Consider the following 141,481-nt stretch of genomic DNA (forward strand, 5'->3'; position numbering starts at 1 on the left):
ATTCATTCCCGGTGTTACGTCAAAATAGGTTGTTGTGTTCGAAAGCGCGAATTGATTATTAAAGCTATAATTATCGTCATTTAATTTGGTCGAAACAGGGTTAATATAATAAATAAATAATATTAACAAGAGGGTCATTGACCCTAAAGCGTTCACCTGTGTACAAGGCTTCAAGTGTGTTTGTATAAATACAGAGTTAGGTTTCTTCTATGTTAGCCTATATTATATAAATGTCACACACACTTTTGAACCTAGGGCAATAATTTGAACAATTATGGTAGACATTACAAATCTGATATCAAGGCTCTAGTTATTATTGATTCAGAGAAGAAAAGTGTCCACGCCCCCTGGCAGCCATGTTTTTTGATGAATCGGAATAATTTGAACAATCTTGGTAGAGGGTCACACAAGAACCATTTGTGTAAAATTATTTTAAAATCTGGCTTGCAGTTTCAAACAAGAAGATTTTTAAAGTTTCCACTATATACATCTGGCTTGCAGTTTCAAACAAGAAGATTTTTAAAGTTTCCACTATATACATATAGGGATAAGTGACCATGCCCTCTGGCGACCATGTTTTTCGACGAATCAAAATAATTTGAACAATCCTGGTAGAGGGTCACACAAGGACCATTTGTGTAAAATTATTCTAAAATCAGGCTGGCAGTTTCACACAAGAAGATTTTTAGATTTTCCACTATATACATATAGGGAAAAATGGCCATGCCCTCTAGCGGCCATGTTTTTTGACGAATCAAAATAATTTGAACAGTCTTGATAGAGGGTCACATAAGGATCATTTTTGTAAAATTATTTTAAAATCGGGCTAGCAGTTTCACACAAGAAGAGTTTTAAGTTTCCACTATATACATATAAAGAAAAGTGACCACGCCCTTTGGCGGCCATATTTTTGATGAATCAAAATAATTTGAACAATCTTGGTAGAGGGTCACGCAAGGACCATTTGTGTAAAATTATTCTAAAATCGGGCCAGCAGTTTCACACAAGAAGATTTTTAAAGTTTCCACTATATACATATAGGGAAAAGTGACCACGCCCTCTGGCGGCCATGTATTTTTACGAATCGGTATAATTTGAACAATCTTGGTAGAGGGTGACATAAGGACCATTTGTGTGAAATTATTTCAAAATCAGACCATCGGTTTAGGAGAAGATGTTGTTTGAAGATTTTTTTCTATTTTTAGCTCTGGCAGCCCCTATGTGCAACCAAGCGAAACCGTTTGAACAACTTTGGTAGAGGACCATACAAGGAACATCCATGCCAAGTTTCATCATAATCCATTCAGTGGTTATGGAGGAGATGTCGTTTAAACAGAAATGTTGACGACGGACGGACGACTTAACGGACGGACGCACGCATGCACGCACGACGGACACATCGTGATCACAATTGCTCACCATGAGTACTTTGTGCTCAGCTGAGCTAAAAAATTTTGCACACAAAACATTTTGCCTGTGTTAGATCTACAAATCTCCTCATGGCCATTAGTGAGTGGGTTATAGCTAATATGGAAGACTGCAGATGTGAGGTCGACATACAAAAAGGGCAACTGGTCAATCCCAGCTTATTATAGACCTATCCCTAGGCAAAACCCGCACACTGTCTCCTCATCTGAAAATTTTAGCTCACACCTCTAATGGTTCCGTTTGACTGATTTTAGGGGCCACCAGTGCTAAAAACTATGAAAAAAAAACTTTCGATTTCGTTTTCTGATGAACAACTTGATTGATTATGACTAAACCTGGTATGTATCACCCTTGTAAGGTCCTTTCTCAAATTTATTCTTGAAAACGGTTTCACTTGAGTGATTCCAGAGGCCGCTAGAGCTAAAAATAAAAACATTCATTTCTTATAAATAGCATGAATGATCATCACCAAACCTGGTCTGGTCTGGAGCATACTTGTAAGGTTCTATCTTAAGTTTGTTCAAATAGTTCCAGTTGACTGACAATAGAAGCAGTCAGAGCTAAAAATAGACATGATGGCCCGATATCGCTCACATGAGTTTAATTGCTTGTTTGAACAAATTTCTTTGCTAAAGCTTCAAAAACAAAAACAAAAATAGGTGAGAAGGTCATGGTAAAGATTCTTCAAGATAAGTACTGAAATCTGTTAAAAAAATATACAGATCTCTTTGCTGTAGCTTCAAAAACAAGAAAGTAGGTCAGGGCTAAGAACATTAAAGATGAGTATTGAAATCTTTAACGAAAGTTACTGACGTGGTTCAAATTTCTACGCTGTTATGATCGGTGTGCAAAACTGTACAAGTCATCCAAATTTCAAGGCTGTATCTTAAAACACAAGAAAGTAGGTCAGTAGGTCAAGGTCACAGTCAAGTGACTCCTAATTACTTGGAGTCATCAGGTAATTATAATTAAACAATCTAGGAAATATGATCAGATATTTTTTAAAGTATTCTTTCCTATATAACTCATATACAAGTGACCCCCGGGGCGGGGCCTCTTTTCACCCCAGGAGCATGATTTGAACAATCTTGTTAGAGAACCACTAGGCAATGCTACAAACCAAATATCAAAGGCTTTAGCCTTGAACTTTCAGACAAGATTTTTTCCCCTATATAAGTCTATATAAAACGTGGGATCCCCGGGGAAGGGGCTCTTTTCACCCCAGGTGCATAATTTGAACCATTATGGTAGAGGACCATTAGGCATTATATCACACCAAATATCAAAAGCCTTGGCCTTGCAGTTTCAGGCACGAAGTTTTTTAAAGTTTTTTCCTATATAAGTCTATGTAAAACTTGGGACCCCCTGGTTGGGGCCTCTTTTCACCTCAGGGGCATAATTTGAATAATCTTGGTAAAGGACTACTAGGCAATGCAGCATACCAAATATCAAAAGCCTAAGGCTTTGGAGTATCAGAACAGAAGATTTTTTTAAAGTTTTTTTCCTATATAAGTCTATGTAAATCTTGGGACACCTGGGGTGGGACCTCTTTTCACCCCAGTGTTATAATTTGAATAAATTTGGTAGAGGACCATAAAGCAATGCTACATACCAAATATCAAAGGCCGAGGTCGTGTGGTTTCAGACAAGAAGATTTTTGAAGTTTTTTTTCTGTACAAGTCTATATAAAATTGGGACTCCCGGGGCTGGGCCTCTTTTCACCCCAGGGTAATAATTTGGACAACCTTGGTAGATGTCCACCAGGCAATGCTACGTACCAAATATCAAAGGCCTATGTCTTGTGGTTTAAGACAAGAAGATCTTAATTTTTTTTCCTATACAAAATTAGGTCTCTAGAGTGTTAACAAGCTTTACCTTTGATTTGACCTGGTGACCTATTTTTTTACCCAACCTGACCCAGATTGAAGATCTTCAAGATTAACATTCTGACCAAGTTTCATTAAAGTGAACTATTAGTATAAACTTGATAGATGTCCAGACCAGCATGGTACTGACCAAGTTTGGTGTAATTCTTACCAGCAGTTTCACAGGAGAAGTGTTTAAGACACAAGAGGGTCATTTACCCTTTACCTGTGTAAAAGGCTTCATGTGTGTTTGTATAATGTAATGGTACGATTATATTCAAAGTTTCTTTTATATTAGCCTATATAATCTACATGGCCCGTTTTGAATACGAGTTGGAGTTTTCTTACACTACAGACTCAAGTCTTGACAACAATTTAAACAATTACAGTAGAGAGCTAAACCCCGATATCACATGCCAAATATCAAAGCGCTGGACTCGAGAGAAGATTTTCAAAAGTTTCTTATAAACTAGCGTATAGTATATATATTTACACGTCACACTCTGGCGTCGCTATTTCTCACCTTTGGGCAACAAGGCAGTCTGAAAGACAGCTAAATCCCCCGCCACTGCTATGGATAGTGAAAGGGTAAACCTTTGATTTTAGCTGTGACCTTGACCTTGAACTGACATGACTGACTCATGAATTCTGCACAACGTCTTGATGAGGTATAGAGCGGACACGAAATGGAGGGCTCAAACCTTTAACCTTCAGTTGTGACCTTGACCTTGAGCCGACATGGCTGACTCATAAGTTCTGCACATTACCTTGATGAGGTGATCATTTGACCCAAGTTTTATAAAATTCCTTCAAGGGGTTTAAGAGATATAGAGCGTACACAAAATGGAAGGCTCAAACCTTTGACCTTGAGTTGTGACCTTGACCTTGACCCAGCGCAGTTGGAACATGGGTTCTGCATATCGCATTGGTGAGTTTAACATTTGTTGATAATATAATGGAAATATGTCAAGGGGTTCAAAAGATATGGACCGGACACGAAATATCACCCCATGACCTTTGATCCCCAAGTGTGACCTTGACCTTGACCCAGCACAGTTGGAATATGGGTTCTGCACATCGCCTTGGTGAGTTTAACATTTGTTGTTAATATAATGGAAATATGTCAATGGGTTCAAAAGATATGGACCGGACACGATTTTGTTACGGACGAAAGGACGGACGCAGACCATTCCTATAATCCCTCCGCCACGGCGGGGGATTATAATTTGATTAGTTACGGTCGAGAGTCAGATCCTGGTCTCATGTTCACTAAACATTTTTCGATCTGAACTGAGTTTGAGTTTGAAATTCTAATGTCAATTTTACTAAAAACTTCAATGTTAAATTCCAACGGAGACTGACCATCAATACCGAATAGCTACTTGAAAGTAGTTATTAACTTAAAAATTACTTTTAAACATGCTATTTAGATATAAAGGACAAATAAAGTTTCATTATTAAACTCTGCTGTGACTGAAAATGTTTTGTGAACACAGGGCCAGGTATCAGAAGCCAAATACATGTATTAAGGCACTAGACATTATGGCTTCAGAGAAATTTTTTAATCTTTTGATGGCTGAAAACCTATTTTTAACCATAATGACCCTTATGTTCAAAGAAGCGGAACCATTTAAACAAATCTGAAAGAGGGCCACCCAGAAATCATTTGTGCAGTTTCATCAAAATCCATTTATATTTTTCGAGATGTTATTTACAGAAATTGTTGACGATGGACAGCAGACACCAACGGCTGTTTTTTGACGAAACAATATAATTTGTACTATCTTTGTAAATGGTCACCCAAAAAATATTTGTGTAAAATTGTTTTAAAATCGGTTCTTTTGTTTCTGACAAGAAGTTTAAAATTTCCATTTTATACATGGTGAAAAAGTGACAAGTCCCCCTGGAGGCCATGCTTTTTGACAAATCGGAATAATTTGAAATATCTTGGTAGGTTACATCACGACCATTTGTGCGAAAATATTACAAAATCAGACAAGCGGTTTAGGAGAGGTCACATGATGACTTTTAGCTCTGGCAGCCCCTATGTGCAACCAAGCTGAACCGTTTGAACAACCAAGGAACATTCAGGCTAAGTTTCATCATAATCAATTCAGTGGTTTGGAGAGGACGGATGGACAGAGCATGATCACAATAGCTCACCATGAACTTTGTGCTCAGGTGAGCTAAAAATGTTAACACAAGACAATGGAAGCCGGACCAAAACCTCTCCCTGAACAATACAGCAATTGCAAACAAGCCAAGGCCTTCTATTCATATCTCATCCATAAACGAATTTATCTGTTCACGGTCGTACTACGTGATCACATTCTGAATAACCGTTCTAAAGATAGTTTAGAAAGTGCTAGAGGAGTAACCCTGATTAGATGCGACATTTTTTGAAAACTCAAAACTTACTGTCCAATTTAATTTGATTAATCAACTTGACAGAGACCTTTGAAGCCTTACATTTCATTATGTGAAGAAATAGGCACAATCAACATGTTTAAATATTATAGCATTTTTATACATAAAGGGGAAACTTTTGAGCCTCTGGTCCAAGACAACCTAAAATCAAAATTCAATTTGACTAAGGTGTAACAATGACATCGGATAGATAACGGACATCAAACATCAGCTTGAGCAGGTACCCTAAAACAAAATCAATAACATTCAAGTGACTTCTAAAAATTTATTTTAAATCATACATGTGTATTAACCAATACAAAATAATATACATGTTACCACTGTTTTCGACAAATATTTATGATGTTTTATACATGTATTGTTCGGAAATGTGTTACCATATTTTTGTTAAATACTTTACTGACTACTATAGCTACACAATTACAAAGTGTGACAAAAATACAGCCCAACAGATTCTGGTACATCAAAAACATTACCACAAGACTGACTAACGACCACGATCTAAAATAGACAGAAACCCAAGGAAAAACAGAGACTAGTTGATCTATAAATGGACAGCAATCCCTGGAAAATATGAACACTTTATTACAACTGACTTGTTAAAGTTAGTACTGTTCATCTGTTTTTGTAGTTTACCTAGAGGGTGGTATCTAAACATTTGACTAGGGTCATGTAAAAAATGTACAAGAATTCATCAAGCTGAAGATTAATCTACTTAAGTGAGGTAGTCAAATAGAAACATGGCCAGATTGTAGTACGTGTTTGTGAAAAATTGCTGTTGTGGTATACTATAGCAGCCAAGAAATAGGTGACAAACGTTTTCAATGATGTTGGTTTTCAACTGAAAGTTTCACAAGTGTGAAGTTTTACACTCAATCTGTGCCTTGGTTCTATTTTCCTGTGTTGGAATGTTCTGGGAAAGACAAGAATGACCAAACAATGTGTTCTGCAATAAAATGTCCATAACATTTTTTCTAATAGAAGCAGGGGTGCTGTATTGCTCTTGTGTATAAACTTTAACAATTAAAAAAATCTTTTTTTAAGACATCATCTGTTTCCAGATTATATATTCTAAATCTATCTAAAGTGCAAGCAGGGCTATTATGACCATTCCAACAAAAATATTAAAATACAAACTTGTATAAATCATAGTAAAAATGATAAAACAATAAAATCAGAAAAAAATGCACCATTTAGTTCAAGGACTGAGAGATAATTTACTTGATTATAAATGTTTACTTGAGATATCGAATATTTAACACATTACATACAGAGGCTATGTCTAGATGAATTGTTTCCAGGGCTTACCTACCATTTTTATAGTTTAACTAAGGTTCATTTTATTTTGAAACCAAATCTGTGTGTAAAAATTTTTTTGTTTTCTGCATGAACAAGATTACTACAAGGTAGTGCCCAGAAAAATATCCATTTCTTAGCTAACCTAAAATGGTAGTAAACACATCCCTAAATCTAAGACTTTCAACAGATCTACTCTAAGGGTAACATTTAAACTGTACAAATTAAGAGATAAACGTAAGAGAGCTAGAAAAATTTGAGCGATGAGAAAAATATGGAAATATAATAACAAGTTTCACAATGGTTGAAATAACAAATTCATTAAAACAAGCTTTGTGTAATGTTCCCATTCTGAGCCAAGTCACATGACATGATAGGCTTTCACAGGATTTCCGAGTGCAAGAAAAACCAGAAAAGGTGACCAGTCAAGTTTTTTGGAATCATTCCTATTGCTATTAAATGGAACAAGCTGACTGGATTGGTTTCTCATTATTGTCAGAAATCCTGCGTCGTAAACTGTCAGTTATCACAGTATAGAACACTTCTCCATGGTTCTTGGCTTTCAACTCCGGAGGGGCAATTACTCTTTAGACAATTAAAAATTTTACAAAAAATTAACATCCAGATTCTCTCCCCTTACAACAATCTCAAACAGGACGGCTCCCCTTGTACATTCCCGACCCAAAACATCTCCACAAGCAGTGTAATGCTGGAGTTAGCATTCAGCCAGCAAATACAGGGTATGAGATTCGATATGTTTACTCAGCTGTCGACAGCTTCCTACCAAATGTCTCTTGCAGAGATTGTGTACTGACAAATACTACAGTGAACTTTGCTAGTGTACTACGATGTTAAATGTACACAATGACAGATGTACAGAGGATGGAATAAGCACATCTAACGATTTGCTGGTGTTACTGCAAATCTATTGGACTCACAAATGGTTGCTGATGTTACTGCAACATGACCAACAGGGTTGGTGATTAATATAGACACATGGACTCACAGATATAAACAAAGTTACTCTAAAATTCTGTCAATACATCAATCCTAAAGAAACATTTCTTTTGAAAAAGAACGTTCATTTGCAAAAATCTCGACAAACTACATAAAAATTGCACTCTTCTCCATTTACACGTATTAAGACATCTGTTAACAAAAAACAATCTTATAAAATTTCCTTATAAAATCATAATATAAATTTGCATTTCTTATATCAATGTTATACTCCAGTACTGTTCACAAGCTGCATGCCCCATAAATCCTTATTGTCTGTGTTGAAGTTAAAAATCTACAAAAAGCTCTTTTATATACAACAAATAATAATGTGTTGGACAATTTTGTGTCTATTTCACAACAAAATCCTGGAATATCTTATGAACACAACACGAAGGTTATTCCTTGAATCCAGTTCTTTTTGTTGCTGCTTTGTCTTGTTCATTATTTTCATTGTGATAAAACTGAAAAAGAAACATGAAAATGTTGTAATAAAGCATACAGTTTTACCTAACTGTTATCATTCTATCTTTAGCTGGCATAACAGTGCAGACGAGCAGTCATTAAAATCAATTTTCATCATGCTTCGAGAGAATCAGTATCAATATCTGCAACACAGACACATTCCCAAAGGAATTTTTTATATCCTGGCATTTAATTAGTTGTACATTTCCCACCAACTGTCTGTTCCAAGTTCATGCTAGAACAGTTCCAAGGTCGCACTGGAACAGGTGCACACTAGAACAGAGGGGATCATTTTCCTAGATTTCTGAGTCATATTTAGTATTCATCATAGTACTTTTCTAAAATGCAAGACAACATACACAATGGGAGGAAACTTACCTATACACAGACAAGCATCAATAATAGGTTTCTTTTTCCACCCAGCCTCCTGGCCTATTTCTGAGTATCAATTTTCTACATTCATCATAGATAAAGATGGCCAAACTAAATGGCAATGCTGGGAACCACCAAGTTGCTCTGTAAAACATAATTCAAATTTTAACTTTCTCCGATCACAATGTTTTTTGTTTGCATAGTCTAGAAAATGGTTCAACACATTTAAGTGCATCATTTAGAAATGGAAACAAACCCCTTTTCAAACATAATACCAAAATAACCCAGATGTGAACAATGGACAACTGAGAACAAGAAATGCATAGTACAAGCAAGAACGAAGGAAAACTAGTAAAACAAAATTCAATTTTATATTCATGATGAGAAACAGTTTGAAACCTGTGACAGTCAATCCCTTAAGAATAAATCCCAACCAACATACAAAACAAATTAAGTTCCCACATATCCCATCTTCCGAGATAAAATCCAAGAATTAATATCCCCATGAAATAACCATTTCGGGCAAACCATCAAAACTTCCTGCTCACAAAATTCAAAGACTTCACAGACTTTGCCTTTTCTTTTATTTGCAGATAATTTTTTTATGTCTTAAGTTTTCATGGTATCGACATTCAGAAACTTAGTCCAATTTTGATTTAAATTGCAAATAGTAACGCCTGCACACAAGGGCTTCTTTCACAGGTAACAATATAACGAGAACGAAGTACAATTGTTGGAATCACCAATAGCGACCTAAATGGATGGGTTATAGTATTTACTTAACAAGGCTAACATATATATACCTGAGGTTCTGCATTCTAAGACCATTCTCAAGACCTGGACAGTATGTGAGGAAAGCTGCCAGAGCCGTCTCAAAGAACAGACCAAATGTCAGATGATGGTTCCTGAAAAGTTACAAGAGGAAAAAATGTTAACTGTATTTTTCTCATGTCACAATTACATTTCTGTTGCCTATTATAAGCATAACAACAGTAAAAGGAAACACTTTGTATGAAAATGAAATATGAGTTTATAACTCTTAACAACACATGTTCAAAGCTTAGGGTTTTATCTCTTGATAAATTCAGTCATTCAAAACCTGAATTACTATAGAAAACCCTTCTTCTTTTCTTGTAACAAACACATTTCTCATAAAGTCATTAACTTTCTCTACTTACTTCATTCCTTGCTGGAAGAGGGACAACTTCCTTGTCTTACAAATGATCAAATCAGCCCACTGTACAATCACAATAGACACAAAGAAAGATGTGTGACAAGTGTACTCCAAACGCTTTCTCTGGGCATAAGTCTGAAAAATACATACACATGGTTTGAAACCTATGAAAAAAAAATCAATTTAATACGAAACTGTTTAAATTCTAAACACCACTAAATTAAGTTTTTAATACTAAATGGCACACAGACCAATTTTTTATATGCTTTCGTAAGTAAATGATACTCTGTTATTTACGGTACATGTATTTCCACCCCTTCTCATTTTAACAAAACCTCCTTTTTATCCATTCTAAGAAATTTCAATTAAGATTAACAATGGCTGTTAAAACATACCCATTCTTGTCCATATGAATCCTGAACATCATTGACACCTCGGGAATCCCACTGTTCACGGAGACCAAGCAATCTGGATGCCCAGAAGCCATTTTCTCCCATAATAACAAAATACACAAAGAAACCAGCTGATGCCTGGATCATACCGATCTGTCCGTATGCCATACTGATCAATCTGTATGGGAGAATACAAGTTTCAAAGTGAAATACATGTAAAACAAATTGTAGAGTACTTCCACACACTCTTGTACTGACTTGATTTACACAAAATTTTCGTCACCTCAACGCAACAAAGTTGTATCTTATTATAAATTTATAATAAGATACGACTTTATAATAAGATACGACTTTGTTGCGTTGAGGTGACGATTAATGCTCATTTGAATTTGACATATATTCAGTCTTAATTTTCTGAAGTTTGTCTAAATAATATAATAGCAGTTTTAAAAGCTTCAAGTGGCTTTAAACTTTATACTTATTTAGAACTGAAAATGAGATGGTTGTTTACTTTAAATACTGTTTGGACAGTACCAGACCAACTTGTGCTTCAATTTTTATACTTCTTCAGCATAAATGACCTAATCTGCTGTTAAAGAAGGTACCTTTTTAGCTGGAGAATAGAGTTTTGTTTCAACTTATCTAGCTCAAAAATAGCTGACAAACAGTTGTCCAAGTACTACACTATTCCAGTATTCAACAAATACATACCTTTCGTTCACAAGTTTGTCGTGGAGTGGGTCACGTGGTAAACGTTTCATGATGTCGTTTTCTGCCGATTCGTAAGCCAGGGAGATAGCCGGTACCATGTCAGTTCCCAAATCGATACACAAGATAGTGATTGTTCCAAGTGGGAGTGGAATGTCAAGAAGAATGAACAACAAGAATGGTGAAATTTCTGGAATGTTGGATGTCAGGGTGTAGGCAATGGACTTCTTCAAGTTGTCAAAGATGAGACGGCCTTCCTCAACACCAGTTACAATAGAGGCAAAGTTGTCATCAAGCAAGATCATGTCAGCCGCCTGTTTACTCACATCACTACCAGCAATACCCATAGCAACACCTGTAATATACAAGTTTACTTCTAAATTTTATGTTTTCTGGGAAAAAAATGGTAAAACACACATTTTTTCATCATTTTTTCCCCTTTTCACTATTTGTGTATTTAAATAACTACAAATACACGTTCTAATTTACTCTCTCCTTACCACTGAGAAATCATTACAAAAAAAAAGCCAAATTGCCTTTCTTTAAGATTTCCTCCACCATGAAAACAATCTGGCGCAACAGAATTGAAAACAAACAAGAGGACCATGATGGTCCTGGATCGCTCACCTCTTCCCACATGACCCAGTTTTGAGTATGACATCGTTTTGACCAACTTTCATGAAGATCCCATGAAAAATGTGACCTCTAGAGTGGTCACAAGGTTTTTCTATTTTTAGACCTACTGACCTAGTTTTTGACCGCACGTGACCCAGTTTCGAACTTGACCTAGATATCATCAAGATGAACATTCTGACCAACTTTCATGAAGATCCCATGAAAAATGTGACCTCTAGAGTGGTCACAAGGTTTTTCTATTTTTAGACCTACTGACCTAGTTTTTGAAGGCACGTAACCCAGTGCTCTTGACCTAGATATCATCAAGATGAACATTCTGACCATTTTTCATGAAGATCCCATGAAAAATGTGACCTCTAGAGTGGTCACAAGGTTTTTCTATTTTTAGACCTACTGACCTAGTTTTTGACTGCACGTCACCCAGTTTCGAACTTGACCTAGATATCATCAAGATGAACATTCTGACCAACTTTCATGAAGATCCCATGAAAAATGTGACCTCTAGAGTGGTCACAAGGTTTTTCTATTTTTAGACCTACTGACCTAGTTTTTGACCGCACGTGACCCAGTTTCGAACTTGACCTAGATATCATCAAGATGAACATTCTGACCAACTTTCATGAAGATCCCATGAAAAATGTGACCTCTAGAGTGGTCACAAGGTTTTTGTATTTTTAGACCTACTGACCTAGTTTCTGAAGGCACGTGACCCAGTTTCGAACTTGACCTAGATATCATCAAGATGAACATTCTGACCAACTTTCATGAAGATCACATGAAAAATGTGACCTCTAGAGTGGTCACAAGGTTTTTCTATTTTTAGACCTACTGACCTAGTTTTTGACTCCACGTGACCCAGTTTCGAACTTGACCTAGATATCATCAAGATGAACATTCTGACCAACTTTCATGAAGATCCCATGAAAAATGTGACCTCTAGAGTGGTCACAAGGTTTTTCTATTTTTAGACCTACTGACCTAGTTTTTGAAGGCACGTGACCCAGTTTCGAACTTGACCTAGATATCATCAAGATGAACATTCTGACCAACTTTCATGAAGATCCCATGAAAAATGTGACCTCTAGAGTGGTCACAAGGTTTTTCTATTTTTAGACCTACTGACCTAGTTTTTGACTTCACGTGACCCAGTTTCGAACTTGATCTAGATATCATCAAGATGAACATTCTGACCAACTTTCATGAAGATCACATGAAAAATGTGACCTCTAGAGTGGTCACAAGGTTTTTCTATTTTTAGACCTACTGACCTAGTTTTTGACCGCACGTGACCCAGTTTCGAACTTGACCTAGATATCATCAAGATGAACATTCTGACCAATTTTCATAAAGATCCCATGAAAAATGTGACCTCTAGAGTGGTCACAAGCAAAAAGTTTACGGACGCACGGACGGACGGACGACGGACACTGCGCGATCACAAAAGCTCACCTTGTCACTTTGTGACAGGTGAGCTAAAAATGCATATGTACAAAGAACAGGTTCATCTTCATATGTCTACTAACATTAAATGAATTCAAGTACAATCTTACCAATATCAGCTTTCTTCAGAGCAGGAGAGTCATTGACACCATCACCAGTTACAGCCACAATAGCTCCTTGTCTCTGGCAACCCTCTACGATGATGAGTTTCTGCTGGGGTGAGGTACGGGCAAACACAATTTCGGCGTGGTTGTTCAGAATCTCGTCAATCTGGAATGGGGTCATGTCTCTCAGGTCACTTCCGTGGACTACGCAAGCCTTAGCTTCACTGAAAGTAAGAACACTCTGTGTTATCAGAAAGAGGTATTGCAATAACTTGATTTTTTCTTTTAAGGTAATTTTCAGACTACTTTTCTTCAGTGTATTAGTTCAACCAATATTTCATTTTTATTTTTTTTGCCCTAAAAAGATCTGACAACCTATCAAAACATCCCATTTACAAAACCAAACTTTGTATCTGGAAAAAATACCAAATCTAAGTATTTCAGTCACTCGGATGATAGTTCACTGAGCAGTAAACGGACCTATTTTCCATATAAGTAATGTGTGCTTAAATGCAATAATTAACCACTCAAGTGTTACTTACGATGGGTCAACTTCCTCTGGCGGGATTCCTCTTTCAGCAGCGATATCCTCAACTGTCTTGCTTCCTTCAGAGATGATACCGACACCCTTAGCGATGGCCTTGGCAGTAATTGGATGATCACCAGTAACCATAATAACCTGAAATATATCACAGAAATTAAAACACATTGCTTTAAGCAAGCGATATTTAGTCCTGTGATGTGCATAAATGCGTACATGTAAATATTACAGTTTGTTAAGTGTATGAACAAAACTGAGGCGATGTCTTGTACAAGGCTTTTGTTAATCTATCATGAAATCACCTAACATGCTTCAAAACCATCTCTTATTCAAATCTTGTACAATTAATCAGTTAATGTACTTATTTACATTAAACTTTCTATGCTTACCAAATTATACTGATATTTCACTTCTAGTACTTGGTTCTTTCTAATATGCCATCAAAAGTGCAAAGAGTAGCATTAATCATAAATAAAACAATTTCATAATTATCTTTTTATACCTTAATACCAGCACTTCTGCATTTTCCTACAGCATCAGGTACAGCAGCACGTGGGGGATCAATCATGGACATAAGACCAATAAATCTGAGACCTGTCAGGGGGAAATTCGGGTCATCACTGTCGTACTGGTAGCCTGGTGGATACTGGTCAATGGGCAATACGTAGTCACAGAATCCTATTGTGAACAGATAAGAGGCATGTTTTACACAAAGCCAAGCTGTTTTAACTGTTTGAACTACAACAATGAGGTTCATTAAAACAAATGATGATTAAAGCAAAATTTAGCAACAAGTAATAATTGAACTTTCTTTATTTTCCATTCTGTGGCTTTCATATACTTTTATTAAATAACTTTTCTGTTTATATCACTCCTTTTTGAGCCATCCATTCACTGAGGCTGCAATGACTTCTGTAATCCAAGTCCAGATGTTAAACTTACTGTTCCCTTGTATTTTATTCTCAAGTATATTTTTAGCAACAAAGTGTCATTCAAGAAGAAATATATTACCCAATACTCTCTCTCCAAGACCTCCGAGTTCCATGTATGCAACATTGAATGCGGCTCTGAACTGGTCGTCAATGGGGTACTCGTTTCCGTCCTTCAGGTAACTTGAGCATCTGTCAAGGATACGTTCTGGGGCTCCCTTCATTACCAAGATGCAGCGTGGGTCATTTGGATCTTCAGTCTCATGGACAGATACCTGAAAATAATGTCAATATTTAGCGATACTTTTGCCCCCAACTGAACTTAATTTTTCAAACAAAGACAAATTTGCAGCAAATCTTGTTACATACATATAGTAAATGAAAATTGATAATAAAAGGAAAGGTATGATTCTTGGCAACACTAGAAAGTGTTTTCAAAATTAATCAACATAAATTCTTGTAGTAATTTTGAGCAAAAGATTTACATAAAACTTAAAAAGTTTGCTACCATCACTACTCAATACCAGTCCTGTAACTTTTTGTGCTCCTTCAAGCATATATACAACACTTTCTACTGACTAGCCCCCTACATCACCAACATACAATTAACTGAAGATATTTACCTGATATTTGTTTGAGGAGTTGAATGGGATCTCACAGATCTTCTTGTTTCTGGCTCTGAACTGTGTAACATTTCCAATAGACAGCTCAACACATTTCAATAAAGCTGATTCTGAGGCATCACCATTGCATTCTCTGTCAAGTGTTACAAATGCTAAAATTAAGCCTAAATAAATAATCTTGCATAAATTTGTTAGATCTTAGAGACTAAAAGGGGCAAACTTATCACAGCATGAATGAAAAGAAGCAGGATTTCAGTAAGATTAAATAACAAAATGCATAGATCTAACAGAAATCCAGTCTAACATGGTTATACCGGCCACACTATGGATTGGAAACCGTTCAATTTTATGTTAAAAGACTAACATGATACAACATTAAAATCAGCATTAATACAAAAAAAAATGTTACAAAACTAATTTTGTACCTCTTAAGTACTGGTACTTCTTCTTGTCCACTCTTGAACTCAGCTCTGTTACACAACATACCACATCTGGACAGGGCTAACCATGAGGGGTCAGATCTGCTGTATGTAGAGTCTAAAATATTTTGAAAAAAATATAATATTTAGGACTTTAATTCATTCTGACAGAGTTACATTCTCTTAACTTCTAAAATGAATGTGGGGTTAACTTCAAAGCCTGAAAATAATCTGGGTGGCTTAAACACAGTTATTCCAGACATATGAAACTTTAATCTTACTCAATAAATCTAATGCCTTAAACCATGAATTCCCACTTGTATTAATGTCTGGACTATCTAACATTAATCTGTACACCATATATATGAATTTAAAATGACAGATCATCATACATTGCATAACTAGTCCAAGTTTAGACAAGTAATTTAACTAACAACATTTTACATAAAACAGTCATTGTTTTCTTTTTTGTAGTTTGCGAACAGACATCTCAAATGTTTTCTTCTCTTGAAACTTAAAAACTCCAAATCAAATGTGTAAGTGAGGAAATAAAAAGTGGCTTGTGAGAGGTTGGTGCAAGTATTAATTAATTTATCATATCAAGTGCTTAATTCGCGGAAGTACACGCCATAAATGAACAGTGCATTCAAGTGTTAAGTGATAAAATTTACTGAATAAGTCTCTTCAAGGAAGAATAATTCAATGAATCATGCAAATTACTGTATATTTTAATGTAAAGCAAACCACAAAGTTTAACCTTGTATAAATATGTATGAAGATTTCCAACATTACATTATATCATTCGAGCCAGAACCAACATTAACAATTTCATTTCTTTCAGCACATAAACTACGAAATCCAAATCATCCTACTATCTCTCTATTGAAAAAAAAAAACATGGTAGCACAGACTAAATATTGAGATCAATTCAAACACATACACACCTCATTTGTTTTAATAATCAGAATTCTTTCACGCTGCACATATCCTTAATACTAACTTGCCTTTTAAAGTGTTTCTTTTTTTCAAACTTATAATTATGTTCGTTCTTTGTATAAGATTTGTGGGCAACAAATCAATGAAAAAGCGAAAGACCTTGCTATCTTCTTTTTAACTATATGCTCCATTAATTCATCAATTACAATCTATGGGACAGTATTTATAAGCAAAATTCTTTATTACAAGATGTTATATCTGGATTCCCATTCTAAATTTGGAATTTTAGAATCCACGAAAAAACAGGAACAAAGCAAGATTTTGGAGTGTTCAATGATGAAGTGTTAGAAATGAGGGTTATATGATTGTGCTACGGATCCTTTTTTCCACAACAATCGTGAAATTTTGGTTTCTGTTATCTCACTATCATTACCTGGTTGTTCTTAACAGTTCAGAGAGCAAAAATTACAAAGTATAAACTTAGCAAAGTAATTTCAATGTCTAGATACATAGTTTTAAAAAAATCCCCAAAATTCAGTGCTTAGCTGGTTAAACTAGAGCTGCTTTTGAGAAAAGCGAATGTCTCCCACAACTGCCTAATCATCTAAATAGTATGTCAGTCTTTATATACTGTTTACTTAAAGCACATGCACATAAAGGACCCCAAAAGGAATCCTATACTACTAGAACGTATGCGCATTTTTGGCACCAAAAGGACCCATACACTACTTTTGAAAGTAGTAAAGCGGTCCTTTTGGTGTCAAAAATGCACAAGATATCAGAGCGTTTTTTGGTAATTCAAGGGCCATAATTTCCGAAGTGCCTGGGCCGACTTGGCTAGTTAGCGAACTTGGCCGAGCACTTATTTGCAAACACATTTTGTTCAAGTTTGGTGAAGATCGGATTAAGAAATGTTCGACTTAAAGTGCGGACAAGCTTTGTGACAAACAGACAGACACGCAGGAGTAAACCAATATGTTTTCCACACCACTGTGTGGTGGGAGTCGTAATTAATAACTAGTGTTGTCATCAAAAATTGCAGCATAATTGCTAAAAACAGCTGCTTTATTTGGCTCAGACCCTCTCCTTTTTTTCGACAAAAAAGCAAAAAAGTCACATCTTTTAACTATTAAGTGCTGAAAATATATTGGTAAAGTTTAGTTTTAGTACAGCCAAGTAAAAAAATATTTTCCATCGAACTGCAGCTACAGCTTTGAATTTAAATGACAATATTACTATATGCTAATGCAAATAAACCAGTGCCATTTTCTTAAAAGGTGATTCCATAAAAAGATATCAATACATCTGACATTTTTACATCAAAACAATTGTTCCTTACCCATCACTTTATGTATGTTACAAACAGATCAACAGTCGATTAATTGTGGTTTTCTTTATTATTTTATCGTAACAGTGAAAGAAATTTGAATAAGTTTTACTTCAATTATCTCAAATTTGTCACCATACTGCATATGTAAGTGCACCTTTACGTCAATAATCTTATCCACATTTTGCAATGCACTGACGATACAGTAAAGAAAGTAGAATTGATTTACTACATTGTTTAGTAAAATACAACATTTACATAAATGATATATCATCCAAAGTGAATGATAAAAAGAATTTACAAATTGTTACTCTAACCAATCATTAGATATATAGTACCTTTTTACCATGCAGAAAAGGTATAAATTTAAGACATTATAAATTCTCCAATTATTATATGAAGCCCGGGAATCATCTAAGTAAAATGACTTACTGGACTGGTCATCACTGGTATCGGCTTCGACAATTCTGCCATCAAACCACATGTGGGCAACTGTCATTCTGTTCTGGGTGAGGGTACCAGTCTTGTCAGAGCAGATGGTAGAGGTTGAACCAAGGGTTTCTACAGCTTCCAAGTTCTTTACAAGACAGTTCTTCTTGGCCATACGCTTGGCAGTTAGGGTCAAACACACCTATAAACAGTATGAACATTTTTTGCACCATTTGCCCTTTGTTACACTTTGATTAACCCTTTTTTACAATGTAAAGTCTGGTTAAAAATTTATCATAACCACATGTAAACAAGAATTTAACAGCCAAATGAAAAAGTTTCAGCATTTTCATTAAAAAATTGCGACAATTGACTGACAAATTGCAGGGCGGACAGACAATTTTATCAAATTAAGAAAATATTAGGAGGGAATCCAGTCTACTGATCTTGCAATTTTAAAGTGACCTCTTGACAAAAGTTTCCTTAAATAATGTAAACTTACAGTGACAGTGGCAAGAAGACCTTCAGGTACGTTAGCTACGATGATACCAATCAAGAAGATGACAGCATCAAGCCAGAAGTAACCCAGGATGAAAGCAATGATGAAGAAAGTCACTCCAAGGAACACAGCTACACCAGTAATGATATGGATGAAATGGGCAATTTCCTTTGCAATTGGGGTATCACCGACTTCCAAACCAGATGCGAGGTTGGCAATTCTTCCCATCACAGTTCTATCTCCCGTCTTGATAACAATACCACGGCAGGTACCTGTAAATTGAAATTTGAATAACTTAAGGGATAAGCAAAATCTTTCTTGATGGAAAAAACTATTATTCAAACCTATACCTTAAACATGAAAATCCTCATTACACTGCTTATGACATACTTCACAGAGTTAGCTGTAAAATCTGCTATAGAAAATGAAATACAGGTAAATTAAAATGAGAATTAAATGAAAACACTGACCTTCTACAGCATTTGTTGAGAAGAAAGCCAAGTTCTTAGTTTCCAGTGGGTTTTCATGTGTGAATTCTGCTGTTCTGGAGCATGGTTCAGATTCTCCGGTAAGTGACGAGTTGTCAACCTGAAGATAATTCATTCTATATGTTTTCAGTATGCAAAAAGTTCTGCAACAATTTTTGACGAAATAATCGAGTTCAATTAAGCAACCTTAATGACAAGTATATTTAACTTCTTTTTTTTTAAATGGCGGACAACTCTACCAATGCCACCTTAATTGATTCAAATTTGACTCTAATGCTACGCACAGAACCACATGATAAATTTGTCTGGTGGTCTGGTTTTCCCTGACTAAGTCACTCTTCTTCATGGTAAAACTACTTCTCTGTTAACAATTACTCTTCAAGTCATCAGGATTCTATCCAGTGAATACTTTGCTGAATAGCATAACACATCTCTTGCAACAGTGAACATTACTACCCTTCTTTGAAAGCCCTAACCCTACCTTGAAGCTGTGGCTAGAGATAACTCTGACATCAGCTGGTACTCTGTCTCCAAACTTTACATCCACAATATCACCTACAACCATTTCAGCTGCTTTTATGTCTTTCTTTACACCATTTCTTATAACGATTCCATACTGAAATGTATAACATACATTTAATATGGCAAACTTTTACAAGAGTGAAACTACTGCAAGTGTTCACTTTATGCCGTCATTTCTTAAAACTCAAAAATTGAAAAATATTACACCGTAATAAATTAATTATCAGTATGGTTATGTTAATTTAATGAGTATCATATTAAAATACTAGTGGGGCACATGTTCAAATCTTCCTACCTGAGGTACCATGTCTTTGAAGGAGTCCATAATCCTAGAACTTTTGGCTTCTTGATAATATGAGAAACAACCAGTCACAACCACCACACCAGTCAACACAATACCTAGATACAACTGAAAAACACAAATATGTATTGCAATAAAAATCATACTGAAAATAAAACATAAAATCTATTATAAATTTATACCACAACATTGGAATCGTCCTATGCAACCAAAATGATGCAAAGTTTAAATCTTATGATAAAATTGCCAAAAAAAATATGTTGAAACAATCTGACTACATACAGTATGATGTACTGTGATGTCACGTCTCATGCAGTCCTAGTTTATTCTTGAAAAAGCTTTCACATTTTTATCTATGATTAAGTATTTACTTATATGGTCCACCATCTTAGTTACTTGTTTTATCTACAATCTACAACTGGACTTCAATACTGAGTGATTACTCACGTTATCTCCTGGAACATCCTCCATCTGTGATGCCTGAATAGAGTAGGCAATGTAACACAAGATGGCTCCAATCCAAAGAAGTAGAGAGAAACCTCCAAATAGCTGCTTACAGAACTTCAGCCATTCTGGAGTTGTCTTTGGTGGAGTCAATTCATTTGGTCCGTCCCTTTCTAGTACCATTCTGGCGTGTTCTGGTGTCAAGCCCTGAATAATTTGGAACAATCAATTTTATTGAACCATTAATTTTGAAAATTTTTAAACAATTTTTTCTTTAAAGTTTCTAAGCTAGTTCACTTTATACAGACAGTGTAAGGAACTGGCTCATTAAGTTACGACTTTCAAGTAATATGGAAATCTACGCAGGTTTCTTTTGCTTTTTAATCCAAGGGTGCATTTTGCTATGCCACAAATTTTAGAGCTGCAAACATTCTTAAATCTGGAAATAATGGCTATTGCTGACCAAAACCTACCATGTTGGGGTCTGTGTTCAATCTACTGTAAAGTTCTGTAATAGGGATTTTATGCTCGTCCATGGTGAGCTCCTGTTTGAGCTCATCCATGTCGGCCTTCTTCCCCTTTTTGCCTTTCTTTTTACCCCCCTCATCTCCCGGTGTGACTGCATAACGGTAACTATCTTGTCGAGGTCCCTAAAAATATACACAATACAAATAAATACAAAATTAGAGATAATCAAGCTTCCCTTTTAAATACTGGGAAACCTGCACTTAAATATACTTTAAAGTTTAGCAGGATGTGAATATGCCAATACAGTGATTTGGGAAGGGCATTTAGAATTGGGAAAAATGTGTCATAAAATGCCTAAATTAGGAATTGTTGTCATATTTTTTTTATTAAAATGTCACATTAAAGAAAAAAAATGGTCATAAAATTTATCATTATAAATGCATCAAGTTAGCAAATGGTCTTGTGTTTAAAATGTTTAAGGTTTCACAGGCACACTACAGTGTTGTTTGAAAAAGTTGAAAAAGGTTAAAAAAATATAACATTGGGAATTTTAGCTGTGCATCTGGAAAAAACATACTATTTGCCATTGGGATTGGGGCCAAATTTCGGCCCCAAATTGGCCAGAATAAAACACTGCAATAAGAGATTTTAGTACAAAGCCTAAAATTTAGATTCTTTAATGATGCTGACTTTTCTCTCATTTTATGAGCACAATAATCAGACTTGCGGTACCCATTGTAAAAACAGACTTGAGATCAATGAGAATGAAATACCTCCACAATATATAGCTAACTCCATACTAAATCATCATTTGTTTACATTTGTTTTAAGCTTAATATTGTTTTCTGAGTTTAAATACATATATAGACTATATTGCATTCACATCAGAATGTGAAATTATATAATTTCTGAAACCCTGGCTGATAAAAATTATATAACAAATGTGAAATAATCTGGTTGTGTGTTTAAAATTTGTCCCATTTATTCCCCAAAGACAATCTGATAAAATAAAAAGATTTTATACAGATTGTTTCTAGGATTTGATTAATCATAATCTTTCACATAAATCCTTTTCAGGTACCATTTAATTATAATGACATATTTGTCCAGTATCCTGAACTTTACAATTCAACTACCCCAATTTACCCCAGCGTGTACCCCATTTGATAGGTACAATAAATTTCACCCTGTAAGGTCATTGATCCTTATCTCAAACATAAATAGCCCCAGGTGTCAAGAGTGTCTGTCACAAATGGCTTTGTGATGTAATTTGATGCAATTCTGCTGTCAGCTGCAGAAAAATGTTTAACCTTTCTTGCAACAATGTATGTAATGCAGGTAATAACAACAAAAAACCTTGAGAATATATCTATGAAAGAAACACTTTTGAAAATAAAATTGGTCTACAGCTAAATGCAATTCCAAATGATCATTCCATGCATCTCAGTAACACCAAGAAAATATTATGTTGACAATGCTGCATTTTTGAAATTATTTTATTGTCTTGCAGTGTTAAAATTCATAAAAAACAGAAACCCCTATAATGACCATGAAAGCTAAAATTCCCTCACAGGCCACTGTTTTTTTCAATTAAACAAAGATGAAACATAATATTTTGTTAAAATTCAAAATTAACATCAAACAAATACGCTGAAATAAAGTATATTGTAAAATGCTATCATATACTTTGATAGATACAGCGCAAGTAATTTTCCAAGAGATATTCGACCTTTCAATGTCAATGCAACCATGAATATTCAGTAGGCTAATAAAACCGGTGTTTTTGCTCAACTAAACGGAGTTACATGCCTATGCACGCATGAAATCTATAGCAATGTGTCATAGATGTTTCATCAAGAAAAATACAAACATTAGGATACAAGTACAAGTAGCAATTCAACATATAATATTAAAAAACCCAACTCATTAATTTCGGTCGGCGGCCATTTTTATCACGCGAAAGTCATCGGTTGGAAAATGCTCAGTATTAACCGAAAGAAAACCCATCTCAAAGTTATAAAACAATGCATTACAAATAAATATCACAATAGAAATTATCAGGAAAACTTATTTACAATAAAAAATTGTATTTTCTTACCTGTTGGGACGTTTTCACCTTGCTGGACGCCATGTTACACTCCAGCGATCAAGAAAAAGGTCGTGACGTAAAAGTTGTCTTCTAGCTAGCTGTCAATCTCCTGACGTCACAAGCACCTGACAATAAATTTATGGAAATTCACCGCTTAATATTGCAAACTGCTCTTTTATTTCACCTTAACTCCTTCAAATTTACAAATTTATGTCTTCCGTATGATAGAAAATCTAACAAAGATAAAAACAATTACCAAAATATTAGTTCCGCTCTCTCTCATATACCACGTGACCTTCGCAGCCGTTTAGTCCCTCCCCCAGTTACCGGTCCGATTTCGCAATGCACTCGGACGCGGCTTCAGCTAAAAGAAGGAAATTTCGAAATGCACCTCTCTTATAAAGTACGGACGTGACGTATGCATTACTTTCAAAATGTTTAAGGCTAATTAATAATGCCATTAAGGTGCACGGGCGTATACAAAAAAGGGGGGCTGCGGTGAGCAGATCATGCGCATATTGTGCGGATTAGAATGGTATTACGGCATCTTACATTTTGCACGGAAGTGTGAAAATTATAAATATTTTAACTGAATATTTCTTCAAAATCATTTGCAATACGTTTTGAATTCAATTAATGTTTTAAAATGTGCTGTATGAAAAATACATCTAAGATCTAAGTACACTGATAAATGACTGAATTTAATGATTAGAAAACAATAAACAAACAACATTTGTCTACCAGGACGTATTTAAATCGATATTTACGTCCTTGTATTGGTCATATTCTTGTTTTTTATTGATTAGTAAATTTTTTACGTAGCCTAATAAATGTGTTACTTTGTAAGCACCAGTTACATTGACGCGAATAGCTGACTTCCATATACAAAATCAAAATGTATATCATGAGAGAGCGTGCAGCGGGTTCAACCCTTCTAGATCAACGCATGATATGTCTAAAATCAGGAAATTTATTAAAAAAAATTATTAAAAAATTTTGATACAAACCGATTGTCTTTATCACACGTTATTCTATACAAACACTGTAATACAGTTAATATATTTTAGTAACATTATGTATCCGATTTATATACACAGTATGTATTTCAAAATGTGAATGTACATTTTATCTATACCATGCACTCATTGCATGATTGCGAAATAACTTTTGTTTTATCGAGTACATGCATGCATTAATGATTTCTACTGTTGTCAATCTTTGAACTAATGCCATATAGCGCGGATACTATGTGTATATATAACTTTTCGTGCGACAATGTTCATGTTGGCAGGCAATAACTGACTGAAACGAGTAGCGGGTTCGATTTTCCAGCTGGCAATACCAAGTATTTGAGATTTTCCAGCTGGCAATACCTAGTATTTGAAAGAACTGTATTTGTCATCTTATTGTTAGTTCACTAAATCATTGAAAGGGACACGATTCCAGATCTATGCCACCTTTTTAAGATTTTCAGAACATACGATGTTAGAAAAAGAGAAATGCAATTCAAATGAAATCGTGAAGCAAGTAAACTATGTAGAAAAATTTGTACTGCACCAGTCAGGCATAAAAACGATGTAAAATAAGAATAATTTAGCTGTGTTTAAAGGCCTAGATTCACTACTATATAAGTGTCCCCCCCCCCCCCCCCCCCCCCCCCTCTCAATCCAATATACAGCTCCCATCTTATCTGCTGCTTATTAGCGATTATGTAACAGTAACTGATTAGAGGGCAATTAGCACAGCAGGGACCCCAACTAGACCATGAAGATGTGTGCAGCGGAGTTGAAAGAAAATAATATTTCTTCAGTGAATGTGGAATGATAATAACTATTATTATTTTGATATTATATAGATTATAATAACTATTACTTTAATGTTATAATAATAATAATAAAAATAATCATAATATTACATATAGTATGATAAAAGATACAGTAATGATATTGAAAATGATAATAAAACACACAAGTATAGTGAAAACTTCATGAGTTCTTTGTGCTGACAAAAAATTAATATAAAATTATTGTGTTCTGTACTCAATTTTCATTTTCAGTTTGTTGCCAAAAGTGACTTTTTTCATGCTTTGCTTTGTAACTTTGAAATGCACATACTGTTTTCAATTTTAGACAAATGTTATCTACAATATTCTGCCAGCTTTAGATGAGTGAAAGTCACATTTTTCTGAAATATCACAATTCTCCTGACAGAATTTGAAAAAAATAAAAACTTGCATATTTCTTTAAGAAAGTTTCTCATTATTTTATTATTGTGAAAATAAGTTTCTCATTATTTCATTACTGTGTTTGATCAACAATATTTTTCTTTACATAGAAATTCCAAAAAAAAAAACAACCTAGTATAGCTTTAAATGTTATTAATTATTCATTAATTATTCATTAATTTAAAATAAATTACTTTGTTTCCCCTTCTCACTAATTGATACACTTGAAAGGTAGACTGACTCTCCAATAAACAATGACCCTTGTTTATTGGAACCATACTGTGATAGTCATTAGCCCCCAACTGTGCCGGTGAAGACAGAAATCCCTTGGCCCACTGCCAAAATCTAGGCTTTTTCACGTTTTGTTTTGTTATTTCTCAATGTTTTAAGTTGCATGATTTAAAATATTCACCGACATTTTGGACAAGTCTTTTAAAAAGATGATATTGTCAGAAATTAAAGTAAAAACCCAACATGCGCACAAAATCACAAATGTCTGTAAGATGTCTACAAATATCAGATTTTGGTTCAACGGTAACTTACTTGGAATACTTTATGCGTAGGGATCTTCAGAACATACCTTTGAGTGAGAACATCAACTGACATAGCTAAAGAACATATTCCGGCCCTAAGAATCTAAAGAGAGAAAGAAAAACAGAAATCGGCCTAACAAAAGATACGACCTATGAAAATTATTTATTATTGCCTGGGGCTTGAGACAGCTTATAACAGCTAGACAGCTTCCATAAATAATTTATATAGATATATATTTACTTGTCTGACACTCGTTGTCCTCCGCTTGATGCGGTGACTTTCATGGTTGTCAAGGGCATTGTACATTATCTATGTCACCTTGTCATGAAGTGTAATTTAGACATATTGTTTCATTCATGAAACACCAGAGTGCATGTCACGGGGTTATTTTTTCTGCGTACAAAACAATCTGCAATTGTTATACTCAGCATCTGTAAAATAAAGTCGCTGCATATATGTAATGAAATCTTCTAGATACATTAAATTTGTCCTCATTAAACTAGAATTTGCATATTGGATGTGCAGACGACTTTAAAATTAATCAACGTTAATGTATGTCTCATTAACATGCTAAACCACGATTATTTAACACAAGGAGATTGTACAATATTCATATAATACGCCCCAGGCTACAATGTAATACAGATAAATTTTTCTCTCATTGCGATAATACTTTTAGGCCCTCTGCTTTTTGGCATAACGGAATCCAGAATGTCTTCTCCCGCACGTGCTGGCGACAGTTTCAGCGACTTGCTGACCTACTTCCGGTTCTGTAACTTCTCCTTCCCTAAGAGGACATGAGGCTATAGAAGGAAATTATTGCACACTCATAATTTCAATGTTTCGTTGTTGCTAGTCAGTCAGTGTATAAGTTTAATTACGGTCCAACCGCCCTCTACTTGAGTCCGAAAAATGGTGCGTTGTGGCATTTGGATAGTTTCATTCAGTCACGCGCTGGGAAGCTGACTACGCGCCAATGCGACATAACGAAATGACCGAAATATGCCACCATACATAAAAGGCCTCTGTGGCAGAATGGTTAGGTCGCTGCTATCGAATCACTTGCCCCTCACCTCTGTCATTTGGGAAAGATTTCCAGGTTTGTGGTTTTAACTTTTATCCATGTGACTGCCTGTTCTTGAAATAATGCCAAAAATGCACATAGGGTGAACTTTGTCGGTGTGGGTTAAAAACCAAGTAATCTTTGTATTTCCTTGTATTTCGTTTCAAAAATCGAGTAGTTGTATAAATAGGACTGAATAAACTTCCGAAAATATAATTTTTATTAATGTCATGTCAGGACGAGAAAGTCAAGTGAGGCTAATAAAACATTTACTAGTATGTTTGTTCAGTAAAGTGGAACTTTCGTTATTTGTGGTAGTATATATAGATACATGTATATCTTTTCAAGTCATTTGCACGCGACAATGTTGTGTAGTTTGACCGATCTAGTGCAGGTACTGAATTTCGAATCACTCTATCTCCATCGCTCTGGGTTCGAACCCAGCACGGTGGGTGAAGAACTCGTTCATTTAACAAAGTTATTCAGCTGACTTTCAGACTGTCTGTGCAGGGTTCTACCCAGGCACTAGTTCCGCGGTTTAGTAACGGGACCCGTGAGATTTTCTGGTAAAGCACCACTTCATTTCCTAAACTGTGTCGATGCTAGGTCAAACCTGTAAGAAAAGCAAACTATATATAGAAATATGTTACTTGCTTCTTAATTGCCTCATTCATTGTTGAAGGACTTTTGTACTGTGTGAAAGTTTGTACTGTAAGCTTTTGGTTTGTCCGTAACTGCCATTTTGCACCTTGTATCACAAATAATCTTGCCTCCGGCGATAGACTGCAGGATATAAAATTTGCCACTTAACACATGTTGACATTACACTTCAGCTGATGCATTTTACATTTTAGGTAGATTCGGCAAAGTTGTAAAACATCTAGATATAGAATCTGCCGTCCCAAAATTAGTAACATTCATTACTTTTATGGGCTATCGAATACGAAAAAGCCTTTTATGGTCCATTAATAAATTACTTGATTTTCACGTCTATCATTCGCCATAAAATTGAGCTATATGTAAGCAAAATGATATACTTGATGTATTTTCAATGCCCTTTATAGATATATAAAGTTTCACGCATGCAGGGAAAATATTGACTTACATTTCTTAAAATATAGGTCATCAGCCGACAAAATACATGCTGTATCACCCGATGTTTAATGTACAATTTGTTTTAGTGTCATATTAAAATGTAAAATTAAGGGATCTGTAACAATTAATGACACAACCTCTGCATGTTTTCTACTGAAAAATGAATAAATGAAAGAAAAATCAACCGTTTGTAGCTGGGTTACGATCTATACTATATAAAACATATAGTATGACTTGTACAACTTTTCAAAATTTTAACACTGAATGCATGTATGACGGACAGACTGTGGTTGATAGTGTAGGAGACAGAAGACACTCGAAAGCAGAAGCTTTTCCACGTTTTTCTTGTTGGGTTTAACGTCGCACCAAAACAATCATGTTATAGGTCATATGGTGACTTTCCAGCTTTAACTGCGAAGGAGCTAGGACGAAGAACATTAAGTGCCCTTCCACCTGAATAGAACCACACACCTTACGGTAACCAGCTGGATGGCTTCTAGACATAAATAATTCAACACCTCGAGTGAGGCTCGAGCCCACATCTGTGAGGGGCAAGTGGTTCTAAGTCAGCGACCTTAACCACTCAGCCACGGTTCTCAGCTTCCCATGTTGTTTTTTTAAAGTCAACCAGAGAATATCTTCGTAAGACTTTTTTTTATATTTTAGTTGAGGCTGGAGAGGCGGGGCGTCAAACTCATGGCCTCATGTTTCGTTGTCCTCGGCGACTTACTATTAGACCTCTCCCTCCGCTATTTAAATTTTCGGTCCGCTAAAGGGAAATAATCGAATATTTAATGTATACATAATATGAGCCTCGTGTAGCGACACAATAATAGGCATTCAATGTGCACGCAACATCCCACAATCGATCCGTTTTTATTTGGATTTCTGTACAAGTGCTATTTTGTGTTATATCATGTAAGCCGCTCGTCTATAACCTCAGGAATTTCTCACATTGTAACCCTTGATTTAATTCTACAATAGTTTGCACAATGACATGCTGCTTCTGTTAACACGGACATTATCCTGACATATCTCAGCGACAGGGTAGCTTACTCTTATCCGTCCGATTTTAACTATGGTGGATAGTAGAATAAAAACAAGAAATGTTGGAGGACAGCAACGCTCGGCAATTCAACAGTTTTGTCAATTGAAGAAATATAAAAGTCGAAAAAGTGGCATAATTTTGTAAAATTGCAGAACAGGTTTATGTAACCTGTACAGTGCATATCAGCTCATGACAGTGAACAAGTGTGTAAAGTTTCAATCCATTCCCAGAAATACAAGCTTCCATACAAAAACTTAACAAAAAACTGCTAAGTCGAAAAAGGAACATAATTTTGTAAAAATGCAAAGTAGAGTTATGGAACCTGTGCACAGGATGTCAGATCATGGCAGTGAACAAGTGTGTGAAGTTTCAATTTATTCTCATTAGTGGGTACTGAGATACCAGCTTATATACAAAAACATAACCAAAATCTGCTATGTCGAAAAAGGGGCATAATTTTGTAAAAATGCAAAGTAGAGTTATTGCACCTGTGCACTGCATGTCAGATAATGACAGTGAATAAGTGTGTGAAGTTTCAATTCATTCCCGTTAGTGAGATACTAGCTTATATACAAAACTTTTACCCAAAAATTTTAAGTCGACAAAGGAACATTATTTTGTAAAAAAAGCAAAATTGAGTTATGGAACTAAGTCAGTTTATTACGTTGAATAAGTGTGTGAAGTTTCAATCCATTCCCACAAGTTGTTACTGAGATACTGGCTTACAAAAACATAACCAAATCGGGACGCCGACGCGGACGCCGACGCGGACGCCGTGGCATGGGAGAGTCTAATAGCTAGATATCTATTCTTTGAATAGTCGAGCTAAAAACATCTAGTTTGCAGACACGGTACAAAATCAATTTAAACATGTCAATCATATTCCAACACATTGCATTGTCCCGGGTGATCAGAAGAAATATACATATTATTCTAGCCTATAGATGCTGCTCATTAAACCTCGCATTATGCATAAGACAAGACTATTCCTACATACTGCCTTCTTGAACTTGTCGGTCAGTTTATATACAGATACATATACATGTAAATGAATGCATAGATGGAAAAATGGAATACTAGTAGACATGCATTAATCAGGGTGTATTCGAACTTTTTTTACCGCTTATTAGCATTATGGTCAAAGTGTTTCCCCATTCCAACCCAAAGTCAAAAACAGCTAATTGCAGGACCACACCATTCAGCCGGCTATCACACAACAATAGCGATAGTACCACTACCACACGAGTATGGGGATTGGCCTTTCATCGACGACATGCAGTACGACGATTGCAACTCGCTCAAATAGCGTGAACTTGATATAAGTACATGCTTCGAAAGTAGAAATAGAAAACGGGTAGAATCGACATGTCGTCCACTATATGTCGTCTTCTAGCCAAGAACATGAAGAAGTAAAAGGCATTTTCCTCCCGTGTTGAAGTTAGTAGCAACTATTTGTCATTTCTGGAACTCGAGCGCCCTCTGTACCATGCACTATCCTCCAACTAACATTACTAACAGTCTTCTGAAGGAGTCGCCCATATGGGTTATTGGTGACGACTATAAATAAGCTTACATACAAACAATATTCATTTCTAGTTGTAATGTACGACACAGGGCATTGTCCACTCGACCACAGGTTTTCTGCAAAATAAAAATATGCTGATAGTCCTTCTGATTCTTCTGAAGTAGAAGGTTCAGTCTCCGGATACACGCGGTATTATGGTTGCTGATTTCTGCCATTTCATTCTGGCGTGATGGATTTTTTGAAGAGCGGCAACAATTAGCGCACCAATACGATAAATTTATACGATTTTTGTTACATATTGGCGAACTAGTTTGCCTTTTTTGACGTGTTGGCGCTCAACATGCCAGAACGTTGTTAAGTCTGCCGATCTAGTTTCTGAGTCTGAAATTGCTAAAACAAACACTCGTGCCAGGTAAATTTCGTTTTCTAAAACAGCAATGTTCAAAAGATACATTTGTTGTCTAGATGTTTGATTACCGGATACTGACTGAACATGAAAAGAAGCATGTAATGGGATCATTCTACAAAAATATCAGTTAGACATATCAAGCCATGTTTTCTGTTTCCATAGTGCTCCAGGCATGAGAATATATCCTAGAATTTAAGGGACAGTTTGACCATACAATCTTATCATTTAACTGTTTTGTGTGGAAAGAAAATATTTCTGACCCAGTCAGTTGTCAAAAAAATCAAATATCCCGCCCAGAAGTACAAAGTTCGTCGTGCATTATCAAATTTCACTGTGTTGCGATTCTCACGAAGACACAGATGGCGCGCGGAACTTCCAGCTGTCAAACAGGAACACAAATTAGTTTTTAATCGTTTTCTCACAGCTGATATTATAATTAACGCACACAACAATGGGGGTTATTTTGTCTAGATTTCGGGTACGTTTTCTTCAAATGGTTGTAAAATCTTAGGTATGTTCTGCAAAAAAAAGAAGTGTATAGGAAGTCGGATAAGACTTCAATAGAAGATGGAAGATTAAGATGAATTTTGCGGACTTTTGATTAGTGGCCATACACATCTATAGGGAAGGACAACACTAGGACTTTGACATATTGCGCTGAGTAAGCCATCAATCCAGCTTACTGAAATTCTGTTCTAAAACAGCACAGCCAAAGGTATCGGTATCGGACATGGGATGAAAAATATGACAAGACAGATAAAACCCCTGTTTTTATCCTAATTCAAACCAAAATGAAAACTTTGTGGTGAAATGAAACATGAGCTCCTTCCAAATGATAATTCTAGAAAGCTAACATTTTAAATGAACAATTTGAGTCTGTTTTTTCAAAACATAAACCCCTTAGTCTGAAATTTTTGTCTGAATTATCAATATTTGAATCTGGGGAAACCCAACCCTTACAAGATGTCATGCCAAATATCACCATTGGAAATGAAGGGGTACTAAAACTGCTTAAAGATCTAAATCCTCACAAGGCCTCAGGCCCAGAAAAAATATCACCAAGACTCTTAAAAGAAACGAGCCAACAAATTGCCCCTTATTTGACTAAAATTTTCAGTTCTTCACTTGGTACTGGCAGTGTTCCACAAGACTGGAGGACGGCTATCGTTGCCCGCGTATACAAAAAAGGCCCTCGTAGCAAAGCCAGCAATTACAGGCCCATCTCTCTTACTCTCTTACTTTGCATCAAAATTGATGGAACATATCTTGGTATCAAATATTATGAATCATCTAGATAATAAAAACTTGCTTAATCCCTTCCAACATGGTTTCCGATCAAAACACAGTTGTGAATCCCAGTTAATTGCTTTTAGTCAAGAAATCTTTGATAACCTTGAAGCTGGTAAACAAACAGATCTCATTGTAATGGACTTTAGTAAAGCGTTTGATAAAGTTGACCACAATCTTCTGGTATATAAGCTATTTAAATTAGGCATTGACAGAAAAACAGTCATGTGGATTAAATCTTTTCTTCAAAAACGTACACAAACTGTAGTTGTAGAAGGCCACCAATCAGATGTTCTACCTGTAATGTCAGGGGTACCCCAAGGGTCTGTCCTTGGGCCTTGCCTTTTCCTGACTTATATCAATGACCTGCCAGACTCACTTAAAAGCAGTGTAAGACTTTTTGCTGATGACACAGTAGTTTACCTCACTATTAATACCATGCATGATTGTGAGACTCTCCAGCAGGACCTACACAAATTAGAACTGTGGGAAAAGACCTGGTCCATGGAGTTTAATCCTGATAAGTGCGAAGTGATTAGAATTTCAAAAAAGAGAAAAACCACCACTTTTCCCTATAAGTTACATAACCATGAATTAAAAACTACCAAAAATGCTAAGTACTTAGGTGTAACCATCAGTGAGGACTTTAGTTGGAAACCTCACATACAAAATGTATCAAACAAGGCAAACAATACCCTAAAATACCGGTACATAAAAAGAAATGTTCAGACAAAAAAAATTTCAAAATTAAAGAAACTGCATATAAAACATATGTTCGCCCCCAACTGGAATATTGCTCAACTGTTTGGCATCCATGGCAAAAAAAATCTAACATATGAAATTGAAAGAGTGCAGAGGGCTGCAGCTAGATACGTTCTCAACAACTATGACTTTAGATCAAGTGTCACTGAAATGTTATCTGTACTAAAATGGCAGACTTTAGAAACAAGGAGAAATTTCACAACCCAAATTATGTTGTATAAAATCTATCACTCAATTGTCTGTGTAGACCACAAGTACCTAATAGAATCTAGGTACCTTAACTTTCATGTTCCTTTCTCTCGTACACAGTATCACATGAATTCATTTTTTCCTAGAACAATTAGACTTTGGAACATCCTACCATATAATGTAAAATCCAGTGCTACTCTAACGAGTTCAGGAGTAGCCTGGAAGTACTGATGTTCTAACCTAAAATGGATGTTTTTATCATCTTTTAACCACTAACTTGTAATATAGTAGTACTGATTTTAATATTGCACACTAATTTTGTGTATCCAATAGCGGCTCTATCAACAAAGTGTCCCCCAGACAGTCGCCTCCCAGTCATAGTCAGTTATTGACTGTTGGGAGTACCATTTAGATGTAGATGTAGATGAATCCAGAGATTCAAGCCTACCAGTCCAAATAATTATAGCACATTTCGGGACAGAGTGATAACTTTTGACTGTCACTGTTCTGTCACATCCAGACTTATTTGCATATTTCTGTTAGGAAATCCCCAATGAAATCTGTGGGGAATGTTTTCTGGTACATGTACAATGTATTTGTAATGATTACATCTCTGATGACATTAAAGCATAAAATTGCCTCGCTGATATTTTTTAAATGTATATTTTGTGTTTTGCAATTTAGTGTCATCGGCAGTACGCCGCAAAAGTGAAAGGAATTGGCCCAATAAAGCATGGTAAAATGTCTGTCGTAATGAAATGTAGGTAAGTTTGGATACTGTGTTACCTGCAGTAAGAACAAGGTCATATGAGCAACAGAGTGGTATATCATGGCCTTCTTGTTATATTTTATCAAAATGACTGATTGGAGCATCAATAACTTCGTCTTTAAAGATTCTTCTGGCAAATTCAAGCACAGGTGTCAAAACTTTTCTCAATTTTAGCAGTCAGAATGAAGCATGAATACAAAATTTTTGCATGCTGTGAGATCTGTGGTTATCTTAAATATTTGGAACTAATGAAGATTGATTAAAGAGTTTGCATTAGATTTAAAGCAATGATGCAATTACAGATGGACTTATAACATTCTGTTATCTTGGATCTAAAAGATAATTCAAAATTATGAGGTCTTAATTCATAGAAGAAAAGAGTTTGAGATACAGAGAATATGTTGAAAATGAAGCTTTTTTTCAATTAAAGAGCAAGAAAACAATACAAAGTCACAATGGGATTTGATGAATAGAAATAAAATTTACATAAAAAGCCTACTGAAACGTCTATCACAGAAAATGTTTGTAATATATGTTTGTAATAATTTCTAAAAAAAAACACGAGTGTATAATTATAATGCTTACTAATCACCATTTCCTCCTACAATAAGTTGGTCAGTGCATATTTCACGATACAAAGCTAGTAAGCTATAAATATTCCATAGTTACAGCAAATGATAGTATTCTAACAATATTTCTAAAGAAAGAAGTGTTAGATCTACCACCTCAAAAATAATCACAAACATTTTTCCATACATCATTCTCATGCAAGTTCTTAAAATGTACTGGTTATACGTGCTTCAGTTTCCGAATTGTTATAGCATTTTCATCTTGTAAAATCGCATTAATGGTAAGTCATATATGTTCCTGATGAACACTTGCGAGTTATCTCTCTTTATATGATTACGTCATTTGTAGCAAAGCAGTCGTTTCTTTTATTTTGGATCTGAAGATTTTAACTTCACAGGTCTGTAACCAATCGTAGCTTTGTGATTAAATATAGACCCCCTCACATCTGGAAAATTACTCCCTTAGTTATTTCTGAACATTTTGAAGTTTAATCTTGAACCGCAAACATAACAAACACAACATCAATACAAAATGCACTGTGTTATCGAATGCGTAGGAGATGCGAATGGTTTCGCTTTTATTTGTTCGTTTGCTTTTGTCACAAATTGTGTCTGCTTTTTCTTTGGGAGAACGGGTTGCAGAATTTTATACTGATTAAAAATTTAGTGTTTTTGTTGTAAGTCATATGATTATGTCAGATAGATTCACCTCAGCCCAATTCTGGTGTTCAAAATATGTTTTTCCCATGCTTTGAAAAAAATTCCCCTCCAAAATGTGTTTTATATATTCCAATCAAAACTCTGTGTGGACCTTAATAATTTATAAACCAGATCCTTTTCATCTGCCGATGTTTCCTCTGAAATTTCATCAAATAAAACATCGTCATCCATTTCTTGTTCTCGAATTATCAAATCTTTTTTTATAATTTGATGGCGTATGGATAAATTGTTTCTTTGTCGTCTTCTTGGCACTAGAACAAGGACTTGAAAGTGTTAAAGATCTCATGTTTGATTGGCGTTGTAACAGTTTTTAGAGGTGAATGAAGTTTTTGTTTTTTAGGTTGAAACCGCGAAGCGGTGAAACCTATAACTATCGCATTCTGGATACTGCAAGAATTCAATAATGACAGTTTTCACTGAAGCAGATTAATACGCAGTTCTATTTCCGCACTACTTTTATTGATTATTTACGAGTATACCGACCGCTTATCTCTTTACATAATTTCTATGTAAAAGTTCATGGTCAGGTTTAACACTCGTGTCAATGCACATGATAAAAGAAATTATATCAAATTATTCATCGTTGAAAAGCTCAGATCGCAAGCTTTCTAATGGTGTATATCTTTAGAAAATCGAATGAGAAACTATGGCACACTGGCAGTTTAAAAATAGCATTTTCTATAGATTTTTAGCGTAAAGTAACGTTTGTCTTTCCAACAGTTAATTCGAATAATCAAAGCACTGAAGTACTGATTTGGCGATTGTCTTGTTAGTCTGATCGATTTTGTGTTGGGTTTAATGCCGTTTTTCAACAGTATTTCAGTCATGTAACGGCGGGCAGTTAACCTAACCAGTGTTCCTGGATTCTGTACCAGTACAAACCTGTTCTCCGCAAGTAACTGCCAACTTCCCCACATGAATCAGAGGTGGAGGACGACTGATTTCAGACACAATGTCGTTTATCAAATCGGCACGGAGAACATACGCCCCGCCCGAGGATCGAACTCACGACCCCGCAATCTGTAGACCAATGCTTTACCTACTGAGCTAAGCGGGCGGGGTGTTAGTCTGATCGAACCCCACTACCAACCGGACAGTTAATGATTGTGGTCTTGTCCTGTTCCTTCTTTTATACGATGGGTAGGAAAAAACTTTTGCTTGTGACCACTCTAGAGGTCACATTTTTCATGGGATCTTTATGAAAGTTGGTCAGAATGTTCATCTTGATGATATCTAGGTCAGGTTCGAAACTGGGTCACGTGCCATCAAAAACTAGGTCAGTAGGTCTAAAAATAGAAAAACCTTGTGACCTCTCTAGAGGCCATATATTTCACAAGATCTTCATGAAAATTGGTCAGAATGTTCACCTTGATGATATCTAGGTCAAGTTCGAAACTGGGTCATGTGCCATCAAAAACTAGGTCAGTAGGTCTAAAAATAGAAAAACCTTTTGACCTCTCTAAAGGCCATATTTATCATGGGATCTGTATGTAAGTTGGTCTGAATGTTCATCTTGATGATATCTAGGTCAAGTTCCAAACTGGGTTACGTGCGGTCAAAAACTAGGTCAGTAGGTCTAAAAATAGAAAAACCTTGTGACCTCTCTAGAGGCCATATATTTCATGAGATCTTCATGAAAATGGGTCAGAATGTTCACCTTGATGATATCTAGGTCAAGTTCGAAAGTGGGTCACATGCCTTCAAAAACTAGGTCAGTAGATCAAATAATAGAAAAACTTTGTGACCTCTCTAGAGGCCATATTTTTCATGGGATCTGTATGAAAGTTGGTCTGAATGTTCATCTTGATGATATCTAGGTCAAGTTCGAAAGTGGGTCACGTGCCTTCAAAAACTAGGTCAGGAGGTCAAATAATAGAAAAACCTTGTGACCTCTCTAGAGGCCATACTTTTCATGGGATCTGTATGAAAGTTGGTCTGAATGTTCATCATGGTGATATCTAGGTCAAGTTTGAAACTGGGTCAACTGTAGTCAAAAACTAGGTCAGTAGGTCTAAAATTATTAAAATCTTTTGACCTCTCTAGAGGCCATATTTTTCAATGGATCTTCATGAAAATTGATCTGAATGTTCGCCTTGATGATATCTAGGTTCAGTTTCGAAACTAGGTCACGTGCGGTCAAAAACTAGGCCAGTAGGTATAAAAATAGAAAAACCTTGTGACCTCTCTAGAGGCCATATTTTTCATGAGATCTGTATGAAAGTTGGTCTGAATGTTCATCTTGATGATATCTAGGTCAAGTTCGAAAGTGGGTCACGTGCCTTCAAAAACTAGGTCAGTAGGTCAAATAATAGAAAAACCTTGTGACCTCTCTAAAGGCCATATTTTTCATGGGATCTGTATGAAAATTGGTCTGATTGTTCATCTTGATGATATCTAGGTCAAGTTCGAAACAGGGTCATGTGCGGTCAAAAACTAGGTCAGTAGGTCTAAAAATAGAAAAACCTTGTGACCTCTCTAGAGGCCATACTTATGAATGGATCTCCATAAAAATTGGTCAGAATGTTCACCTTGATGATATCTAGGTCAGTTTTGAAACTGGGTCGAGCCTTAAAAAACTAGGTCAGTAGGTCAAATAATAAAAAAAACCTTGTGACCTCTCTAGAGGCCATACTTTTCATGGGATCTGTATGAAAGTTGGTCTGAATGTTCATCATGGTGATATCTAGGTCAAGTTTGAAACTGGGTCAACTGTAATCAAAAACTAGGTCAGTAGGTCTAAAATTATTAAAATCTTTTGACCTCTCTAGAGGCCATATTTTTCATTGGATCTTCATGAAAATTGATCTGAATGTTCGCCTTGATGATATCTAGGTCAGTTTCGAAACTAGGTCACGTGCGGTCAAAACTAGGCCAGTAGGTATAAAAATAGAAAAACCTTGTGACCTCTCTAGAGGCCATATTTTTCATGAGATCTTCATGAAAATTAGTAAGAGTGTTCACCTTGATGATATCTAGGTCAAGATCAAAACAGGGTCACGTACCTTCGAAAACTAGGTCAATAGGTCAAATAATAGAAAAACCTTGTGACCTCTCTAGAGACCATATTTTTCAATGGATCTTCATGAAAATTGGTCAGAATTTTTATCTTGATAATATCTAGGTCAAGTTCAAAACTGGGTCACATGAGCTCAAAAACTAGGTCACTATGTCAAATAATAGAAAAAACGACGTCATACTCAAAACTGGGTCATGTGGGAAGAGGTGAGCGATTCAGGACCATCATGGTCCTCTTATATAATATTACTTTCAGCATTCTTCAGAATGTTTCTAAAACGAATTTGTTTAGTATAAAAATTGTCCAAAAAAAAAACCCCCAAAAAACAAACAAACTGCCGTTAAATCAAATAATATTATAGTTTCTATTATAAATGTAAACATGAAGTTTTTGTTTGTTTAGGTTGAAACCTTATTAAACATTATTTCTGTAACAAAATATTACATGTACGCAGTCTCGGTATACAAATCATATAGAAAGTGGTAATTTGTTTCTTCTCTCGTTACTGTGGCAATTCCACGCAGGGCTTACCTTCCCTAGAACCTAGCAACTGATCTGGAAGAATTGATTTTTAAAATTTATGCTTCACTGTTACATTCTACACATTTAGTGCTCATTATTTCTTTTATTACATGCAAAATTATACCTAGTAAAACTATAATTATAATGCACAATTTAATTCACAACGAAGTTTGTTATGAATGAAACTGTGCTCGGAACCAGTCTGCAATAAGTCTGGTTGGTTTCGTAATGTTTGATGAGCTATTTATAGACCGGGGCCATAGCTATAACGAAGTGGTCGCTGGATTCCTGTTTCCATTTAAACAACATAAACAGTATCTAAGTGTTTCGATAAAATTTTAATTAGAAATATTGTATATATTTTTGTTAAATACATCTTACATTTCGCATGATTTATAAGCTTTATATTTGCATATTACACAGTTATTACCAAACTACCATATTACCAAAGACGAAAAAGTTCATTTTATACGGATATTTCATTCATAGGGGGCGAATTAATTTACCTTCATTATGTAATATTTTCTAATGTTTTCTGAAAGGATAACAGAGAGCTGTATAACATAATCATTTACAGAATCACGTAGAAATTATAGCATTCTATGTATTTTGGACAGCTATACATATTTATATGCTATACATGTTATTACTGTTCTGCTGAAATGTTAGGACTATTTCGTGGGCGATTGTTTACTGGTTGCTTGTAGGCAGATCATATTATGAGAATCTGAACCGTATTGTTAACTCTAGGGCTAATCGCCCCCCCCCCCCCCCCCCCCCAAAAAAGAAGGCATGGATGTAATATTTCTCTTTGTGAATATTTGTGTTTTTAATGAAACAGACACTGTGTTTCTCATTGACATCATAGTAAATTTTAATTAAGCCGATGAAGGGTTGCCTTGTCCAGCTTGTCGGTGTATTTCAAGACACTTGATGGTTTTAGTCAAAGCAGAATTACTAGTATATAATGCAACATGGATGCAAATGATTTGAATGTAATAATCTGTTTCATATGGAAGTGGCTTGAGCTGGTACAGCGGAGTGGTTTATTGCACATCAAATGCGGGTTTCAACCTTTCTGTGCTGTCAGCGCTTTGATTACCTAATGTATCATTGCAGCGAATTTTGCTTTCTGTTTGTCTTTTGTTAGTTGTTTGTACTCTGTTTTTCCATTTATTTTTCAATGTTGAAACAAAAAATCTAAACATTTTTCTTGACATTTTGAAATCCTGTGGTAAACCTCTGAAAAGAAAATGATATTGTAGAGGTAGAGATAAATCAACCTACTTGTAAAAAGTCTTAACTCATATAACACAGCTGCACAGTGGCATTTTGTTATGGTATGTTACGTATTAGTCATTGTATTGTACATTAGTCAAGTTGGTATGTTATATGATGTAAAAGTCGCATGTGGTCAGCATTTAATCAAACAATATTGTCAGTTGATATTTTGTATATATTTAGGGAAAATGAAGTTGAAGAAATCTTTCATATGTTCATATAAACAATCATAATTGAGGTGTATTTGGTATGAAAGAACGTGGTGTTATTTCTTGGCAGTAGATTAAGTAACATAATTATGGTTCAAGACATTAAGCTTACTTTTTGTTACGGAAGTGCAAATCAATAGTATATTATTACTAAACTAAAACATTCAGTTTCTATTGCTGTCTAATGTCAAAGTGATTTTATGGACGTACCCCAATCAAAATCCTTTGAAAAGTGTTATTTAGTTAAGTTAAAAATCCAGAAACAAGATACATCATAATGCGTTGCAATTGTACCCACCGCACACTGCGTTGGAATCATTTTTGGTCGATTATTTTATATGCTTGCAATGAAAATTCACCGATTACGAAGAAATAGTTATTGCTTGACAGTGTCATACTTACAATTTGATGTAAATGTGCTCAGGGGTCGCTTTGTACAAAATTTTACCATTTTTGATAGAAATTCTACAACAATGACAGTCCCTCGTCAAACTGTATAGAAGTGTTTACATTAATGACAAAGAATTGCACTGAACAAGTGTTTGTGGCTGGAAGAGTAAACATGTTGGCTCCTCTCTCACTGGTTGTTTTCAGTCAAACGTGAAAAAATAAGGGAAAACTCATTAGAAAACTTAACGATGATAGTCAGCTGGCCATATTTATCCACTGCTTCTGCGACGAATCCTCCACCGTCGCGGCGTTGGAACCACCGCTTCTGCAAAAGCTATGACCAGTGTGATATTAAAGTAACACTGTTGTTAAGATTTAGAAACATGACTGAAATTCTTTGCCTTGCTTAAGGTCTTTTGAACAGATCAAACAATTTAAAAGAATAGTGGAAAAAGCTCTTAAAGTTTGCTGCAATTGCTGTAATGAAGAACAATAAATAAACCCTACCTTTCAAATTAAGGTAATGAAATTAATTTTTTATTTCAGAAAAAGAAGTCTACCATCGAAGTTTTAGAACACCTTGATCAGGTATCTTTCATCAGTTTGTTTATTTTTATTGCAACCAAACTTTTTGTAAAATGTAAAAGCTTTTAACATTTTTCAAAATTTACCAGGACTTTAATATTAACCATGTAGTTTGCCATTTTGATGCCATTTACTTCATCACAAAAATTGAGAAAATGTTAGCTACTTTCATATTGAATATATTTGTTATTATTAGCTCACCTGAGCACAAAGTGCTCAGGGTGAGCTGTTGTGATAGCTCACCGTCCGGCGTCCGTCTGTCCGTCTGGCGTCCATCCACACTTTCCTTTAAACAACATCTCTTCTGAAACCATTTTGTGGAAGTTGATGAAACTTGGCCTGGATGTACCTTGGATGGTTCCCTTCAAAAGTTGTTCAAAGAATTGAATTCCACACAGAACTCTGGTTGCCATGGCAACCGAAAGGAAAAACTTAAAAAATCTTCTTGTCCAAAACCGCAAGGCATAGAGCCTCGATATTTGGCTTGTGACATCATCTAATGGTCCTCTATGAAGATTGTTCAAATTATGCCCCTGGGGTGAAAAGAGGCCCTGCCCCGGGGGTCCCAAGTTTTACATAGACATATAGGAAAAAAAACTTTAAAAATCTTCTTGCCTGAAACTGCAAGGCCGAGGTTTTTGATATTTGGTATGTTGCATTGCCAAGTGGTCCTCTACCAAAATTGTTCAAATTATGTCTCTGGGATGAAAAAAGGCCCTGCCCTGGGGGTCCCAAGTTTTACATAGACTTATATAGGAAAACAATTTAAAAATCTTCTTGTCTGAAAGTTCAAGACCTAGGCCTTTGATATTTGGTATGTAGCATTGCCTAGTGGTCCTCTAACAAAACTGTTAAAATTATGCCCCTGGGATGAAAAGAGGCCCCGCCCCGGGGTCACCTGTATATGAGTTATCTAGGAAAAAATACCTCAAAAATTATCTGATCATATTTCCTAGACTGTTTAATTATAATTACCTAATGACCCCAAGTAATTAGGGGTCACTTGACTGTGACCTTGACCAACTTTTTCGTTTTTGAAGTTACAGTATAGAAATTTGGACCACCTGTATAATTTTTTATACAGATTTCAAAACTCATCTTGAATAGTCTTAATCGTGACCTACTGACCTACTTTCTTGTTTTTGAAGATACAGCATGGAAATTTGGACCACTTGTATAACTTTTGATACAGATTTCAATACTCATCTTTAATATTCTTAACCCTGACCTACTGACCTACTTTCTTGTTTTTGAAGCTACAGCAAAGAGATTTGGACCACCTGTATAATTTTTTAACAGATTTCAGTATTTATCTTGAATTATCTTTACCATGACCTTAATACCTAGTTTTTTTGTTTTTGAAGCTTTAGCAAAGAAATTTGTTCAAGCAAGCAATTAAACTCAGGTGAGCGATATAGGGCCATCATGGCCCTCTTGTTAATAGTATTTCCATATAGGTGTCCTGTTATTAATTAAAATCTTACACACCTATGGTTGTATAGTCAGATTGAAATACAATTCAGCCAAGAAAAAAAAGCATTTTAATTTAACTTAGCATAAATGACACGAGATATGGTAGAAGAAACTATCGTAGTGTTAATCCTTGCATATATATTCATTTATTTCAGGATATAAAGAGACTTGAGCAGTTCAAGCGGAAGAATCAAGAGAGACAGAAGTGGTTTATTGCGAAGCTCTTACTGTATTCTATTCTGTTGTATGTAGTGTCAGCCCTAGTCTTCTACTTCTACTACTTTCCAGAGAAATGGAAGGAAAGACTTCTGTATTCAGTGCCATTGCTGTTGTTTCCAGTTGTGTAAGTAGCCAAAGCTGTTTGCCTTAAGAAACAGTTACTGCAATTACTGGATTAGCCCAAAAATGCTACTTGCTTTTATAAAGCAAGATTGGTGAATTTTTTTCCAACGATGACCAAGGCCTCCAGATAATTTTTTAGGTCATTAGCATTTACTACTCATAATTCTTGTGAATGAGTAAAATGGTAAAATTCTGAAATTGACTAGGAGTAATTTTACTCCTGAAAGTTTGAAAATTTCTGTTAATTAGAAGAACCCAGAAATCAGTTTTATAACATATTTTATGTGTGTAGCACCAGTGCTTTTGTTTGTAGTTAATTTGCAATTCAGCAGTCAAGTTTTTTGCTTTTTTGCCTACAGTGGACTTTTCAAGGTTACTAGAGCCAGAAGAAGCAAACATAATTTTCCATATTTCATCCATGGATAGAGTTCTTTCCAAACCGTGTGGGTTTTCTCGGAAACAGACACATGCTTTGGGCTTACAGTATCTACTAAATCCAATAAATTATATAACTTTAACAATGTTTTGGGGATCATTTTCTGTTGGTTTAAAATATGCAAAGAGTTTTTGTCTTTGAAAGTGTTTCGTTGTTTTATCCGCACCGGAAGTTGGCAATTTTAACTGACACCGCTTTTAAAGACACTACCATATGGTACATTATGTTAACAGAGACGGCTAATAAACAGTGGCAATATTCGCAAGGCTGATACATTTTCTCTGATACGTAAAACATCGAGACGATTCAGTTTTTGTTTGCGCATAAAGTCATTGCGTGCGTTTCTGCAAATTCATAAAAGTTCCTCTAGTAAATTTCTTTTAAACTGGTATTCATTTGATATATATGAGAGTATGATTTATAGCAGATATACAATTTGTAATAACCCAGATTTCAACAGTTGTTGACGATTATTCACCACTTAAAATGATGTATACATTTTTGTGCCACCCAAACTTTTGAGTGGGGATGGGGGTGGGGGCACTTAGGGTTGCCATTTTCCCTCCATCTGTCTGCTGTCCATTGTCCTGCCAAATTTGTGTTATGCTTATCTTAAAAAGTATTTGACCTGTAGTCATCAAACCTTACAGGATTGTTAGCTCACCTGTCACAAAGTGACAAGGTGAGTGTACTGGCCGTTATAGGGACGTACAAATCATCTAAACACCAGTAGAGTTTAACCATTTAATAACACATCAATTGGTAAGAAGCTGAAATATACAGAAAGAACGGAAATATTTAGTATATGCGTTATGAAAAACAAATATTAGTATGCAACTAATTTATATAAAAGGAAAACACATTGGTTCGAAAAGGTACAAGGACGAATGTCGACCCAAAAATAAATTCGACAAGGGATCCTTTAACATTGGTCGAAATTTTATACAGTAAAGTACGGGAAATTAATATCTAGTAATAAAAGAACAATAGAAAGTCAGAAACTTACACCGTGGGGGGCTACAAGACCGAAACAAGTTGAATATTTGAATTAGCGCCAGGAAAATCGTCTAGCGAGTAAGTACAATGAGCAAATAAATGAACACAAAGTTCCGAAACAAAGGTAAAGCCGGTAGGCAGAGTTTAAACAAAGTTACTCCCCTGTGTACACACGAAACTAAAAGGAGCCATTTACAGCACACTCCCCGTCTGATATGGTAACATATCACTACATATTCTAAAACAATTAGAACGAATACTCTGAACAATATTAAAGAAACATTAGCCAAAGTCAAAATTCCAGAACGTAGCAACATGTTAAGGAATAATTAAAGTTCGACAAAAATGTTCAAATTTAGTAATATCAGAAAAAGACAAAATCTCAAGTACACCCACGTATGTGTGTTTTACAACATTACGTAATGCAAAGACATAGTAAAGCCTTATACTTCACTGAAATGACCAACAATACGTAACAAATTCCAAGGTTAAGTCTGTATAAAATATATCAATACAAATCTAATGAGTACGATACTTAGGCTTCTAAACAAAGGCACAATATACAATAATTCCTGTACATGTAGATATCTTAAGACAAATGCCTTAACCATTCCACTAAGTATTCAATCGTCTCTACTACTCTTAAAGACAACAACGTAAATAAGCATTTTCAAATGAAGAAAAAAAAAAAAAAAAAAAAAAAAATTAATTTTTCAAACGATATTTTATCATGAAGTTTAGCAGCAAAATATTAAGTCTCCAAAAATACTTAATATGTGTTGTCCGACAAGCTATACAAGTACATTACATACCATTGTCAAGTAACTTTTTAGTTTAAACCACAAGATTACTGAAAAAATATACTAATGACAAGTGAATAACTATATTCAAAAAATAAAGTTAACTTGAACTTGACTAGGCAAAACTTGACTAGACAAAACTTGACTAGACAAAATATAACGACAAAAACTTAATACAAACATATTAACAAATCACCAAACAGAATTTCAAATTGAAATTACGCCTTATTCTGCTAATCGTTTCAACAGACAAATACAACCCCTTTTTGGTTATATCATACAACTAGACGAATGTTAACATCACTTATCTCCTTTAACACTCTGAATCAAGATCTAAAAAACTTATTCATTGCACAACAACAGTACGATTTCCGAAATTGGCCTTGTTAGTACAACATTTTTCATTTCACGACGCATTCGTACACTCAGTTTTCTCACTCTACCATCTTTACTGGGGAAAACTTCTTCAACGATTCCTAATGGCCACTGGTTTCGAATCACTTCAACATCTTTGACTAAAACAACATCTCTACATGAATATCTTCCACTTCCTGTTGCCACTTTCGTCTAGGCTGGAGACTCTGCAAATAATCGTTCTTCCACCTCTTCCAAAATCTGTCCGCAAGAACCTGTACGCGTTTCCATTCAGCTCTGTAGATGTCCGTCAAACTCATATTTTCGAAGTCAGGATTACTGAAGTCAGCTTTCTGGGTCAGTATTGAGGAAGGGCTGAGGACTTCCGGTTCACTACTATCTGTCGATATAGGCACTATGGGTCTCGCGTTCACGATAGCACACACTTCCGCCATAACAGTTGTTAGAACGTCGTGAGTCAGAGTTTTACAGGATGCCTCCGACAGAATAGAATCTAAATGCGTCTGACTACACCAATCATCCTTTCCCATGCTCCGCCCATGTGCGAAGCATGGGGTGGGTTGAATACCCATAATACGCCTTTCTGTTTTAATAAGTTGTTCACACAGCCATCTTCAACGTTGATGACATTCACGTTAAGATCCTTCGTGGCTCCAACGAAATTTGTGCCTCTGTCCGATCTGAACAGTTTGACGTTCCCATGTTGAGCTATGAACCTTCTTAGCGCATTCATAAAAGCAGAAGCTGACATCTCTTCTACTACCTCTATATGAATTGCCCTGATCGTGAGGCATGTAAACAATATACCCCATGGCTTACTGTTAGCTTTGCCACCTCTGGTTCGACGAGCTGTAACGTTCCATGGTCCGAAGGCATCGACTCCAACATAAGTAAACGGAGGTGCCGGTTCTAAGCGATCTTGAGGCAAGTCACTCATGATCTGTTGGGCATGTTTACCCCGGAGTTTTCTACACTGGACACAACTATGTATGATACTGGAGATCAGACGTTTGGCTCCGACAATCCAGTAACCACTCGACCTAAGGGCTCCTTCTGTCAAGTGCCTGCCTTGGTGTTTAACATGTTCGTGGTAATGCCGTACAAGTAGAGTTGCGATGTGATGTTTCTTTGGAACAATAGCGGGATGTTTCTCATAACTAGTCCAGTCGGACCTTTCTAGTCTACCGCCCACACGTAGAACTCCTTTGGCATCAATAAACGGATTTAGTGTAGCTATCGCACTTTTCTTTGGTATGGACTTTCCTGCATCTAGGCACTGATACTCTTCTGAGTAAGCTTCAATCTGAACAGACCGGAGGATTAGACTTTCAGCTCTATCTTGTCGGGTAAAGTCCAATATTTCTTCATCAGGTTTAGACGACGAATGACTGCTAACTACGATCACTCTTCTTTGTAGGAATGAGATAGCACGCTTAATACTAGCCCAACTAGAGAAACGTTCAAACCTTTCAGTCTCTAACATACTGCGTTCTATGTTCTGTTCAGCGCAGGTTACTTGAGATGCTGCGACATTTACGTGAATTTCCTTATCTAACTCTGGGTTAACCAAAGGAAAGTCACTATCTTCTTCAAGATGCGTCTGAGTAGGACCCTTTAACCACTGACTTTGAACCATATTTATCGCTGCAACACCTCTAGTTGCACAGTCAGCTGGATTCAAGTGAGTTGGCACGTAATTCCATTGTTCCGGACAAGACAAGCTACGTATCTTCTCTACACGATTACTAACGTAAGTATAGAACCTCTTTGTCTTATTGTTAATGTATCCTAAAACTACTTTACTGTCAGAGAAGTATTTTACTTGATCGAAGTTTATGTCTATTTCTTCTAGAATAATACTAGTAGTCTCAACAGCTAGCACAGCTGCACATAATTCCAGTCTTGGTATCGTATGTCCGCTAGTAGGTGCAACCTTCGCCTTTCCCATCACAAAACTAGAGCGATCTTCGCCTTTAAGGGCCTTGCAAACTATGTAAGCTGACGCAGCGATTGCTTTCTCAGAAGCGTCGCAGTAGACATGCAGTTCTATCCTAGTTGCATTCTCTGGGGACACAGGTAAGTACTGACGCGGGATCTCTATGGAATCCAAACTTTTCAACGATTCCCTCCATTCTACCCATTCACGTTGTCGGTCAAATGGCAGCTCGTCATCCCAATCGTAATTTCTAGACACCAAGTCTCTGAGTAACAATTTTCCTTTAATGACCACCGGTGCCACAAAACCAATAGGATCGTAAAGACTATTCACCGTCGATAGTATTCCACGTCGTGTGAAAGGCTTGACGTCGTCAGAAATTCGGAATGTCAAAACATCCTTTAGTATATCCCAAGATACGCCTAGACTACGATGTAGACAACAATCTTCATCACTTCCTAATTCCAAGGACTTGGAATTGTTTCCGAGGTCTCGTGTTGGAAAAGAAGACATGACCAACAGACTGTTAGACGCGATCTTATGGAGTCTTATATGGCCCTCCTCTAGTAAAGTAGACTGCGTCTTCTTCATCAGCTCAATTGTTTGCGTTGCTTCAGATTTAGACGTTAAAGCGTCATCGACGTAAAAATCTCTGTTTACAAATCGTTTGACATCCTCATCGGCATGTTGAACCGCTCTCCTTAGTCCGTATGTGGCAACTGCTGGGGATGAGGTATTGCCGAAGACATGAACTTTCATTCTGTATTCGATCAGATCCTTGTCGACGTCGTTATCTCTATACCAAAAGAAACGAAGGTAGTCTCTATGATCTTCACGGACCCTGAACCTATAAAACATTTGTTCCACATCTGCCGTCGCCGCAACTTTGTCTTTGCGGAAACGCAGGAGAATTCCTAGCAGGCTGTTAGTCATGTCGGGACCGGACATAAGTACTTTGTTCAACGATTGACTTTGATACACTGCCGACGCATCAAACACCCCTCTTATCTGACCCGGCTTCTTCGGATGATAAACACCAAAAAGCGGCAAGTACCAGCACTCACGTCCTTGTTCAATGGCGGGTGCAACTTCGGCGGCTCCAGTATTCAATACCTTTGTCATAAAGTTACTAAAATGTTCTCTTTTAACTGCATCTCGTTTGAGACTTCTGTCTAAAATCTGGGCTCTGTGCCAGGCTTGCTGTTTGTTGCACGGCAGACTCGTTCTGTCAGGCTTGAAGGGTAAGGGAGCAGTGAAGTAACCTTCATCATCTTTAGTCATTTCTTGGTCCATCACACCAAGGAACTCCCTGTCCTCCCACGAAAGTCCAGGTTTATCATCTTCACGGGTGCGTATAAATATGTTGCAACCATCGTTATCTTGTTGTGGAAGGGTGGTATGAGAAGTAAAAGGTTTCTCTTCCTTTACGTTCAAGTTGTTTTGGCAAGGTTGAAGACGTGATGACCTTCCATTTGGTAACACATATGTCCTACGAACGGACACATCAGGAACGTGCGTCTTACCCAAGCAAACCTCGCCTACAATAACCCAACCTAAGCATAACTGTTGAGCGAATGGCATACCACGGTCTCCGGTAACTTGGTTTATCACGTGATGGATCTCTGGAACATCTCTACCGATTAAGAGTTGCACTTTGCAGTCATCATTAAGCTGTGGTATCTCACTGGCTAAATGTCGTAAGTGTCTGTAAGATCTAGCTACGTCAGGTGTAGGTACCTCAGAGGATTCGTGTGGAATCTCATCACACTCAATGACAAACGGCAGTTCCATATCTGTTTCTCCTTTCACAGAACGTATACGTAGTTCTTTAGATATCCTTCCCGTTCTTGATGTACGACCCGAGCATGACGACAACGTATACCCTGTGAAGTCTGAATCTGCACACAACCTATCAAACAATGCTGTTGTTCCGAGAGTCCTATTACTCTGATCGTCTATTATAGCGTAAACTCTAAACACATCACTTTCATTGTCTGCATTGTAAATGTCAACTAGCACAGTTTTGCTACAAGATCTTCCAATGTATTGGTCACCACACAGTGCTGTACAACGAGCCGTAACACCAGGTCCCGATTTTTCTCCATCTTTTCTGAGCGGCTCCCCGCCGTCACTTTTGGCAGCAGAATTCGAACCAGAGTCTTGTGAAATGTGCATCGCAGTATTGTGTGGTTTTCCACATTCATTACACACTATCTGCTTCTTGCAATCTTTGGACATGTGATCCTTACTAAGACATTTGAAACACAATGAATAATCCTTTAGGATTTTTCTACGCTCGTTGAATGGCTTCTTTTTAAAGTCTCTGCATGCAGTGAGGTAATGTGAGTTGGATTTATGAAGTACACACTTAAATTCGGACTGACTTTGATTTGGTGTCCATTGTTTCGCTTGACCGGGTGATCCACCATCTTCCGTGATCGATTTATGTACTTTCACACCAGGTGTTTTTCTGTTTGTTTGTGCCGGAGTTTGATCGTACACAAAACTGGGGTCGTTTTTCATTTTGCATTGCATGTTTAGAAAGTTCACGAAAAATGAAAACGGGGGGTATGGCACATTATGTTCATTCTTGTAAGTGGACGCCTTTACGGTCCATCTTTCTTGCATGTACGGTGGAAGTTTGCTAACAATTGGGGTGACACCATATGAGGTGTCGTAGTACGACAACATATCTGCATACTTCGGGTTATCTTTTAGGAAGTTTATCTCCGAGACAGTGTCATATAGGTCATACATCAGTTTGTAATCTCTGGGGCCTAACTTTGGGAAAACCTGAAGCCTACTTTTCAAAGCTCCTTCTACTCTTTCTGCAGCGCCAAAACGCTCGTCGAGGCGCTCCCATATCTTAGAGCGGGCTGACTCTGCGCTGCCAGCACAAGACGCCCTGATGCTGGTGGCTTGTCTTGCAGATTCTGGTCCCAGCCATTTAATAATCAGGTCCAGTTCCTCAAATGCAGTGACTTTAAGTTCGTTCATAACTGCTTTAAAACTCGTTTTCCACATCAAATAGTCCTCGGGTTTCTCGTCATATTTGTATAGCCTATTCAAAAGTAGTTCTTTCTTGAGTAGGAATTTACTGAAATCCTCTAAATTTCCTTGCCTAAAAGACTGTGGTGGAGGCGCAAAACCTGGAGGTAAAGGGGGTGGAGGCGCGAAATCAGGCGGCAAAAGGTAAGTTTGTGTATTACTAACTAGAGGTTCTGATTGTTTCGTTACTGATTTTTTATTGTCTAGAACAGTTTGTTCAAAATCTGCACTTGTAACGAAGAGTGTCTTTTCCTTTATTTGAGACTGGCATGTCACCGGATCTTTATCATCTGTCACTATTTTTCTGACTGTCTGGATATTTTGAGTCGTCACATTATCAAACAGTTGCTGATCAGGTTGATCCTGAATTTGCGTGTTAAGGAATTTAGACACCTTTTCTTCGGACGTCTCTACAGTTAACTTTGATATTAGAGATCGATTTCTTGTTTTCGAGCCATTTTCGTATGTCTCAGACCTCGCAATGGCCATTGCTGCTCCTTCCTTTTTTCTTAGCAGCAATAGTTCTGTTTGCAAATCGGCTTTCCTCCTTTCGGAAGCGGCTTTCCTAATCGCATCCTGCTCTTCTAATTCTGCCTTTTGATGCATTAAAAATGCTTCTTTCTCTGCGAATGCAGCTCGCGCTTTAGCTGCTTCTGCTTCTGCTAACATTTTATATCTCAAAGAAGTTGATGACCGTGATGTCCCTACTGAATCTGCAGACGATACCACACTTTTAATGTCACTTCGAAAGGTAATCTCATGAATTGCCGAGTCAATGTTTTTTATAAAGTTTTCACCACTATTCTTGATGGACGCAATTTTCTTTTGGAGACCGATATTTTCTATGTTACTGTCCTCTGTGCAGGTTCTAGTGAGATATTCAGTAAATTCTGACTGAATGTTATGCAAGCATTCATATTTCTGACAGAAATCTTCTTGAAGTGCTCTCAAAAATTCTATGTCTTTGTCAGATATATCAGTATTTGTGATATTGGAGAAATCATTCCACAAAGGCTTTAGTTTATTGTAATATTTCTCAACTCTGTTGTTGTATTCTTCCATAGCTTTTTCAGTCAACTTTTTTACACGGGGCATCACAAGGTTCCGACGTCTTAACTAGTCTCTGTTCTGTAGCGTTGAAGAGTGTCGGGTCTTCTTACTGTACTGGCTGTTATAGGGACGTACAAATCATCTAAACACCAGTAGAGTTTAACCATTTAATTACACATCAATTGTTAAGAAGCTGAAATATACAGAAAGAAAGGAAATATTTAGTATATGCGTTATGAAAAACAAATATTAGTATGCAACTAATTTATATAAAAGGAAAACACATTGGTTCGAAAAGGTACAAGGACGAATGTCGACCCAAAAATAAATTCGACAAGGGATCCTTTAACATTGGTCGAAATTTTATACAGTAAAGTACGGGAAATTAATATCTAGTAATAAAAGAACAATAGAAAGTCAGAAACTTACACCGTGGGGGGCTACAAGACCGAAACAAGTTGAATATTTGAATTAGCGCCAGGAAAATCGTCTAGCGAGTAAGTACAATGAGCAAATAAATGAACACAAAGTTCCGAAACAAAGGTAAAGCCGGTAGGCAGAGTTTAAACAAAGTTACTCCCCTGTGTACACACGAAACTAAAATGAGCCATTTACAGCACAGTGAGCTTTTGTGATCGCGCGGTGTCCGTCGTCCGTCCGTGCGTGCGTCCGTAAACTTTTGCTTGTGACCACTCTAGAGGTCACATTTTTCATGGGATCTTTATGAAAGTTGGTCAGAATGTTCATCTTGATGATATCTAGGTCAAGTTCGAAACTGGGTCACGTGCCATTAAAAACTAGGTCAGTAGGTCTAAAAATAGAAAAACATTGTGACCTCTCTAGAGGCCATATATTTCACAAGATCTTCATGAAACTTGGTCAGAATGTTCACCTTGATGATATCTAGGTCAGGTTCGAAACTGGGTCACGTGCCATCAAAAACTAGGTCAGTAGGTCTAAAAATAGAAAAACCTTGTGACCTCTCTAGAGGCCATATATTTCACAAGATCTTCATGAAAATTGGTCAGAATGTTCTCCTTGATAATATCTAGGTCAAGTTCGAAACTGGGTCATGTGCCTTCAAAAACTAGGTCAGTAGGTCAAATAATAGAAAAACCTTGTGACTTCTCTAGAGGCCATATTTTTCATGGGATCTGTAATAAAATTGGTCTGAATGTTCATCTTGATGATATCTAGTTCAAGTTCGAAACTGGGTCATGTGCGGTCAAAAACTAGGTCAGTAGGTCAAAAAATAGAAAAACTTTGTGACCTCTCTAGAGGCCATATATTTCATGAGATCTTCATGAAAATTGGTCAGAATGTTCACCTTGATGATATCTAGGTCAAGTTCGAAAGTGGGTCACATGCGGTCAAAAACTAGGTCAGTAAGTCAAATAATAGAAAAACCTTGTGACCTCTCTAGAGGCCATATTTTTCATTGGATCTGTATGAAAATTGGTCTGAATGTTCATCTTGGTGATATCTAGGTCAAATTTGAAAGTGGGTCACGTGCCATCAAAAACTAGGTCAGTAGGTCAAATAATAGAAAAACCTTGTGACCACTCTAAAGGCCATATTTTTCATGGGATCTGTATGAAAATTGGTCTGAATGTTCATCTTGATGATATCTAGGTCAAGTTCGAAACAGGGTCATGTGCGGTCAAAAACTAGGTCATTAGGTCTAAAAATAGAAAAACCTTGTGACCTCTCTAGAGACCATACTTGTGAATGGATCTCCATAAAAGTGGGTCAGAATGTTCACCTTGATGATATCTAGGTCAAGTTTGAAACTGGGTCACGTGCCTTAAAAAACTAGGTCAGTAGGTCAAATAATAAAAAAACCTTGTGACCTCTCTAGAGGCCATACTTTTCATGGGATCTGTATGAAAGTTTGTCTGAATGTTCATCTTGATGATATCTAGGTCAAGTTTGAAACTGGGTCAACTGCGGTCAAAAACTAGGTCAGTAGGTCTAAAATTATTAAAATCTTTTGACCTCTCTAGAGACCATATTTTTCAATGGATCTTCATGAAAATTGGTCAGAATTTTTATCTTGATAATATCTAGGTCAAGTTCAAAACTGGGTCACATGAGCTCAAAAACTAGGTCACTATGTCAAATAATAGAAAAAACGAAGTCATACTCAAAACTGGGTCATGTGGAAAGAGGTGAGCGATTCAGGACCATCATGGTCCTCTTGTTTTTCAGCTTGTGAAGTTGTGCACTGATGTTTTAACAGATATAACATATAACACAGCCAGACCAGAAACATGGCCCTTGTCTTAGTGAAAAATATGCGTCAAAAGGGCCTAAAAATTTGTGTCACGAATATCTCAAAAAGCAATACTTACGATGAAACATTACAGGAATATTATTCAGCACGTGAATTAGTGCACACGGAATTTTGTATGAGATTTCACTGAGCCAGATCAGAGTTATGGCCCTTGACTTAGTTGATAATATGAATGGCATAAAAGTTTGTGTCTCATGCTTGATGTAGGGCCATGAAACATTGCTTCCCCAAATCCAGGAAATATATCCTATGCAATGTAAGAAGGATTTACCCACTTGCCCCAGAAAGTAAAAACTTAGCAGAACAAGTCGAAACGCTGACTTGGTTGCCCAGATTAAATACATTGTATCAGAAGTCATATGCCCTCTTCCTCCGATTCATCTGGAGAAGTTGGCAGGTACTTGTGGAGAATAGGCAGGTACAGAATCTAGGAAAAATGGTAAGGTGGACTGCTCACTGTTACATACCTGAAATACTGCTAAAAAATGGTACTCAGTCCATAATCCAAAAAGCAAAGCTATTCATTTACAGTTAAGATAAAAGACTGAAAAACTTCCTTAGTACTGAATTTGATAAAAATGGTTTATCTTATAAATAATCTAACATAGATAAAGTACTAAAAGTAAAATTATTTAATTCATAAAGCATGAAATTTCCTGGTTTTGACCAAAGTGACAATTTTATAGGGTACTCAATTCTTTGATAAGTTTTTGAAGATAAAATGAGGTGGGGGGTATTTGTTCATTTAGATTTAATTTTGTGGATTAAGGCAACCATGAAGTTCATGCAAATTAGTTGTTAAGTAGGGCCTAATGATTTAGCAGTAAATGAAAACTGGTAGTAAATATTTTCAGAAGCCCATGAAGAAGGTTAATTTTGTTCAAAACACTTTTTTTCCTGTACTTAATGTTTAAAGCAAATGTTTTACAAAATACTATTAAGAAAATGTTGAATGCACTGAAACTTATTTGAAAACGTCCTGTTGAAAAGGAATGGGTTGAAATGTATAAACATTTTAATTTTTTGTGGTGGCTCCAGGTTTGAATTGTTAAAATGTTTTTGTATAGTTTCAAAAAAGATTTGTTGTTAAATTAGCAAGCAATTTTTTCACTCATTCAATTTTTTTGTGGCACAAATCTTGAGCCCTCACAATATCATGGTCTTAAACCAGTTATTAAATAGGCCTTCAATTTGAAATGCAACATTGTATCCATGGTATGAGAAGTGGGCTTGGGTACAAACTTATCTATTGTTGCACATGCTTAAAAAGAGGCTTTTTATTCCATTGATTTAGAATAAACATCTTCACAGTACACTTGAAATTTTATTGATTGATTTGTATAATGAAAGTTTAGTGGGAATGTTAAACAGAAAGAGGTCTCATAAACAAGTTCTAAATATAGATTGACATTATATTTATAGCATTATTTGTAATTTCAAGGGTATTGTCAATATAATAAATACTTAATCATATTATGATAAGCAAGTGGAACATGAATGGGTCATATTAACAAAGAATGTCCTGGTAATGTTACCTGCTGATCATAAAAGCCAGCTGGTGTTTACTCAGCAGGGGGCACAGTGGTATTGGTGTGGAGGGCCAGACACCTAACCTGGAGGTTACAGGGTAGCTGGGGGTTCTGATATCGGTGCTAGCAGATTTTTAGCTCATCTGATTTTTTGCCTGGTTAAGTTTTATGTTTAGGTCAGCTTTTTTCCTAAACCATCAAAGCTATTGCTTTAAAACTTGCATTACTTGTTCACCATCAATAGCTGACTGACTGTAGAGCAAGAAACATAACTCCATCCTGCTTTTTGCAAGAATTATGGCCCCTTTTGGACTTAGAAAATATCAGATTTCTTGGTTAAGTTTTGCGTTTAGGTCAGCTTTTCTCCTTTACGGTCAAAGCTGTTGCTTTAAAACTTGGGGCTGTTATTCACTATTAAAAGCTGACTCTGCACAGCAAGTACTGTAACTCTGCATTGCTTTTTGCAAGAATTATGGGCCCTTTTGGACTTAGAAAATCATGGTTAGGACAATATTTCTTTTATACAGAGACAAAAAATCAGATGAGCGTTTGCACCCGCAAGGTGGTGATCTTGTTGGTCACAGTCTCAACAGCCCGTTACCAAGGAGAATGTTATAGTCAGAAATCCAGGAAGCAGTTGCTGAACATAACTAAAGTAATTTAAGAAAACTTCCAGTCAACATAGAAAAAATATAGGTTTACACTAAAACTAGAGATTGGTCTAGTGCTTAGAGTGTTAGGCACTCATCATGGAGGTCATGGGATCAAGGCCCATGGGTCATGACCACGTGTAATACCAGTACTGGTTTCTCAAGAAAACAGACTCGAGAAAGATTCAAATAAGCTTTAAGCTTTCCTCACAATCTAGCTAAAATAAATGAGTATTTTAAAATTAATTGCTATTTTTATGTGTATACCACCTTGGGACTTCTTACAAATCCACTGATCGAGCTATCCACCTGTTTCATCTTTGGGGAAAATAAAGCATATCTGTGTACAGTATGTTACGAATTGATACAGAACAGAAACAGTTCCTTTACCAAGGGAAGATACAGATTAGAATGAAACTAGCTATTTAAAGAAAATAGATTAGATTGTATAGATTGAATTGGCAATATAAATAGTTCTTGCAGGTAACAAGATTGATGTAGATGTTGGCAAAAAAGTTATTCTGAGAAAGAGATAAATGTAATGTATTATAAACAAAAATCAGTAGTCTACAAATGAGACTGAAAATGTTTTAATGTGTCAAGTTTTAAGATGTACAGTCAAACCTGTATTAAGCAGCCAGCTGAGGGTGTGAGACAATCTGACAGCTTGAGGCAGGTAACTGCTTCAGACAAGTTGGAACTAGAACATAAAAGTCAAAAAGGGGAGATAACTGACTGGTTGCTTAAGGCAGGTGGCTGTTGAATACAGGTGTTCGCTAAAGGCAGGTTCATCTGTACACTGTAAAATCCAAATTTTCAAAACACATAACAGCAGTGTTTAAATTAAAGGTATATTAGATCCAAATTTCATACTTAAAAACATGAACAATGACTTCATATAGTTTATGTAAACATAAAGTTAACAAGCTTCATGTGTGCATTAGGTTTAAAATAGTACACAAGTTGTATACATATATAGATAAATGCAGTACAAATGGGTACGGCCACAAAAAAAAACTGGCTGTTTTTTAACAATCAACTGTTACTGCATGACATTTAATTATGAATGTACGTGAATGTAGCTCTATATGCAAATTAGTACATTATGTAAAGCTAAAAACAATTGATGAGGATTTTATACATTTGAAGTAAATATCTGACAATAGACTATTTTAGTGAAAGATGCCCATTGGATATCTTTAGTTTTATGTATGTTTTACTTTTTTGCAGGATCTGGTGTGTGAAGAAAATTTTACATTGGTACTTTGTTAAAAGAATTGCTAAAAATGGTAAAAAATGCTTTATATTTGTTTAGGGTTCAACAAAATAACTACCAGGTATGCCCATTTGCAGATTTCTCAAAGACTAGAATCTGATACCTTGACTTGTTTCATTTGATACAAATAATATATCATTCCATAAAAATGCAATCATAATTATCATTTCATACATTAAAATGTTTGATAATTGTTACATATATATATATTATACAGTTTGCAAAGTTAATGGTTGTAAACTATGTATGGCTTTTCGCAAATTTCTCACTTTGAATCACTTTTGTAGATCTCGCTTTAGAAGAGCTCAGGGAAAAGAAGAAACAGATAGTAAGTAGATATTGCTAGAGGGAGGTAATCACTGCATAGAGTTTGGTATATAGTACTTACAGAGTTGTGTACCTTATAAAATTATAATCCAAACAAAGGATTAATTTTTAAAGCCTTCTTATGATAAACATTAGAATTTGGCAAAAATTGCTTGACGACAATCATTTTAAGTAGATTTGTTTCGATTCTTAGATAAGAGATAGGAACAAGGTTGCTATGATCTGCTTTTGCTCCAAAATAGGAACATTTCAGACTACATTTTGTAGTTATTAATTTGGGTCAACATTGAAGATTGAAATATACTGACAATCTTCATGCAAAGATCTTGCTAGGGCAGAACTTAAATAACAAACCATTTTGAAACTTGCCCCTGCTTGGAAAGGGTGCAGTACTATGTTCATGAATTAAATCAATATTTTAAAGGTGGTCAATCACATTTAAACAACATTTAATGACATTTTTTACTTTTTGTATATTCTGGTAGAGAATTATTTAAGGAACAAAAAGACCGATTACATAGAGTTAGATTCCAATTTGAAATGTATATTTTATTATTTTTATAAAATTTTATAATTACTCCCCTTTAATATGAAAGTATATAAAAAGCTGGTTATTTCTTTTTATTTCGATACAATGTCTAGTTTTACATTTGCATTTGATAGACATATCAACTATTGAACAATCTGAACCAAAATGCAAGTTTAAAAGCTGTGTGTAGCTTCTGAATTAATTTATTTCCAATCTATCTTGGTTGCGCAACCAAGATAGGCAAAGGGAGGTAATAATAATTTTTCAAACTTGCGTTTCTAATGAATTCCATCTTAATACATAATTTTTAATGCAAATATTTTACAAATATATTACAATATGTCTAATATTTATACATTTCCTTAGGCAAAGTATGTTTATCAAATTTATACTTATGATAAAATAACTCTATCTTGGTTGGGCAACCAGGATAGGAAAATGAAATTTTAAAAATACCTCCAGTGAAAATCTAATTTGTATTAAGTGTTAAGTGAACATAAATGAGTGTAAATGATCAGATGCTAAAGTTTCGAACAAATCCGTTACATGGCCAAAATCTGATTATCCACCTTTAATGTCAACTGTTGGGACCTTTTTAGGTGCATATTGTCAAGCATATTAAAGCTACATGCAGCTTTGCAGAATAAAAAGTTCCATAATTGAACATATAATTTACTTTTTTTAGTTAGAAGATGTCATGGAGACAGAGACGTATAAGAAAGCTAAGGAGATCCTTGAAAAGTTTGATCCAGCAAGGTTTAAAGAATTGGAGGTAAGAAAATACCTGTAGGTTTCTTTTGAGAATACAGTTTGGGTTTAATATATTTCTGGCCTGATTTAGATTTTTAGTCTACAAAACCTATGATTTGGTCATGTTTTTAAGCAATTTGATTTATCAGTTTTTGTTACCCTGCAAAATTGGAGAAAAGGGTACAAAATGCTGAAATCTTTATTGATTCTGAGAATCGGGTTTGACAATTCTGTAATATTAAATATTGTTACATGACCAACATTTTGCCAAAGGTAGAAAGTTAACAGTGAGAGATTTGATTTTCACATAAGCCTTTTAAGGGCTTACTTTTATGAAATTATCAAAAACGGCGAAAGAGTAAAAATTAATCACTTGCCAATATTTCGGATTTAAAATTACAAGTTTTGAATCAATATTTTACAAATTTTCTGTGTTATAGAGTTAGCTTGCTTTTCTGTTTCTTTTCAAGTATGTTTTTGACTATACAGACTTGGCTGTACATTTGTTCTGGTTGTTTTCAGGCTCCTAAAGAAACTCCAGCAAAGCCTACGCCTGGTACAGGTATGTTCATTCTTGAGATTGCTTGTATCAGATTTTCTCAAGTGGCTGGGTGGTTAGGGTTGCTGACTTTAAATTACTTGCTCGTCACCTATTTGGGTTCGAACCTCACTCGGGGCGTTGAATTCTTCCAGCTGGCTTACGGAAGGTCGATGGTTCTACCCAGATGCCCTCTCGTGATGAAAAAATGCATGTAGGGGCACCTGGAGTCTTCCTTCACCATCAAAGCTGGAGAGTTTTTTTTCAACTGTTTGAAGAATAGTGAGTGTTTGGTTTAAAAAATCTACAGTGCAGAATTTGATTAAACCCTGATTGTTCCAAACTTCAGCAGATACTTAGAAAATTCAGCAAATGTAAAATGTAAAAGGTAAGGACGAGTATTTGATTTTGTGCTAGACTGATATGAAAATTTGGGGCACACACAAGTTATCATATTGAGACTCTGTGGGAAAATCACATTTTGATAACATTTTCACCAACAGAAATTTTTCTACAATGTAGAGTTTAGATGAAACTTCTCACACTTGTAAATAAATATATGGTCTATAATATAGTTAAATAAAACGTATAGGTCTATGTGCTTGGTTTTGAGGTATTTGCACATTTCAAGCTGAATTCAAGACATTATTTAGAATAATGTAATGTCACCCGTATTAATATCATATTTTATCTTTAGAAAGATAATCACGTTGCTGTTTAAATGAATTTACTGACAAGATGCCATTAATTCCTTTTGGTTTGCCAAGTCCAGATAACTTCCGGTTTATCAAACATGCAGAACTACCTAAAAGTCTTGTATGCAAGAGCATATCTAAATAACCATTGTATGTATTGGATTGAATCTTTACACAAGGCTTCCTAGTAATCAAACCTACTGAAATAACCAAGCTAGATAATTCTTGTTTGAATGTTATGCAAAGTATGCCCTTTTGGATTAGAAATTTGATTTATGTTTTGTGTGTTACTAAGAAACGAGCGTATTTCAGTAGCCAGTATATATGTTGGAATGAAACTTCATACTCTCATTAAATGTACCTATATAACCGAGTTAGAGAACTCTTATTTGGATTTAATTCAAATCATTGCCCTAATTTGAATTAGAAAGTTTGGTTTTGAGTGCAAGTTATGCAACTTTAAGTTGCAAAAAAATTGTAATGAAATAATTCAGTTATATAAGTCTTTCCAAGTTGTTGCCCTTGTTTGACCAAGAAGTTGTTGAATAGTTTAGTGTCTATTAACAGTATGACTTTTACAAAGTTTACTTTTTGTCTTCGCTTTATACTGTACATTTGCATTTAACAGAGTTGCGGCAAAGACAGTTTGCTCAGCGGACATCTCCAGGTTCGCAACTGAGGCCGGGAGTTACACCTGGATACCCAGGCATGACGCCTATGAGGCCACAACAGGGGTCAAATATTAGGCCAGGAATGACACCGTTTGGGCCCAGAGGAAGTGCTCAAGGCATGCAGCCAAGAAATATCATGAATACTCCACATGTAAATGGTAATAATAAACACATGTTCCCTGTAAATAGTAAAGTGATGTTTCATTATCATATATTGTAAATATTTTCTCCCGAAACAGTATTGCACTTCTAATAGGTTATTAGTTTTGTATCAAGAAACATGCCCAAGTTCTGCAGTAGAAATATTGGGCAGCCTCAGGAGAAAAGAATTGATTGGCAGAAGATGAATAGCATATTTTCCAGTGGATGTCAGATAATCTTTTTATTTACATGCTGGCTTATACATGACACACATTTTGTAATTAGTACTAAACAAAATTAAAAATATAAACTTTATAACAGCACATATAAATGGCCTTGCCTGCCTGATACAAAATTTAGAATTATTATTTACACACCATTATAAAAAAAGGTTCTTTTGTAACTGGACAGAATTTTAAAAAAATTAGATATAATTACACAGTTGTGTAAGACTGCTGACTGGGTCCTTGTGATCATGTGTTACTCTCAAAAATGTTATTTGATTTATGAAGTATTATTAATAATGCAGTCCTTTTAAAATTTATTTGAGATGGAAAATGATATTTAGATAGCAAGTCTAGAGTTCTGTGACTTTGAGTAAAAGTTTTACACTTTGCTATCCTTTCTTCACCAGGCCTATTATTAAAGGTAATATTTAAAAAGGCTGTGTACATCTGTAAAAATTCAAAGATAAATTTATAAAAGGCCAGATTGGAGCAGTAAATTCAAAGATATGTACCTTTTGTAAAAAGTTTGAAACTCTAGTACTACTCTTCACTGGGGCTATACATGTTTATGCAGAATGTGTATGTCTATAAAATCGTGTTTAAGACCTTTACCAGGCCATATCCGAGTAGTTAATCAAGACTTGTGTACACATTATTTATCAAAAATGACATATATTCTATGTTTATACTTGAGCATCTTTATTTCTTAAACATTCTTAACACATTTAAAAGAATTGTGTATAGCAATGAGATTTCTTTCAAGTTCCAATATGGTCCTGTTCAGATTATAAGAATCTTTCACTGGTTGCTTGTAAATATGGGAATATCCAACACGAGTGTAACTGTTTAGGCAGTAACGAGGCTCCTTCCGAGTTACTGCCAAACAGTTACCCTTGTGCCGGATATTCCCATCTTTACCCGCTGCCAGTGATTGATTCTTTTTCTTGCATGCCTTATTCTTCAATTTGTAGAAGATATAAAGAAAAACGAAGATTTTTCTTTAAAGTGCTATTTTGTTATAGTAGCATATGAATTTACGCATTCATTCATAAATTATAGCACGTGAGTCGTCTTGCACCCCTGGGTATAAGATGAGTTTTTCTAGCACTGGAAAAGCACAGGAAAATCCCGGCATGCAGGAATAACAATTTCAATGATTTCTCTTTCTATATTCACCAAGAAATAAGTTATATCACAAACATTGTACTGCATAATATTTATGTCAAAACATGTCTTTGTTTTTTGCCCAGTTATTTCCAGTTTTCCTACCATTGGAATGAGCAGTGTAGGGAGACCTTTGCTTTATTCAAATGTGATTTCAAGTTCTAAATTATAAATATTATTTCATCTACATGTTTGTTTTTAGGCTACTATTATACTATATAGGTACAAGTGGCAATAATATTCCAATTAAATAAGTAAAAAGTAGAACATTCTGGTGTTTGATTAAGGCAGGAAATAATCGTGTACATAAATGCATGTAACTTACATGCACATACTCCAACTTTACTTTAGAAAGACTGGGAAGAACACTACTCAAAAACACTTTTAATTCCCTCTATATATGCTATATAAACTTCTTGTTTTGATAATTATATGTTTTAATATTTCAGTCAATATACAAATATGTCACAATCTATCACATTATTTGTTTGACTGATACACTTTACATCCTTGGTTGCCATAAATATGTATTAATTTTGTACAGTTGCGAGTCTGTGTAAACTTTGAAAATGCTATTTTCAGGTGGTACCCCGCAAGGTCCGCCACTACCAAGGCCAGTTTTACCACGGGAGAGAGGGACCATGGACAGACTGTTAGAATACCTGGTAGGGGATGGACCACAGAACAGATATGCACTGATATGTGCAAACTGCTTCTCACATAATGGTATGGCTATGAAGGAGGAATTTGAATACATCAGTAAGTATAGAAGCTGCGCGGTCAGAGGTCAATAAACAGAGTTTCTTTTCTTTTTGATAAACATTTTACATAATGTCCAATCATGGCTTGACACTATGTTAATACCTTGGTACTACCAGTATAATATTAATGAACATGTCTTCAAGAGACAGGGTCTGTTATATTAGCTGGGGGCCATGTGAGAATTGAGAGGCTTTAAAACAATAAATGAGCCACGCCATGAGAAAACCAACATAGTGGGTTTGCGACCAGCATGGATCCAGACCAGCCTGCGCATCCGCGCAGTCTGGTCAGGATCCATGCAGTTCGCTTTCAAAGCCTATTGCAGTTAGAGAACCTGTTAGCGAACAGCATGGATCCTGACGAGGCTGCGCGGATGCGCAGGCTGGTCTGGATCCATGCTGGTCGCAAAGCCACTATGTTGGTTTTCTCATGGCACAGCTCAAATAAGTTCTATTATGGTAATTCCAGCCTATTAATTCTTACAGTACCAGCAGGCACATCTATTTGATAGTTGTGTAATGATCAGGCATTATTGAAATCATCCAGAATTTACTTATATTGCCCAGTCTAAACCATTTATTCTCGTGGCTTTTAATATGGCTTTGCCAAAAATTTCTTTAAAAATGCAAATGATGAGTACATGTTTCCAGGCAAGTTAGATTTTATTGACATGTTAACATTTTAAAGTGATCATGTAATAAAATAGTGCAGTGTTTTAACAAAGGCCAGGTAATATATCCGCGATCTATCATGTAAATCCTCATATTAGACCTAGCAATATGATTAAAATGTGGGTGATTTACATAATGTTGATCACCAAAGACCTATCGAGTATAATGTATATTCTGTTATGGTTATGCATGGGCATTAAGTTTGTCATTGTATGATTCTAACCAGAAAGCAGACCTGTTGACAGATGTTGATGCTCTATTCCAATATATTGTTATCCAAAAGGATACAGACACTATTTAGATAAAATCAACAATAATTTATTTTCTATTCAAGAATTCTCTGACAGTTTTATCATACATAATGATATTAATTATATACATACCTAAGAATTGGTGGCATTTCATTGGTAATTTTGAATACAGATAAATATATTTTATCAATTGAAAGTAGAAGGAATCCCAGTGTAACTCAACTTGCATTATTTTTCAGCTTTTCGATGTTGTTATTGTTATGCTATGAACCCAGCTAAGAAGAAGAGACCATTTGCTCCAAGGATAGAACCTCCAGCCCCAGTACCAAAGATTCAAACCACATCTAGTCAAGGTATCAGGTTTACAATGTTTTAGTAATATATTTGCAATACTAAGTAAGGCCAAGGATGCTGTTCAAATATTAACTAGCAGAAGACCATTAAGTTTTACTGATATTGATTAAATATTGTAACTTTCATGCTTGAAACGATAATAAGATTTTCTTGCAAAAAGTGCATTTTACATCTTAGATACAGGAAGAAGGATGTATACTGTAAAAGCACATATTTTCGCTGAGTCAAAATTTCGCAAATTTGAAATTTTGAGTTTGTTCTCGAGGTTTAATATTCGCGAAATAGTAAAAATGGTCACTACTTAAGTTTGAATTATACTCACAAATACAGTGAAATTTAAACCCTTGCGAAAATTTCTGCTTTTACAGTAATGACTGTTTGACATACCGGTAGCTAATATTTTCAGGGAACTCATTTTCATGGATTTCGAAGTTGTACCAAACCATAAGATTAAATCACAAGGCACATAGGAAATTCCTATATATATATCATCTTTAAACTTTAGAACCGTATTATTTAAGCCTTCGTGAAATAACTGTTTTAGCCAAAACCGCAATATTTTTTGCTAACTAAATTAAATTACTTCACAATAATTAAAAAATTGAAAGCAACTTTGTTTTTGTGCAGTAGAATCTAGTAAGGAAATCTTCAGTTATTAATTCTAGTTACCTCCCTTTAATTATATTTTGATATAAAAAGTTTGGTTTGTTTCGCTTGTAGAAGACAGTGATAATGAAGATGAAGATGATGACAGTGAAGGCAGTGATGATGATGATGCTGGAGCCAATGAGAATGGTGATGATTTTACACCAGACCCAAGTAGAAACCGTAATGCTGAAACTGAAGAATCAATGGAGGTGGAAAATGATGATGTGAAGACAGGGACACAGGCTCATGGAAGTGAAGTTGCAGGGAACCAGGCCAGTACTGGAGAGTAGCCTTCAGGGGAGATAACTTGAGATTAATATATACAGCAACCTTTCAGACTGTATTTTTGTCAGGATGTTTTTTGTGTAAATTTTTATTTATATGTAAAGATATACAATCATAGAAAAATGAAATGAATCTGCCATGTTCTTTAGTCTTTTGTTGTGAATAAGGAATTTCCAATCGAGGTAGAGATTTTGTCCAAAAATCGAGGTTCTGCCAAGTTTTTGCATGTATCTCAAACTGAGGATGGGACGACTTAACCACAACTTAACTTGCCTGTTGTATTTATTTTCTCACTGTTTATTAAATTTATCACCCATGAGTCAATTGAAACATGCAAGACCATTACAAAACATAATATAAATAGTGAGGTTAAAAAAGACAAGGATGTCTTTAAGTATAAAAGGCTGATTTCTCAAATACTTCAACTTTCTGACACTGTATATGATAGAGATTTGATAAAGGTAAACAATAATAAGTAATCCAGTTAGGCTATAAAGACATAGTAAAATAAAGAACTCTGACCGATGGTTGATTGGCGTTGTACCTCATTTAGAATACTCCTGTCTCAGAGGTGAGAAAACTACTATTTAAACATGATTACATATAGAGAACTCTCATAGCTTAGGAAAAAATATTTAAACAATTTTTTTGATAGATTACTGTCTTGACAGTCATAATACGAAAGTTGAAAAAGCTGAGCTAAGAATGTAAGAGTTTGTGGTAAACTAGACTTCAGGTAAACATTCTGTTACTGGTTTGTGCAGTCAGTAAAACAGTTTTCAGTTTACTATTGATATAGATGATGGTGCTCTTGAAATTGAAAACTTACATTGCCATGTTAGTTCATTACATGACATATTATTATTGTAAATACTTGTGCAGAAATATGAAATGACAATACTGATGTAATTCTTTTGTAAATTTGTGATGATTGTTAAAGTACAATTTATTTAATTTTGGTAAAATGTGCATAATACTTATAATGTATGGGTTTCATTTTTGTGGCATATGTGTATGATTTAACATGTACATTGTATTTTTATACACATAAATACATCAGATACAATTATGAAATAGTGCTATTAATCTTAACCAAAAAATTGTGTTCATGAATTATACACTTGCCCATCCAACACACATTCTTTTTTGTTACAAAAGTTACTTTTTGATCTTGCAATAGCCAGAATAGAATGTCTTGCCAGATGTAGGAATTATTCAGAGAATGTTACACTAAAATTAACAACATGCGGAACATGAAATGCAGGAACTTCATGTAAAATAAATTTCTAGTCCATCATTCAATTTGGGCAATACCATTTATTATTCAAAGGGGTGTTCACTGAAAATTTATTGACTGAATAGCGAACAGTGCAGACCATGATCAAACTGCACGGATGTGCAGGCTGATCATGATCTACACTGGTCGCAAAGCAAGAATCAATTGTGCCCAGCATGGTAAGAGTTAAAAATTTGTTGTACAAATCAATTTGGATAGTATTAATTTCTTCAGATGTACTTTGTTATAAAAATCATCACTTTAGGACTTTAGTGGCCTTGTGGGGTTTATTTTGATAGGCATTGAAAAGTTTAAACAAAATACTTGCATGGACCATACACCAAGGACCCTCCTAGAGGTTTCTGCTTGGATCTTTTATAGTTTCTAATGTCCAAGGTACAAGTAATACTGCTCATTGACCATACTATAGCATTAATTGATTAATTCATTCAATGCAAGTGCTAGTTATTTTAATCTCTTTGATAACATGTAAGTGTTTCACAGTGTTTGGGTTTATAGAAATTCTTTATGAGATTAAGTCTGTAGATTAACTTAATCCAACATTATTACATTATCTGTTACGTTTTCAAGGACTCATACTTTTCGGATATTACATTCTATAAAAAGAAAATGGTACGCCATATTAAATTCAGGGTTTTTTGGAGGCAGCTATATTGAGACCATGCTGTTTGTAACATTTCTCATTGTGTGCCGAAAAAATAAGCTCTCTGTTTTGTTAATATATCATGAATTCTGCTTTCATGTTGGTACTTTTGCCAGTTGTTTATTTACCAATGTAATGTGGTTATACTAATGCCGACTAAAACATATGTAGGATATTTGTAGTGTCACAAACAGAAAGAAAATTTCTTTAGCTGTTCGCCACATATTATAATGATTAGTAGATAGTCTAAATGTCTTCATGAATGGAATTTTTTATACAAAGTTAAACTGGCTATAAAATGTCTAACGTTTTTGGATTCATGTCAGATGTTGCCTAAAATTCTAGTCATCATACGATGTTTGAAATTTTATTATTCATCCCTACTTCGAAGAAGAGGGGGTGCTGGTATATTGTTTTGCTTGGTGTCTGTTTGTGTATCTTGCAGTGCTTCGTTGATAGACCATTTGGTTCAGACTTCATAGGATAATTGCTTGTTGTCAGTAGATGCCTGCTATTAATTTGGGGGTCAGTAGGTCAAAGATCAGGTCTCGGTGACATTTACTAAAAACAGTTGCTGAAGAATGCTTTTGCTTATAGTTGTCAAAGTTAAGAAGTTATGTTTGTATGTTGAAGTCATTTACAAATGTACCAAATGTTCCAGTATAATTTTAGACTTTCAGGTTTCATCTCAGTAATTATACTTTTTATAACCAAATATAGTTCATATATATCAAAATCGTTCACGTATACCAACATAGTTTTCATATGGTTTGGCTGTATTTTTGTAAATGTGCATTAAGTTCATTTCTCAATAGTTATAGTACATATAACTCGAAATAGTTCATATAAACTGGACTTAATTCATTCAAACCAACACAGTTCATGTAAACATATATAGTTCATATAAACCAACAGTGGGCCTTATACTTCCTCATTTATTTTCTGAAAATCTTTTCATCTGCGACAGTGGATAATTGACATCGATATCTCGAACTACCATTTTAAACATCTCTGGAATAAAACGTTAATTGCATATTATCCGTAGCATATTCCCATTTTGTTGTAAGTCACTGGTGCCTTAGGTCTTGCTTAATGTAGACTGGTTAGTATTTGTGTCACGTATTTTTGTACTTCGACAGTCAACAGACTGGTATATGCATTTTCAAGGATTTCCGCGTGTAGATAGCTACACGTTTTGAGATTACGTTGCTTGATATTTGTGAGTGTCTAAAATTTTCATGTCACGCTGTCTGCGAATATTCAGTGAAAATAAAACCATTGCAAAAATTGTCCCAAATATTCACTTTTGATGTTTGTAGTATATATTTGATGTGTGCTTTTGAACTAACCTGTTGTGTTCATTTTGTGCCATACTAGCGCAATCTAACTCGTGTGATGTTATCTGTCATTCCAAAGTCTTGTATTTTGTTATTTGTTTTATGATGTATGTTTAATAGTAGGTGCTTGGCAAAATGTGGTGTGTATGTGTGATTTTTAAATTTGAGAGGCATATTCATCTTTTGTCTTAAGTTATGTTGTAGCATAACTTGTAAGGTGTTGGGATATTTCCATATTTTGTAATTTTGCACGTTTTTGAAGATAGTGTTGAAGTGAATAACGAAGAAATTAAATTTGTGTGTTGGGGGAGGTTGGCAGAAGAATCATTTATTTTGAGATACTGTTTCAACATAGGTTGCTGTTTAAAAACACAGCCATAAGGTGAAAATAAAGACATTTATTGTGTGCTTGGTATTTATAGATTATTAGACTTGTATCAAGAAATATTATACAAGTTCATTTAATTGCAGAGTTATTCTGCACATTTGGGGCATTAATATTTTGTTCCCTACTGAAGAAGCAGTGCATATAAAAAGCTAGAATACAAAATAGAATACAAAGCTAGAGTTACGTCTCCCACACCACTGTGTTGGGAGACATTGATTACTCCGGTCTGTGTGTCCATCTGTCTGTCTGTCTGACACATAATAATTATTATCTTGTCTGCACTCTTAAGTCAAACATTTCTCATCTGATCTTCACCAAACTTGAACAAAATGTGTTTGCCAATAAGACCTCAGCCAAGTTTGATAACTGGCCAAATCAGCCCAAGCCCTTCGGAATTATGACCATTGAATTACTGAAAATACTGATGCCAGTGATACAGCTATTGGTGCATGGTTGACTCGGATACATAATGGAGAAAAATGCCAATCTAGATGATTAGGCAGTTGTGGGAGACCTGCGCTTTTCTCAAAAGCGCCTCTAGTTTATCTTTTAATTACATACACATTTACACTGAACAAAAATGATACATAGGGACACCAATATGAATGTTTACACATCATATTGAGGACTCCTTCCCCATTGTTATCCCCCGCCGATGAAATCGGGAGGGGGGTATTGAAATGGCGTTGTCCGTCCGTCAGTCCGTCCGTCAGTCCGTCAGTCCGTCCGTCCGTCCGTCCGCAGCCATTTCTCAGTAACTACTTGGTAGAATTTCATGAAACTTGAAATAAACATGAACCAACATACTGCGATGATGCCCGTCAAGTTTTTTTTTTGATTGGTCAATTTCCCTCAGAGTTATTGCCCTTGATTTAATAAAAAATGTCCGTCTGCAGCCATTTCTCAGTAACTAACAAGTAGAATTTCATCAAATTTGAAATAGACATGAACCAAGATACTGTGCTGATGCCCGTCAAGTTTTTTTTTTGATAGGTCAATTTCCCTCGGAGTTATTGCCCTTGATTTAATGAAAAATGTCCGTCTGCAGCCATTTCTCAGTAACTAGCAGGTAGAATTTCATCAAACTTGAAATAGACATGAACCAAGATACTGCGATGATGCCCTTCAAGTTTTTTTTCGATTGGTCAATTTTCCATATGGTTATTGCCCTTTAATTGTTTAAAAATCCACAGATCTGTACATATTAAAGCAACCAATTGGAAGAATTTCATTAAACTTCTTTCATTTTTTTCCATGAACGTTTATTATAAACATGTGATGTTATGTACCTACACCTGGTCACCATCTTACCTTGATCACCCCTCGCCCCCCCCCCCCCCCCCCCCCAATTTTTTTTTTTTTTTTTTTTTCATTTTTCGTTTTCTATCAATATTTATAATCAACATGTAAACTGTTGTATCCTCACCCCACCCCCCACCCAAACAAACCATTCATTTTCTTTTAATTTGATTTTGACTAATGAAATTATTTGCTTCTTGGTAACATTCTTAACTTTTTGCTGGATATATTTTTTTGCCGTTCCTCAACTCTGACCCTTTCGGCGGGGGATTCCAATTCATCGAATTTGCTTGTTTTAGAGTAAATGGAGAGTGAAAAATGCATAGCAGTATGTAATAATATCTATTGTCAGTTTAAATTTTTTGATGTTCAACATTTGTAGATATACCAACTGTTGATGTTGTTTTATTTTCATAAATGAATATGCAATGGATAATCTAACAATGCTTCAACTGCAGTGCTACAATTTCTGTTGATTTTATTATTTTTGTTGTCGTATTTTGAAGTCTGCCTGTTATTCATTTACCAAACTACTGCTTACAGTTTTACATATGCTCAAATATTTATTATGAAAAGATCACTTGTATATTAGTAGATGTGTCACAAAGGGGTTTTGTAGTTTTTGTTATATAAAATGATTCACTAGTCTGACTTTCCTAACAGGATTGGTGTGTCCTATAGTCTTTCCTTTCATTCAGGTCAAAATTGGACACATTTTCACTTTAAAGTAAATTATTTGTGTGTATTTTTTATTTCAATACCCCAGTTGATTTGACGAGTAGAATGAAAAGATATGCATACTTTCAAGGAAAAGACTAGACACAAAAGATTTTTCAGGTATTTATTCATATTGTGAACTTTCAGTATCAAAGTTTTAGAATGGTAAATTTTCTTTTTTCTCTGCCATTGTAAATTTTTCACAGATTGAATTGAAACTTTGCATGAATATGCTTTCTAAAGATGTTAACAGCTCAGCAGAATTTTATCAGTATAAGTTTTCTTAACACTAAAAAGGCTGATTGAATATTTAGTGTTCTTAAGTCTAGGTGTAAATTTCAGACTTTAAACTTAAATGGAAATGGAACCTAGTCTAATGAATTGATAAAACAGATCTAATGATAGTTTTGGAATAGTTTTGACATAAGTTGAATATCTTTTTATCGCATGTGAGGAAAATAATACAAGTTTGGTACAGGTGGCATGTCCAAAGATAATAAACAGGGACATTTTTCATTTCATGTTTATAGTAATGCGGACAATGGCATTGCCAATTTATGTATATTTTTATCATTCATTTAATTTATCAGTATAAACATATCCCTTACTTCTGTCTGTTGTTAACATGCTTCTCAGTTCTGTATGTTGTCAAGCATAATATACTTTTTATGCCCCCAGCATCTACTGATGCTGGAGACATATAGTGATTGTCCTGTCCTTCCGTTTGTTCGTTCGTCCGTCCGTCCATACGAGGTTAACCAAATGGGACCGTTTCGTCTAGTATCAATACCCCTTACTAGAATGACTTGATACTAATGCAGATGTAACCTGAGACCATTCCTCATCTTCAGACATCACCTGACCTCAGTTTGACCTTGACCTTGACCTCATTTTGGACTTTGGTTGCTTTATATGGGCCATCGCTTGGTTAATCAAATGGGAACGTTTCGTCTAGCATCAATACCCCTTACAAGAATGAATTGATACTAATACAGATGTAAACGGTGACCATTCCTCATCTTCAAACATCACCTGACCTCAGTTTGACCTTGACCTTGACCTCGTTTTGGACTTAGGTGCAAAATCTATCGACAAGGATGCCACTGGGGGCATCAAGCGTTTATTGAACGCAGCTCCTTGTTGAAGTCTACTTTTTTAGGAAAAAATATGTGCTGGGAGAAAAAAAGAAGTTGGTCAGATTACCTGAACCACATTATTTTTTTTTTTAGCCTAAGTTGCACTGACACAGAGAGGGAATTGTTACTCTTACCATTCTCTGTTTGCATCTTTTTCTGCAGAATATGTTTGCACAAGTTTATGTTCTTATATGCCTCATACATTGAATATATTGTTTTGAAATCCAGATTAACTAGATTTTTTTAACGCTTTCTGGTTCAGGGATAAGGTACTATCTTTATTTATTTGTTTCAAGTTTGCAATATATAAAATCATTTACTTTAGAATATCTTTTTAAAACAAGAATGAAAGTCTTAGATCATGAATTCTGTTTCATTTGTTTCAAAATTAACTATCTGTAGAGAAAAGTTTCTTTATTAAAAAAAAAAAAAAGAACTGTATATGGTGCAAAAATCTATAGCTTGATAACTAAAAATCTTTCCTCGGACTTTGTGCCTTCAAAATTAAACATAATTGTCTATTTCATTAAGGTGTGTTACTATTTACAGGCTGTTTAGCTGTGATGTCATGCTAGTATACTTTATGTATATTTCTTATTTTTCAATGAAATGAAGTTTTGATTTGAAAAAGAGTAAAAATGGTGAATTTTTAAATGTATTTCAATGAAATTGGTCGACTTTTGATGTTGGCAAAGGTTTACCGAGTATAAAATCAACTGCATGTGTATGTTTTTTATTGTGTGATATTGAATATTTATTGATGGACCAGAGACGATGAAAGTTATCTCAATGTAATTTATCAGCATTATGATTTTGTTGCTTGTTTGTTGTTTCCATGATTGCATTAATTTTTGTGGGTTGTTTCAAATGTTCAGATATATTTTTTAGCTCACCTGTCACGTAGTGACAGAGTGAGCTTTTGTGATCGCCCTTCGTCCGTCGTCCATCCACAATTTCTTAGATAGAGACCACATTTTGCAAGCAGATTTGATCAAACTTGTACAAAACTTGTATTGGCATGATATCTCGGTTCCTTTCGAAAACTGGCCAGATCCCTTCATGGGTTCTGAGTTATTGCCCCTTAATAGGCCAGAATTTGCTATTTTTGTGTGTCAACAATTTCTTGTCTGCACGATAGTGGTTTCATTTATGATTTTATTTTAACCAAACTTGCACACAACTTGTATCACCATAAGATCTTGGTTCCTTTCTTGAACTGGCCAGATCCTTTTATGGGTTCCAGAGTGATGGCCCCTGAAAGGGCCAAAATTAGCTATTTTGACCTTGTCTGCACAATAGCAGCTTTATTTATGATTTGATTTTTACCAAACTTGCACACAACTTGTATCACCATAAGATCTTGGTTCCTTTCTTGAACTGGCCAGATTCCATTATGGGTTCCAGAGTTATGGCCCCTAAAAGGGCCAGAATTAGCTATATTGACATTGTCTGCACAATAGCAGCTTCATTTATGATTTTATTTTAACCAAACTTGCACACAACTTGTATCATGATAAGACTTTGGTTCCTTTCTTGAACTGGCGAGATTCCATTATGGGTTCCAGAGTTATGGCCCCTGAAAGGGCCAGAATTAGCTATTTTGACCTTGTCTGCATAATAGCAGCTTCATTTATGATTTGAATTTAATCAAACTTGCACAAAACTTGTGTCACCTTAAGATCTCGGTTCCTTTCTTGAAACAGCCAGATCCCATAATGGGTTCCAGATTATGGCCCCTGAAATGGCCAAAATTAGCTATTTTGACATTGTCTGCACAATAGCAGCTTCATTTATGATTTTATTGTACCCCCCGACAACAAAGTTGTAAGGGGGGGTATACTGGTTTCAGGTTGTCTGTCTGTCTGTCTGTCTGTCCGTCTGTCTGTCCGTCCGTCTGTCCGTCCGTCCGTAGACGCAATCTTGTGCGCACCATCTCTCCTTATCCCCTTGACAGAATTTAATGAAACTTCACACAAGTGATCAGTACCAACAGTAGTTGTGCATGGGGCACGTTAGGTTCTTTTAGAAAAAAAATTTGCAGAGTTATGGGACTTTGTTTTTTTGTTACTATACTATATATATATACATAGACACAATCTTGTGCGCACCATCTCTCCTCATCCAATTGACACAATTTAATGAAACTTCACACAAGTGATCAGTACCAACAGTAGTTGTGCATGGGACATGTTAGGTTCTTTTAGAAAAAAAAAATTCCAGAGTTATGGGACTTTGTTTTTTTGTTACTATACTATATACATAGACACAATCTTGTGCGCACCATCTCTCCTTATCCCCTTGACAGAATTTAATGAAACTTCACACAAGTGATCAGTACCAACAGTAGTTGTGCATGGGGCATGTTAGGTTCTTTTAGAAAAAAAATTTGCAGAGTTATGGGACTTTGTTTTTTTGTTACTATACTATATACATAGACACAGTCTTGTGCGCACCGTCTCTCCTCATCCCCTTGACACAGTTTAATGAAACTTCACACAAGTGATCAGTACCAACAGTAGTTATGCATTGGACATGTTAGGTTCTTTTAGAAAAAAAAATTCCAGAGTTATGGGACTTTGTTTTTTTGTTACTATACTATATACATAGACACAATCTTGTGCGCACCATCTCTCCTCATCCCCTTGACACAATTTAATAAAACTTCACACAAGTGATCAGTAACAACAGTAGTTGTGCATGGGGCATGTTAGGTTCTTTCAGAAAAATTTTTTTGCAGAGTTATGGGACTTTGTTTTTTTGTTACTATACTATATACATAGACACAATCTTGTGCGCACCATCTCTCCTCATCCTCTTGACACAATTTAATGAAACTTCACACAAGTGATCAGTAACAACAGTAGTTGTGCATGGGGCATGTTAGGTTCTTTCAGCGACAAAAATTGCAGAGTTATGGGACTTTGTTTCTTGTTAACATACTATGTACATACAGTCTGCATATGCAATTTTGTGCGTGCCTAATCTACCAAACCCTTGCACACAATTTAATGAAACTTCACACAAGTAATCAGTACCAACCCTAGTTGTGCATGGTGCATGTTACATTCTTTTAGATAAATATTCTGCATAGTTATGGGACTTTGTTTTTTGTTACTATACTGTATACATACAGTCTATATATACATACAGTCCACATAATTATGCAATCTTGTGTGCGTCAAATTGCAATGTACTGTGTCAGTGCATGCGGGGGGGTACATTCATCACCTTTAGTGATAGCTCTAGTTTTAACCAAACTTGCACACAACTTGTATCACCATAAGATCTCGATTCCTTACAATAATTTTATTGTAATTACTTCCCTTTTATGTTACTATAAATAGCTTATTTAGAAACTTCTTTATTATTGGCCGTAGGGAAAAACTTAGACCACTTTTCTGTGGTACAACATGGATGGTACCTCCAATTTTTAGGTGTATTTTGACATATCTGGAAAATTTCAACTATATTTTCTCATAATTCTTTTGATTGATCTTTATAATGATTTTTTGACCTTCTTGTCCTTAAATGCAATGACAACAGGTGAGCGATATAGGGCCATTATGGCCCTCTTGTATTTCTACTCCTTCAGGAGTGGAAATTTTCTATATATCCTGATATATACAGTGGCACAAAATACATTTCTTAGATCAAAATTGTTATAAATACATTAAAACTTCTGTAAAACACACCAGTATAGGGGAAAACTGCCTCCACAAAGTCACATTAGATATAATTCTTAGTGAATTAACTTCTGTTCCTTTTAGAGATGTTACTGTTTTAGTATGGATTACCTGCCCCTCAACTACTACACACTGGTCCGACAAGTGAACACAGGGAACCAGGTTATTTCTTGTACATACAAGAAACTTAGTTTCTTATGGTTTAGACATACATGATTTGGTTACCCAGATCCTTTCTGTATTGTATGCTGATTAGTAGAAAAGACATCTTTACCTGTTTCGGAGAACATGCATAAATTCTGTACAGAATAGTACTGCTCTGAGAATCTAGAACTTTAGGGAGTAAAACTTGCAAGAGCTACTTTAGTTTCATTTGGTATACATGTATATAGAAATTATGTCTCCCACCACACAGTGGTGTGGGAGACATATTGGTTTATTCCTGTCTGTGTGTGTGTGCCTATCTGTCTGTCTGTGTGTCTGTCACAAATCTTGTCCGCACTCTAAGTGAAACATTTCTCATCCCATCTTCACCAAACTTGAACAAACTTGTTTTTTGATAATCAAGGCACTGAAAGTCTGACAAGGCAGTTGAGTTATTGGTGCATGGTTGACTCATGAATATACTATTCAGATGATTAGGCAGTTGTTGGAGACATGTGCTTTTCTCAAAAGCACCTCTAGTTTTGTAACAGAATTACTGCTCAGATTATTATTGTGAAGCCACAGACTTGTCACTGATGTGCAGTCACTTTTCCTTTTCATAGAAACTGTTCCTTTTTCTTTGATAGAAACTGTTTAAAGACATTTGGAACATCCCTAGTTATACTGTGTGTAATTTATACATGAAGGTGTCTGCTTTATTTATGCATTAGTAAACTGTCTAAAACTAAGTTTGTTTAGGAAACATGTTTGAAGTGTTGTTGTGTGAGTTGAAAATCAAAATTACCATTGTTTTTAAATCGGTGGCATAATATTCATACATACATGTATAGCATGTAGTTTATAAAATATACTTAAGTGCTAATGCTACACATACACATGCTATATTATTGTTGAACATGATTGGTGAATATGTATCAGAATGGACGCAGCTGTAGGTGAAGATGCTTAATCAGTTAATTTACCTGCCAAAAAATCAGAACATATTGTGGTAAAGTGAGTTTTGGCATTTAATGAATTTGGGGGCCATCATGGCTGCATTGTTAATTTGGGGGCCGTCATGGCTGAATGGTTAAGGCCCTTGACTGCAAATTACTTATAAAACAGCAAAAGGCTTAGTGTCAAAAATGAGGACTTACTTTGATAATAGAGTTTGCAAGGCTTGAAGAGGCCCTTATGGATTCCAATATGTCTATGTTTGTGTGCTTTTTCAGTGATTTGCCTGTATAATGTAAAGGTTTTTTTCATGATATTTACCAGTGTTTATACATGTTGTTATCTCATTTGAGAATGATATCTACCATGTCTCCTATAGAAATAAATTATTTCCAGCTTTAATTTTGTTCTTGAGTATTCAAATAATAGGTACACCTATTGGATTCATCCGTGGGAATGGATTGAAACTTCACACACTTGTTCACTGTTATAAATTGACATATATTGCACAGGTTTCATAACTCTCTGTTTTCCTTATTTACAAAATTATGCCCCTTTTTTGCTTTGTCTTCATCGATGTGGGTTCAACCCTCTCTCAGGGGGTTGAATTGTTCATGTGAGGACAGCTGAAAGTCGCCATATGACCTGTAATTGTGTTGGTGCGATGTTAAATCCAACAAAATAAATAAGTTTGGGCTTTGCAATCTTTGGTTAAGTTTTTGTTTGTAAGCTGGTATCTCAGTACCCACTGAAGGGAATGGATTGAAATTTTACACATTTGTTCGCTGTCATGATCTGCTGTGCAATGGACAGGTTTCATAACTCTACTTTGCATTTTTCCAAAATTATGCCCCTTTTTCGACTAGGCAGTTGCTGGTTGTTTTGGTATGTAAGCTGGTATCTCGGCACCCACTAGTGTGAATGAATTGAAACTTCACAAACTTGTCCACTGTCATCAGCTGACATGCATTGTACAGGTTCCATAAAGGTAACCCTGTTTTGCATTTTTAGCTCGAATATTCTAAGAATAGTCTGGCTATTCTACTCAGCCTGGCGTCGGCGTCGCACCTTGATTAAAGTTTGCATGCAAATACATGTGGCTATCATTTAAAGGCATATAGCTTTGAAACTTATTTTTTCTTTTTCTAGGTCAGTAACCAACCTCATTGGGTCAAGTCCCATAACTCTGACATGTATTTTGAGCAAATTATGCCCCCTTTTGGACTAGGGAAATCCTGGTTAAAGTTCTACATGCAAGTTACTATCTCCAAAACTAATGCAGATTTTGAATTGAAACTTCACATGTGTCTTCGTGGTTAAAAACTAGTTGATAGCATAAAGTCCCATAACTCTGACCTGCATTTTGGCCAAATTATGACCCCTTTTTGGACTTAGAAAATCCTGGTTAAAGTTATGCGTGCAAGCACATACAGCTGTTACTAAAAAGCATATAGATTTGAAACTTATTTTTCTTTTTCTAGATCGATTACCAACCTAACTGGGTCAAGTCGCATAACTCTTGACATGTATTTTGGGCAAATTATGCCCTCTTTTGGACTCGGAAAATCCTGGTTCAAGTTTTACATGCAAGTTACCATCTCCAAAACTAATGCAGATATTGCATTGAAACTTCACATGTGTCTTCAATGTTATAAAACTAGTTGATAGCATCAAGTACCATAACTGACCTGCATTATGGCCAAACTTATGCCCCCTTTTGGACTTAGAAAATCCTGGTTAAAGTTTTGTGTGTAAGTATATATAGCTATTATTTAAAGGCATGTAACTTTGAAACTTATTTTTTTTCGTTTCCTAGGTCAATTACCAACCTCACTGGGTCAAGTCCCATAACTGACATGCATTTTGGGCAAATTATGTCCACTTTTGGACTAGGGAAATCCAGATTAAAGTTTTGTGTGCAAGTATATATAGCTATTATTTAAAGGCATATAGCTTTGAAACTTATTTTTTTCGCTTCTTTGTCAATTACCAACCTCACTGGATCAAGTCCCATAACTGACATGTATTTTGGGCAAATTATGCACCTTTTGGACTAGGGAAATCCTGGTTAAAGTTTTGTGTGCAAGTATTATGAGGTAATTTAACAGTGTTGAGTACAATACTGAATTCTATTGGACGAGTAAACAGCAGTAATAATCCAAATATGGGTTATTTCTGCTGTGTACGAGTCCATTTGAATTCAGTATTGTACTCAACACTGTTAAATTACCTCTTTATTTCACACCATAAAAATAGGTGTAGAAAACAAAACTTCATACATTTTAACTCGCAAACAACAACACATATTAATTTGAAATACGTTCTTCTCTGATAACACATAGATCTATACATTTAGATTTACTGTCAGTGCCAAAAATTTCGAAAACAACTTTTCGTGAAATTTTGAACCGAAGCCATGATAATTAGATAAGAAACGTTCTGAGAAATTGGGTGCTTACACTTGCATGTTTCGTTCAAAAATAAGAAAGTTATCGCAATTTTTAAACAAATTTACTGCTGTCGCTATATACAAGGAAAGTAATTCCAAATGTCTCCTTATAAGGAATCGAAGTAGTTGTCCAATCCAATATGAAAAAGATATGGATGTTTGGGACTGAAGTCCAATATGAAAAAAATAATAGTTTGTGGATTGTAGATTTCGGATGTTACTATATATACTTAAGAAAATGTGACACACAGTACAATACTGGTTTCTATTGTATTGTCGCGTGATAGAAAGAAAAGCTTCCAATTGGTTAAAAATATAGAGGTGTGAAATAAATATAGCTATTATTTAAAGGCATATAGCTTTGAAACTTATTTTTTTCGTATTCTAGGTCAATTACCAACCTCACTGGGTCAAGTCACTTAACTTTGACATGTATTTCAGCCACATTTTGTCTTGTCCCTTTTGGAATTAGAAAATCCTGGTTAAAAGTTTTGCATGCAAGTTACTATCTCCAAAAATGAATGCAGATATTGAATGGAAACTTCACATGTGTCTTGGGTTATAAAACTAGATGATAGCATCAAGTCCCGTAACTCAAATGCATTTTGGTTAAATTATGCCCCCCACCCCCACCTTTTGGAACTTAGGAAATCCTGGTTAAAGTTTTGCATGCAAGTTACTATCTCCAAAACTAATGTAGATACTGGATTGAAACTCTATCTAACTATGGATTGAAACTCTCTGTTATCATTTAGGGTAATAGTCCTGCTTCTGGGACAACATTTTGAATAGTCGTGCGTTGGGTGTCTTACGGACAGCTCTTGTTGTGGCATATGCTAATAAACTAGTCATTTAGTTCCCTTTCACTTTAGATGCCAGTTACGCTACTGTAGTGGCAACCTCCGCGCAGGATTAAGATACAGGTTTTATCCTACGTTACCATCGGGTAATACGGCATTTAGCTATAACGTAACAACGTGCATAAGCCCCTTAAGCTGATATCATATTTGGCCTTTGTTCAAATAGTGGAAAGGTTTAATCAAGCCTAATCCCTACAGAGAACATTAAATGTAAGCAAAGTAAATGTTCAGAGAATAAATAATTTATTTATTGAATGTACAGTAAATACATAACTTCAGGCAGTAAATAGATATGATATATTTATTTTGATTGATAGAGTATGACAAAATGTATGAGAGCCATGGAACACCGCATGTTGCAACCACTTTGTAACCAAATCTGAGACACTACCTGAAATAAGGAAAATAATAAGCAATTCAATTACCAACTGAAACAAAACAAAACAAAAAATACTACAAAAATGAGATACAAACTTGCAAGAAGAATTATTTCAAACGCAACAGATAGGAGAATATAGTATACAGTCAAATGTGTGTGAACAGAGATCTCCTGTGAACAGGGATCACCTTTAAACAGAGACCGCAGTGTACAGTCAAACGTATGTGATCAGAGACCATATGTGAACAGGGATCTGCTGTGAACATAGACCTTCTGTGAACATGGATCTTCTGTGAGCAGAAACCATCTGTGAACAGGGATTTTCTGTGAACAGAGACCACCTGTGAACATGGACCATATGTGAACAGAGACCTCATGTGAACAGAAACCTCCTACAAACAGGGACCCTGCAAACAGGGACCTTCTGTGAACAGATACCAGCTGTGAACAGAAGTCATCTATGAACAGAGACCACCTGGTCTTTAATATCAATTTCATTTCCAAATTAAACTTTTTTCACTTCATTTTTTAGCCTGTTGATAAAGACCGCCTTCATATAGAGATCACTTTTTGGCTTGTAGCTTGAAAGACTAGGGTCATTCTAGCGAAAGAAAAGTCTTATAATGGTAACTTAATCACACCTGAACATGAACCAGCAGAGTTAGGAGAGCGTGTAGAATTGGAATGTAACATTTTTCGTACTTTCATTCATTAAAAACCGCAATATCTCGGAATCATATAAAATACTGTACCTGTATTAGGTCAAAACATAATATTGAGAACAGTAATATGAAAGTCAACCAAGAGATGGATTTGAACACTTACTTTATGCTTACGAAGCTGTGAGGTTGATGATGTTGGTGTTATTCTGTGTCAGGTTGGTGAACAGGAGTGTCAGAATAAACAGGAGACCAATAAACATCAACACTGAAAACAAAATTAATAGTAAATAGATTACAAATTGGTGGTTCATCATGAAACAAATTTATAATAAAAGTTGAATAGACCATATCAGTATTTTTATTTTAATGAATCAAATTTTGATAATGACATAGACGAGCTTTTATTTTGTATCAGTTTTAGTGTTTTTTTTAAATATTTTACTTCATTTCATTTTTGATACTCACAAGTATTGTCGCCGAATCCAGAGGACGGGGCCCCGTAGTTGTATGGCGTGTAATAGGCGCCATAATCAGCGATGACAAGGGAGACAACGCAGCAGAGTGCAAGCACAGATAGTACAGAGGTCTTCATTGTGATCTGTGGTAAATGTGGATTTCTGAAACAATATCATGAATACTCTGACACCTATTTCCAGAAATTAACTTAATTTTTATGTAAAAATATGTATCATTGCACGAGATGTACATAGAAATTATTATTTAATAACGCCATGTTGGAAACAATATTAGATAAATTATGTAAATGATTTAAAACAGATTGAGCCAATACCAAACTGAACCTACACGAGAAAATTAGGACCAACATGGACAAAATCGGGGCCAATACGAGAAAACAGGGCCAGTACAGGTTTCAAATATTTTGAGAGGTTAAATTCGTAGTTGAAAAATAAAACAATAAAGTAAGTTTATATTGGTTTTATTATTTGTCCTATAGCAATCGTATTGGCTCGCAGTCAAATTGCAACTGATTTGTAACATATTTAGTTTGCAAAAACAACAACAAAAAACAAAAATAAATAAAATAAAAAAGAAAAAAAGAGAAAAAACAACATATACGAAAAACGGTATACGTGCGTTATATTACAGATTATATCACAGTGAACTGAATAATGCCATAACACAACCACGAGACGAGCATGCAAGGTTTGCCCACATTTTGGGCTCAATCGTAAATGTAAGAATTGGGTTAGTTTGTCCTGAAGGAAAAGCATGGATATTGCACGTGAATGAATGTTTTAACTAAGTGCAAACTGCGTAGTAGTTCTTCAAGGAGTTTTGTTATCTTATAATTGAAAATGCAGTATATCAGTTCTCTTGCACCGACTGCCGTCCGAATGTCCTTGTACCATTGTTATCAGCGCTTTTTCAATTTTAAACAATTTACGTTCGTGCAAACATTTTTTTCTCTGTTTTCTGTGTTCCCTGCCGTGATTATCTAAGTTTTTTTGTTCATAAATTGTGATTTGAAAATTTGAGCAAGATAATGTGTGACTGGTTTAAATAGTTATCAAGTATGTTCAAATAAAAGGAAACCCGTATTGGCACGAATGACTATATATCACCTAGATTAATTTTGAATACTATTTACTTTTAACTGATTGAATTTCTCCAGATTACATTAAGTACACAAATAAATTTGGTATAAATTTCTTTTCCGTGGAAGCAGCTAGGAAGTAGGTAAGTGTAATCAAATCAACAACTTTGTTGATTAACGTTGTTTGATGGTTTGAAAGCATGAAAAAAAAACAACAACATTAAAGTCCTGATAATTTATGTGCGTAGACTGATAAATGTAGCCACAACATTGACCTTTCCTTTTGGAGTTTTTACAAGTAACTTTTAAGGAGAACGCATTGAAGTGTTTTTGTTAGTTATGATCAAATCCGACCACTGCAGATGACAATTTTTTTTCTCACCGCGTTTTGCTTAAACTGAATACTGGTTGACTTATAACAAGTTCAAGAACACCGGTCCAGTAAGCTGGATAGATAAAAACCAGTGCAAAATTGGACGTTTCGAACATGAAACCCAAGATTGCACCAATTTTAACACATGTTATGTGTTTTACATTTTAATATTTTGAAGTTGATATTACTTTCAAGTACTGGAAAATCAAATTAAATGTTTCAGAACTGAAATGGCTGCCTGTCTCTCCCTAGTATTATTCTTTTAATTCAAGAGACAAAATTATGATTATTAATTTTTCCCCCGATTAGTAACTATTACAAATATTTTGAGGAATTCAATTTGAAGTATACAACCTCGGCTGAAACTGTTATAATAATAATAATAATAATAATAATAATAATAATAATAACTTTCATTATCATTAACAAAGCACATGTAATATTTTAGGAAAGGATTTTCTTATTTCCTTCCGGAAAAATGTCAGTTATATTTGCTACAGCCGGCGGTTTGTAGGCTTGTTTACTGGCCATTTGATTAAAATTTGATGTCCGGAGACTGTCCACTTTGACAGATATGTGTACTGAACGCGGAAGTGACCTTCTAACTTCAACCAGCCTCGAGATATTTTGCCTTAGACAGGAAATTTAGAAATAATGTGTTTAATGAAATTTTAAGTACGTTTTTAAATTTCAATGACAGCAGTTTTAATATATCAATGAAATATTTATCACTGAACAAAATTCATGTAAACTCTAAAGTGAAAATCTATGCATAAATATATAAATCTATTTCTCCCTGTATAAATCTAAATTTTACGTTTGTGGCCAATAACTTTGTTTCATATATGACTGTTTTTACTTCTGGGGATGGTCGCTACAGCCTGTGTATTTCTTGAAAAAAGTTTATTTCGACTTACAGTTATTGAACAAAAGATATTATACATTGAACAAAAAAGCTGACCCGCCATTTGTTATTTGCCAATATTTAAATATTACTGAAATTTAGTGTACACCAAGAACAACAGATGCATGATAGATTGATAATACATCAAAAATTCAATAAAATCAAACGATGTCATTATATACATTTACACATTTATCACTTTAACCCATTTCTGGAAAGCCACAAAAGTATACTAAAATATCTGGAATTTGCAAACTTGCAAAAAAAAAAAAAAACGCTATGAGGGAAGAAAATGACAACAAAAATAGAACATGCCATTGTCGTGCCATATCGAAAAAGAGCATTTAACATTTGGGTGATATCTAACCATTATCTAGTACAAAATCAAAATCTACACCTCCGTATTCTTATGTCTGGTTTTCATTCGTTTTCTACAAAGTTTTAGTGTAGTTTTGTAACTTTATAAAAATGGGTTAAAGCAATAAAATGAATGAAATTATATGTTTGCGTGAGATGATTTAATATTATTAATAATATGTTGATCTAATTATATACCTGATTAAAAATACATTCACTAATTTTTAAGACAAATGCAAAATAACAAATAGCGGGTTAGCCGTTTTGTTCAATATATAGAGAATACATAGTTCCTGCCGAACTAAGAACCCCTCTTCCATCTCGGCACGAACCATGTATTTGATTTATCTTGTTTATAATACAAAATGCACGTGTAGGAATACAGGAACGGTAACTGGACAAATTTCCAGCATGAAGCTTACTGCCAAGATATAAACAAATTTTATTCGATCACCACTCTATTAGTTCAAATATCAAAGCAGACTCATATATTAAATGATTTTCTCAAGGAAAAGACGTATTTGGTCCGCACTAAGTTAAAAATTTCTTGATGTTACAATTTATTTCGACGCCCTTAATGTTTTGGCTCGTCCAACGACACAAGCAATATTGCAACGTACATGTCGTTTTTTTTATGTATAAACTGTTTGTATGAATAAGTCCATTTCATTCCCGATCTTTCAAATTAATATGCGGCATAAAGACAATTATTAGTTCAAAAGGGCAGTTTTTAAGACCTAATATCTATATCAAAGTAGTTGATAATTTTCGTGATAACATTTATAAGAAAAATGTGTATTCTAATATTTTTCATATACATTGTAACATTTTTTTTGTCTTTATAAAACTAACACCAGTTTCCTACATTTCATTTACAAAGTAATAAAATCTCGTAAATGTAGTTCCGAAAGTTCGTTATTGCCTTAGTATAAGTGGTTAATGAAAACCTCAAAAATAGGTCTGTTTAAAATCTCAACAATGCAGTACAACTTGTTTTTCTTTTCATGTGACAGTATATTTTTTTTCAAGATAAATTGAACTGCTGCGTAGCAAAAATCTTAATTCCTGTCCTCGCTCAAAATATAAATAAAAATTCACTCACCAACTCGGGATGAAGTTCCAACTGACATCGTTTACGTTTTCATGGCCTACCCTTATAAGGTGACATATGGAGGAAATACCCCTAGTCTAGTCGTCTACGTAACGTTACGTTACATGCGGATAGTTAACAATTACGTAACGTTTTAGCTACGTTATCTCATGTAATACGCGTGTACGTCGTGAAGATGTAATACCTATCAAATAAAGATATTTAAACTTTTCATTCAAGAGGCAGATATATAAAGCTTTTAACATGTTATCAGACAAATTCTTGACTAAAGGACCAAGACAACACAAAACAAATAAAAATACCCGGGCAATATTGTCAATATTTTACAAAGATGAAGGTACATTTATTATTACCTGACATTAAACTGTAATTTCAATTTATCTAGGCTCGTGGTATTTCTAAAGAAACAGGAAAAAAATGAAATATCTTTGGGAGAAAGGATTTCATTTTGTAGTGTGCGGAGGCTCTCTTTCTCCTTGTGATACAAAGAAACAGAGAAGAGGTCATATTGTTATAAAACAATGTAAAAATGCTTTCTTAATTGTCACTTTTAAAACTTACTTTATGCAGTTAGAACAGCCTACTACTTTGTTTATTTCTTTGCGAAGAGGCATTCTTTTAATCAACACTCTGTCTACGGACATGGTTCCATAGAAATGTGTCCATATAAAGTTAGAAATTGGCATATGATGTGATCATATAAGTAGCAACAATTGTTAAGACCAATACGCCAGATACATTTAAAAACTGTTAAATGTAGTATATGTTCAGCATTAAGTCTTAAGCTTTGTGCCTTTATACGTGTGAAAATTAGTAATTCTGAATCTTTGTTGCACACGTGATGTCAGCGTATGTTTTGTTTGTTATGTTCGTATATACTCCCGTTTCGAAGGGTCAGTATTATTTTTATGCTTGAAAGCAACGATAATGACCGAAGCTTTCTAGCATCACGGAGAAACATGCTTTCAGTGCAAATATACAGTTGCTAAGCTGAGGACCATGCATGTCACAGTTTTTAAAGAGATTTTTATTGATAATATTCTGCGATACATGTACTACACTATGCGTTTTGACATTGATTGCAGTTACAAGTCGTGGAACTAAATCAGGCTAAATCTGTGAAAAATGTAGAAAAAAAGCGTGTGGAAGAAAAAAGTTTTTTGTTACAAAAAAGTTTAATTGTTTTTGTTTTTTTTATTGATTTAGTGTTTATTTAATTTATGCCTCATGAACGCACTCAATCAAACAAAGTCTGCTATTATGAAATGGTTGGCTGCGTTCTATGCTTCCAAACAGTCTTTTCACAAATTTTATTTTATTAACTATCCCGGTGCCTATAGCGGCTGTAAAATGTCTCCCCCGTACTTGGACTCAGTGTTGTTATATTTCCTGGTCCTTTGGGATCATGGAGAACATCATTTTTATACTGAAATAGAATTCCGATTAAGCCGGTGCTAGGGGGCGTGAGAGGTGTTGCACATTTCATTACCTTTTATGAACAAACTCAATCAACCAAATCTGCTATTATGTTGCTTGGTTGCGCGCCATGCTTTCAGAGGATCTTTTGACATATTTTGCTGCTATATGTGCTATTTCTATGTGTGGATACAAAGTTAGATCATAGACGCAAATATTTCAGTCAGTATCATAATATACGGACCGCTGCAGGTGTAATACCGCTGCGAAAACTTACTTAAGTCCAATAAAAATTCAAACACAGTTATCACTTTCATGTATTTCAGTCTAATTAGTGGAGGAACTAGAGATCACAGGCCTGTGCAAAGGAACTTGAAGCATCATTATTTAAGATGGTTCTTTTTGAAGACGACTACGAACATGACATTTTTTATAGTTGTGTCTAATGACGTAGCGCATTTTGGTGAGGGTAACCAAGAAATATATATCTATAGAAATAAGTTGGTACATATGACATTGTACCGATGTCCCTCCATTGAATTTCGAGTACCGATAACCACAGTTCCTACAATTTAAGCGCTATAAAACGAACCGCCGTTTTAGTTGTCATAGAATGTCCTATAAACCTAAATGAAAGTGTTCGTATGAGTCAAGCAGACGCAGTGGTTCAGTCGTAACACTATTTGACAACGAAACTCGCTCCTCAAACTAAAATGTATGGGTGTTTTACACTTGCCACGCTAAAGAACCAAAGGAGCTTATGGAATTGGAGCGTCTTTCGTATCGACTAGAATAAATCTTGTGGAGTTAAGGGACCAAGTTTGAATATAGTCTTATATTTTGATGTGCCGTAGTCGACAGTTTTAGAACACTTTCACCCATTCACATAGTTATTAAATCAAGTAAGAAAGAAGCAAGAAGGATAATATATCCCTTTCAGAAATCAGGTCTGAAACCCAGTATTCTACAAAAAAACAACAACAAAAAAACACACACACACAAACTACAGGCCCGGTGTCCAAATTCCCGTTTATTTAATAGTTCAAATGCGCGTCTAGAACGGTATCAAAACGTAAACTTCATGGGGGACCGACTGTAGTCTGCGTATAGATTCGCTCAAGTGAATTTCCTTTGATAAAGGTGCAAGTTGGCAAAAATCAACAAAAAATGTGTGAGGAATCTTGGGGCGATGTTAGACTCCAATATGGATATGGAACAAGAATTTAACTCTGTGTGTCGGGCTTCATATGCACAACTGCACAGAATAGGCCACACAAGACGGTATATTACCAGTGATGCCAAAAATAAACATGACATCTACTAGTATTTAAATTACCTCACGATCAGACTACTGTAACGCATTGCTTAGTGTTTTTAACTTATTGTAACATGTTAAGAAAAATGCAGCTTGCACCATCACCAGGACATCCCTCCACAGTATTCAAGAGCTCCATAGGTTACCCTGGACTAAGCCTCCAGTGATAGAAATGTACACATCGGTTAGGAATATTTTAAAAAGTATCTCCGTAAACCGTGTGGTGTAAATATCTAATCTCTAAATGTGTGGGAACTCTCTTCCCGTCATGATTAGGGGAACTAATACAATGGCTGCTTTTAAAAGTAATATAAAATTCATTCTTTCTACAAAACCTCTGAAGCAGAACGAATAATCTCTTCGTTTGAAAGTGTCAAACGGTATCATTTCGTATAAGTTTATTACTGATATTTTATAGTAGTATTTATTTCTCTTTGTCTTATTTAGAACAATCTATTTTTTTTTTTTACTTTTTGAATGTACACTTGTATTTGAATGTCAATATATTTATAGGGTGTAGCAACACATTGCAAAAAAAAAAAAAAAAGAAAAAAAAGAAAACGGGAAAAACAACATTTATGTATATCTTTGAATCACTCGATAATGTTTTGAGCGACAAAACGAAATGCTTTTTGCGACACAAGGATTTTTATATTAAATAATGGTCATATATCTAATTATAACCTTCGTAAATTTCTTTCAAAATTGCTTGAAAGTAATGAAAACTAGACTTCTTTTTGCTGGGATAGCTACCAGTATAATAATGGTTTCATGTACTCCCCTTTCACAAACTTTTGTCTGTGCTTAACAATTTATCGAAAGTTGCCATATCTCTTATACAGGGTACATTGCAATTGTAAAGGTCCTTATCAGCAACCTGTCTACCGTTATGTCTACACTGTTTACCATGGCCTACATTGGTCTATATTCAAGACAGTTAGAGTATATATGTGTTTCGAGCGGTATATATATTTTCCGCAGTTCTTGTTGGCATAATAGTTCTTTACGTTAATCTAAGCTGCACGCTGCAACCATGTTTTGTGTGCTTGGATAACTTCGAACTAAAACCTAGGGCAAAATGACTACCAAAGTTATTTTCTTGATCGTATATCTGTGTTTTATCCAGTGGACAACAGCTGCATCAACGAATTCAACACAAACACCGACACCAACAACAACGCATGCACTGACAACAGCGCATGCATCGATAATAACGCATACACCGGGGATAGCAGCATCACCAACAACACCACTAAAATCGGGATCGACGTCGGTAAAAACATCAGCACCAGCACAAAATACAACATCGTTACCGGCAACGACACAAGCTTCAACACCGGCAACAGCGTTAGCAACCGGACATCCAAAAGGTACCTACTATTCAGTTTAGAATCTCGTTGAAACAGTGCAGAAACTTTACATTCTTCTTGCATTTTATACTAGTATCTATCTCTTATCTTCACCCACTTTATCATTTTTCAGTGCCATATATCCTTCTATGCCGATTTCTATGGAAATGAACATGTTGAAAAAATTCACTCAAACTTGGCTTTATTAAATGCATATTTCGGATCTTTTTTTTTAAATTTCAAATACAAAATATCTTAATTGATTAAACTCTTGATTATTATTATTCACTTGTCACATGAACGGGCGTAAAAATGTTTGATGATATAAACACAGCTGTGCTTCAAAATGGTTTCTGCTATTAATTGATACTTCCTATTTCTTTTATTGCGTTCATCGCGGAATTACGTAAGTACTCCTTTGCTTTAATTCAAATCAATTATATGCAAGAATGTACAACGGTAAGACTGTACAACTAGATACAACACAAATATTAATCAAAGGATATCATAGGGTGACAGTTTGATACCTGGAGATGTAATGTCTAGGGGATATAATGCACATATTTGTTCTGAAAAAGAAAGAAAGAAACAAATATATATCGTATTATACAACACACATTATACTCACATTTTATAATTTTGTCAAATAGAGCACTCAGTCAGTGACACTTGTACGTTTTTTTTTGTTTGTTTTTTTAAATTAACGCTTACATAACTTCGATTCAAATTTTTGACTTTGTGATAACGTTTAAATCGCGATATTAAAGAAACGTATTGATCGATTGCTGTTTTTTACTTACCGCTTAGCTAAATAGGCGAAACGCAAATCTACGGATCACGGGTCAGCTCTACGGATCACGGGGTCGTGAGTTCGATCAAAGGTCAAAGCGTTTGTTCTATGTGCTTAAATTTTTTATTGCATCTGAAGTCATTTCGGCGTCGTCGTCCTCCTCTGATTCTTGTGGAAAAAGTTGACAGTTGCTTGGCAAAGAATTCCACACTGGTGGTACGGTCAACTGCACGCCGTTTCATAACTGAAATACTGCTTTAAAAAAAAAAGAAAGAAAAAGAAACAAAGTCTGTTTCCGAGAATTTCTCTTACTAAGTCTGACATTGAATGAACAATTATTGAAATATTAATAATATCATATTGTTTTTTTTCCGTAAAAACTCTCTTTATTAGGACCCAGCAAACAACAAGAAACTGTTTCACTTTTTTATTTATTGCATAAATGTATCATGACATCTGAGGATTTGCAGCATTTGAGGCTTTAAGAGAAGAAAGAACAAAAACCAGCACTGAGAACGAAATAACTTCTTAATGGCTCCAGACTTTGTTTTAAAATTGATTTACGTCTTTTATACATCTTCCATTTTGATATAATATTAAATAGAAAAGAATTCCTTCACTTAATTTCAATAAATACTGTAGTGGTGATCGTATTTCATTTTGTGATAAACTATTGAACGAAATCCGTAGACTTCACCGAATTTTGTCAGCCATGTTAAGTACGTATAAACATTACAACACGCGTAAAACGAACACTTCTCTCTGTGTTTAGACTCTTTTAGGTGATGAATCTCATTATTTTTTTTAATGCAAGAAAGAAGTATATTGACAAGTTTAATTTTGAACATCCAAATGCGGTAAAATTTTCATTACTGATGTCTAGTTCGCATTTGGCATGCGATGCGTCTGCATAGCCCGTAGACTGCCCGTATCCTCTTTTCCCTGCGGCAGTGCGATTTTCGTACGGATTCACGGACTCCACAGCCTCTACGATTTTATTAAACAAAATGTTACACACATTTGAAAAGAAAATCGTAAGTCTTTAAACCGTAGACATGTCGCAGCTGGCGCACGTGCATCGTTAGGAGGCCGAGCGCTGATCGGGCAGTCAACGCACGATCCGTGGACATGGTGTTCAAAAGAAATCGTACGGAGATTGTAGAGCCGTGGGACCTTCGCACGGGCCTCGCACAGCTGCGCATTGTTACCGCTCCGTGAAATTGCACGGATATTGAGCAATCATTGCACGGCAACCCTTCGGTGGCCACACCATTGTCGTGCGGCGGCCTTTATATGGGCAAAACATTTTTTCAGATGGTTATATATATTCGTCATCAACAGCACGGAAACGTATAGGCGTCGTACCGTTTTCATGGGAAAATGGCGGGGACTGCAAGGCAACTGCTATGAAATTGCATGATTTCCGTATAATCTCTGTGCAGCCTCCGTATGGATTCCTCCTGGCCTTCCCCCGAGAGCCTGTACAAAAAATGGCACGATTCTCGTCATTATATAATGTGAAACATACGCCGTAGCCATGACATGCCACATGCCCTTATTGCCCTTGAATATATCAATAAATTTGAAACTTTAAGGCTAAGATATGTCTGGCTTTCAGAGATTGTGAATCTTGAGGGATTGATTTACTAGAAAACTTGTTTACTGAAGAAGACAATATATGACATTATATCTTTCACAGTTGTTTTGCAGTACATGCGGATTCAATGTCAAATGAATATTATCTGTTTCAGTTATTTGCATATGGCAAACAACATGCAAACACTTCGATTAACTTAAATTTCCACCTGGTAAATGTTGAAAGCTAAACCACAGCTAAACCTTAATAGAATAAAGAAACTGCCTATGAATGCAATGGTAAACTGTACTGGAATGACGTTTTACTTAAACCTTTTCTTGCAGTTAATGCTGAAATGAAGTTTAAAAAAGACATCAAAAACCCAAGAAAAATATAGGTTTAAACCAATACCAACCCTTTCATCTTTTTAAAACTGCTTTCATTTATTATTAGGAGAACAAGATTTGACTCTTTTTCTCACAAAATATTATTTTCAAAATCTATATTTAGATTCAATATTAGGCTACACATGTATTGCTTTATATTTGCTGCCAAAGTTCTCGATCACCAAAAATCCATGACATCTGTAATCATTATATGCATTCATGTTGCAAACTGGGAGAATAACTGAAATTTTTCTTTTACGATATTGGAATAATTAGACCAAAGGACAGTTATAAGTAACACGCATAGACTTTAAAAGATAGGAAAAGGTAGTACATGTACGTAAATTATAAATTGAAGACATTTTTGGTGTTCCGTTAAGATCATAGTAGATTTTTTACCTTTTCATTTAATTATTTTCATATATTTTATTTTATTGTTGCTTCATATATATATGGTGAAGCTACTACTTAAAGTACGGACGAAACAGTTATGGCCCTAACAAAACACCGGACATTATGAAAGAATAGTTGTTTTAACCATTTGAAATTCGTTTCAGTGATAGCTATAGGTATAACAAAGTTAAGGCAAAAATGTATGAAAACAGGTAACGTGAAAATTTACTTAATAAACGTAAGTGACTTTGACCATGCGTGCAGTAGAAATATCACATACAGTATCTTATAGGTTAGAAGGTATTAATGCCTACACAACTATTTTCTATGTAAAAACAACAATTTATAACATTTTCTTTCATCATTTCTAGCCTTTCACGTGTGAGACTACCCTTGCCTCGTAGGTCCGTCTTTAGGCAATAGAAATACGAAAAAAAATATGGGGTTGACCATAATGCAACGAAACCATGGTTCGCAAGCATACAAATAAAATAGCATATCCTGACATGTATTCTAAGTATTTTTCATAAAGTCTTGTTTTTTCAAGAACGTTATTTACCATAGATTGTATCTTAATAAGTTCTTTTCTTTTCTTTTCTTTTTTTTTTTTGCTTTCAGAGTGATTAAAGCGGCACGCCTCCAGATCGTTCGAAAAAAAAGAAAAGAAAAAAAAAAAGAAATATTTTTAGGTATCTTGAAATAAATGCTATATTTCTTAAGAAGGCTTTAAAACTTAAATACTGACAAACTTTATATTGCGGAAACACATGAGAATTTGCTGTTTTTACTACTTTTACGATGAAAATCGAAAAAGCGGTCTCGATTATAAATATCTATATTTCGAAGACATTTTTCGCTACTTCAGCTATAGGGCTATTGGTTACGACTACGGAAAAATGTCTTTATTGCCGCGGCGGTCCGGGGTTCGATTCCCGACGGAGTCATTTTTTTTCTTGATTTGGAACTTTTAAAGTATTTAAGAAACAGAAATTCATATTTAACTGTTCATAATATGACCAAACTTCAATTTGAAAGAAATATCATTTTTTTAACCAAATCTGGAGGCATGCTGCTTTAAGGAGAAAAAGAGCTACATTGTGGTTAGCCTTTAGTTTTATTTATAGAACTGGTATCTGGTCAAAGCTGATAAAAACGGAACTTTTTCAAGAATTGTTATAATGTTAAAAAACATGAATGAATTAGTAAATTATATGAAGTAGAATCACGTAATCAGTCCTGTAATGTTCTGTTACTTTAGATACATAAAAGTTTGACAGATAACAAGACTGACAGATAAATCAAATCCTTCGAACTGAAATCATGTTTTCTTTAATCATCACAGCAGTGTATTATTTATAACAATACACTAACTCTCCTGAAGGTATCTTGAAAAATAATATTAGGTAGGTGCAATAATGTTCAGTCCAGAGCTGAACCAAAAATACCCTTCATGCAGAAGATATATTGCAGTTAGCAAGCCTTTGTCAGTAGGTATAACAAACGTGGCATCAAATGAAACAACTGTTGTTGCATCAAATGATGCAAAAATACGTCAGATTCCTATTATGAGTTGATAAGTTTATGGTGACAGAATTCAAAGAAAATCAAAGAAAAACTTTGTGTATGTGATAGAAGCTATATTTTTCAATTGATCTTCTTGAAATTAAATCAAAATAATAGCCTTGAAGAAATCTAGATCAAGTTTGAATATGGGTCATTTTGGGTCAAAAAGTAGGTCACTAGTGTCACTGAAAATTTCACACACCCATTGATCAGTAAAAAAAGCCAAAGTAATTAATTAATTTCAATTACTTTAATTTAGTTTGTGCTTAATTATTCATTTTTTTCAATTAGATCAAAATTTGTAATTAATTATAATTAATTAAATTACAAATATAATTAGGCACATCCCTGCCATCGTCCCTTCGGCCTTGAGCCTTGGACAGATATTGAATATCAATTCACCAATATTCTTAATGAAGCCGTCTTATGTGAAACATGTGCTTTTACCAAATGCAGTTTATATAGTAAATAAAGTCTGTAAAATGATCCCTTTTAAGCACATAACAATGACAAAGGACAAATTAGATATATTTCGTATATTCTTGAAGTGTTTGATGTTTAACACAAAGAGCTAGTAACCTATAGCACACACTATTGTGCCGTAGTTCTCATGAATTCGAGATGCGCATCTTCTCAGCTACATTTCCTTGTCATAAAAATTTCAGAAAGAAAAAAATAGTACTTATAGAATTTCACTTTATAAATAATAGTGACGGCAGGAAGTGTTTGAACATTCTAAATGTATCAGTAGTGTATGAATGTGTGTTATGAGCATTAGATATTAGTAAAATTAAACATTTGTTCAACACAAATATAAAACTTGTGACTAAACTGAAACCGGTTTAAACAAAATAAACAAACAAACAAAAAAGAATAAGTTCAAACAAAAACATTTATTATATTTCATACAATAAAGATACAAACATAATATGCATACATAACAATCTTGTCTTGCTTCATAGGAATAAAACCTGAAACGAAAAAATTGATTCCGAAATGATTTCATACAAACAATTGACATCTGTATATTTTTTTCCCAGTATCTTTAAAGCACATACATCTCATTTTGTTCTTAATAATAAATCAAAATTTTAGAAAAACGAAAATATTATCATTAACAATCTTTAATAACAATGTCGTTCATTTTCTTCGAGATAGGGTATAACTCTTATAAGATGGACTTAATAGATATCAGTTGAAACCGCTTGAACGCTTGTCAATACAGGGTTTTGGAAACGATGAATATCCCAGATGTTATTTCTTTAACATGGAAATATGATAAATACGCTTAACAAACGTTATTACTCCACGCCGTCTTTGTTCCTTCTATGCTCTGATTATACATATTTTTGTAAGAAGAAAAAGGGACATAATTTAAAAATATAGTTAGATAGACTCAGGAGTTATCTCCTTTGAATAGAAACCTAGGATCAGACAAATACAAACATGTGGGCCGCAAAATTGTTTTGTCCTGCGGAAGACACTACTTTTCTTGGAACGAAAGGCATCCAAGGGCATCCATTACGTGACTTCTGATTCTATAATTATTTTATATTTACTGCCACGACGTAATGAATTTACTTTGCGATTCCTGTTGTATTCAGATTATTATCTTACTAGATATTGTGTTAATTCTCACTGAAGTACAGATGAAACAAAAAGATTAGAAAAGTTATTTATTTCGATGAAATGAAAATTATTTTTATTAACGAAGGAAAGTATTGCGCTACTGCTGAAAGTATTAAACTGTCGGCGGTGAACTAATGTTCGGTCTTAAACCATAACACACATATAAACATATAGAAATCCTACGTATCATCCAATAAAAGGCTCCAAAAGTATTACCTTATGAACTGTAAACTTCTCTAAATTTGGACATGATATTAATGTTCTATATAATTGAAATGAGAAAATTTATAATAGCAAAGTCAAATTTTAGAGACAACCATTGTCTAAAAATAATATATTTGAGACGCTGAAGGTTGCTTACCAGTATTAACCAACAATCATCCGGCACTATAGACCTTAAGAATACGTTTGGTTTATAATAGTAATCTTTCCTTGGTCACTGGCTCCAAACAAAACAAAAACAATAAACAGAAGTCCGATCAGGGCTAAGACTGAAAAAAGAAACGAAGCATATTAAATTAAAATAATAGTAATGACAACAATTTCAAAAGCACCATGTAATATACATCTTTAAGATGTGATTATTGTTGTAATATGTTCTTGACAGCACAGCTGTCAGTAGAAATTTAATTCTCAAAATCTGTCAAATTGCCGAAACGATATTGAAGGGGAAACGGAATGTGTAAAAACACAGAAATCCTAAGACTCATCTTGTTACAAACGCAAACATTTTGTTTTTAAAGGTTATAAATCTGCTTATACAATTCGAACTTCCAAAACATGTTTTAAACTCTCGACATCCCTTATAAAATGTCGCTAATAGCAGCTTTGTTTTTATAATTAATATTTTGTTACGAAATTCTAGATCTTAAAATGTACCATGGATAAACTTTGGTTAAGCTATATACATGTATATCGCAAAATTTATTAGGCATTTGATAAGCATGTATACACACAAGTGCATGACTAAGATTTGAAACTCACGAAATAGCAAAAAGATAAAAGGTCCAAGTAGAAAATGTGATTTTATTTAGAATATGCCTTTGTGCTTCTCTGAGCCAGGATATCCTCTATGCATAATAGTGCTACAAATAATATTTATAGATTACTAGATTTGTATCGAGAAATATGCATGAGTTCTGCAGCGGAAATACAGCGCAACTTTAGGAGCGCAATGGTATTCCCCGAAAGAACGAGAAAATGTAATCATCTTTTTGTTACATACACATACTACACTTGTAATTATTATATAAATGATACAAATTTGTTATTTAGTCCAGTAAAACTGAAAATATCGTCGTTAAAGAACTTTTGAACGTGACGACATGCATAAAACTGACGTCACAAATAACGTCACGCAGCCGATATGAAACTGGAACGTCAATATTTATAGGTTATTTACTTTGTATGTGGATATATGCACGAGTTCTGCAGCGGCAATATTATCCGCGAAAGAACGAGTGCATATATCCACATACAAAGTTGATAACCTTTTTATTACATACCCACAATGAAATAACTATTTTATGTCTAAATTATCGTTCTGTAATGAAAGACAAAAAAAAAAAACGGAAAGAATTTCTCAGAAAATGTAAAAACAAATCAAACTGACGCGCATAAATATTTTTCGCAAAAATGACGTCAACTTGTTGTCGCAACGTGCGCGTGGACGCCATGTACGTCACGCGATTCTTTCCATTACAACGTTAAGAAAACATTCCACGTCCGATATGAAAGCGTTCCACGTCATGATATGGAAAAATATTGCACGATCGCGGTCCATTTAAACCCAAAGGAAAATAATTTTAGGTATGTAATAATTATAGGTTATTAATGTGGATATATGCACGAGTTCTGCAGCGGTAATATTGCGCGACTTTAGGAGCGCAATATTATCCGCGAAAGATCGATTAAATGGAAAATAATTTTAGGTATGTAATAATAATAATTATGCTGCTTTACCGGAACAAAGTTATGTTTTTTTACGAATTTTGTCTTACTAAACATATTAAGGAATTCCATTGAAATAGCATTAGCAAACGTAGAACGAAAACTGACTTAATTGTATACAAACACGTGTCAAACTGATATACAAAAGGCAATTTTATGATAGCCTTATGTACGATAGTATAATTTCGAAGTATTGTACTTGCATACTGTTTATATCTAGCTTAGACTGATACAAAATTACAGAAACTTACATCTACCGAACTTCGAAGTGATTAATGTTCATAAAATTATAAAAAAAAACGTTTTTTTTTCTCAGTCTATTTTTCCTTGACGATAATGAAACAGTGAAAATAGTTTTTGTTCTGAACAAACATATATCATTTCCAGATTTAAATTAAAACTACTCTACCATGTATTTTCTACCTCATTATTACTCTATATACTCGGTTCATTAATAATTACGTTTGATAGTGTTATGAAATATTATAGATACATGCCAGCCTGTAGGTAAAATCATTCAATGAGCTTTTTTTGATACCAGAGAGTATATCCTTAAGTACTTACATCCACCATTCATCGACTGTCCTTGACGTCCGTAGCTAGGGTAGTACGAGGAATAGTAGTTACACAACACCGTCTGAAGTCCCAACAGACAGATCAGGCCTAACAGTGACACCGTGGACAACTTCATTATGACGTCCCTTGAAAATATCATAAAGACTAAAAATATTATTTTTGCAGGATTCTATAAAGTGGTTCGAAATAAATTATATCCTAGGCAAAGAAAGAAAAGAGATTAAGTATTGATGTAAAAAATCTTATACTGGTATTTATTTTCGTGAAATAATAACGACGAATACATTTTAATTGAACCGATTTCCTAAAGATCATCTTGTTAGCACAACAGTTAACTGAATTGAATTGCACAACATAGATAAGTTCAACTACAAATAAAGAAAGGACATAGACTGTCAATTTTAGTGATGCATTTATAGCCTTTTAAATACGACAAGCAGCGTTAGCCATGAAATAAACGACAGTAAGTTTTACAGAATTTACACTGAAAACTATTACAGATCAAAACCAGAAAACTAGACCGTCGAATTGAACAGATTTTGGATTCGTCTGCACAAAATTTGAAAGTAGCTCTAAACTACTAAAACATACGTCAACCTTATTTAGAGTCGAGCTCAAACCTAGAACAACTTGTGAAGCATTTTTAAAGGAAGTTATAGTAATTTGTATATAAAGGTGAAATATATTATTAATATTAGAAACTCTAAGGACGTGCCAATATTAGTTTCTATTTTGTGTATGCAAAACATGTAATATTAAATTAAATGAATATTAAAACATTATGAATTTTCTTTTAAATATTTTTCTGATCTCGATAATATCTAGATGGAGGAATTTACTTAAAAAACAATTTCAATAACAGAATAACTTAGACATGATTTTATAAAAACAGTATCCCTGGATATTAGAAATTCGCTTTTTTGAAAAAAGCAAGGTTTAAAATGAGATTCAGTAAAGCATTCCAGTACTTCTGTTAGAATCCTTATTTTCACTGTATGTCACTTCAGATCATGATTTCGTATCTGTCTTGCACATAATCATATCATGTCTGTATTTATAAAGTTATACATGATCTAAAGCACTCGTTAAAATATGCGATTAATTTATCATTTGTTTAAGTAAACGTGTTTAGCTAACAGGAAAAAATAGGACTAAAAAGAATTGTAATGCTGCGGCAAAAACATTAAACACATGTTAACGATGCAGAACATTTACAAGCAGAATCTCCGCTTAAATCTTCACTTAGAAATATATTCTTATTTTTAATATAATTATTTTAACATTTATCCGTTACGGTTTTTGTAAATTCTACTTTAAGCGCAACATTCCTGCATACAGCCAAGTACCTCTCTTCTAAGTGACCTGCACGCCGCAAGTGAACTGAATTTTGAAAATTTTGACACATATAACCATTTGCGGAAGCTGACAGTTGATGTAGACCTTTAGGGTTGAAAATAACGATTTGTTTGATTTTTATTATTTTATTACAGTATGATTAAATTGCAGTAGAATAGCCATTTTTGAAAAGTGTTGCAGTTACTATGTATAAACGTGAAACAGAAAAGTAGAATTTCGACACATTTTGAATCTTTCCAGTTTTGTATGTACTGATCACGCAGACGTTGCTTAATTAAATAAATATACTACAGTTTCAGTTTGAATCAAAGTTTAACTAGACATCACTAAAACCTAAACTTTCTAACAACGATATTGTTTTATTAGACCTATGAATTAACATTTAGGATATTGCATTGCTTATATAAATTCTGTATACACGCATCTCCTGGTTTACTATGATTTTTATCCATTTCAAAGCTCTCTCATTCATGATAACTGACATTAGAAACGACCAAGTTCACCAAAGACAGCCAAATTAGGAGTTTTATTTCGTTTTCAGAGTTTTAAATGTATTTTATCGATTTCGTCAAATTTATACATGTATATATATCGCAACTATTATATTAACATGTTTGCATAAACATCTTTTCTTCTGAAACTACTGGTCAGAATTACATCAAACGTGGTCAATAGCATCCTTGCATGGACTTCATGCAAGTTTTATCAAATGGAAGAGGCTGCAGAGTTAAAAAAAACCCCTTGAAACGACTTCTTCTCATGAACCTCTAGATCAATCTTCATCAAACTTGGTATGTAGCATCGTTAAAAGGTCGTCTTACAAGTTTTTACAAAAAGGGGCGCATGGCCCCTTCTAGGGGCCACCAGAGTTAAAAATAGAAATACCTTTAAACAACTTCTTCTCATGAACCGCTGAATGGATCTTCATCAAACTCGGTCTGTAGCATTATTGTAAGGTCTTCTCCGAAGATTGTTCAAATGGGGGCACTTGGTTCTTTTAGGAGCCACAAGAGCTAAAAATGCAAAAACCTTTAAACGACTTCTTCCCATGTACCGCTTGATGGATCTGTATCACACTTTGTTTGTAGCATCATTATAGGGTTTTCTCCGAAACTTGTTCAAATGGGGCAGTCGCCCCTTTGTGGAGGCCACTAACGCTAAAAATAGAAATACTTTTAAACGACTTTTTCAAATGAACTGATTGATGGATTCTCATCAAGGTTGGTCCCCTCCCCATGATTTTTTCAGTGGAGGCACTCGGACCCTTCTAGGCTTCGCTAGAGCTAAAAAATAGGAATGCCTTTAAACGACTATATGTTCATGATTTGCTCATCAGACTTGGTTTGTAGCTTTACAGTACATGTAAGGTCCTCTTATTCATAAAGGTAGAAAAAAAAACTTTCATGAACCGCATGATGGATCTTCATCAAACTTGGTATGTAGCATCATTGTAAAGTCCTGTTCAAAATTTGTTCATACATTCACATTAGTATAATACGATATACAAGAGGCGGAGCTAGGTAACTGTTGTTAACCTTACCCGCTACAATGACAACTGAATGAAACGTATCCATCTTCATAATTACGAAAGTATGACATTTGGTTTCATAAATTATTTCCCTTTCCATATCTTCAAAATTCTGTTAAAACAGAGAATGAGTTAGTGTCTCGGTAACTACAGATCATAACTTAACGAAAACTACCAGATTGTATCCAAAAATACTGCTTAGGTTTTATCATTCAACATTTTTGGTAAAATAATCTCCATTTTTTTGTACATTTCTACAAAATAAGAATGAAGGTTCTGGTAATTTTGTCTCTCCCTCCAAGTGCCTTAGATACATAAATGTTTTATGAAGTTTAGGTAGGTTTCTTATTCCATATTCATTTTGTCAGGCAGAAAAGAAACTACACGTAATTCCGTTTTCCCTTTATGCATCTAACGTTGAAAGAGCTATCAGGAAGTGTTTCCTATTCCCGATTTATAATTTTCAACAACAGCAACAACAAAACATGAATACACAATCTATCATTATTAAATAACGAACTGTTTTTTTTTTAATTCAAATAAGAATTCTAACACGACCAGCAATTAACCTAATATACATATAGAAGAAAATCAATCAACGGTTATTTTGCGATAACCCATGCGCGTGCAAAGTAGTGACGTCATCCTCTATGTATAGAATGATCCCGGTGCGTAGCACGAAGTGTAGTTCATGTCGTAAAAAGTAGTTACCAGTTGATACTAGTATGTCGTGTTAGAATCGAAATAACAAGTTCCCAAGAGTGATTTATCGTAGAATAACCCGAGTTTTACGTTCTTATGCGAAACAATATATCACTCAAGCCTACGGCCTTCGTGGTATATTCTTACGCATAAGAACTCAAAACACGGGTTATTTAACAAATAATCAAGGCCTTCGCGTTGTTTATCGTCTAATTTACCACGGTTCAGAGTTCAGATGCGTAGGAATTGAACCACGAGGGCGTTAGCCCGAGTGGTTAAATACTGAAGCATCTGAACGATGAACCGTGGTAAATTAGATGATAAATCACAAGAAGGCCTTGATTGTTTTCATTCTGACATGCACGTTGATATATTTCAATAGATATTATACTGGAATTCATTTACGCGAGGAGTAATGTATCGGACGTCAGGCGGCTACATGACGTCAAAATGGACGTCATAATGCTCTCTTACCGGTCCGTGCGTCAACCGTTGTTTATCGCAGGATATATTGCGTTTGATTTTCTTCTTTGTTTAACTGGAAATCAATTTGAGCCATGTTAGAATGTACGATAAACCACGCTTGGGAACTTGGTTTTTCTTAAATAGAACATCCTTAGCATTGAAAATGATTAAATTTCAGAAAATATTTATACAGTAGAGGGATTGACAGGAATAAAAGTTTTCCATTTGCTTTGCAGTATTTTCAGTTGGAACTTGAACATTACAGATAGTTCTTCATTTAAATAAATGATTATGTAAGACTTGTGAGGTGTCTAAAAGGATGAACTAGTTCCCTGTTGCTTTTACAAAAGTTTAGTACGAAACAGAAAAAAACAATCATCTGAACATCATCAAATTTCAAATAATCTTTCTCGAAACTGCATACTGTATACACAGCGAAAATGTATAGTGTATATACACAGTTCGAATATGGAACCGAATTTACATTGTTAAGGAACATTCAAGTACAGGTCTGGCCCGTGGGAAGCATTTTCAGAATTGGGGGGGGGGGGGGGGGGGGGGGGGCACACATTTTGAAAATCAGCCGACCTATAACAGACCCAGATCAAATGAATACAGTATAGTATAAAACCCCTCACCTTTTTCTCGGGCATGGGACCGACAAAGAAACGCTTTTCTCAGGAAGGTTTAGTTTTATGTTTGTTTGTTTTTTGTTTTGTTTTTGGCTTTCTTAATTTTCATACAGTTTTCGTATTTTTAATTGCTTTTTTATCATTTTTGCATGTTTTCTTTTTGATTTGACATTGACACTAATAAGGTTAACAATATTAGTGCAATTTTCCACTGAAATTTTCCAAAAATGGACAGCCTGTGCTCATTGTTGCCAACAAACTGGTTTCCAATCTTGCTCGCAATTAAGTCATCTGTTTTATCTTTGTGCACATGCAAGATCATTAAGCTATTGATCCTTGTTTGAGACATGGTAGACCTGAGTGAAGTTTTTATTCTTTTTAAAGCACTGAAAGAACGCTCACTAGTTGTATTTGTTGCGGGTAGCACCAGTATCAGTTTTAAAAGTGTAGCAATCTCACTGAAAAGACTAACCTTGTCTTGAACAAACTTAGTTATTTCAGACACTTTGGGATCAAAGTCCTTGGGCAGTAACAAGCTTAACTGGCAATGCAAATCGGCAGGTTTCAAACCAGATGCATAGAACTCCGTGACTGTCCGAAATTCTTCATCAAAAGGCTCATTTTTGCCAATTTTGATCAGCAAATTTTCCAGATTTGCATACATTTGGTAACCTGGTTGGTCGACCTCATCACGTAGAATCTGCTCAGCTGCCCTTTAAACCTATCACAAAACTAACGTTTACTTCCTATGTACATGTATACACACTATTGAAACTTAAGTGAGCTAAGGCTTTGCTCACATTTATAAATAGTTTAAGATGGGCTAAGCACTACTGTGCTTAGCTGCATACTTAGCACGGTGCATGCTTAGCCCATCTAAAACAATTATAAAACTGCACGTCTGGTGACAGGTCACAGCTAAAATTGACTCGCTGTCAAAAAATTGCTAAGATAATTACTATAATCGGTCAAATTATTATCTGCCCCCCCCCCCCCCCCCCCCCCCCCCACACACACTGGCCCCACCCCTGTTCCAACGGCCCTGCAGGTTAAATGCACACTGGCATACAGACAGAAATTATACTCGAATATAACAGTGGTGATAGAGTTATAACTGATAAAATAATAATATATCGTATAATTGCTAAAGAATCCGTATCAGCTAAGGATAAGAAGAACGCGAAATGTAAATAAAATCTGTAAAAAGATTCTTTGGAAGTGTAGAGTGCAATCAAGCAGAATAATAGCAGACTCGGTTTGATTGAGTCTGTTCATGAGAGGTAATGAAAAATGCAACACCTCTCACGCCCCCCCCCCCCCCCCTAAAAATTATTAGATTTCAAGAAAAGATTCTTTTAAATGTGGACAAAAGTTACTGTAATAAAATGGTTAACCATTTATATACGAATGCCATTCTAAAAATAATGACAATCGTGCTGAAATATGGCACACAGTCTATGTACAGACTTCATATTTAGTTTATTCCTTTAAGAATAGCACCCTTGGCTTCCACCACTTCCAGAGTTGAGAAATCTAAGAGGTGAATGCTGCAGAGTAGTCTCACTTGGTATGGTCTTAAGGCATGAAGGTAGTAATTCGCAGGATATGCCTCCCTGGTCAACACGAATGTAGTCCATCAATATATAGTGCAATTTTACAGCCTATTAAAGGCCATTTTCATGCCAGATATAAGCTTTATTGATGCTTGATTGTAAAGCGGAATGTCTGCGGATGATTTTGAGCTACGTTATATGCTTCAAATGTTGAGTCAAAGCCGTTTGGTAAAATGAAAGTGAAAGTAGGTAATTTCCGTGTCTACCTACGCAATATTAGCGTTTTCATCACGTGTCTCAGTCACGTGATCATTGTTTCACTGCATTATGGTCAACCCAATATTTTGTCTGGTATTTTTTGATTGCATAAAGACAGACCTTCAAAACAATGGTAATCTCACAGGAAGTAAAAGACTAGAAATGTTGACAAAAATATGTAATAAATTGTTATTTTAACATAGAAAATAGTAGCGGAGGCATTTAATACCATCTAACCTATTAATTCACTGAAAAATACCACACCCAAGTGCTTTATCCGATAACTATTTGCGCCCAGTCAGCATCTTTTTCAGCCTTGGAAAGAGAAAAAAGTCACAATTTAAGGACTTAGATCTGGTGAATAATTGGGATAATTGACTTGTACCACTCTTTTATCCCTCAGAAACTTTTAACGATAGCACTTTTGTGAACCGTAGCCTTGCCATTTGTCATGGATCAACTGGAGACCGCGATGACCAGTCCTTGGACGCATTTGTTTTTGAATTTTCGACTAACAGCTTTCAGTTCCTTTTGTCTCTATAAACTTTCCAGTGACTGACTTTCCTGACGGTGTAGGATTTTGTACAGCAGTACTCTTTGAGTTAGAGAAAGTGGAATACAAAACCTTTTAGACACTTAGGTCTTTTTATTATTGGTCTACGGTTACCTTTTCGCAGCCACTGTCTGTTGTCAACGCTGTGGTTCATATTAGGTGCTGTGACAATGTGTGATCATCCAAATTTTAGAACTTTTTTTCCAGCTTTTCTTTAGTACATATGACCCTATTGGCCTTTTGCTCCTAGGTTAACATGTGAGGCACCCATCGGACACAAACCTTTCTTAAACCCAAGTGCTTGGTGAAAATCTCATCAATTCTTTGGGGTTTTTTTTATTTCTGTATGTCTAGTTATTTTTTATCTATAAGGGATCTTAAAATTACCAAAAGTGTCTTTTTCTGGAGACAGATCCGAAAGTGATATTTCAAATGTTTACACAAATTTACAGGAACATATTGCTTTTATGCAGAAAAACATATTTGAAATGCTTTAAATTAAGAATCCGAAAACAAAGTCAGATCAATACGATTTTATTTCTTTTGTACTTCAAAAGGATGAAGAGTCCACATTAAAATACATTTTACTTTTCTCAAACTATCGGAGATACCTTCAAAATTACAAAAGATCGTGAAGTTGAAATTTTGAAATCGTGAATTTATTAAGCGGAGCTCGTGAAATATTGAATTTGATGTCACCACCGGTCTTTCGTTATAACTTTGAATACAAAATTTTAGAAAACTTTTTTTACATTCTTGATGATATACAATATGTTCTATAATTCTTATGAAACTATTATCATTATAATATTAGATATCCACTTGAGGTTTAGACCTTCTACGTACATGCTTATCTAATACATTTGTATTATAAGATCATCGTGAGCCTTAATAACAAAAATTTAACAAAGGTGAGTCAAAAATACTAAAATATTTTACTATGTGCGGCTTATGGTGTTTGCTCATGCAAAATACATAATACAGTAAAAACTCCGAAAACCAGACCCTCCAAAAACCGGAATCCACATATACTACATTGTGATTCAGAATTATCTAAAATGTCTGACGAGAACGTGTTACACAGGTCACTTAGGTACTTTTTTCTGTGTCCATGTATTTTGTTAGGTCTTTTAATGTACAGGTATACAAGAGTACTTTTTGTATTCAGAAAGCCGATTGATAAAGTTCATTTGGAGTATATATACTACCAAAAACTCATTTAAAATGTTTGGCGAGAGCTAGGTGTTTTTTTCCTGTACCCATGTATTTTGTAAGGTATTTAAATGTATACGTGTACTAGAATTACAATTTTTACTCATAAAGTAGTTGATAGAGTTCAATTGGAGAATTAAATATAAAGTAAAATTTATTTAAAATGTTGGGTATACTAGAGTACACGTTTATTTAGAAAGATGTTGTAGTATAAATACTCATTAAAATTTAGTTAAAAATCTGTGAGAATGTGCTACACCAGACACTCGCGGTACACTTCTCTGTAGTATAAATACTCATTAAAATATAGTTAAAATCTGTGAGAATGTGCTACACTAGTATACTTTTCTGTACCTATGTCTTTGGAAGTTGCGGCTATTTTTTATTTTCAAAAGAATATTGAAACTGAAAGTAGGACATAAAATTAGCTGAGTTTCAATTTCTTTGAATTTGTTTTACCTGTCTGTGCAAATTAACTGAAAGATACATGTACAATAGGTATATGTATTACCATACACTCTTTCTGTTACTTTTTTTTTTTACTTTCCTGTTTCCATACATTTGCGTAGTGATTTTTCTGTTTTGGAGGGAGATGGAATACACTTTTTCTATATATATTTTATGGTATATACGGTATTTCCTTTATATGCTTTTGAACTATGACTGAAAAAGGTAATTTTGCATCTATGAATGTACAAGGACTTGGTGACAGCCTAAAGCGAAAAGATGTTTTAAAATTTTTAAGATCTAAAAAATACAATATTTACCTTATCCAAGACTCACATTTCACGGATAAAGAAACAAAGCTTATAAGAAATCAGTGGGGCTTTGAATGCTATTTCAGTAATTATAACAGTCAATCTAGTGGGGTTGGTATTCTAGTGAATAACAACTTTGATTACAAATTTATGTCATTAGAAAAAGACAACTCGGGAAACTTAATAGTGTTACATTGTAAAATAAATGATTCAGACTTTTCAATTTTTTTGTATTTATGGTCCTAATAAGGATGACCCAGAGTTTTATAATCAGCTTAAACAGAAAGTATCTCAAATTCAACATAGCTGCATAATTGGGGGAGATTTTAATCTGGTTTTAAATCCAGAAAAAGACTGTTTTAATTATTTACATGTTAACAATCCCCAGGCAAGACTTAAGGTTTTAGAGATGCTATATGAGTGTGATTTAGTTGACTGTTGGAGAGATCAGCATGCAGAATTACAGCAGTTCACGTGGTTTAAAAAAAATCCTGTTAAGAAGGCAAGGTTGGATTTCTTTCTAGTTAGTAATAATCTTTTAGTTGATACAAATATTTATCCAGGATACAGGACAGACCACTCTTTGATTAGTATGTCAGTTGAATTGAACAAATTTGTTAAAGGTAAATCTTATTGGAAGTTTAATAACTCTTTACTCAGATTTGGAATCTGTTACAGAAATAAAATATCTTATAAAACAAGTTAGGTTACAGTATGCTAGTGAACACCAATTAAATAACGAACCTTTGGAGAACATTTCAGACTATGATATTCAATTCACAATAAACGATAATTTATTCTTTGAAACACTTCTTATGGAAATTCGAGGTAAGACCATAGCTTATAGTAGTCATAAAAAAAACAAGCAGAAACCCGGGAAAAAAGGTTAATTACAGAAATTGAAAATATGCAGATTTTGTCAGATTCATATGAGACTTTATTGGAGGAAAAGAAAAAAGAATTACAAGAATTAAGAAAAAGAAAATTAGAAGGATCACTCATTCATTTAAGAGCAAAGTGGATTTTAGAGGGTGAAAAGCCTTCAAATTATTTTTGTAATCTTGAAAATAGAATTTTTTTATCAAAACAGATGAATTCCCTGTATTCTAGTTCAGGTGCACTCTTACAGGATCAAAATGATATCTTATTAGAGACTAGGAACCATTACAAAAACTTATACAGTTTAAAAAATACAAGAGATATAGACCTAAACGAACTGTTAAGTAATTACCAAGTAATAAAATTGTCTGAAGGAGAACAAAATCAACTTGAGGGCCACTTGACACAAGAGGAAATGCTTTATAGCTTGAAGAACATGTCTAATAACTCATCCCCTGGTCTTTTTGGTTTCACAGCGGCATTCTATAAAGTTTTTTGGATTGATATAAGTATATTTTTAGTAAGGTCAATGAACTACTCTTTTGAAAATGGAGAATTATCAATAACACAAAAGCAAGGAGTAATTACATGCATTAGGGCTCGATTACATGCTGATCTATTTGTAACTTAGTTTTAAGTATTAATGTCCCATGCATGTTTCCGTATATGTGTAGGGGAAGCTTCTATACAACAACCATGTGATCGCAATCCACTTGTCAACCTTGTCAACTTTTTTTTCGGACAAGATAGACATTAAAGTGGACACCGACACATTATTCTTATCAATATCTTAGTATATTTAAATAGCAAATGTTCCAAAACATTATGATGCTCCAGTGGTCAACCTTGAGCTATCCAAGGAAGACAACAGTGGATGCACAATTTCATCGCTATTTATTAATGGGAATGACATTTATAATGCTAAAGTTTCTTTGTTGTTGTATAAAACCATTTCAAAATTAAATCGGTTGTGTATTTAGATAGATGTATAAAAATGCTATAATATATCCATGTAAGTGTATCATACCGGCAATGAAAGTAAATATTTTGTTGTACAGGGGAACAGAATTTCAAGTCTCAGTCTGCTCATTCCCTCCCTTTGTATAATAATTGTATCACTTGATTCGCTATTGATTTGTGATATTTAGTATGGTCATGTTCTATAAAAAAAAAAAATTGCAAGAATAACTATGCGCGGTATATATATATATGTAAACGTATGATTTTATTAGTAATGACAAGTGCAATTTATAATATGGTTTAAGGGAAACTATACGTTTTCTGTTGAGCTGATTTTTATTAATGACAGTGCTAGATTTGATATAACTTTCTGCTATTGTCTTCATTAGCCATTGCTATTTCGTATTTTGGAAATATTATTACAACTTTGTATTATATTGAACACTTCATGTGCAATTGTACGCCATATTATTATCATGTAAATGTTGCCTCATGGGTCTTATGACCTTCTGGTTGTTTATAAAATAAACTCTTGAAACTCTTGCATTCCAAAAGGTGATAAAGATAAATTATTGTTGAAAAACTGGAGACCTATTTCACTGTTAAATGTTGGATACAAAATCGCTTCTGCTAGTATAGCAAATAGAATGAAAAAGGTTCTAGATACAGTGATAAGTGAAAACCAAAGTGGCTTTTTGAAAGGGAGATTTATTGGCGATAACATTAGACTAATCTATGATGTAATGAGCTGTACACAAGAACAAAATATCCCAGGGATGCTACTCTTGGTTGATTTTGCAACAGCGTTTGATTCTGTATCATGGAAATTTATGTATAATGTACTAAGGTTTTTCAATTTCGGTGGTGATTTTCTAAAATGGATTCAGGTTTTTTACAAAAATATCCAGTCTTGTGTAACTGTAAATGGTCATCTATCTGAATGGTTCTATGTACATCGTGGCTGTCGCCAAGGAGATCCTCTGTCTCCTTATCTATTCATTCTCTGTGCTGAAATACTTTCTATTTTAATAAAACAAAATAAGAACATAAAAGGAATTAAAATATTTGATCAGGTATTTTTACTGTCACAATATGCCGATGACACTACAGTTTTGTTAGATGGTTCGGCAAAGTCACTGAGAAATACTGTAAACATGTTAAAGTTCTATGCAGCAATTTCAGGTCTCCATGTAAATGTAGATAAAACTAAAGCAGTCTGGATTGGTGCTTTAAGGAACAGTAATAACTGTATTTGTCCAGATTTATTGTTGCAGTGGGAAAGTACCTTTAAGTTGTTGGGAGTAAATTTTACAACAGACTTAGAAGAGATTGTAAAATTGAATTTTGGCCCAAAAATTGAAGAAATTAAAACTCTATTGACAATTTGGTCTAAAAGGATTTTAACTCCTATTGGAAAAAATGTAGTTTTGAAAACATTAGCATTACCAAAAATTAATCATCTTTTTGCTAGTCTTCCTACCCCCTCACGTGATATAATAAAAGAAATAGAAAATATGTTCTTTAAGTTTTTGTGGAATAATAACCCAGATAAGGTAAAACGAGATACAGTAAAACAAGACTTTAAAGGGGGAGGCTTAAGAGTAATTGATGTTGAAAAGTTCATAATGGCCATGAAATGTTCATGGTTTAGAAGGTATTTGACCAGTAACTCCTCTTATTATTATGATTTAGTTAGTAGCATGTATCCATGGATTCATTCTATTGAAAAATATGGCACACTTTTTTTACAAAAGAAATTTTCAGAAGTTAAAAATCCATTTTGGAAAGATGTTTTCTCAGGAACACACCAATTACTTTTTGTAAAGACCCCAGCAAATTGGGAAGATTTTCTTTCAGAAAAAAACAAAGAAAAATATCAAACAGGGAATGCCACGCACCAAAAACGTAGCCTCCTCAAAACGAAACCCCCAGCACACCCATTTTTAATAGTCATAAATTTCATATAGGCAGAAAGCCTTTCTGTTTTAGAAATTTTATTTGTAAAGGTGTCTTTTTAGTAAATGACTTTATGGGCAAAGACGGAAATCTGCTAACATTTGATTTGTTTCAAGAAATATATGATATAGAAGGAAACAATTTCTTGTTATATAATAATATTGTATTGGCAATCCGAGCTTACTTACAAACCTTGCATGTTTCACATAAGGCGAAGAAGGAAAACTTTCCATTACAACCTCTTTTGTCTAAAGTTATTCTTAAACAAAAACAGGGATGTAGGTTTATGTACGACTCACTCGTGGTAACAAAACACAAACCGATATCTCAGCAAAAATGGATAAATGAGATAAATATGGTTAACTTTGATTGGCAAAAGATGTATAGTCTACCTTTTAAAGTTACAACAGATCCGAAACTACAGTGGTTACAGTACAGAATCAATCTCAGAATCTTAGGAACTAATCATCTTTGTTTCAAAATGGGTATTGTACATGATAACCAATGCTCCTTTTGTCATAGAGCTTCAGAAACTATTTTACATCTGTTTTACGAATGTCCATTTATAACCACATTCTGGTTAAATGTTAGAAATTGGATTCAAAGTAAGTGTTCATCAATTATATTAGGTGCAAACTGGACAAATACTGATATTTTATTTGGTAACAGACTGTTTCCAGATGTACTTAACCTTGTCCTTATCTCATGTAAATCATATATTTATTCATGTAAAATGAAAAATGCTTTGCCAAACCTGGAAGGACTGAAAAAATGTATTAAATACTTATTTAAAGTAAATAAATACAATGCAGTTAAAACTTTTAAGTTACAAAATTTCGAAAGTCAATGGAGATATTTTCTCCCGTTGATAGATTAGAAATTCTTTGAAAAGATATTATTGTGGTTACTGTTATACCAGATTTATATAAATGCTCCTTCTTTCTACCTTTTATGCGCTTATATCAAAATATTGAAAGTTAAAGCGCTTTTATATTATTTGTACCAGTTTAAAAATAGGTTGCCCACTCCCTCCAAGTAAACACCCGTCACACAGATAGAAGACTCACGCGCTAAACCCCCTTGCCTTTCCTATTTTTTTTCCTTTATATTTTTGTTGTTGTTGTTTTTTTTCCTGGAGTACTCCTATTGTATTTTGTTCAAGATATTACAGTATCAATTAACAACCTTGTCTTACAAACCAGATTCTGTTACCTTTTGCGGTCTTTTTGTTTTCTTTTTTTTTCTCAAACTCGGTGAATATTTCTATTGTCTTAAACAAACTGAAGATACTGATATTCACAGTACTTTATAACCTGACCACTGGCAAAATACTTTTTCTTAATATATAATCTTAGAATGAATTAGGTAAATTAGAAAAGGCATGAGTAAATTGTTATTAAGAATAGTAATATTATTATAAAGATAATTTAAAATTTTAAAGAATAAAACTATTTTTTTTTAGCTTTTTAACACAGCCCTACAAAGGGAAACAACTTAGTCAGAAAATATGTATCATTAATAACAGCTTTTATCTCCCTTCAGTTATCTTGTTCTGTCTATATGTAGGAATAGCTATAGCATTAGATGATATCTTTGCTGGCAATAGAATATTCACGACTGTTGTTGTTGTTATCCACTGACTTTGTCACTATGTATTATGTTCAGTCATCTGTTTGTAATTCTACATATCATGCTATTGATTTACTGAAAGATTCATGCTCTACTATGTGAATATGTAAAAGGAGTTTCTCTGGAAATAAAATACAAACTACAAAAAAAAAAAAGAAAAAAGACCGGAATCCTCTGAAAATCGGACGATTTTCAAAGTCCCAAGTTTTTCTCTTATATGTTCAATTAAAAAAGCGCTCTGAATACCGGAAACTCTGAATTCTGAAAACCGGACGTTTTTTCATGGCCACAAAGGAATATTATATTATAAAAAAATCCTCTGAAAACCGGACAGTAAGTGTCAAAACTTATGTGTATTATCACTTTGAATTGATTTTAAAAACATAATCTCAAGCAGGTGACATTTTTTTTTTACCAAGTAACAATCACAAATATTATCTAAGTAGGTGTGAAAAACATTTATCTGTGTGTTTGTATTTTGTAGCTGTAAAAGGTAATCTTATAAAGTGCAAAACATTTTAATCTTACAGAGAGAAGTTAATTGATCTATTTGTGACAGGTGATTTTTCATAAAATGACACTTTTTCGGAATATAAAAAATATTCTTATTCTTATTAATTATTATTAGTATTGGTATTAATTATTAAATTTCAATATTCACATGATGCATGTTCCATGATTTATAGGAGCTAGACTATTGATATCGCCACAATTAGCAAAATATTCTTTTCATTATAAAGTATCATTTTAATTTCTGTTAGAAATAATTCAGTGTTAATATATAACAGAGACAAACATTGCAGAATTGGGGACAGAAAAAACCCTAAAAGACAGCCAAATGAAATAAATAAGAATATACATAATATAAATCCTCTCAGAAATTTGTGCAAAATCCTCTGAAAACCGACTTTTGACTTGGTCCGAACAGGGTCCGGTTTTCGGAGTTTCTAATGTCGAAATCGCCTGTAGATAAAACGTAAATTAACAGAAGGTGTTCGCAATATAGCACGTGTTTAGATGTATTTTTGTGGGCAGCGAAACGTGCCCACAGATTTACCATGCCGCAAATTTACAGACGATATGTCTTATCTGAAACCGAACAACAAGTAGTTCCATATCCTCCATAAATTTTACATAATTCAAGTCTGTTTAACTTTGAGAAACGCTTCTCAGATTCAGTTTTATCAAAAAATACATTTCTTTAGTATATATTTGTCGTAATCTATATTTCATAATAAAAACAAAGCGTATGAAAATGAGCACGCTTGCTTTGATCACATGACCAAAACAGGTCTTGATCACGTGACCAAAATAAACCAAATAACATTAAAACTCAGTTGCTGCTAGAAATGTTAACAGAAATTTTATTTTTATAACAAAATCAAAGGGTTTGCTTTTGTCACATGATCAGAAAACATTTTGTAACCTGACCAAGTTTTTTTCACGTGACCAAAACAAAGTCTTTAGAACTCTAAACATATTCAATATTTTGTGGAAAATCAATTTGTTTCGGGATTTAGGAAATAGTGTTCGGTGGGAATCGTTATTCGACGACATGAGAGGTCGCCGAATGAAACTATCACGGGAATATATATTTCGATACGATACTGAATAATAACCCCGTGTAATCCGGCGAAGTTTGTAGCATAGAAATGGGTTTATGGAAACATATATTGCATTAAATCAATAGTAGATGTATTATTTTATTTATTTTTCATAGAGAAAGATACGATCCTTTCATAATATTAACGTAAATAATTTTTATTTGCACGACTTAGGAAAATTATTGTGGCCGTAGCGGAGGGGGCGAAAAATTCGCACCCGTTTCCCGAAAATACGAACATACGCAATTCAATTTGATTAATTTTTACTTCTAGCTGGTGTTTGTTACTGACACATCATTAAAGGATATAAATAATACGAAAGAAACATTATTTTAAACAAGTTCGCCTTTTAATCGCCGGTAGATTCGCGGTGTTTCGTCCCCAAATATTCACGTACCGGCGTACGATTTCTTCCCGGATAATTATACAATAGCGGGCTTCGGAAGACTGCGATGAAATCATTTGAGATATTTCAAATTTATTTGGACAGTTTTCAATATTTGCATTTTTGACAAAAACGCGCATGTTGTATTATGAGGCATAATATGAATTAAGGCACCGCCTAGCATGGAGATTTATCTTTTTTATATATCCGCTTACAAAGAAATATTCAACATTCAAAAGAAAGTGAAACAGTGAAGTTTACATTTAGTGTCATCATACCTCTTACAGCGAATATCATACTTTGCAAAATTTACGGAAAGCCGTGACGGTGACGTCATTCACCGCGTTCACGCACTGACATTAGGATTTTTTTGTTTGTTTGCAGTCCACGCAGAAACTTCACGGCCTTTACACTTCCTAACTGTTTCAAAAGTGTTTTTCAGTTGCATGTACAGTTTTCATTACGAAAAAGAAGTAAAAAGAATCAAGTTGGCGCGGTTTATCAATTTCTGTGACTGATTCGGGGTGCTCGGATGTTCATGCAGACAACCAGTCTGCGGCGTGTACGTAAACCGGAACCGGAAAACATCGAAAAAAAATGCCTCAGTATATGCAGATAACAAAGACGAATAACTATATACGGACGTTACCGCTTCGCGCCGTGGATAAATCCCCTATTAATAATTACATTAATCTACAGCTCGGATTACATGACTGAATGCAACTTGAAGGTCATAATGTATGTTGATAATGGAGATACTAGTAGTTGTTTTGATTGTTTTGAAAATTGAATTTAAACACTTTAATTTCATTGTAAATATATTTTATCGATGCTTTTAGTTTAAGAATTATTTAGAAATTTCTTTAATCTATGTAATTCATGTGTATATTCATAGCCTACTTTTACCAAGATGAGATCTCATTTGAAAAATTAAAATAAAATCACGTGTCAAGGTCACAGGGGCCTGAACATGGGAAACCGTTTCTGATCAATAACTTGAGAACCACTTGGCCCAGAATGTTGAAACTTCATAGAATGATTGGGCATGCAGAGTAGATGATCCCTATTGCAGCCAACCATTAGTGCCTCTTTGACTTTCGCTCCTCTTTCGCTTTGACTTTCGCTCCTCTCCCCTATTGACTTCTTGCCTATTACGACTATGGATTGGGGGAGACAAGGGCTTTTCTACAAAAGGATCTTCTAGTCTGAAAATTAATTGCCCCCACTGCTCCTTCGAAGGAGGAGGGGTGTATTGTAAATATCATTGTTCGATGATAACTGTCGGTCGGTCTGTAGACCAATCAGTTTCCGGATGATAACTCAAGAACGCTTGGGCCTAGCAATCTCGGACGCAGACGTGAAATGGCAGCGAACAAATAAACGAAATCCATGGGCCATTCTTCCTGACAAAGCCAAGTTCACACAGTATTTCCAAGATGGGTCATATTACTTGGTTTTAACTGACACTGTCAGAAACGATGACGAGGTATTTTATCGGGTTGATTATACGAACAAGAGCGTAAGTTGTTCAATGGAGACTCCAAAACTTCAGCTTCTAGGTATATAAAATATATGTACATGTATATCGATATAATGTCAACACACGTTGTTAAATTATTTCACATAAATTTTGTGACTGTTTTCACATTTATAACCACTTTTACATTTGGAGGTTTACAATTCTTCCATGATATAATGTCAGCATTTAACTGATAAGCCACAACAATTACTGCTGATCAATTTTTATGTTGAAACAAATATGTTTCTGTGTTAATGCCCAGCCGCCAATTTAAAAAGATTTACGTGAAGTATTTAAAAAAGGTTTTAGTTTAAAGACAAATTTGTGCTGATTCTTAATCATGTATATGTTGAAACTGAATCCAAAGTCATTTTAAAGTAAAGGTCTTTCATAAGTGTGGCGGTTATAACGCTTCATTTATATAATTATGATATCTATGAATCATAATAGCCAATTATAATAAGTCAAAAATTTGAAAATAAAACCGTGAAAGTGAGTTTGTGCTGTCATGTAATAATACACTTATTGAATGGCTTGTCTGCCGATAAGTGTTTGATATCAAACCAAAAGATTCATCCTACACCAGCCTCGATCATTTTGATGTGATACATGGAAACTATCTATCAGCTATTTACACATTTACGTTCTATCTGGGGTAGATGCTAGCCAGATAACAAGTTATCTTCGTAAAAGATTTAAAACAATTTGAAAATTAGCCATACTATTATTATTGTGGTGTCACTTCTAGTGCAATCAAATATTGATAAACTGTAAAACAAAATATTTCTCTTTTTTTCACTTAGATATATCAAATTGTGGGTTTGTCTACCTAAGAACAACAAAGGTAAAAGAAGACGAGAACGTAGAACTTGAATATTATCCATCGAAATATGTTATGCAAAATCCAGAACACACTGTGCGAGAGTGGAAGCGTTCTACACAGAATCACACTATTACAATACGTTTGACGAAAGATGTGTATGAGGAAGAAAAGGAACGGAATGGTCAATATGTGTTGACTATAACCATGTTCAAGAAACGAATGAATGGTCGATATGGAGTTTACTGTGGCAGTCAAGTGGGCTTTTCAAATATTGTCGAAGTGATATTAACAGGTACAAAAGGTTTAAAATCAAGATTCTGAAGACGTTTCAATTATTATCCGAAATAAAAATTTAAACTTGAGGTGATGGCGGCTATTTCCGTGTGATTACATATTCTCCGTACGAAATTTTGGCATTCTTCGGTCCTAACTGTAAATTATTGGCTGTGACTAAAAACAGATCTGGTGCGCCTGTGATATATACCAGACACCGGTATATACCGGAATCAAGCGACTGAAACGAAAAGTATTTTTAATGTATATATTCTGTAACTATGGTAAAACTAACCATAACCTTTAGTAAGTGTGTTATACATATTATACACTGAATGCGTGCGGACATGAGAAAATTTGCGTATTTTTGCCTTGCGCTCCGATGATAATGATTTTGTGACATGCGCACAACGACTGCACCAGACCTGTAATGAGAAACATCGTAAATTATTTGTCATAAACAACGGAAGAATGCCGAAATTTCATACGGAGAATATGTAATCGCACTGAAATAGCCTATTGCCATTACGGGTCCACTACCTAAAATTCATTGTTTGTCTTTTTTAATGATATTTGCTAATATCCATTTGGTCTTTATCAAATACTTTCACAAACCATAATCTTTAAATGCGACCGAATTTTAATTTGAACATATATTGTAGTTGCACCAAGCGCATTAGCATTTGAAGGTTTAAAGGACATAGACGACTGTAAGGGATGTATTGTTGGTGAAGATAAAGATCGCTTCAGCGTTCTCTGCAAGACAAGTGGTGGTACACAACCAATAAAAGTCACCATGTCAATAGGGAATGAATCACTAAGCTCACCACGATTTAATGAAACAGCGGGTTACATAACATACTTTATTCTTCATAACCGTCACCATATGGCAATCATGAAATGCACAGTCATGAACGATGCATTAACTTCACCTCTAATCATCGCTGCACGTGTGTATGTTATCAGTAAGTGAAACTATATCGTATTTATTTCATTCTGAAAAGTCGAGAAAAATCAAAATCAAAGTTCAAATATAGACAGTGTTACTGTGATTTATGTATTAATTGCATTTGTATATAGAGTACTTATGTTTTAAACACAGCGTTTTATTTTGTTATATTACTTGCCTGCTTTAGATGAACGGAACTGCGCATTAGATACAGAAAAAACAATCAATCACGTTTCGAATTTTAGGGAACTCATAATTACTATAAAGACAGCGGTCATATTGAAGAATTTACATCAATTAATAGGGTAATTTAGTTATAAGTCACTTTATACGTAACTGATATACTTTTCTTCTGTAATAGGCCGTCAAACATACACCTCTCACTTATAGATCATTAAAGTGTTCTTAATCTACATTTATCTTGAAACTTGTAAATCAAGTCTCGTGCGCATTCAGTTGTTCTTATTACATTTAATTTTATTGGATCGCGCACGTGCAACGTCCAATCCATTTTTGTTACAAAATTACTCAATGGTCATTTCTTTTACGGACATTGCCGAACACTTGTTATGTTATGTTGCTAAGTGTGACGACCAATGATTTGATATCTGTGTTTATTCTACGATGATTAGGCGGGAAAAGTGCCTAGATATGGTCGGTTTCTGGTTATTTAAGGAGGTGGGCGCTGCGTCAGGGGTGTTTCACCCAATTGTATCTTTTTGTTTTGTGGATTATATAATTGTTGTTTTTTTTTGTGTAATACATTAAATAATGTTGTAAATTTTCTGTAGTGGCTTTTTTTGTTGTTGTTGTTAGTGTGAAACTATCCCTAGTCAGGATTCGAACTAACTTCGGCCCGTTACACTTCAGATACATTGATAATGACCATACACTTTATTTGAATATTTTCTCACGCTGTCCTTTCAGAATCACCAACATTAAAGTTATTGGTACCACAGATTCTCAAGGAAGGAAGTATCGGTAATATTACGTGCATAGTGGATGGTGGAAGACCTGCTCCGAATGCAATTTTGAACATTTCCGGTATGGAAGTGCCGTCTGCAGTCCAAGTAAATAGTTTCAATGCTACCACATCTTTATACACGAGTATTGTTTCCCTGTCAACATTTGAACGAACTTGGAATAGTGAAAACGTCGCATGTTGTCGTTTCAATGAATGGTACAAGATCACATGGGCTTGTTCCTCATCGAAACGGTTTAATATTATGTGTAAGTATCAATGAAATAATTTCAATTCATTTTCGACTTTTTAGTGTTTCTGTGAAATCTCCTACTTAATTTCTTATAATTTTGTTCATATTATTGTATATCAATTCTTTTTAATAAATTTGTCTTTTGAGCAGAACCATACGTCTTACACATAAGCACCAAAACAAAATACCGAAATTGTATTGTATAAAATATTTAAGAAATAATATATCTCAAACAGTTATTTGTAACGGATAAAATTATTGTTTGAAGTTCAGATGAGAAGGAATTATATCACGAGAGCGCAGCCCGAATTATATAATAATACACATCTTAACGACAAACATTGGTTTTATTCAAGAACAAATCACTGTTTAAGATATATATAATTTCGATTCTAACACATTATGAAAGATTATTATTACGTACATCCCTGAGAATTCAACCAGATTCTTGCCTATTTCAGTTCCACCTTTATCTATCAACCTGGAGGTCAAAGTTGAGCAAAAACTTCCACTTGAAATATACGCTGTTTGTACCATCTACAATTCAAACCCAGCTTGTGGGGCAAACATTAGTGCATCAAACGGAGTCATTGTTTCAGAACGTTACACCAATAACGTGAACCAACATCATGGCTCCTGGGATTCGGAACATGCAGTAAACTTGAATGTTGATAAAGACGACAATGGTACAAAAATTGAATGCTCAGCTGATTGTCAAAATTTTGCTGTCAATTTGAACGACGCACGCTCGATCGTTCTGCCTTGTAAGTGAGATGTTTGTTTAGTTTTTGTACACCCGAGAAATATAGGTTTTATTGATATAGATTATGAATATGTTATTTCATTTATGAAATATTTGTTAAGCTTTTCTTATTTACTGAAAGAAAAAATATTTAGAATATGCAGGTTTACCATGGTTACTGTGACAATCGCTTATACTTAAGTATGGCGTTTATAATGATATATACAAATCTGTTAAGTAGTCGATGTTCATCAGTGACCTACCAGTTGAGTCCCTTCTGTTTTTGTCCCAAAGATTTTTGTTTCAAGTACAAAAGTATATAATGGGGAAAACGGAGATTTTAGTTCAAGATCTCTGTTGTATGATTAATATTAATTTGGAGGTTATCCGAAACTTTTAAGGGAAAATTTGTTCATATTTGGCATGTTGCACCCCCTCGCCCAGCCCCCCACCTCCACCTACCACACCCGCCTCACCTCTATCTCCAACCCCGCCACCACTTCGACCTACCACTTTTCAGCGTTCCTTGGTCTGAAAAGTATGATCTGGAAAACGTGTTTAAGAGACGATGTCCGCAGTAGACTTCTTGCCCTGAGTAGACAAAAAGTTGTGTTTCCGTCCTTAAATACAATTTACAGAAACTGTAACTACAAATTTAAAATCTATAAGAAGATCCTTTGGAAGCATAGAACGCAACAATCAAAATATTAGCAAACTCAGTTTGATCGAGTCTGTTCATGAGAGGTAATGAAATGTGCAACAACCTCATTCTCCCGCAGAACCGGTTTAGATGGATTTCTGTTACAGTAAAATTGAATAATTACTCCACGATCCAAAAGAAACAGAAAATATATCTACAATATACCAACAATTCTTCTGACTCTACCAACCGCTAAATAGATATATAGACATGCTTTGCACCCTTATTTTATTATTTTTTATCTTATTTAAACTGATACCGCAAGACCAAAATAGAGGTGTAACTCAGTAGGATCGAGCGTTTTACTTCGAGATAACCGAAATCTGACTTAAACATTGATAGTTTGTGGACGTGTTTTCGGGACGGGACTTGAAAATATCTTCGAGAAAGCCGGAATTTTTACATAAGCGACTTCGAGCTGCAAATACATCGCACATCTTATTATTAACTGTCATTTCTTTTTGTTAATTATAGATGCACCTTTCATCGAATTCAACATATCTGGTTCAGAACTTACAATTTTACAAGGAGAACAGGCACACGTAAAATGCTCAGCACAAAGCATTCCGGCCTCCAACATTTCATGGGTGGAACAATCTGATGTTGGAAACATAACTATGAAACAGTGTCAATTGCAAGCAGACTGCGTCATAGCGGTTGAAGCAAATCTTACACAACAACGAAAGTTTATTTGCCAAACTCATTATTTACAAACAAGTGACCAAAAGACTCTGACTGTAAACATTCTTGGTAACTTCTTTTTTATGACTTTCCAATATATCTTGATCTGTAGTAAAATTAATAGCTTTCCATATCCATTCAAAACAATACTTAACCATAAACTAATCTAGAAGTATCAGAATCTAGCCAAAATAATTTTTATCCTAGTCTTTTTAAATTAAAAAAGCGTTGAATTAAAAATGACTAACCTAGTACATTTGTGCCGTTAAATTCAAATGAATATCCTTATCCTGTTAAGTGAATTATGACTCTTCTAGTATCATTAGATTAAAAAGTGCTAACCTAATCTTATTCAATTAAAAAGAAATGACTAGCCTAGCCTTGTTAAAGGTCCATAAAGCTCTAACTTTTTATCTTAAAATCAGATTAAACAACTTTCCAAGTAGATGTTATGCGTAATTAAATGGTTAGAAAAGCTCTACTTTTAATATTGCACATGAACTATTATAGTTAGAGCCATATAGGGAGGTAATAAAAAACAATAGATCAATAAAACATTCTAGTGTATTCAACAATATTCACACCTTCGACAAATGTTAAAGAAACTATTTATCGCAAATAGGATTTAACAAGAAATTAATGTATTTTATGTTCATAACGGATAATGTGGCAGCCACATTTTATACAAAATCGTTATGGGCTTTTAAATTAAAACATGACTATCCTAACCTTGTTAAATTAAAACATTACTATCCTAACCTTGTTAAAGTAAACAAATGGCTGCCATAGTCTTTTTTATTTCCTTGTATATCTATATACAAATGATTTTCATTGTTTTCAGTTTTCTTTATCAAACATGTTTAAACCCTCAAGCTGGATATTTAAAGAAATACAATCTCAACTAGACCTAGTTTTAAAAATTGTTGTTTCCTCAAACGCGAACATGTGTATGGTTAAAGTGTTATATGTATATTCATGAAGCGTAGCAATGACATATTACGCATGGCATTGCTAATTAATATATAAAAATGATTTCAGGTATTTTTTTTATTATTTTTAAATCAGTTATAGGCTATGTTAGAAAAAATGGCTAGTGATGGTGGACAGCTAGTTATATATCTGATTCCAGTAGTGGCTTTGATCAATCAATCGCACTTTAGACAGAAATGAAAACCATTTTTGATTTTATTTCATTATACGATATCGTTAATTTATGCGTAAGAGAAAAATATCCCCTGAAACATTATACCCTTAAAACTTACGTTCATGCATAACCCCATGATACCATTTCCAAGGTAAAGCACTGAATACTTTTAACCTTATCAAATGCATTTTAACTTGGTTATTAGCACTGGTAAATCTACAGACAATTCTGGGACCTCTGTGGCCGAGTAGTTAAGGTCTCTGACTTTAATCACTTGTCCCTCATCGACGTGGAATAGAGCCTCACTCCTCACTCGGGGCGTTGAATTCTTCATGTGAGGAAACAATCCAGCTGGCTTACGGATAGTCCAACTCGTGACGTAATTATCTTAGTCTGATATTTATGTGGACGGACCGTCAAGGGGAGGTAACTAGAGTCACGGATTGGGACTAGTTTACGGATGGTCAGGTGCCCGCCCGAGATAAAATAATGCACGGAGGGGCACCTGGGGTCTTTCTCCATCATCAAAGCTGGAAAGTCGCCATATGACCTTAATTGTGTCCCAACAACAACAACAAACAAACAAACAATTCTACTTGAGTGTATGCTGCCTTCTTTTTCTACTAAACATGAACTATTGTCTCTGTATGAATTCTAAAATAATGTTGTATTCTTTTTATATATACTCTTTGAGACAAGTTAATCTGTTAGATGGCTTTAACATCAACTATTTCTCATATTGTGTTTTCTAATTCAGAGAAAGATGAGAAACGTTCCAAAGACTTGGACAACTCTGCCTCTGGTGATAACTTGTTTATTTGGATTATTCTTGGCTCTTGTTTAGCTGTCCTCTTTGTTGTAGTCATCGTATGCCTTATTGTAAGAAAAACATTGAGGAACACTAAAGGTAATTTCTGTTTTCTGTTTTACAATACTATGTAAATATTGTACTCTTGTTCGTGAAAATGTTGTTTTTGCCAGATTTTTGCTACCATTTTAAAGAGACTAACAAAAATCCCAATAAAAGTAAATACTCTCAAAGTGACTAGTGCTACAGACTTATTGGCATAAGATTTTTACAAAGATATTGTTATGAATAACCACAAGCAGTTATTGAAATAATGCAGAAAAATTACATTCTTCTTGTTTTTTTTACACGTACCAGTATCTCACATTTATTTTCACCCACTTAATTATTTTTCAATGTTTTAAATACATTCTATGCCAAACTTGATGGAAATGAACACATTGAAAAATTTCACTAAAACCGTGGGCTATTAGCTGTAAGGACAAAATTATACATGTATCTTACTTCCCTCTGATTAGGGACTTCAACTTATCGGACCCGTAATGACACTCGGCAATAATCCGCGTAATAACATACTCTCGTTAGGAAATTCGGCATTCTTAGGAGGTAAAGTAGTTCAACGAGCTCAATTTTCCAGAAAAAAAAACCCGGAGAATGCCGAATACGCATTCAGACAAGACGTAATATGCCGATTCTCGTTACGGGTTCACTACCTTAAGAATGTGTTGTAATGTTGTTGACAAATAGTTTGCTTTGCTACATTATTTCAGCTAAACTGAAAGCAAATCAAATGAGATTCAGTGCAAACCCAGATAGAGTTAGGTTTGTTACTTAATTCATTTCTATCTAGTATCAGTTTTTATAACTTTGTGACAGGCATACCGGTATGTTGGGAAATTAATTTCACAAATGTTGTCAAAAGGATGAAAGCAAAATGTGTGTAAAATTCACAGAACCCTATTGGATATTATAGCCTTCAAACTCTCACGTTATTTCTTTAATCATAAATCTAAGAATACCATATTTGAATTTTGTATCCTATAAATAATTCTGAGATGGTATTTTGTGTATGAAAAGAACTGGAACTACTGGTATAACCTTTCTTGATCGTAAGAGGCGACTAATAGGGTCTGAACACTTAGTTTTACTGTAAATCTGTGTTTTCAGCAGGCATGAAAGTTTTGACTCCATACCACATAGTTTTATTTCGATATTAATGAGACGTGAACATATCTGGTGCCATATAATCTGTACTGTGTTGATGTGCCGTAAAAACCAAATTCAATTAAATCAAATTAATCAGCATGTTTATTATCCACTATAATATTATACTACTATATTTCGCGGGAAAATCGAACAGAGGGAGAATACAATTTCTCCGTTGACTTTGGCCGTGAGAGAAATGAAAAATGTAATTTTCATAAAATAAATGAGAAAAATGGAATGTTCGTAAAATTACTGAAAAGAGGAAATATTAATGAGACAAAAGAGAATGTTCGTGAGATAGACGAGGAAAAAGCGGAAATATCCATGAGAAACATGAGAAACGGGGAATGATTGCAACATAAATGAGTGACATGAATGATTGGCTACCATATCGTATCGTTCGTATTGATAAACAATAGAATAAACATTAGAAGCGGTGTCTGACAATCGGGTTACAAATATTTGAATTGTAACATGCATAATTAAGTAAAAATAAATCACACACTTATCTATATCATTATTTTGCGTCAGTATAGAACATTTAATGAAAATAGATACATGATAAACATAACTGAACTTCACTTATTTTTGCCATTGCCTTTACCATTAGAGTTGATGTCAGATTCTTAATTAATTAGTTTGTAAAAAAAACTATCGTAAATTGTTCTCAGTTTAATATCAGAGTAATTGCTCTTGTTTGAATTTCAGCAGAAACAAAGAAGACAAACTGGAAGGTGATCCACATGGAAATTTGAATGATGGTGCGCACGGGTTTGATGATTCGGAAGTAAAATATTCTCAACCTGTCAAAGACAAGGCATTGTCTAACGCCGATGCAACGTATTCAGAAGTAAACAAAACTGGACAGTCAAATTCTTCAGCCAATAGCCCCCAAAATACCCAGGTATTGTTTGAATATTTTCTTTTACTTAAACTGTTATTTTTTCAAATGTCACTTTCTCTCTGCCGCCAGTGCGCTTAGCTCAATAGGTAGAGTGCAGATCTGCAGTCCTGTGTTCATTCCTTGGGCTACAGGACGTGTTAGTAGGAGACATTGTGTCTGAAATCATGTGAAGAAGTTGTCACTTACTTACGGAAAAGAGGTTAGCACTGGTACAGAATTCAGAAACACTGGTGGCGGTGACATTTAAAGTGCATGTTTTGGTGTCTTATATGAAAATGAAAGTATCTCAAAGTTGCAAAATATTGTTATCTTTAGTATTTTAATTTAATTACATTAACTTAACGAATTCGAATTAGTAATCAAACATAATTTGGGATTTAGTAATCCAACATAATTTGGGAATATAAGGATTATGGATTATATCAAATAAAATTGATACTATTATATAAGATTATAATTTTAATCGTGGTAATATTGTCATTCAGCAAGATGGACAGCTGCTGTATGCCGACCTTGACTTTGATCCTAATGATGCACCTTTGAAGGGAGCCGCCGCCAAGCGTCGAAACTCTCCTACGGAGTACGTTGATATCGACTTTGTCAAGACAGCGGCTGAACAGGCAAAGAACAACGAATATACGGAAGCGGATAATATTTATGCTAATCAGCAAAAATCAGTTTGAAATTAAATCAAAGACAACTGATGAAAATGTTGTGCACGCTAAAGTATGTTTGTGTAAAAGATTGCTAAAACTTATATGTACAAGAAGCAGTTGTCGTCTGGAACTAATTGACATAAATGAAAGAAATTGTGGAAGTTTTTCATTTGTTTGAGTATTTAATTGTTTGCTTATAATTACAGTTATGTTCAAATGTTTGCAGAGCAATTTTTGTCTGTTCATAAATAACACTGGTCATCTTTTGTGATATGAAATACAGTCAAACAAAGAAGAAAGAACAGTAATAACATGCAAGGCACCAGATTAGGGTGTTGTTTATTTTTGAGAAAAAATTGACAATATTGTTGACAAAATCCCATGTCATCTTGGCAGATCTGTGTTATTTTCTTTTATTACACGGAAATAATAACATGCAAAATTAGATGTAACAACATATAGATATAAATATATGTATAATCTGAGGAGGACCACTGATAATGCTGTTATAACTTCTGACCCAACCCTTTTGTATATTTGCATTGGTATATTTATGTATGCTCGATGTATGTATGTGATAACAATTTACAATGATTATTCATGTATATGCAATGAAATATGTTTAGACTCTAAATATGTATATATTAATGTTATATTTACCACAGCACTTGGGGTCAGAATACCCCCGTCAACCCCACTCTCCTCCGCCCTTGATTGAGTTTAGTGATTACTTTTAGCAATTTAAGCATGTTTTAAAAATGCATTTTTATCATCAAGGCTTGTGGAAGTAGCATTCTAATGTCTGATCATGCACGGAGAGACACCATTGGTCATGCTCCACTATATAAGAACGAAGGATTTGTGATACGCAATTTTCTCTTTTCACAATATGTATGGTCTACGTCTTTTTAATGTCACCATTTAGATAACTTTTGTTTCAATAAATATGATATATATGTGTGTTCGGGTTTAACGTCTTTTTAACAGTTTTTCAGTCATATAAATGACGGTGTCTACTTGTAGCAGTGAGCACAATGCCCAGCTTTATAGTGCTGCCTCGCTGGCATATCACGTCGTAGACATGTGGCATGATACCCCACCCAGTCACATTATACTAATACCGGGCTGACCAGTCCTAGCACCATCCTCTTAATGCTGAGCGCCAAGCGAGGTAGCTACTAGTACCATTTTTCACGTCTTTGGTATGACGCAGCCAGGGATCGAACCCACGACCTCCCGCACTCGAAGCGGACACTTTACCACTAGGCTACCGATGCGGTCCTATATGTAGTATCAGTATTGGACAGTCGGACAAAACTGCAAAATGGACTGGACATTAAACTTAACATTCTAAGTACAGGTGGTACGATCACGGTCTAACCAAATATTCTATAAATAGTTACAATTTAATTGTTTTGTGAACAAGATAACACTGAACATATCCGAGACAAATAATAAACGTTAAGCATATTTACAATAGACTGACTCGTATCTGTTATTTTACGTATATATACTATAATTACAAAATAGAAAGATATGAAATGTTCGTTATAACTTCCTATTAAAAATCACCAAAACTGTTAGATATGGGAAGCATAGCTATGAACCTTACAACGATGCTGCGAGTGTGTGGTAGGTGAGGGCGAGGGTTTCCATCTCCCAGCGGACTAGGAATGTGATGTCTCCGCTTGAAAATGTTGAAAATAAGTCGACAAGACATGCTTCTCCTGCTATATTTTAGCGTAAATATACTTTTTGTCTCATTTATACTACATTTTACAAAGATAATGATGTAAAAATCATAGTTTATCACACATCTCATGTTTACAGGCAGGAAACTTGGTATTGTTTTCAACGCATAAACTGCAGTCACATACTGATCACTCGAGGATAAATAACTCGAGAAACCCGGATATTAAAGGTCCCGACCATTTTCGTATAGATTCCTGTGTAATTTATCTTCAATAGCTCTATCACTCTAACACGATACTGGGCCCGTATCCATTAATGATTTTAACTAAGATTTTAAACAGCTTGACTTTCAATTCGCAGCTTTTGCATTAAATTTCTTCAGTACAAAGATACATGACATAATTTATTATGCAACTTGAATGTTTACATACTTACAACGATGAGCTGAAGGAATTGCTCTACATACATATACATGTATATGAAAAGCAATAGAAAACGTATTTTCACATTAACTTTAATATTGCAATAACTTCAACAGAAACAAGAGCAAGGACTTTATTTTCCAAAGCTTCCACCACATCTACATCCTTGATTGACACAGTGCCATCCTAACCAGCAGGCCGGTAGGTATACATTACTTGTACAGTTCACTGTGTGGGTACAGTAACTACCTTGATTTGCTGAGAATACAAAAAATACGTGTCATAATATCAATATTGAAACATAAACTGTGTATGAACAAACTGATGTATGTACTGAATGATTCCTTTCTGTTTTAATGAAGTAAGTGCATGTTAACCTTTGTAATGTCAACTGCAAAATTACTTACGATAAATCACTTACGTGGAAAAACCAGGATACATTTACAAAGCTACGACTGTTTAACAGTGACGTACAAGGCCAACGCTCAAAAGAGAAAGGCAGTTAACAAACTTGTTTTAAGTAACGCGCCACTACCAGAATATGTCAAAAGGGGAAGGCAGACTAAAAACGATTGTTATACGTGTCGCAACGTCATCCGGAAATGTCAGTTAAGGAAGGCAGACTTAACACCAGATTGTTACACGTTAATCTTGAAATAAGGCCGCGTCAAATTGCTGCGTTATCAGAATATGTCATAGTTAAAACAGTAATGCTTCAGTCACAAAACCATACGATGTCAGTACGGTTTTAAAAAAATCATACGAGTCCATGAATTTTAGAATCCTTACGGTCTCTGTAAAATCGTAGCGTCTGCTCACAGTACCTACGGGCCCCGTACGATCTTTAGAGGATGCAATCGTAGGATATCCGTACGGACATCGCAGACAAGTCGTGCGGAGCTCGCAAGGAGCCCGGCAGTACCTCGTACGGTGCTCATGGGTTCGTACGGCGCCTGCACAGCACTCGTACGGTGTCCGTGCGACAAGAACAAATCAGTTCGGCAACGTCTGAAATTTTCCATTTTCAATCGTAGGATATCCGTACGGATATCGCATACAAGTCGTACGGAGCTGACAAGGAGCCAAGCCTTACCTCGTATGATTCCCGTTGGCTCGTACGGCGCTCATACGGGATCTTGTATTGATACTACATTGAATCACCAAGGAAGTTGTACGGAGCCCGAGTTTCCGAGTCCTCCATAAGCTCAAAAAATCCGTACGACGCTCATACGCGTCAACGATGTTCGTACGGACGCCGTACGAGTTTTCCAAAATTAGACTGAAAACCTACTCGTACGGAGTTCGTAGCGTTCTTTCTTTTAACCAAGGTATAAGGCAGACTGAGTGCATTTGTTACACGAGTTGCGACGTAATCAGAACATGTCAAAGTTAAAAGAGTAAGACAGATTGAACGTGTTCGTTATACATGTAATGATGTAATCAGAGCACATCATAGTTAAAAGTAATAGGCCGACTGAATGCGCTTGTTACATGTGTCGCAACGTTAACAGAACACGTCATAATTAAAAGGGAAAGGCAGACTGAACGTGCTAGTTACATGTGTAGCGACGTTATCAGAACACGTCATAGTTAAAAGGGAAATGCAGGCTGAGCGTGCTAGTTACACGTGTAGCGACGTTATCAGAACACGTCATAGTTAAAAGGGAAAGGCAGGCTGAGCGTGCTAGTTACACGTGTAGCGACATTATCAGAACATGTCATAATTAAAAGTGAAAAGCAGGCTGAGCGTGCTTGCTACACGTGTAGCGACGTTATCAGAACACGTCATAGTTAAAAGGGAAAGGCAGGTTGAGCGTGCTTGTTACACGAGTTGCGACGTAGTCAGAACATGTCATAGTTTAAAAGGAAAGGCAGACTGACAGCGCTTGTTACAAGTGTCGCGACGTAATTAGAACATAACATAATTAAAAGAGAATGGCAGGCTGAGCGCGCTTGTCACATGTGTCGCGACGTTATCAGAACACATCAAAGGTAAAAGGGAAAGGCGCGCTTGTTACACGTGTCGCGACGTTATCAGAACACGTGAAGGTAAATGGGAAAGGCAGGTTGAGCGTTTGTTACACGTATTGCGTAATCCGAACATGTCATAAACATTTAGATTACCGGAAGCTGTCTATGAGTTTAGACGTTATTATCTCCATTTGTTACAAGAAATTTGATTAACCGAAAGTGATCATGTGAGCAAAGTTTATCATTTGGGCTGAGTTTTCGGTAATATCATTGGCTAATGTCATAGCTTAATATTCACAAACGAACGATTATTGCATTGCCATTTCTATTGAAATGTGATAAAATTTGACAAGAGTAATTTTATTTGGAACTGAAAAAAATGAAGTCACCAAATTTGGTGTTTCATGTGACCACTAGTTCTCTTCATTGCCTATAGGGTGGTTATAGTTTTGACTATTTAACTTTAAAACTGTAAATTTCGACTTCAAAAGTGCTTTAGCTGGAAGGAATAAATTAAATGTGAAACAATTTCCTAAATTTTCTGGGTGTTGTATATGATAAAACATTTGCAAACTAACACACATTTTGCAATATATTCCATTTGTGTGTGATTTTAATGATGCTTTACATGCATATGCTCCAGAACTTTAAATGATCAGGTTAGAATTCATGAGTAAAATGATCTCTGCTTACGGTTGCATGTGCAAACATGGTTCACACATTCCCTGTGATATTCAGATGTACACTGCAAATGCGTGCAGTCCGTATGGACGTTATTGGTTGGGCAGTCTTCAGCATAGATGTAAACAACTGAAAAGTATCACATCAAGTATTTAAATGACTTAAAAATTTATTTAACGGCTGATTTGAAAGTTCAGTAAAAACTACACAATTAGTGATAATATTCATGCATAATTATCAGCGTAAGAAGAGAGTGCATTTTTGATCATTTTTGGTTGATTAGTTATGGTTGCATACATTTTCTTATACAATTTTGGTCATTTCCCTTTCTATTTTCAAAAACATTAACTTATATCTAGAAATGTCTTTTTGATATAACTGGATATTGCATGTCAATTCACCTTTCAGTTTAACCCTTATCCTGCTTAATTTCTAAAATGGACTGGTCTATCTTTCAATTTAGGCATTACCATTTATTATTCGAAGGGGTGTTGATTGAAGTTCTACAGACTGAATAGCGAACAGTGCAGAACATGATCCGTGTAGGCTGATCTTGGTCTGCACTGATCGAAAAGGCAAAATCACTTGCCGCCAGCAGGATAAAGGTTGAATGAAGCGGTATGGAGAGACGCGTGGTTTAACTAAAAGCAATCTCAAGTTAATAATTTAAATTATTGCGCATTCTGGTGCTGTTCAATACCAGTAAAACATATAATATATTTTTTCGCAGTATACCAGAATATTATAAACTTCACTAAAATTGTATTAATTTATTGAAAAACAAATGCAATAAATACTATTATTTCAAAATATTACTTTTAATCTATATCATATTTAGTAAAGTTAAAAAAGGATCATTTTAGGGAAGACAAAGACTTTCCTAAGTTCTTCTACCAACAAGGATAAAATAAAAAAAAATCGTTTACTTTTAAAATGCTTCTCAAAATGGTCCCTACTCTATTTAAAAGTATAGCGAAAGTGCTTAAAGCAGCAAAACGGATAGTCAATGAAAACCGATAAAAATCTCAAAGTGTTTAGATGAAAGCCCGCAGATCAGTGTATAAATGTATTTTTCTGATCGGATACTAATGATACCTGTTATTACAATTGAAATACAGATGTTGGTTTTGACCAAAAGTCATTGTCCGCAAGCAGTTAATGAATTACCAGGATAACTTTAAGAATTAACAGATATGTCAGTATATATTTATTCGGCCAGTCAGTTTAGCATCGAAATGACCTTTCTAATGAGGGTCATTCAAAAATGACCTTTTTAACGAGGGTTATTTACCCTTTAATAACGTGTTTGTAGTGAAAGATATAATGGTGTAATATACGTTACTGTAAAAGACCAATAACCGGAGGCGGGCACCGCCATTGACCTGTGGCGTCATTGTTGGCGTAATCTTACTCACTGTTGTCGCGTTAGAAAGTTCGCTGAAGTAGACTGCTTATATGATTAAATGGTTAAAACGATCGAGTACTCGATATTGTGCTGTTGTATAATAAACAACCTTTAAAACGGCAGTGGCGGGCCTTTTAGTGGTTCTTAACACTCCTGTGACGATATTGGCACTTAGGTTACGCTCTCGTACAAATGTGTTTAGTCTAGTCATGTAAATAACCACTTACGCCATTTGCTATTTAATATGTGTCTATGGCTCTTCTTTCTGCTGAATCTTTTATTTTAGGCGGTATACACTTCCTGCTCAACCATTTTCTTTCAATATATTCAATTTGCAATGGATTTGCGTACAGCCTGTGTCGCAAATGTCATTTTGCATCCGGTTATGTCTTGTCAATCGATAAATTTGACATAAAATTTTAAGGAGAATTTGACATAAAGTTTTAAGGAGAACTATGTTTTACTTGATTCAATCAGGCAGAATGCTCATCGTCGAGGCTACTGATGTGTATATGACACGTCTACAGAGGAATATAAATATAATGAATTTCGGACATTTATTGTAGCTTTAAACTTATGTCATCAATTTATTTCATATTAGAATTTTCATTCTTATAGTGCAGCGGCATTTTCGAATTTAAAATTCAAGCTGATAACTGAAATATACTCATTTATATCGCAGTAACGTTTCTATTATGCATACTTTAAACTAATTTTCATTGAATTTTAGTTATTCTTTCTATTTCGTATATCACAGTAGCCCGTCTTTTAAGAATGCTTTACAGAAATTTAAAGAATGATTTACAGAGATTTTCAATAGCAAAACATGACTTACTCTGTGTTACTGCAACGAAAAATAGCACAGCTCTCATTTTTATTCTTTTGTTTGTAAACATTCAGTTCTATGTGAGCGCCAAATCAATGTCTAAATGTCAGCTGTTTTCCATAATAATGCTCTTATCTCAAACAGTACATGCACGTAACAATTACGTTAACTTTCATGATCATGATAAGGAATGGCATTTTATAGCTGCTTCGGTTCGGAATACTGTAACCATCTATATAGTTAAAACTCGGTATTTTCGAATTCGATAGGAGAGGGCGTTTTACTTCGAGTTAATCGTTGTGAAAAGATATTTTTCTACCATGTAGATTTTGATGAAACTCACAGTTGTAAATAAAGACATGACCTATAATTTGATGAAATAAAATGTATAGGTCCGTGTGCTTATTTTTGAGATATCTGACCATAATTAAAGTAAACCGGACATTTCACGCTAATTTTAAGACATTACTTTGAATTATTGAACGTGTGATATGTTTTAATATCATATTTTGACTTCAGAAATATAGCAACAGTGACACTGTAATAAATTTACTCACAGGTTGCGATTAATACATAAAATGATTTTCATTTCCGTACGCCGAATCCAGTCTTTATTCTACGTTTTCCGGAAAAATGACGTTACGCCATCACTTCCGTGCAAACGTGCAGGACAACCTTAAGGCAGAGTACATTTTTTGTTGTTAAAATGAAACATTATCCCAAATATATCGTATTGTTAAAGATTACCTTAATAACAGACCGTTCCATTCTTACAAGTACAAAAAATATATAAGTCTTTCATTTAATGTTGATGATAGTTTTTCAGCTTTTACAGACAATGATATTCAATGAAGATTTCGACAGTATTTTCTTATTTTTTACCTCAGTTTCTTGCCATATTCTTAGCAAAATGAGACACGTTGAGAGGTGAGATATGGCTTGTACTTTTTGTTATATACATTGCTGATCAACGTGAGCTTTTAAAATTGCTACATTATTTATCAAAAATGCATTTGTATTCAAAAGTCACATGAGAAATTATGCTGTACCATTTGGGTAGAATATACATGCAAGTATAATACATGTAATATGCGTAAACGCGTAAACATATATGTCAACGCGTATATTTTTAACGTACACGCGTAAAGTTGCTTCTTTGGACATGCGCGTGTAAATAAACGTGTAATTTTAATTTACGCGTGCTGGTATAAATTTACGTGTGCACGTCCATATATGCATGCACATAGATATTTAACAGTTCATTTACGAAAATAAACACACTGGACGTATATATTCACGCGTGCACGTACATTATAGCCGCACTTAAATATACGCACGCTCATATATATATTTACAAATGTACGCGTAAATAATTATATCGTTTTTTTTTACGTGGAAGTATAATTCTGGGTGCTTGTAAAGATACGCGTTTTTTGCTTACCAGACGGGGAGTCCCGGTACTTTTACCGGTGCTTAATAAATCCATATTGCACCCTTGGGTATAAGATGACTCTCGTGCTGTAAATGACGTATTACGAATTACTTATATGTAGAAGATTTGTGTAGTAATTTATATTTTAATTCATAAAACGGAATAAAAATCTAATACCTTGACAGTTCCTCTTTGTTCCTGATAGTATATTTATCTGTTCAAAAAGTTATTTTATGAAAAAATTATAACTTGTTACTCTGCAACGAACCCGGAACTAAGCTTTGTCATTTGTATTTGAAACGTCATGGCGTACGTCTTTCCTGTTTATGGACGTTGGTTTTCCGCGCTTTGTTTAAATACGCTACTATAAAAAATAGTTTTAAAAAGACAGTCGTTCGATTGATTTTATTTTTACAAGAATTTCTTGAATATGGTTATGCAAGAACACGATTGAAAAAAAAAAATCGGCAGGAGCCTCGTTACCATCAAAACAGTTGCCTTCGAGCCAGATATTCCCATCTGCACCTACAAACAGTGAAATAATCTTATAGCACGTACAAATATGCGTGCACATGTAAATCTATGCATATGTTTGTGAATATAGTTGCACGTATATATACGCTTGCACGTGGACGTATATACATTCGCGTGAACGCATATTTCATACATGGACGTATATTTTGAAATGCACCGCACAAACAAAGCAGACCTTTGACCCTAATGGTACACCATAATAAGTAAATCCAAAATTACAACAGTGCATCATTTTGATCGTATCGAATTCATGGAAGTCAAGTAAATACTAACTTATTTTTAAACTTTACTAAGTTAAAGTTGGTAATACATCAATATTTGCAATATACATGCAAGTATAATACATGCAACATGCGTAAACGCGTAAACATATCTGTGCTTCACGATTTTCGCATCGTCTCCTCTTTTGAGAAACTTTTTAACACATTTTACAAATATCTGACTGTTTAATTTTCCGAATTTTATAAACTACATCTCCATAGTATTCCGGGAGTGTAAGTCCAAGTTTTAAAAGTTTTTTTCTAACAGTTCGGACGATTTGTAATAACATTTACTGAAAGTTTTCCGTAGCTTATGATAACGGTAAACCTGTTGTAATAATTTCTTGGTGATATGAAGATTTCTATCATTAAACTCCTCATTCAGACAGACAGACAGATACTTTTATTTACAGTCAGGTTCTACAGCATGTATACATGAGAACAACATGATTTATTATATTAACAAATGTGTGTGTATGTACATAGCAATACTGAAACAAACATTTACATAGTTTTATATATAAATACTGTTAATACATATATGGGGACAGTTTGTAGTTTTTAAATAGGTAATAATTCTAGTTTCTATGTGGTGGACAATACAGTTAACGCGGTACACATTCACAAGGGTGATACTGACCTTGAATTTATCGACTAATTTTAGTGGAAAACCCCATGTGCGGGGGTGTTTACGGTCTAGTTGACAAAGGTCAAAATAAGTGAGAATTCTGTGCGCGTTGTGAATGTGTACACTTGGAGCTGTATAGCACATTTTCAGATTACAGGTATCACTACGTCACATTCAATGCGGTCATCCCTATTATTAGTAACAAACACTCGTGGCTCAGAGATTTTCGGACAGTAGAATTCTATAGCACACAGAGTTAATTACTGTAAGGATTGCATTTGCACATTCTTATCTCACAGTAAATGATGTACCTGGCCAGTGTTGCAAAATTCGTTTATATTTAAGGCAGTAAAATGCATATTAAATGAGATGGTTGAATATTTGGTGCATTTTGTTCATACCTTTTAATATAATCATGAATGGAATATACATGTAATAACTGATCATGTGTACATATTTATGAGACTTTTTGCCTTATTCTTAGTAAAAAATGCTTATAAAATGTCTTAACAATTGGCTAAATGGGCAGTTAAAATAAGAACATCTGCATGATTTATATATATACCATAGTATAACTTAAAAAAATTAATGGGTTGTAATTTTATAGCCCATTTTAAGCTACTCAATTAATGTACCTAGTGAAGGTGCTGGAAAAACTTTTAAATTATTATTTTCTACGATGTTATTAGATGATAGTTGTTAATGATAATAAATGGATTGTATTTTGTAACAATCTCTACTTTTGTTTAAGACGGAAAATTAAATTTGAATTTAGTAACTTTTACACATAATAATTATTTATATAATCTTGAATGATAGTAAAAAAATGCAGAAAAAAAATATTGTTTTTAATTTTTGTTACATATATAAATTTGTATCATTTGTTCTGACAGATTCTACTTGTTTTTTAGCTCGACTATTCCAAGAATAGGGGAGCTATCCTACTCGCCCCGGCGTCGGCGTGAGCGTCACACAAATGTTAAAGTTTGCGTACCACCGCAAATATTTTGAAAGTCCATTGAGATATTGCTTTCATATTTTGCGTACTTGTTTACCATCATGACCCCAGTCTGTAAAAAGGAGGAGGCAACTCTATCAAGCATTTTGACTGAATTATGGCCCCTTTTCGACTTAAAATAAACGTTTAAGTTTGCGTATCACCCCAAATATTTTCAAAGTCCATTGAGATATTGCTTTCATATTTTGCATATTTGTTTACCATCATGACCCCAGTCTGTAAAAAGGAGGAGGCAACTCTATCAAGCATTTTGACTGAATTATGGCCCCTTTTCAACTTAGAATATACTTATTGCAATGTTAAAGTTTGTGTACCACCCAAATATTTTCAAAGTTCATTGAAATATTGCTTTCATATTTTGCATACTTGTTTACAATCATGACCTCAGTCTGTAAAAAGGAGGAGGCAACTCTATCAAGCATTTTGACTGAATTAAGGCCCCTTTTCGACTTAGAATTTGCTTATTGTAATGTTAAAGTTTTACTCATAGCTTATATTATACTATCAAGCACTGAAAATATTCGAGCGCGCTGTTCACTGACAGCTCTTGTTTTCTTTATTGTTTGTTGCAGCATTATTATCATTTTAGTCCTATGAAGTAATGTAAACTGTCATACAACTTCCCCACAAAATTTGGATCGAGAACAAATTATTTCTGATTTACTCTCTCTAGTCAAATTGTCACTGAGATCAAACACGCAACATCTGGATTTGTCACACTGAGTTTGCTAAAATACTGATTATGTTTTAGTTTAAACAAAAAAAAAATTTCTTACAAAGTTAGACAGTTATTCATGATCTCCCCACTCTGGCTCTCAAAAAAAAAAAGGGAAAATTGTTTTATACTGACAGATCACATTATACGGTAACTTTCATATTAATATGTATTTTAGCTCACCTGTCACATAGTGATAAGGTGAGCTTTTGTGATCACCCTTCGTCCGTCGTCCGTCGTCAGTCCGTCCGTGCGTCCGTGCGTCCGTGCGTGCGTGCGTCAACAATTTCGTGTCTGCACGATAGTGGTTTCATTTATGATTTTATTTTAACCAAACTTGCACACAACTTGTATCACCATAAGATCTCGGTTCCTTTTATGAACTGGCCAGATCCCATTATGGGTTCCAGAGTTATGGCCCCTGAAAGGGCCAAAATCAGCTATTTTGACCTTGTCTGCACAATAGCAGCTTTATTTATGATTTGATTTTTACCAAACTGGCACACAACTTGTATCACCATAAGATCTTGGTTCCTTTCTTGAACTGGTCAGATCCCGTTATGGGTTCCAGAGTTATGGCCCCTGAAAGGGCCAGAATTAGCTATTTTGACCTTGTCTGCACAATAGCAGCTTCATTTATGATTTGATTTTAACCAAACTTGCACACAACCTGTATCACCATAAGATCTCAGTTCCTTTCTTGAACTGGCTAGATTCCATTATGGGTTCCAGAGTTATGGCCCCTGAAAGGGCCAGAATTAGCTATTTTGACCTTGTCTGCACAATAGCAGCTTCATTTGTGATTTGAATTTAATCAAACTTGCACAAAACTTGTATTGCCATAAGATCTCAGTTCCTTTGTTGAACCGGCCAGATCCCATAATGGGTTCCAGAATTATGGCCCCTGAAAGGGCCAAAATTAGCTATTTTGACCTTGTCTGCACAATAGCAACTTCATTTATGATTTGATTTTAACCAAACTTGCACACAACTTGTATCACCACAAGATCTTGGTTCCTTTCTTGAAATGGCCAGATTCTGTCATGGGTTCCAGAGTTATGGCCCCTTAAAGGTCCAAAATTGGCTATTTCGGCTTTTGCAGCCATATAGAGACTTCATTTATGGTTTTATTTGATACAAACTTCCAAAATATCTTCAACAACAATAAATCTTGGATTCCATGACAAATCAGATCCAATCGTAGATTCCAGAGTTATTTTATATCTGATTACCTCCCCTGATTGTAGTCAAAATGGATTTATATCAGTAAGTACTTATAGGACTTATTTGAAATTTCATTATTGTCATTAGTTGGACTGAGACAATCAGGGTAGACAACTATGGACTGATTTTATGTCAAATTACCTCCCTTTATTTCAAATTAAAATGGGTATATCTCCGTAACTATTGAAGATACTGATCTGAAATTTCATTTATGTCAACAGATTTATTTGGCAGATCCTTCTTTTGTTCACTTACAATAATTTTCTTTTTAATTACTTCCCTTTTACGTTAATATAAATAGCTTATTTTTAGTAACTTTTTTATTATTGGCCTTAGGGAAAAACCGAGACCACTTTTCTGTGGTACAACATGGATGGTACCTCCAATTTTTAGGTGTATTTTGACATATCTGTACCTTGTAAGAATTTTTTTTTCTTTTTGGTTAAATTTCTTTCCTTTGTTGTTCCTGTCCTTTGGACTTAGATATTTTTTTTGATGACCTTCTTGTCCTCAAGTGCAATGATAACAGGTGAGCGATATAGGGCCATCATGGCCCTCTTGTTTTTTATTGATATAGATTACAATCTAAGGCTTCAATAACATATGGTTTATTTTCCTATTGGTGTCATCTGTTGTTTACATTTACCAATGATAACAGTATAGTCAATCTAATTAAATTTCAACACAAATAAGATATTATCTAATTTGGTGTGAAAACAGTTTACTGCATGTTATAATAACATCAGGTAAAGTAAATGTTTCTGTAATATTCAGTCAACAGAGTTCTAGGACATGTCTGAATCCATTTAAGTTCTTAAACAGAAAAAAAATGTGTATAACAATATTCAACCATCACATAACATTCATTGATTCTATATAAATAACACACATCTCTCTGAATGTTTGTCCGAATCCTAAAACCATAAACCTGGGTTTTATCAGGTCATTCTAAAAATAGACACAGGGGCTGATTAGAGAATGTGCTATTGTTTATTCACTAATGTGATTTTTAATAAGTGTCGTAACAGTTGTTTAATTAAATGAAAATAAATAAAATGGATATACATGTATACTGAACAGCAAAAGAAACTATCCAGATGTATAACTGGTATATTTTGAAATAAAAATAGATTTTTCAAATTTGAATTGTTTCTTCATACCAAAATTACACTTGAAGATCTTCACGTGATAATTTTTCAAAAATCAAGCAACCGTGAAGTCAGCAGTCCCACGATAGCCGTTTGAAAGGCTATATCTTCTGCGCGTCATTTGCATTGTAACATCCCAATTGGGCGCTCGCGCTAACTTGATTCAGTCGTGCGGTGCAACCAACAATATATTTTAAACTTTTTGCTGTTTTTCTGGTTTTTCTGTTCTTTGAGCAAGATCTTGCAAAACAAATAAGTTGTGAAACAAAGACACCGTATGATGTTGCTCGAAGGAAAACTCCATCGAGGTGGGGGAAGTTGACAATTTCAAAATTAAAATCGTTCCTTTTATCATATTTTTTTGTTTCTAGATTATTATTCACAATTGTTATATTTAAGTCCAAAAATGACGCTTCTAAGTCTGAAGTATTAGCCTTGTTAAGCTTTAACTCTTTTGGGTAAATGTGCTTCACCATTTCTGAAAAATAAAGGTTGTCCATATTTAAAATATCAAATTAAAAGCTTCAATAATTTCAAATTGTGTCTCAGTGGA

General features: G+C 34.8%; 4 protein-coding genes and 1 long non-coding RNA gene across 7 annotated transcripts; 2 read left to right on the forward strand and 3 right to left on the reverse strand.

Annotated features, from left to right (window-relative positions):
• Positions 1-5,971: 5,971 nt before the first annotated feature.
• LOC123559667 (sodium/potassium-transporting ATPase subunit alpha-like) lies at positions 5,972-23,708 on the reverse strand. The gene is made up of 21 exons (XM_053552503.1): positions 23,575-23,708; positions 23,328-23,443; positions 21,235-21,411; positions 20,765-20,968; positions 20,312-20,425; positions 19,976-20,110; positions 19,477-19,594; positions 19,010-19,278; positions 18,511-18,709; positions 15,822-15,933; positions 15,397-15,529; positions 14,856-15,048; positions 14,347-14,522; positions 13,846-13,982; positions 13,310-13,527; positions 11,127-11,478; positions 10,419-10,593; positions 10,028-10,158; positions 9,653-9,754; positions 8,856-8,993; positions 5,972-8,476 (listed from the first exon to the last, which is right to left on the reverse strand). Exons 2-20 carry the CDS (start codon positions 23,358-23,360, stop codon positions 8,873-8,875), a joined length of 3,099 nt encoding a protein of 1,032 aa, XP_053408478.1. The 5' UTR covers positions 23,361-23,443; positions 23,575-23,708; the 3' UTR covers positions 5,972-8,476; positions 8,856-8,872.
• A 7,829-nt stretch (positions 23,709-31,537) lies between these two features.
• On the forward strand, positions 31,538-69,978 carry LOC123559668 (endoplasmic reticulum junction formation protein lunapark-B-like). The gene is made up of 11 exons (XM_045351673.2): positions 31,538-31,694; positions 41,477-41,518; positions 43,144-43,331; positions 57,674-57,732; positions 58,007-58,047; positions 59,261-59,347; positions 59,848-59,887; positions 61,187-61,387; positions 63,344-63,520; positions 64,685-64,798; positions 65,520-69,978. Exons 1-11 carry the CDS (start codon positions 31,668-31,670, stop codon positions 65,735-65,737), a joined length of 1,194 nt encoding a protein of 397 aa, XP_045207608.2. The 5' UTR covers positions 31,538-31,667; the 3' UTR covers positions 65,738-69,978.
• A 10,913-nt stretch (positions 69,979-80,891) lies between these two features.
• On the reverse strand, positions 80,892-82,295 carry LOC123560463 (uncharacterized). The gene is made up of 3 exons (XR_006688236.2): positions 82,146-82,295; positions 81,844-81,945; positions 80,892-81,030 (listed from the first exon to the last, which is right to left on the reverse strand). It is a non-coding gene; the product is annotated as an uncharacterized LOC123560463 (long non-coding RNA).
• Positions 82,296-116,699: 34,404 nt separating this feature from the next.
• LOC123559702 (uncharacterized) lies at positions 116,700-127,932 on the forward strand. Of its 3 annotated transcripts, none has more exons than XM_053552506.1 (10): positions 116,700-116,912; positions 117,676-117,987; positions 118,631-118,933; positions 119,845-120,147; positions 120,593-120,895; positions 122,048-122,323; positions 124,156-124,305; positions 124,977-125,028; positions 126,121-126,316; positions 126,802-127,932. In XM_053552506.1, the coding sequence occupies exons 1-10, from the start codon at positions 116,885-116,887 to the stop codon at positions 126,997-126,999; spliced, it is 2,121 nt and encodes a 706-aa protein (XP_053408481.1). In that variant the 5' UTR covers positions 116,700-116,884; the 3' UTR covers positions 127,000-127,932. The 3 variants fall into 3 exon arrangements, with proteins under 3 accessions (XP_053408481.1, XP_053408482.1, XP_053408483.1); XM_053552507.1 differs by having other exon boundaries at positions 126,124-126,316; XM_053552508.1 differs by lacking the exons at positions 124,977-125,028; positions 126,802-127,932 and having other exon boundaries at positions 126,121-126,310.
• A 1,163-nt stretch (positions 127,933-129,095) lies between these two features.
• Positions 129,096-134,100, reverse strand: LOC123560474 (serine protease inhibitor Cvsi-2-like). The gene is made up of 3 exons (XM_045352661.2): positions 133,979-134,100; positions 131,751-131,867; positions 129,096-129,344 (listed from the first exon to the last, which is right to left on the reverse strand). The coding sequence occupies exons 1-3, from the start codon at positions 134,037-134,039 to the stop codon at positions 129,220-129,222; spliced, it is 303 nt and encodes a 100-aa protein (XP_045208596.2). The 5' UTR covers positions 134,040-134,100; the 3' UTR covers positions 129,096-129,219.
• Positions 134,101-141,481: the final 7,381 nt, after the last annotated feature.

This window comes from Mercenaria mercenaria, chromosome 10 (genome assembly GCF_021730395.1).
Source record: "Mercenaria mercenaria strain notata chromosome 10, MADL_Memer_1, whole genome shotgun sequence".
NCBI lineage: Eukaryota > Metazoa > Mollusca > Bivalvia > Venerida > Veneridae > Mercenaria > Mercenaria mercenaria.

What these genes read in the sequence shown, in the direction of transcription:
- LOC123559702 (XM_053552506.1), top strand. Translation starts at nt 116,885, where the DNA reads ATGGAGACTCCAAAACTTCAGCTTCTAG. An exon ending in ACGCTCGATCGTTCTGCCTT is followed by an intron (nt 120,896 to 122,047) that starts GTAAGTGAGATG and finishes TGTTAATTATAG; the next exon opens with ATGCACCTTTCATCGAATTC. An exon ending in TCTGACTGTAAACATTCTTG is followed by an intron (nt 122,324 to 124,155) that starts GTAACTTCTTTT and finishes TTTCTAATTCAG; the next exon opens with AGAAAGATGAGAAACGTTCC.
- LOC123559668 (XM_045351673.2), top strand. Translation starts at nt 31,668, where the DNA reads ATGGGGGTTATTTTGTCTAGATTTCGG. An exon ending in TTATTTTGTCTAGATTTCGG is followed by an intron (nt 31,695 to 41,476) that starts GTACGTTTTCTT and finishes TTTTTATTTCAG; the next exon opens with AAAAAGAAGTCTACCATCGA. An exon ending in TAAAAGAATTGCTAAAAATG is followed by an intron (nt 57,733 to 58,006) that starts GTAAAAAATGCT and finishes TCACTTTTGTAG; the next exon opens with ATCTCGCTTTAGAAGAGCTC.
- LOC123560474 (XM_045352661.2), bottom strand. Translation starts at nt 134,039, where the DNA reads ATGTTTACAAACAAAAGAATAAAAATGAGAGCTGTGCTATTTTTCGTT. An exon ending in TTTCGTTGCAGTAACACAGA is followed by an intron (nt 131,868 to 133,978) that starts GTAAGTCATGTT and finishes GATACTTTTCAG; the next exon opens with TTGTTTACATCTATGCTGAA. An exon ending in CCATGTTTGCACATGCAACC is followed by an intron (nt 129,345 to 131,750) that starts GTAAGCAGAGAT and finishes TTGTATTCTCAG; the next exon opens with CAAATCAAGGTAGTTACTGT.
- LOC123559667 (XM_053552503.1), bottom strand. Translation starts at nt 23,360, where the DNA reads ATGGCGTCCAGCAAGGTGAAAACGTCCCAACAG. An exon ending in TCAAAGACATGGTACCTCAG is followed by an intron (nt 20,111 to 20,311) that starts GTAGGAAGATTT and finishes TATACATTTCAG; the next exon opens with TATGGAATCGTTATAAGAAA. An exon ending in CTCAACAAATGCTGTAGAAG is followed by an intron (nt 19,279 to 19,476) that starts GTCAGTGTTTTC and finishes TTCAATTTACAG; the next exon opens with GTACCTGCCGTGGTATTGTT.